This window comes from Phacochoerus africanus, chromosome 15, assembly GCF_016906955.1.
Source record: "Phacochoerus africanus isolate WHEZ1 chromosome 15, ROS_Pafr_v1, whole genome shotgun sequence".
Taxonomy (NCBI): Eukaryota; Metazoa; Chordata; class Mammalia; order Artiodactyla; family Suidae; genus Phacochoerus; species Phacochoerus africanus.
In genome coordinates this window covers 133779271-133920635 of record NC_062558.1, presented here as the reverse complement: position 1 = coordinate 133920635, position 141365 = coordinate 133779271, and the positions used below count along the sequence as shown (strand labels likewise).

At 51.6% G+C, this 141365-nt stretch overlaps 1 protein-coding gene across 12 annotated transcripts; it reads left to right on the top strand.

The window, feature by feature from the left end:
• Positions 1 to 48648: 48648 nt before the first annotated feature.
• Positions 48649 to 132826, top strand: CHST15 (carbohydrate sulfotransferase 15). Of its 12 annotated transcripts, XM_047762615.1 has the most exons (9): positions 70901 to 72050; positions 73921 to 74020; positions 95808 to 96837; positions 97727 to 98066; positions 99962 to 100108; positions 103901 to 104057; positions 121496 to 121652; positions 128631 to 128778; positions 130324 to 132826. In XM_047762615.1, exons 3-9 carry the CDS (start codon positions 96295 to 96297, stop codon positions 130512 to 130514), a joined length of 1683 nt encoding a protein of 560 aa, XP_047618571.1. In that variant the 5' UTR covers positions 70901 to 72050; positions 73921 to 74020; positions 95808 to 96294; the 3' UTR covers positions 130515 to 132826. The 12 variants fall into 12 exon arrangements, with proteins under 12 accessions (XP_047618577.1, XP_047618567.1, XP_047618574.1 ...); XM_047762621.1 differs by lacking the exons at positions 70901 to 72050; positions 73921 to 74020 and adding an exon at positions 48649 to 48720; XM_047762611.1 differs by lacking the exons at positions 70901 to 72050; positions 73921 to 74020 and adding an exon at positions 49273 to 49372.
• The last annotated feature ends 8539 nt before the right edge of the window (positions 132827 to 141365 follow it).

The window sequence follows — 141365 nt, the reverse complement described above, 5'->3', positions numbered from 1 at the left end:
AACTCTGGGTCACATGCTTTGCAGGAATCCCTCCTGGCTGCAAAGTGGCAGGAAAGGGACGACCTTGTCCTCTCTGGCTGCTGTAACAAGTTCCGCTGACTGTGGGGGTTATAAACAACAGAAATGTATTACCCACGCTTCTGGAGGCTGGACATCCCCGATCAGGGTGCCGGCGTGTTTGGGTGAGGGCTCTCTTCCTGGGACATCCTCACGTGGTGGAAGGCGCAAGGGAGCAGTGGGGGCTCTTTTCTCAGGGCACGAATCCCGTCACGAGGGCACCACCCTCCGGACCTAATCACCTCCCCAAAGTCCACCTACTAAGAACATCAGCTTTAGGGGTTAGAATTTCGACATGGGAATGTGGGGGGATGCAAGATTCAGCCCCCCAATAGCAAGGACCCTTCAAGTCCCTGCTTTGCAAGCTCCCTTCTGACGGGAAGTGGATAATCCAGTGAGCAGGACCTTTGTTACAAGTAACAGGCCCTTGTGATAACAGCACTTGCTGAGTAATGCTGGGCACTTCCTGGCGCCGGGCTCTGTGCTCAGCGCTTCTGAGACAAAATCTCTACACATGCGACACAGTTGTCATGGAGGCCACACCCGGCTGTCCCTCTGAAGGACCCAGAGACCCACCCAGAGACGTGAGGGTACACACACACACACACATAAACACACACACACACACACGTGTGCACACTCACACCGACACACTCCCAGACACACACACAATACTCACCACACACATGCACACGTCTACATATGAACACTCACACACAGGCACCAACACAACAGCATCAGACACGACCCCAGTGCGGGGCTGACTCCTGGCCATCGCATGTGAAGGACCAACACAGACAGAGGGTCCACCCAGAAGAGGGAGAGCGGGTGGAGAAGCTTCTGGTAGTTAGATACATGTGGAGCCCCTCTCCCGGGCCAGGGCTGGGAGAATGCGGTTGGGGTTAGGGTTAGGTGAAGGGCAACCCGGAGTTTGGGCAGAGCCTAACTGGCTGAGTGAGCTCCCCATCACAGGCTGTATTCAAGCAGCCAGGTGACTGGGATGCTGGGGTGGGGGTGGGGAGGGGCTTCAAGATCTGGGTGAGATGCCCGCAGGATCCCGCTCATCTACGACACTGGAGCTGCGTTTGAGGTTGCTCACCTGGTGTTTCTCACAGAAGAGCGCCTCCTCCATCGCTCGCCCCTTGTGCTCTCTGGCGGCCTTATTAGAGCATGTCTCTCGTATCAGTGGCCAGGATAAAGAGTGGTCCAGCAGCCCACTGACCACCGCCTTGCCCCAACCCAATGACAACCTGCTTTAGCGATGATCGCTGTGTGCCTTTAGGCAAGTCACTTACCCTCTCCGGACCTCTGCTGTAATTTGAGGGCTGGTTGATTTGACAGCCATTCCAACCCTGAAGGGCTACAAATAACCCTGTAGTTACTCAGGCCATGACGGGCCCCTACAAAGTGTGGGCGGGTGGGCATGTGGGCGGCCCGCCTTGCTGTGGCTGCCAGGCTGAGATCAAATATTCGAGCAGGAGTGTTTGGAGGGTGATGCTATTTATTCCTTTCTGGGCTTCCGAACAAAACCCCAGAAGCAGAAACCGCTTTACTTCCCAGCCCCCAGAGGTTTTTTCCAAGGATGCGAAGTGCTAACCAAAGACAGCTGCATCAGAGCTGAGATTTTTCTTTAAACTCCCCTCTGTAAACCTCCACCCTGGACACACCATTTGCTGCAAAACTTAGACGGTAGCTTTAAATAGATCTCAGGGCCTCAGATTTCAGCGGAGGCAAAATCCACAGACAGCCAAAAGCAAATGGGAAAATTAAAAGTTTCAGAAACTTCTATTTTAAAACTTACAATAAGCAGGCAGCAAGCTTTATGAGACTAGTCAAAGGGACTAACGGGTCCCCAGCCCTCCTGATCCTTACACTAAATCAACGTTGGTGATATGCCAGCCAGTCAGCCTGAATTTTGCCCCATTTCTACAAAGTTCATGGTATAGGCTGACCTCCAGTCCCTCAACCAGCTTCCACTGCAGGTGATCCAAGCAAGGCTGGCTTCATGGGTGGGAACAACGCCGTTTGCGTGGAAGGGTCTCATGCTTGGATTCGTGTCCAGCTGTCACCATCTTAAAAATCTTTGTTTTTGAACAAATGGCTCTGTGTTTTCTCTTTTGTGCTGGGCCCTGCAAATTATGCAGCCTGTCTGAACGCAAGCACACTTTTCCTAGGCAATGGCCAAACTGATGGCCGTGTGCTAATAGCCGTGTTAATACCTAAAGCCACTCAGCTTTCAGAAGCACTAAGCATTCACCTTTGGTCTTACTAGCACATGACTTAGTCTGCTGACCTGTCCAAAGTCAGGGACAAAAGAAAGCCTTTTTTTTTTTTTTGGCTTAGAGAAATAAAATCAGATCTGTCTCATATATAATTGTTCTCATATGCAATTCCCAATGCAATTATCCACACTCATATAAATTTGATGGGCAACTGCAAAGATCATAGGGAATTGCCAACTTTCCAGCATTTGAATTAGATGATCTAGATCAAAGGTGAGCAAACTATGGCCTGGGGCCAGATCTGGTTTGCCACTTCTGTTTATAAATAAAGTTTTATTGAAATATAGTCATCTCATTCATTTACCTATTATCTATGGCTGTTTTCAGGCTACAATGGCAGAGTTGAGTAGTTGAAAGAGACTAGAGGATGAGCAAAGCCTAAAAGATTTACCATCTGGTCCTTTACAGTAAAAGTTTGCCAGCCCTGATCTAACAATTGTAATTTCTAAATTTCTAGAATAACTGAAAGCATAGCTCTTCAGAATAACATTGCAGAGTTCCCACTGTGGCACGGTGGATTAAGAATCCAACTGCAGCAGCTTGGGTGGCTGCAGAAGCAGGGGTTCCATCCCTGGCCCAGCAGAGATCCAGTGCTGCCACTGTTGCAGCATAGGTCGCAGCTGTGGATCGGATTCAACCGCTGGCCTGGGAACTTCCATATGCTGTGGGTGTGGCCATTAAAAAAGAAAAAAGAAAAAGAAAAAAGAATAACTTTGTGCCCTTGGAATGGGGAGTGCTACTTAGAGATAAGCCATAAGTGGAGAATATTCATTGATAAATTTGATTACATGAAAATAAAAACTGCATGGCAAAAGCCACCTTCAGCAAGGTTAAGACAAGCAGCTGTCTGGGAGAAAATGTTTTCAAAATACTAAACAGGATGTCATTCAGATTATATGAAGAAATCCTGAAAACTCAGGGAAAGTAGAAAAAAGTGGGTAAAGGATAGGCACTAAAAATTCACTGAAGAAATGAAAATGGCCAAAAGTATATGAAAAGAAATTTAGCCTCATTTAATAACTGGGAATAGGCAAATTAAGTGAGGTGCTGTTTTTCACCCATCAAATGGGCAAAAAATGTTAAAGTCTGATAGTTTCACATAAGCAAGGATGTGGGGAAATAGTGGGCACACACATCACTGGTGGAAGGATAAATTGGGACAGTTGGTTTGGGAAGCCATCTGGCAGTGTCTAGAAAACTCTGCTCGTATTCCATGGACCCAGCGATCTTCTTCCAGATATATAAACCCTAGAAAACAAAAACCTTAGAAAAGACATGCCAAGGAAACCTGTGAGGATGTTCACTGCAGCATTGTTTACAATGGGAGAAAATCAACCCAAAGACGCGCCTATGGAAAATGGACACATTCAGCTACTTTGTTTCCTCTCTCTGCCGTTTCTAAGCCAAAGAGGCAATATTTGGCAGAATGTAGCCATTCCCCTGAGCATCATTGCCTCTCTGTGGCTTCTTCACTGGAGCTGCCCAGTAGGTCAGAGTGCATCTGGACCTGTGGACAAGGGCTCACCAGCTCTGCACACATGGATGAACAGAGGACCCTTCCGCCAAGTGGCCACAGTGGTCTGTCACCCTGTCTGTATGGTCTGGGTAGAGACCCAGAGCACCCTCACCAGGCTCCAGGGTCAGAGCAATGCAGGGGGAAGGAAATGCAGAGATTCTGTTGCCCAAAGGCTCCAGTTTGCATTTCTTCCCTATCACACACTGCCTGCATGGCCCTGAACCCCAGGGTGTAACCGTCCCCGGGTTTTTTTCCCTCCCTCTTCTCTAAGGTGACGTTAAGTCTTGGCGATTAATTGAGATGGCATATGAAAATACCCAGGACAGAGCCTGGTACTCTGGCTCTGGGTACCAGGGCTGGCCAATGTGTCCTTCATGAGGTGTAAGAACTGTTGGAGAGCTCTGAGCCCAGCAAAGCAGGAGAATGAATCTCTGTCCAAGTTGGAGCTGGGGCCTCTGCCTTCTGCTGCACTTCAAGGTTGCAGAAGCCAAATTCGTAATGGTCTCCTGTTGAACAAGTCTGTGATGGTCCTGTCTTTCTGTTTTTAAACTTAGAGACAGACGTATCTTCAAAACTGCATTTCTGGTAGCATCTTTAGGATTTTCTAGGTGTAGTATCCTATCATCTGCAAACAGTGATGGTTTTACCTAAGGGGACAGGTTGGAGGTGGGGTGGACTGGGGGTTTGGGACTGACATATGCACACTGTAGTATATGATGTCTGACAAAGGGAACCTGCTGGATAGTTCAGGGAACTCTTCCCAATATTTTGTGATAATCTATATGGGAAAAGAATCTGAAAAAGGATGGATGTGTGTACATGTATAACCGAATCACTTTGTGATGACAACATTGTAAATCCATAAAACTTAAAAAAAACAAACCCTGCATTTCTATAAGTGCCTTTCCAACTGGATTCTCATTGTTGGTTTTAAGCGGCTTCAACCACCTCTCTACAGTCAGAGAAATTCTAAGTTGGAATCTGAACAAAGGAATTCTTAAAAGAGGCCATTGGTGCATCTGTGTGTGCAACATAAAACTCTCTTGATGGGTGTTACCTCTGCAGAGGGGGACTGGGGGTCTGGGGTGAGAGGGAGCCTCACTTTTCAGTAAATGTTTTCACACTGTGAAGTCATTCTCCCCCATCTATGAAAATTTATTGGTATTATCATCATTATTATTTTATTTAACGCAGTCAACAAAAGAAAAGACTTCAACATGGTGCAGTAAAATTCTGTTTCAAATACCCTGAAGGTGTCACTTCTGCAGCAACAGCAGATTACTGTACAAAGAGAGATCAGAAAGCATATCCAGGCTCAAAATGAAGGTAAATCTCTCCCAGGACCAACGAGCACAGAACCGAAACCAGGGACTGTGCAGCCTCTCTGGGTTCTGGGTCTGGAAGCTTGGCATTTGGATGGAAAGTGGTCCAGGTGAGAACAGAACGGATCACACCCAGAAGGGAATAGACCTCTGGGCACCTGTGAAAGAAACAGGTACCACAGCATGGGGACCTACCCCACGGGCGGTGGCATATGGCAAGCTGGGGGATCAGGCCCGAGACAGCCCCTCAGGGTCAGGCTATGACTGGGACCTGAACCAAGGCCCCCACAGCCCTGTGACTGGATCTGCAATGACCCTGAGCTCTCATATGGGGTGGGGACTCTTGACAACCCTCAGAAAATGCGATCCTATGCTGGGAACAACTTGGAATCCTGGACAGAGGAGACAGGTTGAGATAGAAAACAACAGACAAATAAAAGAGAAAACCACCAATTCAAAATGAGTATGCAAAATCAAATTTTAAAAACAAACAAATAAATAAAATTTTAAAACCATAAAGTAATCTGATGTTAAGAATGGCAGTCAGGGAGTTCCTGTCGTGGCTCAGTGGTTAGCGAATCGGACTAGGAACCATGAGGTTGCGGGTTCGATCCCTGCCTTGCTCAGTGGGTTAAGGATCCAGTGTTGCCGTGAGCTGTGGTGTAGGTTGCAGACGCGGCTCGGATCCCGCGTTGCTGTGGCTCTGGCGTAGGCCGGTGGCTACAGCTCCGATTCGACCCCTAGCCAGGGAACCTCCATATGCCACAGGAGCAGCCCAAGGAATGGCAAAAAGACAAAAAAAAAAAAAAAAGGAATGGCAGTCAGCAATTTCAGGTGTCGGAATATTAAAGCATTACCAAGGAAATCAATTTTATAGATGAGTCTGACAAAAGCTCCAAGAGAGCCTCTTAAACAAAAATAAGAGAAAATAAAAAAGCTAATAGATATATAAAAGCACCTATTAGAAACTGTAGAAATGAAAGAAGTGAAGTCACGAAAAAATTTTTTTTAAAAAAGGTAACAGAAAGGAAAAGCTTTAGGGTGAGAATTTGAGATGTGGAAGCTCCTGTAGGCAGACCTTGGAGATATTGGGGGTTTGGCCCCAGACAACCCCAATAGAGTGAATAAAGGGAGTTACATGAATTTCTTGGTTTTCTGGTGCATATAAAAGTTGAGTTTATTCTACACTGTAGTCTATTAAGTGATAGTATCATGACTAAAAAAATTGGACCTGCCTTAATTAAAAAACACTTTATTGGGGAGTTCCCACTGTGGCTCAGCAAAAACAAACCTGACTGGCATCCATGAGGATCAGGTTTTACCCCTGGCCTTGCTCAGTAGGTTAAGGATCTGGCGTTGCCATGAGCTGTGGTGTAGGTAGCAGATGTGGCCCAGATCTCACATTGCTGTGGCTGTGGTGTAGGCCGACAGCTACAGCTCCGACTGAACCTCTAGCCTGGGAACTTCCATATGCTACAGGTGTGGCCCTAAAAAGACAAAAAAAACCCCACTCTATTGCTAAAGAATGCTAACCATCACCTGACCACACAGGATGCCCATAAATCTTCCATTTGTAAAAACAAAACAAAACAAAACAAACAAAACCACCATGTCTTTGAGGCACAATAAAATGCGGTCTGCCTGCACTGAGGAATTTCCTTAGAATACAAGCTATAGAGGCAAAGACTTAAATAGGAATATGGGGCCATATTTAGAAGCTGCAATGTAAATTACAGGAATTCCAGAAAACTAGAAGAGAGAAGATATATTTGAATAAATAAAGGCAGATAATTTTCCAAAATGGAATAAAGCTGGAAGTCCCCAGACCAAAGTGACCCGTGAAAACTAAGGGAGATAAATAAAAATAAGTCTCTAAATGTACTGTGGGAAATGGCAGATCATTAAAGCTGAAGAGAGAATGGATAACCGCCCCCAAAGACAGGGCAGTTTAACTAAAGGGAATTTCATTAGACTGACAGGAGATTCTCCTTAGTAACAACAGGGGTCAGACGATGATAGAGTTGTACCATACAAGTGCCGAGAGAAGATAACGGCAAACCTAGAATTCTATACCCAAGCGATCACTGATGAGGGGAGGGAAAATAAAGACATCCTAAGATATAGGGACTAAAACGAATGCTGCAGAACCTCAGCAAAATACTTTTAAATGATGTATTTTCAAGAAGAAAAGTAAACATAAGAGAGATGATAAGGAGATACCATGTATTAAAAAAAAAGTGGAAAAAGAAATAGATTTAAATGTTTGTGAACATGGTTAACTATCTGATTGCAAAAATAAAACCCAAGCCCCACTTTCATATTTAAATAATAAGATTTGAGCAATATTAAAATTTTACTAAGCAAAGACAAAGTAAGCTGGTTTTCAGTAATAGCTAAAGCACCTTAATATTTGGAATGTGTTCTGGGGGAGGGTGGACATCTACATATTTTTACTTTTTAGAAAAATTTTTAGTTGAGAATGTTTGTTTAAGATTTAAAGATAGACACTAAAAAGAATCATAGTTTAAAGTTATCAAATGAGTAGAGCAAAAAGGGACCATAAAATATGAGAAGGCAGAGAATGGGGAAGGGGGAAAGGAAAAATAAACATACTAAAATACTAGACATTAGTTTAACCATGTTAGTAATCAGTATAAGTTAAATGGATTAAATAAATGTATTAAAAGAAATATTGCCACATTAGATAAAATAGAAAATCTAGCTAATATGTTGTTCATTAGGAAAAAAGGAAAATAACTGCAAACTTAAAAAAAGCAAAGGGAAAAATTGAGAAAACGGTGTACTCTCAAAATGCCAACAAAAGGAAATGTGCAGCAATTGTAATGTCCAATCACAGAGGATGAAGGCAAGAAAAAATGACTAGGAATAATGTGAGAATCTACTTAATAAAAGACAGTAATGCTTCAGGAATGTGTTACAATATGATACACATTGAATCTTAAATCCAAAAATGTCTTGAAATATACATAAAATGAAAACTGAAATATAAGGGGAACTTAAATTCACATTCACAGCAGGAGTTTAAAACATCTGTATTAATTAAGCAGATAAAAAAATTAGTACAGTGTTTGATTTTATGAAAGGATATATAAGTAACACAGCCACCAATATATATTTATAACTTATTTTAAGTATGTATTGTTGGTTTTAATAATTTATCATATAGTACATATTGAATAAAATCTTGACAAATACCAGAGAATTTAACATCATGCTCTGTCTCTGAGGATGAGCAATTAAGAGAAAATTCAGCAGTAAAAAAAGATAAAAGTACATTTTAAACTTTTAAAATGTTCTGGCAAATAACTCATGCATTAAAGATGAAATCAGGGAATTCCTCCTGTGGCTCAGTGGGTTGTGAACATGACTAGTATCCATGAGGATGCAGGTTCTCTCCCTGGACTAGCTCAGTGGGTTAAAGGATCTGGTGTTGCCACAAACTGCAGTGTAGGTTTTGGATGCAGCTGGGATCTGGCATTGCTGAGGCTGTGGCATAGGCTGGTGGCTAAGGCTCCAATTGGACCAGTAGCCTGGGAACTTCCATATGCCACAGATGTGGCCCTAAAAAGCAAGCAAACAAACAAACAAAAATAACTCATCATGGAATTACAAAATATGTAGAACTGAATAAGAAAAAGAATAATATATCACAGTTTGTGAGGTGTAGCAAAAAAAGCACTCAGAGGAAAATTTATAGCCTTAGCTATAGATGAGTTCCATGTTTAGCTGAAGAATCTAGAATAAAACTTTGAAGTAGACCTAAAAAACATGAAAGAAGAAAATGATAAATATAAGAGCAGAAATTCATAAAATGTAGAGCAAAAGAATCAATTGTTATATTTGAGAAATACATGAGCAGGGTTCTGGACTTTATTATGCTTTTATATGGATAATTTTATCAGCAAACTATTGTAAATGCAATTACTTAGCAATCGTGCCATGATTTGTTCAAGATCTGTCTTCCCTATCACACTATATTCTATGCTTGTTCTGTTCACCATTTTAAATCACAGTCTGGCCCTTGATAGACATTCATTAAATATTTGCAAATTGAGTGATGAAAGGAATCCCAGCTCTGCCATTGATGTGCCTTTGAGCAAGTTAACTAATCTGAGTCTCTCCTTTCTCATCTGTCAAATGGGGGCACAAAGCCCCCAAAAAGGCTGTTGTAAGAAACAAATGATGTAATGTTCTTGAAATTTTTGCACATCTCCTGGCACAGAGTGAATAGTCAATAAATGGAGAGACATATAATTAGGAGTCATGGAATTGGCTCAGACGTAGTGGTATAACCTGCCAGCCCGGCAGCCCCCACCTCCATCACGTTCCCCCGGCTCTCGGAAGGGCAGCACATCTCGCTCCTGGAAGGCGTCAAAGAGGCAGGCTTGAGGAAAAAGGGGAAATCAGGCAAAAGGGAGCCATGAGGCGGCTCAGCCAGACAACCAGGGCCAGGGACAAGCCCAGCCTGTGACGGGGAAGCCAGTGCCACCGTCCCTGCCTCGTCAGCTCTGTGCTCCTTCGGAAGGAATTCTCTACCCTCCGTTCTTTTCAGCTCCCTCCTTTCAGCATCTGGGTCGTGACTCAATATTGCCTCTCATTCCAGCCATTTGCCTGTTTGCCCTAAGATCTATCCCTTTTCTCCATCCCGCTGTATACCACAGGGCCTGGGGAAGATGCATTTTCTTGGCTTACTTGCCAATGGCTTCTGGTTATGCTCCGGCATTGGCAGGAGCGGGCAGCAGATTGGAGGGCGGGACGAAGGGCAAAGCCATTCTAGCCCCTACTTGCTGCTTCAGGGACCATCCCCCGGTAGTCCAGAGTCTACCTGGCAGTGCTTCCTTCTAGGATGCCCCCTCTTGGGGTCTGGGATACCCTCCTTCCCTTTGTCTGTCCAGGGTTGGCAGCTGCTGCCTGTAGCTGCTAATCTCCGGGTAGACTCACCTTCCTCTTTGCTCTTCCTGCCCATTTGTAACTGGCTCTCTATGATAAAACCCTTCTACTGAACTACCTGGTGTGGGATCTGCTTTCTCTGTGGGCTTGAGGTTCAATATCTGCATTTCTGTGACTTTGCTTTGCAATTATTCTTATAATTCAGCCAATTTGGAAATAACTCAAAGTTTCGAATTTCCCTATCCAGAGTTGTCAGCCCGATTAATAAAAGCCCGAAGTCACTAATTCCTTAGAGTGCTTTGTTCTGCTGGAAGGCCATTTGTCCTGGGGAGCCACTGCTCTCTGTTAAGTGCTCGAGCGTGTGCACTCATTAAGAAGAAATGGAAGAGAGAGGCCATCACTCAGACTCAGCAATGACCTGACAACGTGGGCAGCTTCCACCATCCATTCCAAATACCCATCAACACATAATTACGGCGTCGGAGGCCAGCAGAACTCAGCCAAGCTCATTGGAACCTGCCACTCTAAGCTGTCTCTAGCAACACCTGGGGAGGCTGGAGCCTTTGTGATTTGAACTTTAAGGCAGCTGCATACTGAGCAGTCATTTCCATGTGGGCACACCAGGAGCATTAGAAATCTTTTGAAATGTGTCTTGGATGCTTAGTATTTAGACAGCTTCTTTCTCCCCATGTCCACTGCCTCTAGCCCAGGGTCCCCTCACTTCTGGTCTGGACCACTCTCTCCTGACTGATCCCGGGCTGCCAGAATGCCTTCTCCTCTAGACCATCCCCTTTCAATCCATCCTCCACACTGCCACGGGCATGGCCTTTCCAAAATGCTCAGAGGACTGAACCACTCACCCACTTAACACCCTTCAATAATTCCCTGTCGCTCTCAGGATAACTTCCTGGCTCCTTAGCCTGGTGCTGAGGATTTCCCCATGCTCGGTCCTTCCCATAACCTCTGCAGTCTTAAGGTTAACCATCCCCTCCCCAACGTGTGCCTTGGACACTACGTACATTTCTTGTGGTTTCCCCACTCTGTCTGCTCTATTACCCCTCGGCATTTTTGCTCTTGCTCTTCCTCCCTTCCTTCCTTCTCCATCTGATGCCCGTACCTTTCCTCCTTCGATTTTTAAGTAAAACGTCTGCATCCAAGGGTTATAAAGACAATCCTCCTAAGCTTTTGTGCCCCTTCCTAGTCCTGGCTCTCTTGCTCTTGTCTCCAGGTAACTACTATTCTGAATTCAGTGTTTAATCATTTCTATAAAGGTCTTTCTGTGTTTGCCATGAAGGTATATACTTAGGGAAGCAATATGCATTGTTGCTTAGAGTGTTTTAAACCTTCATATAAATGTCCTATTCTGTGTATGCTCCTACCCTTGCAATCTGTACCCCGTGTCATGTTTCTGAGATGCTTCATGTTGCTGCATGTAGCCTCATTTCCCTCATTTTCAGTACCGTGTAGTATTCCAGCTGACTGCACAAATGTGTTCTCTTGTTGAGGGACATTTAGATTGCTTCCTTTAAAAAAAAAAAAAAAAAAAAAACTGTTATAGGAGTTCCTGTCGTGGCTCAGTGGAAACAAATCTAATATCCATGAGAATGCAGGTTCAATCCCTGGCCTTGCTCAGTGGGTTAAGGATCTGGCATTGCCATGAGCCGTGGTATAGGTCGAAGATGAGGCTCAGATCTGGTGTGGTTGTGGTTATGGCATAGGCTGGGGACTGTAGCTCTGATTCGACCCCTAGCGTGGGAAAGTCCATAGGCTGCAGGGGTGACCCTAGAAAGCAAAGCAACATCAACAAAAAAGCAAACCAAAAAAACCCATTAGAAACCTTACTGCTATGAGCACTATAAACACATCTCCTTGGGCTCATGGGCACGAGCCGTTCAAGGGCATCCTTCAGGAGTAGAATTCCAAATCACAGAGCAAGCACATTTTCGGTTTTCCGAAGTATAGCCAAATAATTTGCTAAGTGGTTGGAGCAGTTTATGGGCTCACAGGGCTTATAAAGAAAATTCCCTCCAGTCTACACGGCTGCCTAAACCTCCGAATGACACAGTTTAAAGATTTTGACAACAAATGGGTGTAAAATAAAATGCCATTGTAGTTGAGAATTGACGTACCCTGATTATAAGTGGACTAGCATGGTCTGCCTCTCTGAAATGCCTACTTCTAACTTCCGTTTATGTGTCATTTTTCCCGTTAATTTTTTTTAATGTTTTGAGGAATTTTAAAAATACATTATAGGAGTGCCCATTGTGTCTCTGCGGTAATGCACATAGCTAGTATCCATAAGGATGCAGGTTCGAGCCCTGGACTTGCTCAGTGGGTTAAGGATCCAGATCTGGTGTTGCTGTGAGCTGTGGCATAGGTCACAATGCAGCTCAGAACTGGTGCTGCTGTGGCTGGGGCGGAGGCCAGCGGCTGCCACTCTGATTCGACCCCTAGCCTGGGAACCTCCATATGCCATGGGTGCGGCCCTAAAAAGACAAAAAAAAATTATAGATAATAATCTTTTTTGGATATATATGTATTATATATGTTTATGTAAATGTATTATATAGATAACATCTTTTCCATGTTTTTGGTTTGCTTTGTTTGTGTATCTCTGATTAGTAAAAATTTTAAAAAATTTAGTCAACTTATTATAATTTTCCTTTTATTATTTATGCTTGTTGTCTTCTCCCATCCATATAAGCTGAAGCAGGGATCCTTTTTGTTTTTTTCCATAAGGAGTTTTCCCAGAACCATTTATCCAATAGTCGGTCCTTTATCCTGTAGTCAATGCTTCCTGTTGCGTAGAAGCGGTGATCTTAGAGATTCTTGCCTCATCTATCATTTTAAAAGGAATGCTTTTAAATGCTTTACTGTCACCTGACGTTTATGTAGATTTTTAGTTTATCAGGTTAAATATACCTTTTTCTAGATGGCTAAGAATTTTTACTATGAATGAGTGTTACATTTTATCTCCTGCCCTTTTCTGCTCCTGCCTTTTTTCTGCTCGTAATGAGATTCTAATATAATTTGTCTTGAATCTCTTAATATAGAAATTTGTCATATTGTAAGTATGCTAATAAGCCATCGTCACGTTCCTAGGAGAAACCCAACTTTTTCTTTTTCTTTTTTTTTTTTGTCTTTTGTTATTGTTGTTGTTGTTGTTGTTGTTGTTGTTGCTATTTCTTGGGCCGCTCCCATGGCATATGGAGGTTCCCAGGCTAGGGCTCGAATCAGAGCTGTAGCCACCGGCCTACAGCCACTAGAGCCACAGCAACTCGGGATCCGAGCCGTGTCTGCAACCTACACCACAGCTCACGGCAATGCCGGATCGTTAACCCACTGAGCAAGGGCAGGGACCGAACCCGCAACCTCATTGTTCCTAGTCGGATTCGTTAACCACTGCGCCACGACGGGAACTCCAACTTTTTCTTTTAATATGAGATTTATTTATTTACTTGTTTAATTAGTCATTGAATTTTATTACATTTACAGTTGTACAACAATCATCACAACCAAATTTTGTAGCATTTCCATCCCAAACCCTTAGTGCTCCCCCCGCCCCCCCCCACCCTGCCACCAATCTGTCTCCTTTGGAAAACATAAGTTTTTTGAAGTCTGTGAGTCAGTATCTGTTCTGCAAAGAAGTTCATTGCTCCTAATATAGAAATTTGATGATGATGCATTGATATTTTACAGGCAGTGATAGATCAGGATTGCTAATATCCTATTAGGACTTTTGCACGTAAACTCGTGAGAAATGTTAGCTGGGGATTTGCCTTCTCATGCGGACCTTGCTGGTTTTATTATCAGGGTTATACTAGCCTCGTGAAACGGGTTCTCCTTTTCTATTCTCCAGAGTTTAAATAAGATTAGAATTCCATGTTTGGAAGAATTCTCCTATCAAACCGTCTGGGCCTAACAGCTTTTCCTTGAGTATGAATCCAATTTATTTAGTGGTCATAGAACTAACTACTCAGGTTTTTTTTATATCCTCTTGAGTCCATTTTGGTGAGTTAATTCGTTAGGACTTAAGGCTAATCTCAGATGTCACATCTTGTGGGAAGCCTTCTGTGACCACCCTCTGCCAATATGGATGACATTACCCTCATGAACTCCCACAAGGCAGTGACATTCATTCACTCAAGAAATATTTACTGAGTGTCCACTCTAGGTGCAGTTCTGGATGCAAGGAAACAATGGTGAAAAAAAAAACAGGCAAAATCCCTGCTTTTACAGGGTGTCCTTTCTCTGAGGTCCCTGGTGGCTCAGCAGGTTAAAGATCTGATGTAGTCACTCTGTGGCTTGGGTTCGATCCCTGGCCCAGGAACTTCCATGTGCTGTGCGTGCAGCCTAAAAAACCCACAACAGGAGTTCCCGTCGTGGCGCAGTGGTTAACGAATCCGACTAGGAACCATGAGGTTGCGGGTTCGGTCCCTGCCCTTGCTCAGTGGGTGAACGATCCGGCGTTGCCCTGAGCTGTGGTGTAGGTTGCAGACACGGCTCGGATCCCGAGTTGCTGTGGCTCTGGCGTAGGCCGGTGGCTCCAGCTCCGATTCAACCCCTAGCCTGGGAACCTCCATATGCCTCGGGAGTGGCCCAAGAAATAGCAACAACAACAACAACAACAACAAAAGACAAAAGACAAAAAAAAAAAACAAAACCCACAACAACAAAAAACCCTGAATGTATATGTTCCTGTAGGAGGAGGCAGGCAATAAATGAAATGAGTGAATAAATTATAAGATCTATTGGAGAATAAAGAGGAACAGCATAGACGTGGTCTCCGGGTGCCAAGCAGGAGGGGCCATAAGCTGTGACAGTGATTAGAGAGGTCACTGTATACACTCCTTCATTTAAGAATTATTTATTGAGTACATACTAGGTGCTGGATACTAGGTGCTGAGTACATGGAGTACATACTAGGTGCTAGAATTACAATGGACAAGTGAATGTTCTTGCTTTTGTGTTTATGTTTTAGTGGGGAGCATGTAATAAATAAGTGAAAGTCAAATAAGTAAGAGTTATAATTATTGATGAAGGACATTGAGAGGCCCATTGATAGAGTAGGGGGCCTGCAATGAATCAGCTGCTAAGGGAAAGAAGAGCTTTTAAAGGGGTGTCCTTGAAATTGAGGCTTGAAAAATGAGAAGGAGGCGGTTGGGGAGAGCACTGCATTGATATGACCTGCTCACCTCCTGTCTTTTCATCTAGACTACGAGCTCCTTAAAGGAAGGTGGCACGAACTGTTCCTTCGGGTACCTGGCACCCAGCACTGGACTCAGCACGTCACAGATGCTCAACACACGTGCATTTAACTATTCGATACAGGACGTCAAGTGTAAGAGTTGCAAGGCTGACTTTGTAAATTCAAAGATTAACTTTGCAAACTGACATTAGCTGGCTGGACGAACCAACGTTCATAAAGCAAATAGCTGCCATCTCTGCAGTCAGTAGTCCTGCTGCCTGGAGCTGGGCTTCAAGTTGTGAGGGAAAAACCTCCCCTTGAGAGGTCACAATCTAGGAGGGGAGACAGACTGGTTTTTTTTTCCTCATTCAGAACAGAGTTCAGGCCCCAGGCAGCCCCAGCACAGAGAGGCTGATGCGAGGCGTGGAAGCAGAGGTGCACAGCCGGGCTGAGCCACACCTCTCGGGACGGAGTGGTGGGCAGGGTGTGACTGGCCTGGGTCCTCCTTGATGCAGGGCCTTGGATTTGAGCAGTGACCAGACGCCACTGGAGGGCGAGACCACGGGCCCATCAGCTGAGTTCCTGGCCGACAGCAGGATGTCGGCCAGGCCTACTGGGGAGTCAGGAACCTGCAGACGCCGCCCAGAGTCCAAACCTGGCTTCGTCCGGGTTCAGAGCCCCTGGGGATGCTCCTGGCCATCTGGAGGTTTCAATTGCAGACGCGCTTGCTACTCTGTCTCGAGCAGTGCGACAGGACTAATGGGATGATTTGCACTCTGAGAGGGAGAAAAATGGCCTCTTCTGAGCTGTGTCATCCCAACAGTGACAGCATTTGGAATTAACTGGGCAGGTCCATGCGTCTTCATTTCCCAGCGGCGTCCCGGTGACATTTTCCGCCAGTGCGCTCGGCTCAGCCCTCGCAGACAGGTCAGAGTGTGCCGATGCGCTTGGGCGGCCGTGTCCTTTGGCTAATGCTGCGTGAGGGAAGCTGATGTCTGGAGACGTCAGAAAAACAAGATGTTAAAATATACAAACACCAACAGCGTCTTATTTCCATATTTATCTGCACCTTGTAAGGATGGGTTCCCAAGACTTAAAATCTGCTAATTTCTTCCAGATAGGAGTCAGGAAGTATGATAGATATTGAAAATAAGAGAATTCCTTTCTACTAAAACAAAAATTAAAAAGCAATCTCCAGAGTTCCTGCTGCGGCACAGTGGGTTAAGAATCTGACTGCGGAGAGTTCCCATTGTGGCTCACTGGGTTAAGAACCCAACTGGTATCCGCGAGGATGTGGGTTTGATCCTTGGTCTTGCTCAGTGGGTTAAGGATACGGTATGGCCGTGAGCTGTGGTGTAGGTCACAGATGTGGCTCAGATCTGGCATAGCTGTGGCTGTGGCGTAGGCCGGTGGATGTGGCTCCGGCTCCGCTTTGACCCCTAGCCCGAGGACTTCCATATGCTGCAGGTTTGGCCATAAAAAAATAAAAATAAAAAAATAAAAAAGTGAAAGAATCTGAATGCAGTGGGCTTGGGTTGCTGTGGAGGCTGGGGTTTGATCCCCAGACAGTGCAGTGGGCTAAAAGATCTGGCATTGCTGCATTGTGGCTCGGATTAAATCCCTGGCCCAGGCACGTCCATATGCTGCAGGTAAGGCCATTAAAGTAAATAAATAAGTAAGAAAGGAATCTCCAACTACGGTAAACAAAGTAACGAACAATTTAGCACAGAAGCTAAAGAACTGCAAACGTAGAGGATCCAGTAGGTACCTCCTCAGACACTCTAGTTACCACCTGTCACTGCTCAGTCAAAACCACCTCTGTGCACCAGCCGTCTCCTGGGTGCTCTAGGGACCGTCTGGGCCCCGTGGGCGCCCTGGGATGCTGGGATAAAAGCCCTCATCAGCAACACCCAACTGTTTGGATGGTCTGGCTGGAGAGACGATCACTGCCCGGCTTGTGGGCGTCTGCAGCTCTCCACACCGGATCTGGGGTGTCCCTGGACTCTGACCTCCGCAGGCTTGGCTGATGGGGGAGCAAGTGAACAACAAGGTCCGAATAAGGGGTAGTTTTCCTAAAAACTTTTAAAAGCCCATGGTGACCACTTTTCTGACGTTCTGTTCCTCCTTTTTACGTTTTGCAGCCCCAAGAGCTGGTCTCTTTAGGAGGCTCGCCACCTGCCTTTTTCTTCTGCCTAAATTTGATCGGAGCTTTTGACTTCTTAAAGAGCTGTATAAAATAGGCTTTATGAGCGGAAGTCAAACAAAACTTGGTCCTTCTACGCAGAGTGGGGGTTTCATCTTCACACCCTCCTGGGGCTTGCCACAGGGACTAGCAGGTGCCATTGCCCTACGGCTCCGATGGGGAAACCGAGTCCCCAAGAATTCAGCACTGCATCCAGCCCTGCTCCGTCGTGCTCCGTCCTCACTGCCCTGAGATCAGATATCACCCTCTTGTCATTTGCACTCGGAATCCACAGTGACCCCATCCCCGGCCTCATTGTGTCCAGCTTTATCTGTCCCAGTCTCTCTGTGGCCCAGGACAGCTGAGTGGTCTGTCCTCAAGGCCGTTGCCCTGGCACAGTGCCCTCCACGGTAGCAGATAGGACTCTGTGCTATGACCAACATAGTGGGGACAGGAGGCAGGGGTTGGGGGGGGTCTCAGTCACATCAGGAGGCACAGTTGTTGGCACTGGCTCCACATGGAGTTAGGGGCTCAGTGAATGGTATGAACTGACATGTAAGCAGAGGCAGAAGAAAAATCTAAAACTGGAACAAGGTCTCATGGGTACCTGGCTGGTTGGGAGCAGAGCTGGGGGGAGAGGCCAGCCCCTGACTCCTGGTCCAGGAGTGTCCCTGTCTCCTTGTGTTGCCCCTTCTAGTTCTGCCATCTTGCTTTACTCGTCACAAAAAGGTATTTGTCAAATACATGCTTTCTTTATTTTGCTGTTAAAACCCAGAGGTAGAATAAAAATCAGTTATTAGTGTACAAAAGGGCATTTAAAAAGTGATGGCAGGCATGTATACCACACCTTCTCGGAGAACAGACTTGTGGTTGCCAAGGGGGATGGGGAGGGAGCGGGATGGACTGGGAGTCTGGGGTTAATGGATGCAAACGATTGCATTTGGAATGGATAAGCAATGAGATCCTGCTGTGCTATACAGCGTGGGAACTCTATCTAGTCACTTGTGATGGAGATGATGGGGGATAATGCAAGAAAAAGAATGCATCTACATGTATGTGTGACTGGGTCACTTTGCTGTGGAAAATGGACAGGGCAATGTAAACTAACTACAAGGAGAACAGGCAGATCTTGCTTTATTGTGCTCCGCAGATAATTGCATTTTCACGAACTGAAGGTTTGGGGCGACCCTGTGTCGAGTAAGTCTATTGGTACCGTTGTCCCCACAGCATTTGCCCACTTTGTGTCCCCGTGTCACATTTTGGCAATTCTTTTTTTATTTTATTTTATTTGATAAACGCTTATTTCTTCTTTCTTTCTTTTTTCTTTTTCTTTTTTTTTTTTTTTTTTTTTTTTTTGCTATTTCCTTGGGCCGCTCCCACGGCATATGGAGGCTCCCAGGCTAGGGGTCCAATCGGAGCCATAGCCACCAGCCCACGCCAGAGCCACAGCAACGCGGGATCCGAACCGCGTCTGCAACCTACACCACAGCTCACGGCAATGCCGGATCGTTAACCCACTGAGCAAGGGCAGGGACCGAACCCGCAACCTCATGGTTCCTAGTCGGATTCGTTAACCACTGTGCCACGACGGGAACTCCACATTTTGGCAATTCCTGCCGTGTTCCAAAGCCTCCACCAACAAAATGATGAAGACTTTCTGAAAGCTCAGAGGATGGCTGGTATTTCTAGCAATAAACTAGTTTTAAATTAAGATGTGAACATTGATTGGTTAAGACAGAATGGCTGCTGCACATTTAATACACTACAGTGTAAACATTTCTTCTGTAGGCACTAGGAAACCACAGCATTTATGTAACTCTCTCTTTTTATTTTATGATATTCACTTTGTTGCGATGGTCTGGAAGGGGCGTATATTATCTCCGAGGTTGCCGGTACGGCTGAGATTACAATGTTCTGAGTGAGAGTCAGGTGCCTGCCTCAGAGCTTGCCTTTATCATGACTGAGCCTCAGAGGTGCCAGGTGTGGGCTGTGGGAGTGTCTTGCCTCACAGAAAAGCTCCCCACTCAGCTACCTGGAGGGTAAGCACTCAGTGCCCACCTGCCTTAGCATCCAGACCCACCCAGGGACACCTGAGTCCAAACGACTCCAGTGGTCTTAGCTGGCCCCTCCTTGCTGGGGGGAATGGCTCACCAGACTGGTCTCCCACCACACTAACCCCAGCCTGCCCTGCTGGGACCCAACACTGATAACCACAGTGTGAGACGTAACATAATGCCGTTTCTATCAAAGGAAATTTTGGTGACTCCATTTCGCTCCGGTTTCAGCTGAAATGCCCTCCTGCGATCCCCTCCTCTTTCCCTCTTCTCCCAGTAACGATTTGTTTCAAATTAGCCAACCGGGAAGAATGTGTGCCCTGACCTGACCCATGGGAAGGGGACAGGTACATCACCTGCGTTAGGGATAAATAGGGACTTTTCTTCTTGGCATGTGTTTTTCGAGCACCCACGCCCTTCTGCAGAAGTAAAGAGCCTTGTCGAGATCTCCCCGTGTTCATGTGTCTCATTTTCCGACACTGACGATCTGAGCCCGACAACAGGAAACTATAGCCCCGTCCCCCTTCTTTCCAGCCTGGCTCCTTCCAGGTGATTCTTTTTGGAGCAATGCTTGTGTTCTTTCTTCTGAGATGACAAATTGTGGGATTAAACTGAATGGTAGTTTGGGAATTTTACAAATGTTAAAAAAAATGTGTAAAAATGTTCCTGCACATTTAAATGGTGCCATTACATTCCAGACCAAGCCAGGGACGTAGTGGACACGCCATGGACATGTGCGCAGTGGATGCATGGAAACACCAAGCCCTTGAACCACATGGGACAGGACAAAGTATCACAGGACAGCTGAATGTCAAATACTCTATTTTAGGTCGTTCGTGCTTTAAGAAAAGTGCACGTGCCGATGTTAATGTTTAATATCTTGGAACTTCCACGTTTCAGCCCGAGGCTAGCTGGAAGAATCAGTGACTCTGGAGAGATCTGGTAAAGTAACAGCAGACGAAAAAAAAAAAAGGAAGGAATGAATGGCTGCTGCCTGAGGTTCTGCAGGAAAATCCCAAGGTGCTGAGTCAAAAGCTACCAATGGTGTTATTTCAAAAGACTTTTTTCCTTATTTAATTTCTTGAGCTATTATGTTGCCATCCTTATCTTCTCATTAATTGGCTCATGACTTCCAGGCTCCCATCTCGCTTCCTTATTTCTGATTTAATGGGTTTGTTTCAGTCATCCAGGGACTAAACAGCTCAGAGAATTTCTGCCTGTGACCGGAAATGGCACGGGGAGGCTGGGAGAGGTGAGAAAGGGGAGCCGGAAGGCCAAGGAAGGGAACGAGAGGAGTGTCGTGGTCTGTATGGGAGAGAGACCCCCGGTAAGGTCCCGGTGGGTCGGAAGAATTTCTGGACTCGTACCAGGGTGAAAAGAAAGAAGAGTTTATTGAGAATAGAAATGCTGCTCGTACAGCAGGACAACTTCCTGACAATCAAGGAGAGCCGACAACCAGCTCATGGACATGCCTGTTTTCATGGCCCAGGGGGAAGAGAGGTCTCGTGATACACCTGCTGACCTGCTGATTGGTGGGGGGAAGAGCGGTCTTAGGATACACTTGCTGGTTGGTTGGGGGTGTATAAGGCCCCTTTAGGGGCGGGATGAGGAGTGGGCCACCCACCTTTCCTGGTAGGGGCAGGAAGGAGCAGGCCAGGTTGCTCAAGGTGGGGGAGGGGGCGTTACAATGAGATGGGGGGGTCATGATAGGGTCTGGCCCTTCTTGTCTTGGCCAGAGGCTTTGAGTTCAATCTCCCTGAAGGGGCCTTGAAGCCTAACAAGGAGGAAGAGGTGCTTTCTACGTGCGGGCCCCCTGCCCTCCCTATGCGGGGGGCCCTCCCTGCAGCAGGTTCAGCCCCCCAGGCAGAGGGGTAGCGGTTGGGAGAGGGTTAAGGGCCTGGCTTCCGAAGCGATGGCCACGCTCCCTGGGGAACTGCATGCAGAGTCCCACAGCCTCCCCCCACCACCACCACCAAGGGGATGGTAGGCTGCATTCCTGGCTGGCCGCCTCAGTTTCCCTGTTAGCTCTCCCAGCGTTGGTTCTGTTCTGGACCCTCCCTTGAGCTGCAGGCTTCTTGGCTGGAACCCGACCAGTCTTCACATCTTTGGTTCTTCCTGCTGCTCCTGGCCCACTTCCCTGCCCACCCTGCAGAGACAAATCAGCCTCTGTCACAGCAGGATTGTTTTCTAAGTCTCTTAAATGCCCCTCCGACCTCAGCAGACTGGTCTAGGATTCTGAGGTCCCCATGCATCTCACACCCAGGCCCATGGGACATGTGTGCGGCTTGTCTGCGCATTCCTGTGTGCACGAGCCTAAGTCATCCTTTTCTCCAACCTTCTATGTCCGGAGGAGCAGCAGTGCCCCCAGCTTCCCCCCAGCAGGTGAAGAGAGGGCAAGCATCCTGCAGGGAGGGGAGGGGTCAGCCTGGGGTGGGTTTGCTCACAGAGCTTGATGGCTTGGGGGCAGCGGAAGGAGACTTGAGTCCTGGTCCTGCCATTTTTTTTTTTTTTTTTAAGTCCACACCTACGGCATATGGAAGTTCCCAGGCTAGGGGTCAAATCAGAGCTGCAGCTGCCAGCCTATGTCACAGCCATGGCAACATCAGATCTGAGCCGGGTCTGTAACCTACATCACAGCTCAAGGCAACACCAGATCCTTAACCCACTGAGGGAGGCCAGGGATCAAAGACACATCTTCATACTAGTCAGGTTTGTAACTCACTGAGCCACAATGGGAACTCCAGCCCTGCCATTCATGTGTGACAGTGGGCAGGGTCCCTAACCTCTCTGGGCTCAGAAGGCACCCCGGTGAACCGCAGCGCTGCTGACAAGCTGCTTCTCAAGGCTGCTGGGAGTCCCCGGGTGCTGATGGCACTGGGTTAAGGTCTGTTTCCAGACAGCGAGGACCCACCCTGTCACACCCCCCACCCAGAATCCTCAGAATCAGGCAATGTATTTACAAACAGCTTCCTCTTTGGAGAGCAAGAAAGACAGTTCACACATAGAGGGAGCCTGAGAAAGGGTGGCCTGGGCGGCGGAGAGAACTGGAGCCTGGGCTCCCAGGTGGGACCGTCCATGCCTCAGCGATGGCCTTCTCCTGCATCTCTCGTGCCCTGGCACCTCCGCCTGGACCCTGGCAGCGCGGGCCTCTTTCACGCTGAACGGAACAGACCAGAGAGGATGAAGCGCCTTCGAGGAAACAGATTCTAAAGGCCTGGGCGCTTCTGGAAACATCTCCGGGAGGATTTGCAGGGAAAATCAAGGAGCGGCAAGAATCGTAATTGGAAACCCCTTTATTACGTTAATTACCCCTCTTGGAGATGAGAGCGGAGCGCTGAGCGCAGGGCTTCCCAGGAAGCTTTTAACATCCTGCATTAAGGCCGAGGGCGTCTCAGGGCCCCACGTGGAGAGAATGGGGCTCGTAAATTATGCCTGGACGCGGCGGGGGTGGGCTCTGCCCTGATGGTCCGGGGCCAGCTGAGCCAGAGCACCCGCGGGGGGACAGGGACCGGAAAGTGGCTTGCCTCCTGGCGGGCTGAGCCTCCCGCCCCCCTCGGGGGTGACCTGGGAGTGAAGAGAGAAATCACTGGAGTGATGAAGGTTTAAAGAGAAAATAATGGTTGGGGATCTGTGCAAAATGGGGCTTGTGAACGTGTGAAAGTGGAGGAGGAAGCGCCTGTTTCTCCCACGTGCTGGGCCCTGGAGCTTGGATGTTTGGAAGGTTCGTGCTGGAAAAACCTTAGAGAGTGTCTAGTCCCCAGTTTAAGGATCAAGATACAAAGAAGGGCATGTACCGACCCAGGGTCACGCAGTGATGGAGGGAGGGTGAGAGGAGGGGAAATACAGCAGGGCCCAGAGGGGCTTCTTGGGGACAGTGGGGTTGCCTGGGAGACAAGTGCCCCTTGCGATGCAGCTTCTAGGTTTTATGGCATCACCCTTCTGGGAGCTGAATGCCTGCTGCTTCCTCCCAGCCCAGCCTTTGGGGGCAGCCAGACTCCAGCCCTTGCCTCCTGCTCCTGCCCCTCGGCCAGGGTGCTGAGACTGGCTCAGCATGGCCTTTCCTCTTGGCACTTTGTGGGCAGTGTCCAGCCTGGCATCCTGGGGTCAGGGAGCCCAGAAGCCTCCCAAACTAGTTCTGGCCAAAGCTGTGGCTACAACCACAGATATGTCAGGAGTTTCTGTTGTGGTGTTGCAGAAACGAATCCACCTAGTATCTATCCATGAGGTCGTGGGTTCAATCCCTGGCCTCACTCAGTAGGTTAAGGATCCGGCATTGCCGTGAGCTGTGGTGTAGTTTGCAGACATGGCTTGGATCCCGCGTTGCTGTTGCTGTGGTGTAGGCTGGCAGCCGTAGCTCCAATTCGACCCTAGCCTGGGAACTTCCATAAGACGTGCATGCGGCCATAAAAAGACAAAAATAAAATAAAATAAATAAAATAATAAAAAAAATAAAGCTGCAGATACATCAGAACCCTGCCAGGGAAGGGGACAGAACTGTGGCTGCCGCCAAGCTGAGAAGAGGACAAAAAGGCCTGGAGAGGGCTGACGGCAGGTCAGCGCTAGGAGGAGGAGGGGTTGCAGGCTGGGAAGGGGCTGGGCCCCTTGGGCCAGAAGATCATTCTAGGGCTTGAGCAGTGCGGTGGGAGAGGGGTGTTTGCCCCCAGGGAGGTGCCAGCTCCTGAATATCCTGCAGCTTGGATAAGTCATTCAAGGCCTACCTTTGGCCTCTGCAGGCGGCCGTGCTGCTGGATGGGCTTCGGGGGTGAGGTCAGGGTAGGGCAAGGCAGCCCAGCGCTGACTCACTTGCTCTCTACAAGGCCTGTCCCTTACCTACGAGAAAGCTCTGATGGCCTGTCCTGGCCGAGACAGCATCCCCGGGGACGGGATGCCTCAGGTCACAGTGAGGACTCCAGGGAAGGCCAGTGGGCTGGCGACAGGGTGGCGTGGGTGCCCCCTGGCAGTCAAGAAGTGCCACCTGGCAGAAGAGCAGGGTGAGAACGCTCTCAGCCCCCAGGCTAGGCAATCACTGGGCACCTGCAGTTCCTTTTTGTTGGGGTGCCAGGTCCAAGGACTTGATCTCTGGTGTGGGTGGGCTCAAATCCTTTAGGATGGGAGCAAGATGGGAATTGCTAGAAACAGGACCCCTGGACAGCAGCAGCAGGGGGTTTGTGCTTTCCTGGGTAGGGGCGAGACTGAGGGTTAGGGGCCTCTCTGGTGGGGAGGCCACTCAGGTCTCCCCCAGGGCCACTGTGCAATAGCAGCAGGAAGCCTAGGGGATAGTCTGGGTTCTGCCACCCGCCAGCTGTCGTGGACGAAATGTCTGTGTCCCCCCAGATTCCTATGCTGAAGTCTTACTCCCCAAGGTGGTCATCTTTGGAGATGGAAGTCATTAGGGTCAGAGGAGTTCATGCGGGTGGGGCCCCACTAGGGGGTTAGAGCCCTTATAAGAAGAGATCCAGAGGGCTGGCTCCCTCTGTACCCTGTGGGGAGGCAGGGATAGCTTCCATTTACAAGTCAGGAAAAGTTCTCCCCAGAAACCACACCTGCCTGCAGTTGTAACACACCCTGGAGGGTGGTATTTTGTTATGGGGCAGCCTGAGCAGACGAACACACAAGCTGCATGGCCTTCAGTGGTCTCTGAACCTCTCTGCATCATAGACACGGTATTTTAGAGAGGGAGATGCAGCCCGTGTTTATGTTTGGTTCTGCTCAGAACAGGACACCACAGCCTCTGCTTTGGGGGGATCTTCTCTCTAGTTAGGTGGCTCTGGGAGTACAGCTGGGCAAATTCCGTTCTTATGAGAACGGATGGCATCTGAGAGCCCTTGACCGGCTGTCGGCTGAGAGAAGCACTGGGTGAATGTGGTGCAGCATTGTAGGCTGAATTGTCTTCTTTCCGATGCATCGTCCCCATCCACCCCCACGAGGGGCCTGGAGCCAGGAGGCAGGGCTGGCCACTGTGCGCAATAAGACCTGGCCGGGGGCGCAGCGGGCATTGGGTGGGGGAAGAGTAGAGGAGGGGAGAGCTTGAAGCCTGTTCTGGACTCTGCGTCCAATTCACCCTCCAAGGCTGCCCAGTCCTTCCCTCTGTTTCCTTATCCTTCACCAGACAGGAGCGAAGGAGGCCTCAAGCTCCTTCCAGAGTCTGGAAACCCCCAGTGGCTGGCATCTGCTGACATCCAGGGAGCTCACTGGCCGTGTGTGTGAGTGATGGAGGAGGCCCCTAGGGCACCTTGGCGGGAGGTCTGGGGTGCGGGCACTGCCTGATGAGCTCACTCTGGGGAAGAAGCTTCCCGTGAATGTGCTCAGCTCAGAGGCCAAAGGAAGCCCAGGCTCAGTAATGAAGAGGCCATGCAGCCAACCTCAAAGTAGGAACAGCTTCGGCATCTGGCAAGGATACCATGTGAAGAGGTAATTTTTCTTCTGTTTTAAATCCATTAGGAAATTAAAAATCTCGGCTGTGACTTTAAAAGATGGAATGGAATTTTCTTCCAAGGCCCTGAAGGTAAATTTCTTTTCCTTAGCAAATGCCGTAATCTAACGAGCCCAAATCCCCTGACTAAGGATAACGTTCCCAGAGGAGGTGGCGGCCCCTTAACCGTCCAGTGACTTGCAGTAAAGATCATGTTTTCAGAAACGGTAACATAAAAACTTATGGGTTTTGCCCGGAGCTGGGCCTAGAACTGTAAGAGACACCTCTGGGGTGCCAGGACCCACTGGGTGCTGAGCTGGGGCAGCGAGTCAGGCCGCCTCCCAGGGGGTCAAGGTCCACGGGGGTCCAACAGGTCATGGTTGGTTTGGGAGCTGGATAAGAGAGACAGGATGCACAAAGTTGCATGTCCACCAGGGCAAGTTAGAGTTCAACCAGGACTAGTTAGTCTTCAGCTAGGGAAGTTATTATACCACCAGGGCATGTTAGTGACAACTGGAGAACAGCCAGAGAAGTTAGTCCACTAAGAAGAAGTTAGTCTAGTCACTGTATGACCGGGTCAAGTCAGTGATCAACAGGACTAGTTAGTGCACTCCAGGGTCAAGTTAGTATAGAACCAAGACTAGCCGCTGTACCACCAGAGCAAGTTAATGTACCACGTGGAGGTGTTTTAATACCCACCCCCCGATCCAGAAATCAGACTTTGAGCAGACCCGGGCCTGGAACAAACCTGAGATCTGGAGCCGGCCGTGCAGATGTCGGCCGTGCAGATGTGAGGGACGGCGGCACGGCCCCCTGAGGGTCTTCTTGTGACCCCTGACACTGGGCTTCCAGCGAGGCCTGGGCATGGGGGAGCGCCTCTGCCAGCCTGAGGGGGCCTGTTGGATGCCCAGAGAGAAGACCAGCAGAGGCTGCAGCCCGGGCCGGAGCCCACAGACCCCAGGAGGCAGCGCCCCCTGCAGAACTCGATCTTCCGTCACCACGAGAAGGTGGTCGTCTCCAGGTGTCAGAACTCAAGGACATGGGATTGTACCCCGGATCTGAGTGAGGCCGTGGAGAATCTACAACCTCATATCCTGAGGGAGAAACTCACCAACCGAGGATGTTTGATTTAGTTGGATGCACATCCTCCAGCCGTGCTGGATGATTGTGAGACTGTGTGTGTGTGTGTATACATGGTTTTTGTGTGTGTGTTTTATATATGCATGTGTAGGGCTGTGTGTGTTGTGTGGTGTGTGTTGTGTGGTGTGCGTGTGTGTGTGTGGTGGGTAGGGGTATATTGTATGGTGTGCCGGTGTGATGTGAGGTACCTGCAGTCTGTGGGTGTGGTGGGTGTGGATATGGTGTGCGTGTGTGTTTGCTGTGAGAGTGTGGTTCCCGAGTACTGAATAAGGGCAAAAGGAACCCCCGCCGGGGAAGCAAAGGCCCAGGCAGCATTCTAAAGAGAAGAGACCCTTGGGTGATGCCAGGAGGGCCAGGCCATTGGAGCCGGAAAAGATAGAAGCAAACGAGCAGACTGCTTTGACCCCACATGAGCTATCAGTTTTCTTAAAATAAGTTTACACAACCTGGTCGTATTTAAACCCTCTCAACAAAGGGACACTTCTTCCGTTAATGTCCTGACGTTAGAGGCATTGGAGGTTTAAGGAAGGTTACAGGGAATCGTGGATACGGGAAGTTCTGTCACAGAATCAATTAGGCAAGAGGAGACCAAAGTTTTGGTCCCACCCTGCCTCTGACTAGCTGTGTGACCTGGTACAATGACCTTTCTGCGGGTCTCATTTTCATAAAGTCTTAAATTGTGTCTAGACACCCGTGGTCTGGGACCCGCGTTGGGGTCAGAATCACCTCGGATGCATTCTCTCGATGTGCACTCCCCAGGAAGGTTCCAGCTGAGTTGTTTGGGTATTAACGTGACTTCTTGCTATGGGCTCTAGCTGATTGGACCTGAATGACAGGGACCCAAGGCCATGGACCAAAGTATTTTCCAAAGTATTTACCTGGAATGACAGGTAAGCCCAGGAGGGTGGCCGTGGCCAGCTCCTGCAGTGTCTGAGCGCTTCACAGCGCCTGGCAAACAGCAGGCACGTTCACAGATGTTTACTCGCTGAAGGACGAGGCCCAGCGAGTCAGCGTGCCGTGGCCGTTCCCACTGCAAGGTGGTAGGTCCTGTGGTCGATCGGAAAAGAGACAAAGGAGAACTGGAGAGGAGGCCGACCATGTGGTCCAGGAAAGAGAGACAGGGACAGACAGAGACAGAGATGGAGAGATGGAGAGAGACCCAGAGAGGCAGAGATTTGAGTCCATGGCTTCCCATCTCCACGTGAATTCGAAGACTCTTGAAATCCCTTTCCGAGTTCTCTGTGCAGGTTCCGCTCCAAATCAAGGCAAGAGAGGGGCCAGGATGAGGATGCAGGATCCCGGGACTTTCTCTCCTCATCAACAGTTCCCAAGTCTTGTCTCTTTTTTCTCATCAGGGACCACATCAAAAACCTAAGCTCCTCCATGAGAGAAATGGAAACCAGCTTTCCCCAGAGAGCATCCTTAAGTCTTGGGCATCCAGGCATCCTGCGTCTTCTACAGAATTACTAACATCTTCTTGTTTACCTGAGTCCCATCTTCCCAACCTCAGGGGTGCCCCTTCTTTTTTTTTAATGGCTGCACCCATGGCATGTGGAAATTCCTAGCCAGGGACTGAACCCACACCTCTGCAGTAACCTGAGCCACTGCAGTTGGATTCTTAACCCACTGTGCCACAGTGGGAACTCTGGGGGTGCCCTTTCTGCCTGGAGAACTCCAGGGGGTCAGAAAGCCTCCTGGGCGGCCATGCCCTTGCTTCCATCTGCATTCATGAATGGAGCTCACTCCACAGGCAGTACACGCGCGCGCACACACGCATGCACGCACGCACACACACACCATCACCACCACTACCATCATTTCCTGTTTTTCTTCACTGTCAAGACTGCTTGCTCTTGGGCCACCTCCTCTTCACACCAGCAGCATCTAAAACACAAGGCTTCTGAAGGATTCTGCGCTATTCCCACAGTGGTCCAGCCCCCCCTCATTTCCTCCTATTGTTTGAAGAGGATGTGCTTGATTCCGTGTGTGTGTGTGTGTGTGTGTGTGTGTGTGTGTGTGTGTGTGTGTAACTGAGGAAATGGCTGCAAGATGGGTCTGCTTGTCAGGGTTGGCAGTGAGGGGAAGACGGCTGTAAATTCTAATTCCTGGGGGAGACACTAAGAGAGAAAACCATCCTACATCCTCACCTTCTGAATATTTGCAACGCACTGAACACATGTTTGCAGAATGCCTGCGTCCCCAGGCTGTTGCCAGCCTGCGGAGAAATGCTCAGGAGGAAACAAAGGAAGTAAGACCTGGACCCATGTTGCCCCGAAGAAGCTGATGATTGGCAGGTGGGGGGAGTAGGGAAAGCGATGGGCACAGTGGGGCTCCTGCTGGGTGCCCAGGACGGTGCTGACTCAGTTCTTTCCTCCCTGGAGGAGGTTGCGTTTTAGAGATGAGGAAGTGGAGGCTCAGATAGGGTGTGACACAGCTGTGAAGTGGGGAAGCCAAGGTTTGAGGCCAGGTCGGCCTTGGCTCGGTCCCTAGACCAGGCTGACTTTGGAAATCAAGCAAACCAGCAAAAGAAACATTTCCAAACCAGGAGCCAGGCGTGAACCCACTGCTGTGCCTGAGGGCGGGTGCAGCAGGGCTCAGGGAGTAGCCAAGAGTGGGGACAGGGCTCCAGGGTTGAGGGAGCCCTGAGCGGGATGGAGAGGGGGCTGGATCTGTACCCCACAAAGCAACCTGGGCACCTGAGATACCCCAAAACGCTCAGCCTGACCAAGCAGCTCCAAGGAAGCCGTCTCTGCCCAGAGGTCCAGGAAGCTGAGCAGAACCAGCCCTGCCCTGAGGACCATCCTTATGGCCTGAGGGGGACCTTGTTCCAGCACAGACGGCTCCTCCCCTCCCCTCCCCCTTCCCTCCCCCTCCCCTCCCCTCTCCTTCTCCCCCAGCCTCGCCCTCCTCCCTCCCTTCAAGCAAAGCTGGTGGGTGCAGAGATGCTGGGTCTCTCTGTGCCTGGAATGAGCTTAGATGTGAATCTGTTTCTCCATACACAGGAAATCTCTTATTTTACAAAGTGACAAGGGGGAAGTTATCTTCCACAAATGTGTAATAATACTTTTCAGTGGGAAGGGATATGGCTTTATGCCTTAGCATGTCAGCATGGACGCAGAGGCTGATGGAAAGTTAAAAGGACACCAGAGGACCGGATCCCATCTTGGGCCATGGCTCTGTCACGGGACGAGCCAGCGCGTAGGCTCTCTCCATGGGCACTGCACGCTGGTCCCAGTGTCTGGTGCCACTGGCTCGGGAAGCTTGGGGAGCTGGGGTCCAGCTCAGGCTCTGAGACAAACTCATGACCCACACAGTCATCCGTCTCCTCTCCAGCTCGGGTTTCCCCTCCAGCTCAGCAGGTGGTAGGACAAAACGCTGGCCTCACATCCAGGGGGGCAGGGGTTGCTTTATAAACACGACTAGGGCCCAGCCTAGGCCCAGAGATTCTGACTTTATTTATTTGAGGTGGAACCTGGTTATTGGTGATTTTGAAAATCTTTACCAACGGATCATAACACGGAGCCCGCAAAGAGCATCAATAACCTGATGAGGTCAGGGCTTCTCTCCTGGGTCTCACCTGGGGTGGGGTCTTCACCTTGGGAAGAAGAAATAACCCATTTGACTTTTTTTTTTTTTTGAGCTTTTTAGGGCCACACCACTGGCATGCAGAAGTTCCCAAGCCAAGGGCTGAATTAGAGCTGCAGCCACCACAGCCACAGCCACAGCCACAGTAACTTGGGATCCTAGATGAGTCTTCGACCTACAACACAGCTCACAAAAATGCCGGATCCTTAACCCACTGAGCGAGGCCAGGGATCGAACCCGTGTCCTCATGAAACAATCTATTTAAAAGTCAGAATTGCAATGAGATCCTGCTGTGTAGCCCTGGGAATTATATCTAGTCACTTACAATGGAGCATGCTAATGTGAGAAAAAAGAATCTATACATGTATGTGTAACTGGGTCCCCATGCTGTACAGTGGAAAATTGACAGAACACTATAAACCAGCTATAACGGAAAAAAAAATCATAACTAAAAAAAAGTCATAATTGTTTTCACTCCTGGCAGTTTCTGTTTCTTTATTTTGTTCATCAACTCAGAGGATTTCTAAGTCACTTTCTTGCAATACTGGCTAATACTTTTGTAAAATTATGGATGAGGCCAAGGGCAGTGAGTATTACACTGTCTCATACAGCAGCCACTCGCCACAGGTGCCAATTTAAACGGATAGAAATTACATAAAATTAAAATTTAATTTCCCCAGGGTTCAATACCTCCAAGTGACTAGTGATGGCTGGATTGGACAGCGGGGTATAGGACCCATCTGTCATCACAGAAAATTTTCCTGGACAGTGCAGATCTGGAGACTAGATGACAGTCCAACCTTGTCATCTTATAAACAGGGAAACTGAGGCCTCGGAGCCGACGTGTCCCACTTAGGGTCTCAGAGCTGAGTGAGGCTGGGGCCTGGGATGCTGAAGTTCTGTGCTGGATCCTCCCTTTGAGGAGAACTGGGGAAAGAGTTCAGACTTTTGGGGCTGGAGCTTTCCTGAGTCACATGTTCTCTTTCGGACCATCTGCCTCCTCTATGAAAATGTAATGCTGGCACCTCTGGGGGCCTCTCTCAGTGCCTGGCCCAGCTGGGTGCCCAGATAGTTGTTGACTGAATAAACAAAGCCCAGAACGTTGCCCGGAATCGTGCAGAGAGCAGAGAAGGGGCTTCAGGAGGAATCTTTAAAAAGCAACTTGAGGAGGAGCAGGATGATAGCGAAGGGCCAGAGGTGTTGGAAGTGGACCAGGCAGAGAGGGAGAGAGGTGAGTTCCCAGACAAGGGTGATCACAGGTGCCTAATGCTGCCAAGAGACCAAAATAGGAGTTCCCTGGTGGCTCAGCAGGTTAAGGATTGGGTGTTGCCACTGCTGTGGTTTGAGTCACTGCTGTGGTTTGAGTCAATGCTGTGGCGCAGGTTCAATCCCTAGCCTGAAAACTTCCACATGCCACATTATATATATATATAAAGGCCAAAATGGGGACATCGGGGGACCCTGGGTGGCACCGAGGCTGAGGGCTGGTGGGGCCAAGGCTGTTGGCTGTGTGGGGGCTGTGTTTGCCTGGATCTTAGCACCTGGCCACTTCCTGTCCTTCAGGCCCTTCTATGCCAGGTGTGTCCCCAAGGACATCTGTGCCCTTGCCCTGGGCCCATGTTCACAGATGCTGGTACAGGCCTGCTGCAGAAGCAGCCCCGCCTCTGGCTGTGCTGGTTATGGGCAGAGGGGCCCCTTTCTCTGCCGAGCATGGGTTCTGACACAGGGGAGGGCAAAGCCTCCTTCCCCAGACCGCGTCTCCCCAGCCAGCGCCCTGGCCTGAACGCCTGACTTTCCCCTCTGGAGGGCGACGGGGGTGGGGGGTGGAGGGGGTGAGGGGGCTGCGTCTGAAGCCGCCTGTGCTGAGCAAAGTGGAAAGAGATCTTCCTTTGCGGTCCCCCAGCTCTCAGCCCTGAAGCATCTTTACAAAAGGGTGTTGATTTTATCCAGCGTGGATCGGGGCCAAGTCTGTTATCTGAAGAGATGCCTGAGCTGGGTCTCAGAAGCCAAAGACCCCTCCCTCGGCATCCTCCCCCTCCAGGCTTGGCCCAGCCCTCCCAGTGCCTCCACCTCCTAGTCTTCCGGGCTGAAGGGAAATTTCAAATAGAAGGTGGTTTTAGGATAACGTGGAGTGGTTTTTTAAAGGTGCTGTTTCATTTTCTATTCTTTCTTTCAAATTCTCTGTGGAGCATATGACTATCAGGGTTTTTTTTTTAGTATTCAGGGGCTAAGCTGGGGCAATTAGAATAGTCACTTGAAATAGTCCACCCCAGTGCTCTGAAAGTGACGTGCTAAAGGTGACTGGATTAGCAGTGCTAGTCGCGTTCCTGCCAGAGGGAAAAAGAAGGGTGCAGCCTGCTCTGCTGTGCTCCAGGCTGCGAGTCAGGATGGAGAAAATGATGTGGGCAGGAGGGTGCCCTCATCCCGCCACACGGCTAAGATGTTGCAAAACACGTGGCCTCTTTGGCATCCCTAGGGGTGGGTGGGAAGGGAGTCGGACTGCTCTCTGAGAAGCAAGCCCTCTCCATCCTTAGGAAAACCCCGGAAGTGCTCAGCACCCAAGCTAAGGGGCAGACCGCCATCCCACTGCCCCTCTCTGCTGATGGCCTTGCACGTGCTTCAAGGAGAAAGTTAGAGGAACCTGGGAGACCATCCACGCCCTCCCCACCTGCCCACCCGTTTGCCTTCACCATCTTCGTCTTCTCCCCCAGAACCATGGACCAACCCCCTGGGCACAAAATCCCATCTTAACTCTCCTGCTCCAAGGCCACAGCTCTAGCAATCCCCCCTCCTCCCATGTCAGGGCTTCCTTTCCCTACGGGTTCACCCCATCAATGTACTAGCATGTTCTCCTCTTTCTGTAAACGCGAACTCCCCTTGGGACCCCACTTCTCATCTGTCACCCTATTCTGCTGCTTCCTGTCACAGCCAAACTCCTGGGGAACATTGCCTCCAATTTCTCTCTGTCCAGCCCCTTACCTCTTCCCTCCCTGATCTGTTTCTTCTTCTTACACCTGTCATCAGCATGTTACGAGCCCCACATATTTCTCCATTGCCTGCTGCTTCTCTAGAATTAATCTCCTTGAGGGCAGGAATTTGGGCTACCTTATCCACAGCTGCCCCCTTTCCCACCTAGAACAGTGCTGGTCTTGACAGGGGACTGAACAAATATTTTTGAAATAAGCGAATGAGGAGTTCCCTGGTAGCTCAGTAGGTTAAGGATCCACCATTGTCACTGCTGTGGCTCTGGTGATGGCCAGGGAACTTCCTCATGCTGAATCCATGGCCACAAAATAAATAAATAAATAAAATAAAATACAAAGTGACTGAATGAATTCATAGACGACAGAACACTTATCATACTGGATTTTCATAAAACCCCCTGAGGTTGTGTGGTTCAGTCTCACTGGGCAGAAGAGGAGACAGAACATGGAGTTGGGTGGAAGAGGATCCACTAGCTGCCCGCAGGTTGCTGGGTCAGCGTGGCGGTGGTTCGGCTTATGCCTCTGACTGGACAGCTGTCCCAGCCAAGGGCTCCCACTTCTGTGTCCTGGACCCCGATGGGAGTCACCAGATCGGCAGATGGGCCCAGAATCAGTAAGAAGGAAGTCAGGGCTCACGGGGCCTGTGACTTGCATTAACCCCATCACCCAGTGCCTTAGTGCTCCCCTCCGCCGTCCAGGGCTGACCTTCCACTGGCTCCCAGAGCTCCCTAGTTCAGCAAAACATCGATTGCATGGTGCGTTGGTTAAGACTTTACATTTGGGGGTGTAATTATTTCAAAGGCAATTAGGTGCTTGATCTTTCTTACTCTGCCTGCCAGTGGGAATTAATAGAAAACCTTTCAATCAGGAACAACTGCAAAACAATTTCTGGCCCCAAAGATAATCAATATTACACAAGCGGAGCATTCTTCTAGCTTCAGGAAGCTATTCATTTCTGATACTTTCAAAACCAGAAGGGAACGTTCTGTTTTCATCTTCATCAGATGCCCCCGCCTGCAGTCCTTACAAACAGCCTTTAAAAGGACACAGAAATCTATATGGTTTTTTCTGACCATCCATCTCCATGTCGCCTTCCAGGGTACAGGGAGTGTCAGAACCCCCTGCTCAGCGGGACAGCGCGTGATGTTCACGTTATTAGGAATACAGGTCACTGCCCAGCCCTGAGCCTTCCGACCAGACTGGGGGCCTGCACTGGGGTATGAGACCCTGAGCCATCCTCCAGCTCGTATGTCCTAGAATCCCCCAGAGCTCATGGGCCAGCCATCCTCCCAGAAGCACCTCTGGACCTGTTGACCGCTTCTTCCCTCCTCTCCGCGGTACAGGCCCAGTCCCAAGGCTGGCTTCCATCTCGGAGTCCTTGCTGTTGCAGCGGGCTGGTGTCCTGCCTGCTTGGTGAGGTCCCCAACATCCTGTCCAGGTCTGGCCAGGCCCTCGCCAGGGGAGGCTCTGTGTGTGTGTGTGTGTGTGCGCGTGCGCGGATGTTGTGGGGCAGGTGTAACAAAGGTTGATTGTTGAACCCTGCTCTCTCTATCTCCTGTATCCCCCCCTTTCTGTGTTCACACCATGTTCTGTTCTTTTTTCTTTTTTTCTTTTTCTTTTTCTTTCTTTCTTTTTTTTTTTTTTTACCTTGTTCTGTTCTTAACTCTGTAGGAAATAGGGTGGGCGTCGGGTCACCTATAATGGCAATCGGTGGAATGGGAAGCTTTTCCGTACCCTTATCGGGCCAGTGATCTCAGGCCACCATCTCCATATAACAGGGTAAGGGAAACTCTAGGGCAATGGGTCAGAAGGGGAAATGGAAAGAATGTTCTGGAACAAAGGCATCTTTGGCCTTGGCTTCTTGGAAAACAGGATTCTGTTTCCACTAGAACCAAGGTAATTTCTGCACTTCCTGGCTTTCCGTCCACGAGCGTGGAGAAGTCCCACACCTCGGGTTCCTCTAGCGTGTACAATGCTGGCCACGGAAGCTGAGGTCTAGGAGGTGCTGTTTTGAAAGCTGATGGGAAAATGACCACACGAGCCCTTTCCAGAAAGGAGAATAAGAACCTCTGAGGGTTAAGGGTTCGAAGTCAGAGGTAAACAGCTAGGCTGTCTCCGTGGCCTGCTGAGCATGTGGGTGCTGGAGCAAGCAGGAAGCTGGGGGGCCATCAGGGCGCTGGCTGTGATAACGTGGACTCAGGAGGGCCGCAGCTTAGTGGGGCCATCCTGGAGAGCGTTTGCAAACCAATCTAGTTAAGCCAAACACAAAGGTGGAGTAGAGAATCTATGCAAGAGAATAAAGTTTTAGGAGGCTGAAAATGGGAAAGTGGTCATTTCCAACGATAAGCTGGCGAGTCCCCCACCTCCAGCCCTGCTCTTCCGCACCCGCTGCCCCTCCCTCACCCGCTTTGATTCTCTACCTTCCATTCCTCCAAAGAGCCATGCCCCTGCCCTCTGCCTGAAGGGGATCCAGCCCTTACAAAAAAGGGTTTGGGGAACCCGAGATGCAGAGAAGTAAGGTGACTGACGCCTCACGGTCACCCAGTCAGGGAACGGCAGAGCCAGGATGTAAATCCAGGGATGTGTGTTTTCACCGCCTCTCCAGCGATCTGGGGTTAACTCCACACAAAGGTTCGGGGAGTGCCCTGAGCATCTCGTGGTCCATTTACCAAACATTTAATGAATATGTGCGATACAGCTGGTGAGAGTCTCAGGCTGGATGGCTCATCAGAGTAGCACGCACGAGACCAAATGTCCTGATTTGATCCAGTCCGTTCTCTGAAGACCCCACACTTCTGGTCTGAGATTTCTCCCCCTGTGGATGGGTGAAGGGACTTGGGAGGGGATGGCTGTGATCACGTGGTTGTGTTTTCAATTAAAGATGCTCTCCAATGACCGTGTGTTGACGCCAGGCTCCGTGCTGCCCCTGGTGGGTACCCACAGGCACCGGATGTCTGATGTCCTTCCATTGCCAGTGAGGATGGGTGAACTGGTCCAGGTCCCATGCCTGGCAAAAGGTCTTTGCCAGGAGAGGGGTGTGGACTGGCAGGTCTCCAGCTCCTGCCGGATGTGAGTCCTTCCTGCTCCTGACTCCCAAGCCCCCTGTGGAAGACCCAGGCTGCTTTACAACAACAGCCTCATGCCTTTTGACCAGGCAGTGGCTATCTGTCCATCTGTTCATAAATGCGTCCACTCATCCATCCATCAGCACATTTTCCATCTGTTCTCCGTTGCCTCCAGGATGAGGCCCAGATTCTTGGTGCATCGATTTAGGATGATTTTGCTCTAAGGAATAAGAGGCTTCAATTCAAACTGGTTTCAGCTGTAAGGACACTTGTCATCTCGCAACCAAGAAGTCCAGAGCAGGGCAAGCCCTAGACGGGATGCCAAGGCTCTGACCTCGTTCTCTTCTGATCCCAGTGGTTCTGCATGATGGCTTCATCCTCAGGCTGGAGGCGAGAGGTTTCAGCTGCTCTGGGCATCTCACTGCCCCAAGGAAGAAGGGGAACCCTCTCTTTTCTCTCTTTCTTTAATGGCCGGGCCCCTGGCATGTGGATGTTCCCTGGCCGGGGATGGAACCCATGCCACAGCAGTCACTCAAGCCACAACAGTGGCAACACCAGATCCCTAACCCACTGAGCCACTAGGGAACTCCCTTCTGTTTCTTTCAATGGCCTTTGGTTGTGAATTTTCTTATTTCTGGGAAAGGCCATGAGCCAATAATAAGGAATGAATTCAAACCCTAGTGGCTGTCTCAGTGGGACTCCAATCAGGCCAGGCTGGTGGAAAAAGACAAACGAGGTCCTTCAGCCGATTTCTGGAGGCCAAGGGACGGGGCAGCTGAGGCCAGGGGTGCTTGCAGGTCAGCCTGGTGGACAGCACTGGGTCTCTCTTCTCCCGAGTCTGGCATCGCACAGGCAGCCATTAAAGCACAAAATACAAAGTGTCTGCTCACCTGGCAGCTCTCCTCCCTGCCTCCGCGCCCCCTCCCGGAACTGGCCTCCCCAGGGTCTTTCAAACAGTCTTCTTACTTGTTACCTTGGGTTCGATTTTCTTTTTGCCCAGGAAGGAAGACAATCAGCATAATGGCTCCCTTGTGCTCGGCCTGACACCAGAGACGGGCACCAGAGCTGCTGCAAGCTCCTCTCCTGCCCCTCCTTCCAGGGCTCATGACAGTGGCGGTGGCGGTGGCGGTGGCGGTGGCGGTGGCGGCAGCCTCAGAGCACAGCCCAGCAGGGGCTGGGAGATCACATGACCCAATGCCAGAGGACCTGGGCTCAAACCACAGCTGGGCTTCTCAGGAGCTGGCTGAGGAGGGGTAGTTGCCCAAACCCTCAGTGTTCTCATCTAGGAAGCGGGGATAATAACCCCGCATCTCAGAGCCGGATGAGCTAAGACCCTGAAAAGTGCTTCACACACAGAGAAGGGCTATGCAAATTTAGGGAATGAGAACAGGGGGCTATTCTAGGACTGAGGGCGGGGCAAGGCCTTTGAATCCCACTGTCAAGGTAGAAGCAAGTGATGAGGGCTGGGTCCATCCCATCCTTTCATTGTTTTTTTTTTTTTTTTTCAAAAACAAACAAACAAACAATACAAAAAAACAGACTCCATCCCACACAAAAGTCTTCTGCAAATTGAGTTGAGAGCCAAACTTTGGTGCGAGCTGCCCTGAAGGGAGCGGGCATGATGGGGAACTTTCTGGGCATAACTTGCCCCTTGCCCCAGCGCCCACTGGGTCGCTCCGCCTCTGCCCTGAGTTCTGCAACATAAAAGGAAGGCAGGAAGGCAAGGATCCTTTATGTATTCATTCAACACACTTCACAGAGCATCCAGTGTATGCTAGTACTGTGCTGAGTGCTGGGGACTGAGAAGTGGATAAGGAAGGTGTGCAGGGGTGCTGAGGGACGTCTGCTGTGGGCTTGGTCACACTGGCCCTTGGCACCTGGGCAGCGAAACAAACCCCATCACCTCTCTGAGCCTCAGGTTCCTGATCTGCAAAACGGGGAGAAGAAATAGTTTACACCCGATAATGAGGATGAAATGAGATGTGGTGTGTGTGTAAAGCCTTAGACAGGGGTCAAGCCATGATAGACCACGATGACAATGACATTGACCAGAATGATGGTGACGACAAAGTTCCTTAGGGGTAAATCACAGGACACCCTGGAAGCACAGGTTAGGGACCTGAGTGTCACTGGTGACCTGGGGAGGGGGCTTCTGGCTGGGGTGACTCTTGAGTGTGTGGAGGTGGAAGGGAGTTCCCCAGGCCATCAATCTGGCGGTCAAGGCCTCTGCTACAGTCACTACGAAGCTCACAGGTCAGGGTGGACACACACAGTTTGTTTCCTGTTCATGCACAGGCCATGCATGTTGAGAGACGGGACCTCGGGTGTCCTCCTCAAAGTGACTCAGTGATGGAGGCTGCTTTGGGGGGGTCTGTCATCTCACCAGACAGCACGGGGTATGTTCATCCCACTGGTTCCTCTGTGCTTCGGCCGGAAATGACGCGTGTCATCCTACTGGCTGTTCCCTGGCCAGATGGTCACGTGGTCCCATCTAAGTGCAGGGAGGGCTGGGGGCATGGAGGGTGGGGGTGGGGAGAGCCTCTAGGCGGAGGGAGAGCTGGGGCACAAGTAGGAGAGTGTTGGGGAACCTGTGAGCAGACCAGGGTTCCTGCAGCTGGGAGGGACAGGAAGGAGGAGGCCGGGGGCTGGGTGGTGGCAAGGATGGGCCAGCCGCCACGCTGGAGAGCTGGGGTGATGGAAGAACGAAGGGTGTGGCTGGAGGCAAGGAGGCTCCGGAGGCTGTGGCAGGGACCTGGGCCAGGGGAGTGGAGGCCCACGTTGGGGCCATGGACATGGGGCAGCCGGAGGGGACAGGGCCTTGAGGAGTCCACAAACAGAATCAAGAGACTGGGTGTAAGTTGGGAAGAAGGAAGACATTCAGGGCACTTGCCAGCCTCCTCCCCCAGCTGACTGTCATTCCCAGAGTTGGGGTCAGGAGGCTGGGGACAGCGCTGGGGGAAGTCTTGAGCTCAGTGAGGCCTCTGCCCTGGCCAGGGGACAGAACATTCCAGGGCTTGGGAGGGAAACCTGGGCTAAACAATCATCAACCCCTGGAGCGCAGCCGTCCTGCTCACCTCCTGGTCGCCACACTGAGCAGCACCCACCTGTCAGCTGCCCACCATCCACAGAGCCCTGCCGGGTGCTGCTGAGAGGAGACAGGGAAACCAGCCAGTCTTGGAACAGCAAAGGGGGGGCTGACAGATCAAAAGCACCACGCGTTATCTCAGCAGCTGAAGTTCTGAAGCCCGTGACCCCTTCCTAGACTGCACACCCCTAATCCTAGGACGGGCTAGGAAGGGCTGGGGGACAAAGAGCGAGGTTCTGATTACGGCAGGTGGAAAGACACTTTTAACACAGAGGACAGCTGGGACCCCACAACGATAGCGTTCTTTGCAGCTCTTGAGGTAACTGCATCATGAGTAACCCCCCTGGGGATAATTATTAACCCCCTTTGGGCTTCAGGGTTTGGAGTCCAATAGATTGTAACCAGCTCCCTTCTGAAACTGGCTCTTTCAGCGCTGCCTCTGCAGACAGGTGCTATTTACATGAGCATCATCAAAGCCTCGTGCATTATTGAATAGGAGAGGTAGTTTTCGTGTGCCCTCAAGTCCTTTTCGTTTCCTCTGACGTGTTCTGGCATTTCAAAGGCTCTTTTCAAGTCAACACAGAGCCACGGTTCAGCTTCGTGGAGAAGCCCCCCAGCTCTGAACACAGAGGTTGTTTGAAGATGAATCAGAGGCAGGCGCTTTACAAATCCATCAGTCCCTGCATTCTCTTCTAGCCATTTCGCAGATGGGTAAATGGAGGCACAGAAGGGTTTTTAAGTCTCTGCGAGGCTCACCAAGGAAAATCATATAAGTGAAAATGGGACCTGGCATTTCTGCTCTGGCTTCTGAAAAATCGTGGCTGCACTGGGCCTCTGCAGAGATAAGACAAAAGCCCTGATAGAAAAAAACAAAAAACAAAAAAAAAGGAGAAGCAGTTAGCTGCCCGTGAACAAGCCCACCTGAAAGTGACGGGCATGGGAGGACAGCCACGCTGTGGGGGCTTCTCTGCCCTGCAGAAAGGCCTGAGCACTTTTTATGAAACAGAGGACAATTCCACAATGACTGTTCCGCACACACGGCCAGAGAAGTTACCACGGCTGGCTCTTTCTCAGCCTGGCTGAGTCAGCAGGAAATTAGCCAAGGTGCAGAAAACCTTGTGTTCTGTGGTTCTGGCGTGTTGATATTTTTTCAACACCGAGCTGGAAAGCAATCAGAACTGAGGAACGTCGTGGAATGCCATCCCCCTTGGGGACCCGGATCCCAGGGCGCCAGGAGCCTCCTTCGGGTGAAGGGATGAGTGGGTGAACGTTCCAGAGGATTTGGGGAGCAGTTTGGAGGAACTCCCTCAGCTGCGGTTTCCTTTCTATAGGATGGGTGGATGCATGGACTTTCCCAAGGGCTGCGATGAGGCTGTGATTTTCTGCTGGGTGATGAGCATTTAGGAGGGAGAGCACTGGCCTTGGATTGAACCCTCCCTTCACCCTCAGGACTTCTTACTGCCTCCCTGGGCAAAGACCCTTTCTCTTCCTAGGTCTCTTTCTTCATTACAAGATGGTGCATTCTTATGTCCCATATCTTTTTTTTTTTTTTGTCTTTTTAGGGCTGCACCCGCAGCATATGGAGGTTCCCAGGCTAGGGGTCCAATCGGAGCTACAGCTGCCGGCCTACACCACAGCCACAGAAACTCAGCATCCCACCCACGTCTGCAACCTACACCATAGCTCACGGCAATGCCAGATCCCTAACCCATGGATCGAGGCCAGGGATCGAACCTGCGTCCTCATGGATACTAGTTAGATTCATTTCCACTGAACTACGACGAGAACTCCAGTATGTCCCATCTTTAAGAGCTAGGGACAGGGGCCCATGGGACTGGACAAAGGTGGACGTGTCTGTGGGTTTTAAAGCCCTAGAGGTACTGCAGGTGTGGTGGTTTTTTTGTTTGTTTTGGGGTTTTTTTGGTGCCTGGGCAGGTCCTGAGGTCAGTCCTGTGGGCCCTTGTTTATTTCTGTGGGGCTTTTAGCAGATCCTGGGAACAGCCCCTTCACTGGAACTTAAAGGGAAAAAAAAAACCAAAAACTGGTTCTGTTGTTCCTTCACATAATTAGTATTCCAAATAAGAATTATGCAGTCATTTCTATGAATATTTGATTCCTGGACTCTTCAAATACCAGCTCTGCTCTTGGGCTGAACTGAAAGAAGAAATAATGGTTTTTATGATGACCCTGCTGGACTGGCAGCCGCAGGCCTGATCGTGGCTTGAGAAGGGACGTGACTGAGCTTGGTGGACAGGATGCATCGTGGATCCTGAAGTGGGAGAAGCATCACTCAGCTCCTTCTACAGCGAATGTCAAAGGGATGGATGTCTGGGCTCTGGGATGCAGGAGGGAGGCCCTGAGTGAGGCTGGTTGCAGGGCAGCCCCATCACTGGACACCCAGGACTGACGGAGGCCCAGACTGGGGGTGGGCATCAGTGGCAGTGGGTGGAGAGGGAGGCTCCTCTCCAGGGCAGCCCTGGGTGGGCAGCTGTGGACTCAGGACAAATAGATCCTCCCTCATCTTGGTGCAAAGCCGGCAGGTCCTCCTGGCTCCAGAAAGAGGGGCCGCAGGCCTGCGGGTACTGCAGAGCCCAGGGGTCTCTGGGTCCAGGAGACACCCTTCTCCCTTCTTGGCCTCTCAGGTCCCAGACTCCTCCTCCCTCCTAGAATTCTCCCTCCTGTGGGCCAACCAGAGGCCGGCTACCTCTCCTCACCATGACACAGGCTGGCTTGGCCAAGCAGTAAAGGGAGTGCAAGAAATGACAAACCACTCTGAGGGCTGCAATCATGACCTTGTCATCTGAAGATGCTCACAGTCCTCCATGGCCTGGCCTACAGAGTTTCAGATTCTGAAGCCTCTCTCCAGACCTCCTGTAATGGAATCTCTGGGGCTGAGGCCAAGGAATCTGTATTTTTTCACTTTTGGCTGCCCTGTGGCACATAGAGTTCCCAAGCCAGGGATCAGAGCCGAGCTGCAGCTTTGACCTACACTGAAGCTGTGGCAATACCAGATCCTTAACCCCCTGTGCCGGGCCTGGGATTGCACTTGTGTCCCAGTGCTCTAGAGACACCACCACTGGTCCTCTTGCATCACAGCAGAAACTCTGGAATCTGCATTTTAAAAGCTCCCTGGGCTTCTAAAATCAACAGGCTTGAGAAGAAGGTGGTGGATAATTAGAGCTGGGGGTGAAAGAGATGAGAGCTGAGGATGACATTGAGGTGGGGGTTGCGAGGGGTGAAGCAAGTCTGGCCTGAACCCCACAGACATGCTGGGTAGGGAAGGGGTTCAAACCACCAGCAGCTGCTGGGAGCCTCTGCGTGTGGGTGTGTCATTCCCGTTATGCTCCAAAGCACAGCTTTGTAACATGTGACTTCATTAATCACTCAACCAGGAAAATGAAATTTATTTAGAGGGCTCAGGTATCTCACAGCCAGGGCAGGCGATGCTGCTCTCAATTTACCAAGTCAACAGCTCATTTTTGCTGTTGGGTGGGTTGTAGATCTTATGACAGAAACAAGTAAGTGAAAATGCTACCGGCTTGTAAACTTTCTTATTGGCGAAATGTCTATTACGCAGCTAAAAACATCTAGTTAATAGGCGCTGCCCTTCAACAATTGGTAACAACAGTCTTAGGCGGCGATAGCAATGACTTTATGTCGTTTCTTTCACCACCCGGCCGTTCTTTGTATCACCAATGACTGGCTGTGTGCTCACTCCTGGCCTCAGACCCTTCAAGGCAAAGAGATGCACCATTCTGATGATGCTGTTATCACTAAAAGATGCTGTCATCGCTAAAGCCACTTAGAGTCCTCATCCGATTTTCCTTCAGAGGTTTCTGCCTGTGCTTTACGAACCCCAGTGTTCATGCATGGAGAAAGCATTTGATTTCAGGAACTAGTTTGGTGGGAGAGTCGCTAATCAAGCCAAGAGCTTCCAACTGGGTCATTCACCAGGCGTTTGCTGGGCATGTCCACTGTGCCAAGCACTGAGCTAGGGCCTGGGAATACAGAGGCTTCCATGGCCCTGTTCCTGACCTCAAAGGGCTTACAGTCCCTCAGACGTCTCCAGAGGGAGCTCCAAAATAGAGTTCTAAAACCTTCCAGCTGTGGCAGCATCTCTGGAGTAAGTGAACCCACCCCCTGGGGGACCCTGAAAATATCCGATGTAAATGCACATGTTCCGATGTTTGTTTAAAACTGGTCCCCTTTCTTTCTTCACTGAAGTTTCGCTACAGAACTGAAGTCTGCAGCTTTAAGGAATTGTTATTATCCTAAATCCGCTTGAGGTTTTGGATCGGGTGTAGGAAATTTTCACAAGAACCTAAATTTCACGTCGATTTGTGATGGATTAGCATACCAAAATTGGCTTAAAGTGCACTTAATGGATGCATTACTGCAGAAGGGATCTGTCTAACCAGAGTATTTTTAAATTTATGAAATTGAAATGCACTTCAGGTTACCGAGCAGTCTAAATTTGTCAAAGTCACGGAGCTGGAGGCAGGTCGTTGCTGGTGGCAGAGATCTGAAGCCAGGTCCTCGGAAACAAATTTGAGAGCCTGGGTCCCATCACCCGCAGGTGCTGCTCCTCCCAGCACAGGAACTCTGACCCCAGCAGCTCTCCACTGCCCATGCTGTCCCCTTGGAAACAACCTCAAATATGGGAATAAGGTGATGATGAATGAAACGTCCCTCTCGCTGCTAAAGTGTTAACTGAAAATTAAGGCGTTAGCTGATAAGTAAGGCCTCTGACATCTAAAACGTGCATTCCATTCTAATGGGAGGCTCTTAAAAGCCTCCAAATGCTCTATGCTTCTCCAAATGCTCAATGCTCCTATGGTGGAAAAATCAAACCAAGTTTGCCGCTTTTGAATTGGGGCTTGTAATACACAGTGCCCCGGCCTCGTCTCCTTTCTACTTACCTAATGTGTGTGCCCACTGTTAACTTGAATTTGTTTGCACCAGTGTACACTAAAGGTTCAGGAGTGGCCTTTGGCCTTTTCCTGTGATGTTTTGTTTACAAGCCTCAGTCTCCTCATCTGAAAAATGGGAATTAAATAATATTGGCTCATGAGGCTGTGGTGAAGTTCAGATGATCATGGGAAAGTGCTTAGCAGTGTTTGTCATATGGTGGTGGTCTGTAGTCCCCATCTTTGGAAGGGTACGATGACTTAATCGTCCTAGTGGCTCCAGGATGTGGCACAGAGCAGGTTTTCGGAGCATGTCTGCTGAATGAATGAGCAAATGAGTGAATGAATGTAATTTGGGGATCATGGCAGGTCCTAGGTCTTCCAGTTTTCTGATGTGCATTCACTGTCTCATAGAATCTACTCAACTCATGCATGTTCATTAATTCAATTAACTAGTTAAATAACAGTTATTATGTGACCATAATATGCAAAACCACATTCAATAATATTGATTATCAGAAGTAGCTAATATTTCTGAGCTCTTACCAGGCCCTAAGAATTGTGCTTAATGTTTTTCAAACATTGTGTCATTCATCTGCATACCAGCCCACTGAGGGAATGTATCAGTCAGCTACTGCCACAGCAATGCTGTGTAACAAAAACTCCAACATGCAGTGACTTACAACAAACATTTTCTCTGCCTTGCTCATGTGTTTGTAGGTCCTCCGAGGCAGCTCTGAGTCCAATTTCGGGTGGGGTAACTTGACTCCAGGCTGTTAGCTGAGTTCCGGTCTGCTCCATAAGTGTTTATTCCAGAGCCTTGCTGCAAGAGGCAGCAGCTTCTTGGGATGTGTTCTCATTATGGATTCAGAGCACAAGAGAGCAATCTCAGACTTGCAACACATGTCAAGCCTCTGATTCAGTCACATTCTTTAAAATCTCATTGTCTATAATACTGGGTGAAGACAGTCAGTCTCAAAGGGTTACACACCAGAGGATTTCCTTCGTACAGCAATCTCTAAGTGACAAAGTTATAGTAACAGAGAACAGATTGGTAACTGCAGGAGTTAGGTTTGGAGGAAGGGCCTGGCTTTTATGGTAAAACACAAGGAGCTTCTTTGCAATGATGAAATGGTTCTGTATCCTAATGGAGGTGTCAGTTACTAGAATCTATACATGTGGTATGATGTTATATAAACACACACACACACACACACACACACAAAGAGTACACTTAAAAACCGGTGAGATCTGGAGTTCCTGTCGTGGCACAGCGGAAACAAATCTGACTAGGAACCATGAGGTTGCAGGTCCGATCCCTGGCCTTGCTCAGTGGGTTAAGCATCCAGCGTTGCTGTGAGTCGTGGTGAAGGTTGCAGATGCAGCTCAGATCTGGCATTGCTGTGGCTCTGGTGTAGGCTGGCAGCTATAGCTCTGATTAGACCCCTAGCCTGGGAACCTCCATATGCCGTGGGTACAGCCCTAAAAAGACAAAAGTCAAAAAACAAAACAAAAACAAAAACAAAAAAACCAAAAAACTTGGGAGATCTGAGTAAGATCTATACTTGTCTTTTTAAAATGTTTTTTATTTTTAATTTTATTTATTTATTTATTTTGCTTTTTAGAGCCACACTTGCAGGCATATGGAGGTTCCCTGGCTAGGGGTCACGTCAGAGCTGTATCTGCTGGCCTACACCACAGCTACAGCAATGCAGGATCTGAGCTGTGTCTGCAACCACAGCTCGTGGCAATGGCTGGATCCTTAACCCACTGATGGAGGCCAGGGATTGAACCTGAGTCCTCCTGGATGCTAGTCAGATTTGTTAGGCACTGAGCCAGGATGAGAACTCCCTTGAGTATTTTTTTTTTTAATTTTAAAATTATAGGTGGAATTCCCATCATGGCTCAGCAGAAACGAATCTGACTAGTATCCATGAGACCCAGGTTTGATCCCTGGCCTCCATTAGTGGGTTAAGGATCCAGCATTGCTGTGAGCTGTGGTGTAGGTCACAGACGTGGCTCAGATCTGGCATGGCTGTTGTGGAGGCGGGCAGCTGTAGCTTCCATTCAACCCCTAGCCTGGGAACCTCCATGTGCCACAGGAGTGGCCCTAAAAGGACAAAAAAAAAAAAATTATAGTTGATTTGCAATGTTCTGTCAATTTCTGCTATATGTACTTGGGTCTTATTTTACCAACACCAACTTCCTGATTTTGACAAAGCCCTGTAATTCTGTACAGTGTTATCATCAGGGGAAGCTGGTGAAGGATACACTGGAAAGCCTCTGTACCATTTTTGCAACTCTTTGTGAGTCTGAATAATGTCAAAATGAAAACCTAAAAATAAATAAATAAAATCTCATGGTCTAAAGCAAGTCACATGACCACATCCAAAGTCAAGGGATGTAAAGTACAATATCCCCATGGGGTCAATAATTCCATCTATCGCTTCCGGGGGTTATTATAGGTGCTAGACTGAAGCACAGGAAAGAGAAGTGACTTGCTTGAGATCACTCAGCTAGTGGGTATTAGGAGTAGGAGGTGAACTCCAACAATATAATTCCAAAAGGATGAAGGCCTAAGTGTGCATGTGGGGAGGAGATATTTCTTTGTTTCCTAAAATTCCCTGCATTTTTTTCAGCCATTAGTTGCCAATATCATGTTGGCACCAGCCTCAGATACACACCTATCTGTCTATCCGTCCACTTTTCACACGTGTCTGGCATTTGTGTTTATTCTCCAGAATAATAGACACAAGGGCAATTCTTGGGTAATTTTTTGAAATTAATGCTGAGGGGGAAAATCGCCCTCCAGTTAACCTCAGGCATGTGTAAAAATACCTTTAGAAAGTCCCTGGTGGAACTGGTATCAAAGGGGTTCCGTGATGTTACTTGAAAACAATTTGTTCCACGTCAGCCGTGATTTCTGATGCCTGAATCCGAAAGGGATCTGCGTGGGCCCCGTGCCATCTCCACAGTGGAGGGAGGTGTTTACTTGGAGGGGGGAGAGGAAAGACAGAGGTATGTGTGGCCACGGAATAATGTTCCACACACCCTTACAGGAGGGGATTTCCTCCTCAGTTTCCACAGAACCTTCCCTGTGTTTGTTTAAACCCATTTGCACACTCCAGTCTGACAGCTGCCTGGCCCAGGGCCTTCCTTGCAGACTCACGCACAGCCAATCCTCTTTAACAGCACCCTGCACTGTGTCCCCCGATGCAATTACTTGAGTATATAAACCTCACTGAAAGGCAGGCTTTTCTTGGGAGCTAATAAATAAGCCCCAAAGCCACGATGTGTGTAAGACCTTGAAAAATGGCATCATCATCTATTGGGAATTGTGAGCCCTGCAAAAAGCAGCTCATTGTATTTTCAGAAAAAGGTTTTTGTTTAAAAAAAATAATAATGAACAACCACCAAAAAACCCCCACCAAGTGAAGTCTATATGGAAAAAGCAATCTAGTCTGAGATTCTACGGCTGGTCTCTTTGCTGCATTAATCTTGCTTTGTAGTTTTTATGTAAGAGGCACTATTTGCAGGAAAACAAGATACAGTTTTGAAGAATTCCCCTCTCATGCCAGCTTCCCATCTGCAGTTATAATCCTCGGATTGTGACCTCTGCGTTAGTTGCCATGGATGCTGAGCAGAAGTTTATGACCTCAGGGTGGGTTATAGTTTCTTGGGGGCGTGTGTGTGAGAGAATGAAGCCTCAAGCAATAAAAATCAAGTTTTTTTTGTGTTTTTTTTTTTTTTCCCCAGGATGAGAGGAAAGACACCCTCAGGAAGCATCCCTCATCAGTGTGCCAGCATCTGACACTTAACGGAGCACTTTCAGTTCCACTTTGGTTGCTTTGAGGACAGGATGCTGGGCTGTGGCCATGGGGACACCGGCAGGCAAAAGGCTCATGTGACTGAAGACAAGGGTTTTTTTCCTGTCCCTTGGACCTGTTTCCTCAGAGGCTGGCTCTTAGTGCTCTAAGCACTTCTTGAGCTGAGTCTTCCAGAATTCAAAGTGTCTTTTCTTTAACCGACGGTATGTATGTGCATTCGAAGGTCCAGAGAGGACCACTGCTGCCGCTTCCCTGACCTCGGGCAGCCCGGGTGGTTTCCTGGAGCAGCCACCCCGGGGCCACAGCGGCTGGGCTTGAGGTCTCGCTGAGCTTTCCCTCCCCGCGAAAGCAAACAGGCTGAAGAACCGGGGAGAGCCTTCTCAGGATGCAAAAATACAACAGAGGGCGCAGAACCCACCGGCTCCGTGGCCTTGAATATCAATGTATGGGCTGGCTCCAGACCGCCAAGTTCCTTAAAAAAATGTCTCTGGCAGGGTGTCACTGGCAGGCTTAGGGGTTTCGGTTTGCTTTTGCTATTTGGAATCAGCGCATCGCACAAACCGTGTTTACTTGGAAGGGGAGGGGGTGGGAACCAAACCCACCGCTGGGCGCACACGCCTTGATCTCACATTCCAGACTCGAGCTGATGTGTGTCCGCGCGACAGACATGGGGCGGGGGGAGGGCTCTCTTCGGATGTTTCATTCGCCATCCGCACGTCACTCCCAAACTTTTCCTCCCTGCGCTTGGGGAGTCAGGTTGACGTGCCCTGGATGCGGGGCTCGTGGCGCGGAGCTGGGCGCGCTCCCGCGGAGCTGGAGCCGCAGAGGCTCCCGGGCTGGAGTCTGGCTTCTCAGGTACAAGTTGGGTGCCCGGGCGGCGACAAGCGGCGCGGGTGGGTGTCTGGCTCCGGCGCCCCTCCGCGTTCCGGCCAGGCAGCGCCAGGGGCGGCCCGGGCTGGGCGTAGGGAGTCCGGGCCAGCGGAAGCTTCGCGCAGCCTCACTCCCCGTGGCGCTCCCGGCGCGGTGGCGGCGGCGGCCCAGGCAGACAATGAACTTGGGAGCGCGCGGAGCCGAGGCAGGTTTGGGCCCCACGACCCTCGGCCCAGTCTCCCCGAGGCAACCTCGGCCCCCAGTGGAGGACGTCCCCTCGCCGCCGGTCCTGCCCGCGCTCCGGGTGCCCCGCGCGCAGGGGACCCCGCGGGAAGGGCTGCCCGGCGGCAGCGGCGGCGCCAGGGCTCGCACGCCCCCCTCCTCGACTCGGGAGAATGCGGTCGGAGCTCGGGGACCGGGGACCCGATAGTGGGGCGATGGCGCTGCGGACCGCGGGAGGCCGGCGGGGGGCGCACACCCCGGGGCACGCACGAGCCGGCTGAGCAGGAGAACAGCCCCAGGAGTCGGAATCCGGGCGGCGCGCTGCAGGCGGAGGATAGACGGACCCACAGCTCGGTGCTTTCTCCGTGTGAGCGCGGGTAGGGTGGGGGGTGGGGGGGATTCCCCAGCCACGCGCTCTGCTCCCCGGCGCACTTCGGGGAAGTTTCCAGACGCCGCCTGGGGCAGGTAGGTGTGCATCCGCCACTCTCCCCGACTCGGGCTCGGAGCCGCCTCCCCGCCCCGGCTTCTGTTCCGCCGCTGCTTGGGGCGGGGGGCGGGATTGCGGTGGTGGTCCCAGGTGACAAAGCCTGAGGGACCGGCTTCCGGGGGTGGGGGCGCGGGGGCGGGCTTGGGAGGAGACGGGGGCGCGGCGAGGCCCGAGCCGCCTGAACTTTTGCTCTCCACCCTCTCCTCCTTCCTGTCCGCCCTCCGCCCACTGCCCCCTCGCAGCGCCGGGCCGCAGCTCCAGAGGCGGCGTGACTTTGGAGTAGCTGGCGCTTCGCGGTGGCGGCGGCGGCGTCCCCGGCCGGCCTGGGCGCGGCGAGCCGGGCGCTGCAGGTCTGAGCGGAGCGGCGGCGGGGCTGCGGGGGCTGCGGGGCGGCGAAGCTGTGGGGAGCTGGGGTGGCAGCGGCCCCTGCGCGGGGGCGACGCTGCCGGTCGTGATGGAGCGCGAATCTGCTGGGTTGCGTGTGCGGGTGGAGAGGACTCGGTGGCTGTGGGCGGATGGGGGGCGGGTCGTGGCGCAGTTGGCTCCTTTGGAGCCCCCAGGATCGCGGGGTGGAGGCGCCTGGAAGAAGAGAACGTCGCCTTTGGGGGAATGAATGAAGAGCTGGGGAAGCGCCTTCCGACTCCTCCGGGCAAACGGATTGGCCGGCGCGCGCGCGCGTGTGTGTGCGTGTGTGTTTAGGATTCGGAGCCGCCACGGTCCTGGGCGCGGCTGCTTGACCGCCCCGTCGCGGTCCTGGTGCCCACGTTCCGCGTCCGCCCTGCGCCCCCGGGTCAGCTGGCGCGACTGGAGCGGCGGGTGTAGATGGAAGGCAGGGGCTCGGTGGCCGACTGTTGACAGCTGGACTCCCCGCCCCGAGTAGGGAGATTGGAGAAGGAGGAGGCAAAATTAGGACTGAGACCCACTCCTCCCGCCCCCTTTTTCCTGCTCCCCGAGGCTCTTCGCTGTATTCACATTGGGTGAGTTGATGGCACGGCGTTTTGGGGAGTGAAGTTGTTTCTCCAGGAAGCCCCCCAAAGGGATGTAGCGCGCCATTCAGTGAGGCTGAGTGGAGACTTTCAGGGTTCACAGGGCCCCAGCTCCTCTTTATCAGCTGCGGTTCTTAGGTAGCCAGCCAGCCGGTGTTGGGGCAGAAAGGCCGCAAGGGGACATCTTGCAGCCCCTGAAACACCCAGGTGGAAACTGAGGTCTGGAGATTTGCCCCAAGTTTCTCTAGAATCTTTCCCACACCATTCTCTATGCCCACCCCAACGTGCACATTCAGGCACCCTCCTTTCCAGAACGTGGCATTTATTTTACCAACTGTGTGTTGAATCAGGATGTCTTGGTTGGTGCGTAAATACATACAAGTTATATATGATTTTGTTTAAAATAACATGGGAAAATGCCTTTTCATTGGGTAGTTTATAATCAGATACATGTTTCTCATCAATAAGCCTGAAACGTTGGCAGGAAAATGTTCTTTTTGCCTCCTGCTGGGTGGGGAAACTGAGCCAGCAAGGTGAGGCGGCTCACCGTGGTCTCCCTCTCGGTGCATAGGTGAACCCCAAGTGGAGCTGTGGGGCTCCTTTTCCCTCCAAGGTCCAGCTTCCCTGGAAAACCATCTTCAGAGCCCTGGAAGGAAATCCAACAATGTTTTTTTTTTGTGTGTGTGTGTGTGTTTTCTTCTCTCCAGTTCTGACAGGCAGTGAGCTGCCTCATGGCATAAAGTGAGCAGGTGAATTCATCCAGGATATTGTCTATGGGATGGAGAGGCAGCTTTGTCCACAGTGGATCCCACCTGCCCCTTACTTTTCTTTGATGCTTAGATGGCCAGGGATCCCGGCACTGTCGCTGTGGCTGCCGTGAGGGCTGCTGTTTCACTGTGTTGCTGTTGCCCCAGCCTGCACAGGTGAGGCATTTGGCTTTCTCCTTACCTGCAGAAGAGATTTGTCCTTGCAGCTGGAAGAGCTAGTGTCTGCAGGAAAGTTTGGGAGAGGTTGGAAAGTAGACTCTGCGTATTGGGTGTCTGGAGAAAGAGCAGAAAAGAAACTCCTAGTTAACCAGCTGGGCCACGAAGCCCCGGGCTCTTTGAACCCACACTAGGGGAAGCTTTAGGTTAGGGCTGGGTTGTGATTAGATTGCAGTGGTGTAAGGCCACTGGAGGCCTGGCTGGAGGTTGCCCCAGCTAGCATCTAGGCTGGCCCCAGGGGATGGGAAGAGGAGGGAGGCTCTGGGGCTACCCTGAGCAGGTGGGCACAGGCCCTGCCATAGAGGGCAGCTTTGACTCAGCTTCAGCCAGTGGGGGGAGAAAACCGACTTGAAGGGTCTTGTTAATTTTCAGAGGAATCCTCAAGCCTGGAAGTTTAAGTGTGGGCTCAGGTCTTGCAAGTGGAATAGAGGGTTGGGGGTGAGGCTCTGCCAAGAGGTCGGAAGCTTACATCTGGCCCTGTGTTTGTATATCAAGAAGGGTGTTCCCCCATCGGGGAGATGTGGCCCATGATAAGACATGGGAACCCCCTCCCCCCAAGCCGAGGGACTGAGAATTGGCAGGTGCCCAGTGTATATGGCCATGTGCCAGACTCTGTCACATGCTGTGTGTCATGCATCCATTCAATAGCTATTGGATGGGTTCTTGTCCTGTGGAAAGAGACACTCTGCATGAAACTTTGCGTATGATTTAACTGATCAAATAGTACACGTGAGGAGCGAGGAGTTCCCACTGTGGCCAACACAATGTTGGGTTTGTTCCCTGGCCTCGCCCACTAGGTTAAGGATCCGGTGTTGCCAAAAGCTGCGGTGTATGCGGTGTAGATTGCAGCTGCAGTTCGGATTCAACCCCTAGCTCTGGAACTTCCAGATGCTACATTGCGGGCCCTAAAAAAAAAAAAACATGTGCAACAGTGAGAAGACAGTCCCAGCCTTTGCAGGAAGGGAGCAGGCAAAAATACATGTACCTGGTGGGCGAATGAGGAGTGAGTGGTATTAAGATCTGGGAGGAACAATCAGGCAAGGAATAGTGCTGTGAGGGGTGGGTTTGGGGGGACAGAGTCTCCTTTTACTGATGTGGAAATTGAGGCTTGGAGCAGCGGGTCCAGAAGTGGAAAGGCATCTGAGGCCTCCAAGCTCCAGCTCCTCCCACCCTGTGGAGCGGGAGCCTCTGGAAACTCCCAGATGAATGGACGATTGCTGTGGTCGCCAGCTCTCTGTTCCTGTCCCCACGTCCAGATCCTGTCCTGGTCCCCAGGCCTCAGCAGATCCAGGATGGCAGAGGTGTCATTTGGAACCCGTTTGTAGGAGAGAGGAGTTTCTTTAAAAGCAGGCGTTCCCTTCATGGCTCAGTGGTTAACGAATCCGACTAGGAACCATGAGGTTGTGGGTTCGATCCCTGGCCTCGCTCAGTGGGTCAAGGATCTGGTGCTGCCGTGAGCTGTGGTGTAGATCGCAGACATGGCTCAGGTCCCGCGTTGCTGTGACTGTAGTCTAGGCTGGCAGCTGTAGCTCTGATTTGACCCCTAGCCTGGGAACTTTTGTATGTCATGGGTGTGGCCCAAAAAAAAAGCAAAAAAAAAAAAAAATCTAAAAGCAGAAGCTATTTTTAAACTAGCTGGCCCTGGGAGTGTCCTAGTGTGAGCTGTTGGCCACCGAGCCTCTCTTTCAGCCCCGGGTGAGAATGGGCATCCGTGTGCAGGTGGGCTGCTCAGATGCTGTCCACAGAATTCCCTGTGATGGTGTTGCTGCACTGTGCGCCCAGGGCCTGCCTTCTCCCTTAGCCACCACCGCCCTGGGAGACTGCTTGCACAGGGTGTTTCGGTATTGTTCTCAAGAGCGATGCGCTTCCTTTAAAATGCAGCGCTGGGGCCGGGGCATGATTCGTGTGTAGGTCCAGGTCTGCCTGCAGTGACGCCTAGAGGTGGCACTTAGCGAGTGAGTCTATGCAGTCTCCATGTCTAGAAAGAAGAGTCAAGGTTTTGTATGGATCAGGGCCAATACAGACAATGTTTTTCAAGTAGGGGGGTGGGGAAGGAAGACACGTAGTCCTCTCAGCTGTCATTTGCTGGGTCCCTACTGGTTCCCAGCTGGCCCTGTGCCAGCCAGGCCTGACCGGTGTCCCCCTCTGTCTCAGTCAGAGGGCAGGGAGGCTGGTTGAGATCACAGGGACCACGCTTTGAGCCATCAGAGCCATCAGGAGGCAGGATGCGCGGGAGGAAGGGGGGAAATGGGGCTGGGGGCGGGGGATAACAATCGTGGCTCTAGAAAGGGAAGGCGGGCGTGAATCAGCAAGTGGTGGTGGGAGGGGGGAGGTACCAGAGGAAAGCAGGTTCTCAGTCTTTGCTGGTTTCGAAAGGGATGTGGAGGAAACGCAAGCTGCCTCTTTCACCATCAGCAGCTCTGCGCAGCCTTTACGCCTTCCTCCAGGTGCGGGCCCAGAAGCAGGTGCGTGGGGGCCCAGAGGCGGTGCTCAGAGAAGTGAGGGAGGCAGAACCTGCAGAGTTACATAACACTGCCACTGAGGGTGCAGTGGGAGCCCGGGTGAGCCACTCTGAGGTGAGAGTGTTCTGGGGTGACTTCAGCTCTGGCCTTATTTGCCACCTGCCAGGTGCTTGCATTGGTGCCTGGCATACAGTAACCTCCGCTCCCCTGGTAGTATTCTTTAGCTCTGGAGCTGATGACCAGGGGCCAAAGATGTCTCTGCTCTCCCTAAAATCGCACTACAGGTTTTTATGTAGATGTGTATATTTCTTTCTTTTTCTTTCTTTTTTTTTTTTTTTTGTAGATGTGTATATTTCTTGGGGCGGGGGATGCCTTCTGGCATATTCTGCCTCTAAGGGCTTCTCTGACACTGTTAAGGCCAGGGGCTCCAGGACGCCTTGGTTTTGATCAGGCTGGGTGACCTCTCTGGGCTGTTCCTTCGTCTGTGCAAGGAGGTGGCTGGATAAACAGCTGCCTTCTGAGATGCTTTCAGCCGACACCATGTACAGGCCATGCCTCAGCTTTTCTGTGCTCCTGCTGGTTGCGATGAAGCCGAGGGCAGACCAGGGAGCTTTCCTTGGGAATGTTCTGGGGTAGCCTGCTTTGGAATGTTACATCCTGAGCTCCACTCTAATCTTAAAAGGTGTGAGGGGGTGGAGTTCCCCTCGTGGCTCAGCGGTTAACAAATCCGACTAGGAACCATGAGGTTGCGGGTTCAATCCCTGCCCTTGCTCAGTGGGTTAACGATCCGTCGTTGCTGTGAGCTGTGGTGTAGGTTGCAGACGCGGCTCGGATCCCGCGTGGCTGTGGCTCTGGCGTGGGCCGGTGGCTACAGCTCCGATTCCACCCCTAGCCTGGGAACCTCCATATGCCGCAGAAGCGGCCCAAGGAATGGCAAAAAGACAAAAAGACACACACACACACACAAAAAAAAAGGTGTGAGGGGACCTTCTTTCTGGGGCAGGCTCTCCCTGCCACCGATTCAATATTTCTAGAGTTTGCCCTGGTCCAGGCCTTTTGGGTCCCCGAAGAAAATAAGTTTGGCAGATCCTCAAAAGCAGAGAGTTTCATGATAATGGAAACTGGGACGCTTTCCAGAATTATGTTTGTGATAAAAATATTGAAACAGGCAGGCTAGTCACCCAGGTGCCTGGAAAATACCCCAACAGGGCAAGGAATAAGATGGCAGGGCAGGCGTGATTTTTTCCTATAATGTACAGTCTTCTCTTGAGATGGAATATGAGCCTGTTGGTCCCTTGTGCTCCCTGTGGTCAAAAAGACAGTGGGTAGAGCCTCTGAGGGAAGGAAAGGCCTTGGGAGGTGGTGAGTCCGTCCCTTCCAGGGCAGCTCAGGGGACGCCCGGTCCTGCTCCACCATGCCCTCAAAGGGAGCTGCCCCGAGGGTCTGGCCTGTGGCGCACCTGCTGTGAGGTTGGAAGGTGTTTCAGAGTCTGAGGGTCCGCCTCACCCCTGTTGAAAGAGGTCTGGGCAGCCCTGCTTGGCCACTGAGGCCGAATGGAGTGAGTTGGGCTGGCATCCTTGTTCTCCGATCCCTCAAAGGTTGGGGGCCCACTCCTTGGATGTTCTTTTAGCCTGGGTGTTGGAGGGGCAGCACAGGTGGTGGGGTGAGCCTGGGTACCACGCTCACCTGGGTGCGAATCCCTCCTGTGTGTCTTTATTTCCATCACCAAGACCCCGGGCAAGTGGTTTCATCTCCTCCTACTTCGGTTTCCTCCTCCGTAAAATGGAGGTTAATAATCTCTACCTTGTCGTGTGAGTTGAGTACCAGTCCTACAAGTTAGGGTTCAAGGGCGCTCCCCTAATTGAGCCCCTCTTTCCTGGCCAAGTTCTGAGCCTATGGAGAGAGGAGGGAGGAGGAGGATGGATGAAGGTGACACTGCAGCGTTTGCTCCTCATGGAAGCGGACGTCGGAGAATGGGATTGAACCGGTGGCCAGTGGGCATTGTAAAAGGGAGAGCTGGGCAGTGAGGCCGGCTGACCTCCCCTGAGCCTCAGGCAGAATGATGGCAAAGGCGCAGCCTCTCCAGCCCGGCTCCCTTCCTCCCCGGGGCAGCCAGCAGGGGGCAGTGCTGACTCTGTGTGGGAAAAAGCCCAGGTCCTCATCCTCCTTGAACACTCCTGGCTCCTGTAGACACAGGTGATGGTACCCACGCGTTCGCTCCACGAGGTAGGGCCCATCACATGTGGGCAAGGAGCGTTCCCCTCCCATACACACAGCAAATAAGGTGGGGTCACGTTTGGGTTCTAGGGAGTAGAGCTGCTGAGGTGGATACAGTGCTGAGCCCAGGGCCTGACCCATGGAGGTGGGTGGGGGGCTGACACGTGGCACCTATTAGGTGTGAAGTTGACAGGGACAACTTTAGCAATGTGGCTGATAAGGACATTGAGGGGGACCTGAGATTACCCGGCGAACCTGTCAACCAGGTGCTGTTATCTGCCGAGTGTGGACAGGATGAGCCAGATTGAGATAATGATTAGCCTTTGACCTCAAGGCTGTACAAGTGTAATTTACAAGGCGGGGGGTGGGGCAGAGCCACTGGCTGACCCCTAGCCGGGTGGCCTGAGCCGAAGAAGCTTTCCCGCCTCCTCTTGGTTCCCTCTCCTAAACCTAGGAGACCTAAACCTTTATCGGCCCTCCCCTTCCCCCCTTCTCCCCATCCCCGCCCCATCACTGCCTTCAGGAAGCTTTGCCAGTAGTTCTTCCATCTTTCCACCTCTTCCCACGCAGGGGTTACCATCCTCCTCTGAGCGTCTGTGCTTCTACCCTATTGAACTCAACCTTGACCCCATCCTACTTTATACCGTGTTCCTTCTGGTTTTCCTGGATGTGGTCCGCTCTCCTCGGCCTGGCAGGCCTCTCCAGGGTGAAGTCGTCTCGGGGTGCCATGCAATTAGGAGAAACTGCTGTTGGTTGAGTTAATGCATCAAAAGCCAGTTTGTCCTGGAGAGAGGACTGTGATGGGTTTCCTGTGGGCCTCAGGGGGCCTGGGGGTGCACCCAGGAGACGAAACAGGCTACACACTGGTAGCCTGGTGCGGGAGAGTTCATTCATGCCTGTCACTAAATTTCTCAAGGAGTCAAGAGCCTAATGCAATAACTGTGGATTTCCTGACATTAGGTTTTGGGGCTATTAAAAGGTAGTAACCACAGTTTGTGCGTGTGTGTCTTGAGAGTCTTGGGCATAAATGTTACGGAAATTTGGTTGGTGTTTCAGGAATAGAAGGCGGAGCCTCTAACTCAGGCAAGAAATGTGGGGGCTGTTTGTGTTTCTTATAGCTGGTGTAAATAGCTTGTCTTCAGGCTCCCTGCTCCTTTGTTTGGAATGTAAATATTTGCGTTCAAAATATAAAAGTCTGTCCTGGCGTGTGTTTATAGGGACCATAATTTCCAAACCAAAAATCAGACTATTGGTCTACAGAGGGCTATTTCCTCTGATTTGTGAACCTGTTTATATAAAGAGTCTTCCAAATACACACACACGCATTTGTGTTTGCTTTGTGCCAGCAAGGGTTCTCCAGGATTACAAGAAAGCGGGGTTGCCCCGGGGAATTGGGCCAAGCAGTTGAGTTTCCCAGCAGATACTTGTGATCTGTTTTAGCTGCAGCCACAAAGCAGGGCGTAGTTTTGGCCCAGGCCCTGTGGGACCGGCCGGGGGCCATCCAGGTAGGGGTTGTCCGCAGCTGTCTCATCTCTGGTCGTGGACCCAGACACCTGATTTCAGAATTACTGTGGCTTTAGGCAGATGTTGAAAAGAATGGGGGAGCGGGCGTTCTTTCTCTAGTCTGGTTCAAGGTTGAAGTCTGAGGGCCTCTGTAGGACGTGATCTTTCCCTGGATTCTTGGGGAAGGTTAGCTTTTTAATTTTCCGGGAAGAACAGCCCAGAACATTTCCTGGAGGCAGGATGTCATCACTTATCTGGCCTCTGCCCTCTTCTTTGGAGTGAGGGATTGGGGGCTGCAGTGGGGGCGGGGCCAGGGTCTCTCTGCTCCTGACATTGTGTGTGTGTGTGTGTGTGTGTGTGTGTGTCTTGTGTGTGTGTTGGAGGGAGGCAAGTTTATCCTCGCAACTCTCCATGGTAGCCCTCGGTCCATGGAACACCTTTCTCCAGAATCTCAACAGATCAGGAGTGGGGTTATCTGGTCTGTGGGAGAGGACCAACCTGGTCCAAAAGGCAGCCTTGCATCCGGGCTCGTGCCTTGCCTGGAAACCTCCCCCTCCTCACAGAGCTGAAGGACAAATGAGAGGGGCCCCAGGGCAGAGGGGGGTTGTGGCAACGTTGGGATCCCCTAGCTCTGACCTCTAGTTGGCTGGTACCAGGACCTCCTTTGTCCAGCATCCCAGCCAGCCCGAGGCCCCTCTCATGGGTGGGGCCGCCTCCTCCTCTCCCAGCGTGTGCTGTTGCCTTAGGACCAGGACTTGCAAAGAGCATGGTGTCCTGGCCATAAGAATGTCAACCATGTCTCTGCTTCAGGTCCCAGGATGCTGAGGCCCTCCTGAGGGAGGACGTGAAGCAGGTGGCGGTCCAAGGGGAGAGGCATGGCGCGGGATTGTAGCCCCGCCCTGTCCCATCCGCTGTCCAGCATTAAGCCCTGCACTTCCCCTGGTTGCTTCTTAACTTTGATGCACTGGTGACTATTTCTTGTGTAAAAGAAACACTGTCCATTAGAAATGGTGAGTCTGTAGGGAGGACCAGCTCCCTGGGCCCGGGGGTTCTTGAACTGTGGGAAACTCACAGTTGTCTTTTCTGTGGTCATCTGTAGCCTGGCCCACAAGGATGTGGCCTTTCCTTCTGTCACAGTTTGTGATAAAGAGAAATAGTTCCAGGAAGGCCTCATCCAATCTCCCATCAGTCCGGTAATCCAAGTGCACTGTTTTGAAAGTCAGGAAATAGCTGCTTTTAGGACATTTTGAACTTGCCTCAGAAAGTTATCAGTAAGACTAAATGAGCCAATGAAAGGATGCTCCAGCTAATGAGAGTGGGATCAGTCTGACATCCGGGTCACCTTAACTTTGAAAAGCTATTTTTACCTGCTCTATAGCAGTTTCGGTGAGAAATTAGTTATGGGAAAACGTACAAAAGAGAAGAGTGAGCTCAGCAAAAGTGACTTCCTCATCAGAAATAGCTTCCAGACCAAAAGCAAAAAAAAAAAAAAAAATCATTTGCCCACAGGTTGACCATTGAAAATCCATGGATCTTTTGCATTGTTCACATTTTGGCTCAGAGAATAAAAACGATGTATTAAAAAGCAGATGAAACCTCAGTTGCCATTTAGATGGTAGAAAATAAATTTACTTTTGGCTGTTAAAGCTGAAATAAATCAATAGAAAAATGCAAGCCTTCCCACTTCTGAGTCAGCAGGTTTTGGGTTTTTTTTTTTTTTTTGGTTTGTTTGTTTATGGAAGGAGATTTGCCCACTGAAAATCCACGTAGCTTTGAACCTGTTTCGAAACTGCAGGGCTATTCAGGGAGGGTGTGTGTGTGTGTGTGTGTGTGTGTGTGTGTGTGTGCGCGCGCGTGCATGCATGCATGCGAATACAAGCAAACACAAGTGCATGTTTATATGCAGATATGTATATTTATACATATATATTTATTTTACAAAGTTCTCATCTGATTTATTGTTAAAAATCATGCAATAGACTTTTTTTTTTCTCTTTTTGTCCTTTTAGGGCCACATCCAAGGCACATCGAGGTACCCAGGCTAGAGGTCTAATCGGAGGTGTGGCCACTGGCCTCCACCAGAGCCACAGCAATGCCAGATCCGAGCCTCGTCTGCAACCTACACCACAGCTTGAGGCAATGCCGGATCCTTAACCCACTGAGCAAGGCCAGGGATTGAACCTGCAACCTCATGGTTCCTAGTTGGATTTTTTTCTGCTGCACCATGGCGGGAACTCCGCAATAGACTTTTTTTGGCCATTCAACCTATTCTTCTGATAAAACTGCTTTATGAAGATGTAATTCTCGAAACATAAAATTCACCCATGTAAAGTATACAATTGAGTAGCTTTTAGTGTATTCACAGATATGTGCAGCCAGAACCACAGCTAACTTTGAGAACACATCATCATATCAAAAAGAAACCATGTGCCTGTCAGCTGTCAGCCCCTTGCCTCCCCCTTCTCCCCCCACCTTCTAGGAACCCACTTTTTATCTCTGTTGTTCTCTCTGGGACTTCAGATGAATGGGATCGAGTAATATGTGTTTTTTGTGTCTGACTTCTCTCACGTAACAATGCTTTCATGGTTCATCCATGTGGTAGCTTATATCAGTACTTCATTCCTTTTTTATGGCTAAATAATATTCCATTGTAAGAACAGACCTGTTTTTTTTTTTAATCCATTCATCTGTTGATAGACATTAGAGTCTGTTCCATTGTATGAACAGACCTTTTTTTTTTTTTTTCCTTCGTCTTTTTGCCTTTTCTTGGGCCACTTCCACGGCATATGGAGGTTCCCAGGCTGGGGGTCGAATCAGAGCTGTGGCCACCTGCCTACATCACAGCCACAGCAATGTGGGATCTGAGCCGCATCTGCAACCTACACCACAGCTCACGTCAACGCTGGATCCTTAACCCACTGAGCAAGGCCAGGGACCAAACCCGAAACCTCATGGTTCCCAGTTGGATTCGTTAACCACTGAGCCACAGCGGGAACTCCAGACCTATTTTTTTTTTTAATCCATTCATCTGTTGATAGCCATTAGAGTGGTCTCCACCTTTTGGCTCTTATGAATAATGCTGCTGTAAATATTCCTTTACACATTTTTGTGTGGACATGTTTCCATTTCTGGAATTAAATTTCATGAGTTATTTTCCTTTGCTTTTAACAATAAAATTCACTTACTTTTTTATATGCTTTTTCCCTGGCCCGAGAAAAGGCTTGATTCTCAGATGAGGTTCTGATCCTCCCTGCCCCTGAAATCTCTGAATTTTAGAGCTTGGAAAGGCCTTTGGGGGAACATGGTCCAGCCCCATTTTGCAGATGGGGAAACTGAGACCCAGCGAGGCCACACGGAGTCAGGATGGAATCTGGGTCTTCAGAGTCAGCCCAGTTATCCTGAATGTTCTCCCTGAGGCCTTAATAAAACCCCAGGTCACCTTCTTGATTGGCTGGGGACAGCAAATACAGGCTGATGGGTGACCACCTTGCCCGAGCCCGTGGTTCCAACCCCCCCTCGACCTGCAAAGGCCCCAGCATGGCTCATCCTCCACCAGCTGCCAAACAAGAGCTGCAGCTCCTGGCGCCAGCACCTCCTGCATCCCTCCCCTGCGGCAGTGGGAGGCCCGCGCTGATCCGGGGAGTAATTAAATTAGGAACCAATTCAGAGAATGAAATTTTATCTGATCTGGCCGAGCCCATAAACAAGGGACTGTGATTGTGACTCCAGGGTACATTATGAAGTTGTCTTTTAAAGACTCGGGTTGGGCCGCTGCAAGGCAGGACACGTGTGGGCCAGTGGGGCGCTCCCCCCACCCGGGCAGGTGTGATGCAGGGGCTGGGAGCGCATCCCAGGGCGTGGAGCTGTGTCCCTGGACTAGTTTTTCTTTTGTGACCGGAATGTTCTTGATGCTTAGGAAGGTTCACCAGTTAAGACTGTCACAGCTCCATCCCTTGCTGTTTATCACCGGCACCGCCCCCACAATGCACTTCTGCAGATGTAATCAGAAGTAAACTTTGCAGGACGCTCTACATCCAGGGTGTCACCTGGGAACCCCCATGGGGATTTTGGAAAGAAGTGCACATGCTCTGGTCCTCCATGTGTTCTGCGGGGGTGCGCTCTGGGCATCTGTGTGTGTGTGTGTGTGTGTACACATGTGTGTTTGTGCATGGGCACAAGTGTTAAGCTCTTTGGTTAGGATGCAGCGTAGCAGTGATTGTAGTTGTTCCTCTGAGGAGGATTTCCAGTTCTTCATAGTGAAGATGAGAGACAGATCATCTGCATGGAAATCTCGGGACCCAGCCTCTCGTCCTCAGTCTGTCCTCAACTATGACTCTCCTGGGGTTCTTGATCAGATTCCCTGGATGCCCATCACTGCAGCATCTCTGGGATTTTAGCTCCCGTTTCCTTTTCTGCATGAGCGGCCTGGCCCCTCCTCTCCACAAGGGTCCCAGCCAAAGGCCCAGCAGTCTCCTTTGGCCCCTGGCTGGTCAGTGCAGGAACTGCCTCCTTTCTGTCCCTGCCACTAAAAGGGTTTTTGTCCCTTTAGGACAGGAGTGTGTCTTATTCAAGGTTATATCCCTAGGACCCAGCCCCTGGGAGAGAATGATTGGATAGATGGACAGCTGGAGGCAAGGAGGAGAGGCAGGAATACACAGATGACTTGGCAGTTTGGACCCAGAGTTCAGAAATGACAGGGTCTTCCTACTGGTTGTCTGGTTTGTTTTCCTTCCCTGCTCACCCTCCATTATGGCTGGAGAAACCTTGACCTTGGGGGCGAAGCGACTTGCCCTTGATCCTTCAGCTCTGTTAATGAAGACCATTTGGGAGTCTGACCCTTCATCTTCAGCTCTTCTGACTCAGGTTCCGCACCTCCCTTAAGAGTCCCCTTCCAGTGACTGAGGACCTTTGTGTGCCTGATGCTGTCCTGAGAGCTGGGAATCCAGCCGTTTACGAGATGGACAGGGTCTCCGCACTCACAGAATGTATATACCTAGGGATGAGTTCACAAAAATCAGAGAACAGGCTGCTTCTGTTCTGTAATAAGTGCCGACTGATGGGGAGTGACTGAGTGATCAGAAGAGGCCTTTCCAAAAAAGTGACATCTAAGCTGAACTTTGCACAACAAGAAGGCACCACTTTGGGTCTTTGGGATGCTCGGGAAGAGCATCCCAGGAATGCTAAGATGTCCGGGGGACCAGTTGATGGGATGGGATGGGATGACTAGGCTGGGAAGAGTGGCTCTGAGGACCTGGTTTATAGCACACTTGGATTGATACCCATTCTCTTCCATTCTCCATCCTCCAAATTACCTTTTACGGCTTCGCTTTCTCCTGGTCTCATCTCTGGGGGAAGAATCCTTGTCCCATGCCAGCCGGCCTGCAGCTGTTTCAGTTTTAAAAAGCAGGGCTAGTGAGAAGCAAAGAAAACCCCCATTCTCCTCGTCCTCTCGCTCAGGGTTGGGCTTGTGAACAGGAGTTATTTTTAAGTCAGCACATGCTTGATGGGGGAAGTCTTGGGTGAGCAGCTGAAACCACACTCATGAAAACAAGACTGAAATAGTCTCTGAAATCCCGAAGGTGAGCCTGCGGCTGTTCACCTGAATTCTATGACAACTCCAAGAAGTCTGGTTTGGGGAGAGGGGACCCTTTGGAGGGGGTCAGGGGTACAGTGAACTCCCATGAAGGTCTGGCCCCTGCCTTGAGCATGGCTCTCTTCCCCTGGCCCCCTGCCCTTGACCGAGCCCCAGCTCTCGCTCAGGACTTGACTTCCTCTCGTGCCCTCTCACAGGGAGGGTCTTCCTTCCTCCTGTGCTTACCCACAGGTGTTTCTCTCCCATCGTCCGTGAGAACCTCAGCTCCTTAAGGGCCCTGCTGTTCCTTGTCCCTTTCTTGGCAGTTGGCTCCCTACCTCCTAGGTCACCTCCCCACCCCAGGTCCCACCATCACCCAGGTACTGTGGTCTCCTTGGGAACTGCTTGTCTGGTGCTCTGGCCTTCTGGGTCCTCCACCTGCTCTCTTCTTCAGGATACGCTCCACCTTGTCTACACCTGGGCCCCTGGTATAACATAGAGTCAACCTTTCCTTCCTGGAAAAACGATGCCCAAGGACCAGCGGGTTGACCTGATGTATCGAAGGCCTGAACAGATTATCCCTATCATTTGTGGTCGTAAACTTTAAATCTCTACCTGTTCCTCTCTGGACGTTCTTAAACCTTGCAAACGTTTCCTAATAAATGTTTACCAGTAGTTATAGCAACATTCATCTCCATTTTTATGCTGTGTATGCTGAATTTTTCAATAGGGACAAAACATATGGATAAATTTCCCTATGTTTTAGAAAATGGAGAAATAAAAGAGAAACAGTTTCGTATTCAGAAGAGCTTGATTTAGAATCACTCCAGATGTTCATTCAGCCTCTCTTCCCAAGTCCTGTGTGGGGCCATACCGCCTAGGAGCTGTGCCTGTTTTGACATGTTGAAAACTTGCCAAGAGTCTCCTTAAATTTCTGGTGCTCCTAGATTCTGCCTCCTAATTTTCTTTTAGCTTTTTATTTTGAAATAACTGTAGACACACAAGATGCTGCAAAAAAATAGTACAGGTTCCTGTGTACCCTTCAACCAGCTTCCCACCGTGATACCATCTAACATAACCAGAGGACATTATCAAAACCAGGAAACCGACACTGGTGCAACCCAGGCTGCAGACCACATTCTGCCGCCGTCTAATTTCATTAAATCTCGGGATCCGCAGCACTTGGGAAGCATCTTAGAATTTCATGAACTTCAGTGTTGTCATTTATCTTTCAGATTGTTTTTGGATCCCTTCCAACTGGCCATCAACCGAAATTAGTTTTTATCCGATCATCAAATTCTGCAAGACCCACAATGTACGCATTTTGTGTCTTCCCTGTGCCCACCTGGTGCTTTGTGGGGGCCCATTCTTGGTGTGTGCACACAGGTAGGTTTCTCCCCCAGATCTGGGAGATTCGCAGAGGTAAGGAGCCCGTGAGATAGAGAACAGTTTGGTGAAATAGAATGTAAGACAAAGACTTGAGAAGCTTGAGTTCTGATAATTGTAGCCCATGTTTGAATACTTACCATATGCTAGATTTGACAGTATTCCCTTTACTCTCAGCAGCCTTTGACACAGACACAATTAACACCCCCATTTTACAGATATGAAAACTGAGGCTAGAGAAGGTCACCCTGCCCAAGTCTTGGCAGCTTTTGAAAGGTAGAGTTGGGACCTGAACTCAGGCAGTCTGACTTGAGAGGTTGCTGGCTCCTACCTTGTAGGGCCAGCTTCATTTTTTCAGGCTTTTACACCTCTGGTCCCAGTTCTCCCTGACCGCCCTGCATTCTGGGGCTGCTTACCTGACTTCTCTGAGCCTCTTTTCTCGCCTGCAGGACGAGGGCCTTGGCTAAAAAGGTGTCATGTCCCTTCCATCCCTGAGTGCAGGTGGTTTCACTGCAGTGAAAACAGTTATATCAGTAGAGGATGGAACACTGCAAAGATCTCAGTAAAATCTCTCCCCTGTTCCTTGTTCAACTCTTAAGGTTGGGAAGCTTCTGCTGCCTAATTTGGTGGATGGGAGCCTCATTTCCGATTGATTTATGCTCTGGTGTATTTTAATTAAACCATCTACAATCTTAAAGATGCAAAATCCCCATGCATCCTGCTGCGTCTAAACCCCCTACATTCAGCTCTGGGTCAGAGTGATGGTTGTAATAACCAGAAGGCGTCATGGGAAGCTCATGGTTGTAAGCCTTGTGGGCAGCATTAATTGTGAGACGTCACCAGGCCAAGATACAGGGCATTGTCAGCACCTAGGGAATTGATTTTGCATTCTTCACAAAGGAAGGTTAAAATCCAGCTTGTTTGTAAATGGTGTTCCCTGGTGGCTCAGCAGATGAAGGAGCTGGCATTGTCACTGCTATGGTGCATACAGGTTTGATCCTTGGCCTGGGAATTTCTGCATGCCGCAGGTGTGCCATATACACATATACGTACATATACACATATATGTATGTGCATATATACATATATAATGTATGTGTGTATGCCTATACAATATATGTAGATATTTGCACCTTTATATATATATGTACAAATATATATTATATATAATTGTGGAATAAGTTTATCCCTCAACCAGGGTAAAGATTTTCCCTTTAAAAGAGGATAGAAGGGAGTTCCTGCTGTGGCTCAGCAGGTTAAGAACCTGACGTAGTGTCAGTGAGGAAGCGGGTTGGGTCCCTGGCCTTTGTTGAGTGGGTTAAGGGCTCAGGGTTGCTGCAAGCTGCGGTGTAGCTCACAGATGCGTCTCAGATCCAGCATTGCTGTGGCTGTGGTGTGGGCCAGCAGATGCAGCTCCCATTTGACTCCTAGCCCAGGAAATCCCGTATACCACAGGCGTGGCCCTAAAAGGAAAAAGAAAAAAGAAAGGAGCCAGAGGAGCATAAGCTTCAGGTCATAAATTTCACAGGGGAGGCCTCCACTTGAGGGCGTGCGAGGCGGTTGGATTCTGGGATGGCTGCGTCATCACATCGGCTTGATAAACTGAAGGTCCCCATATTCTTAAAATCATCAGGCAGAGCTGCTTTAGAGAAGAAACTGTTATAGGTCAGAGCTACGATAAATGGGCTTGTGGAAACTGCTTTTGCCATAACGTCTCTTGTGGTATGGAATGGAAGATTCTGAAATGACCCTGGAAAGGTCCCTGAGTAGACCAGCGATGAGATTAGACCCAGGGCGTAATGCCATTCTCTAAGGATGTGTTTGTTCTTCAGCTGTACCAGGAATGAGAGACGCTCTCTGGATGGGATTTCTCTTCTTTTAATCCTGATTGTATAACTGTTTAGGCGTCTCCAGAAATGGCTGTATAATTTGCAAGCCCTCGTAACAATGGGAAAATTCAAGCCCTTTATGAGAAACTTGTGAAGGAGCTCAAAATGGAGCTGGCAGAGCATTGAACCACGTGCAGGACACTTGTGGGCCCCGGGGCCTGCGTGACTGCACGGGCTGCAGCCAGTGGAGCTGGCCCTGGGCATCTTGTGTCATCCTTATCCTAGAGCACCCTGCCCTCCAGCACCTTGTGTGAACAGTGAACTGTGAGCCCCCGAAGGGCAGGGCTGCTGCCCTGTCGCCGGTGAGCTCTGCGGGCTCTGGCAGGGTTCCCGACCCCTGTGTATGCTCAGGAGAGACTGGCTGAGCTGAATTGATTCCTGGAAGGATGGTCCTGGGCTGCTGGTGGGGTTTCATGTGCCTTTCTCAGGTGCCATGCATCAGAAGTCTGGAAAAGTCAGCATTCCCATTGTGGCTCAGTGGTAATGAACCCTACCAGTATCCACGAGGATGCAGGTTTGACCCCTGGCCTTGCTCAGTGGGTTAAGGATCTGGTGTTCCCATGAGCTGTGGTGCAGTTCACAGACACGGCTTGGATCTCATGTTGCTGTGGCTGTGGTGTAGGCCGGCAGCTACAGTTCTGATTCAACCCCCTAGCCTGGGAATCTCCATATGCTGCAGGTGTGGCCCAAAAAATTTAAAAAAAAAAGAAAAAGAAAAAGAAAGAAATCAGGGAAAAATCTACCTTTGGGCTCTTCAGAATGGACAAGCGACAAGGACAAAATTCCTACAGTCTGACAACTTAGCTTGGAGAAGAGAACACCAGACGCTGTGTGTGTGTGTGTGTGTGTGTGTGTGTGTGTGTGTGTGAGATTTTTCACTGCAAAATGTAAAAGGCTGGAGTTCCTGCTGTGGCGCAGCAGGTTAAGGATCTGGCGTTGTCTCTGGAGGCTCACGTTTGATCCCTGGCCTGGCGAAGTGGGTTAAGGATCTGGTGTATGACTCTCTTTGCAGCCCCATGCCTCGGTCCCTGGAGGGGCGGCCCCAGCCCCTCTTGGCCTTCGTCTGTGGTGCCCACTGCTTGGGCTCTGCCCTCCCAGCTGAGTGAAAGGCCCCTGGAGAGAGTCCGGGGTTTCAGGGCCGCCGTAGGTCAACCTCGTCCTTTCCCAGCCCGGAGAGTCAGTGTGCAGAGTGGGGGGTGGGAGGGCGGAGAGCACAGATCCTGGCGGAGGACACAGACTCCAGCGCCCGAAGCGGCCCTCCTCTGGAGCAAGTGGCTGCAGGGCTTGGAAGGGCCCGCTCTTCTTTGTGTTAAGTCTTTGTTCTCTCCAGTGCGTTGAGCTGAGACTTGTACCGGCTTCGTGGGTGCCTTTTTCCTCTTCGAAGCCAGTGGAGAAGTGGCAAGTAGCATCCAGGGCTGGCTGCCAAGGAGAGGGGAGGTTCCAGCAGAGGAGAGCCAGGACTTGCAGGTTTCCAATTGGGACTGCGGATCTTGAATGAAGATTAAAATTAGTTTCTCTTGGGGGCAGGGCTTGGGGGTTGCTCTGCTCAGAAGCCCTACGGAAAGCTCCTCAGAGCCCCATCTCATCTCGGAGGAGTTACTGTGGACTGCCCCTGGATTTCCCGCCTTTTGTTCTCAGTTTGTATGAGGTCACTGGGGATGTGACCTCAAAGGGAGCCAGGACACTGTGCTCTGCTTTCATTGTCACAAGCTGATGGATCTGAATGGGGCTGTGACGCCCGAAGAAAGAAATCATCTTTTATGCATCTCTTGGCTGGGGAGAGAGAGGCGGCTCTAGAGGTCACAGCTGCTCTTTATGAGCCCAGGACCATGAAGCAAGGTTTGTTGTACCTGCCTGTCTGGCATCAGAGCCTCCCTTTCAAGGGGACGCTCAGCCGGTCCTTAACTTTCTCAGTAAATGACAAGTTACAGCACCTTGGTGTGCAAACAAAAGCTGGTTTTATTTTCCCTGTTGAGACATCTGTAATCATTGCTTTTATTTTGAAAAGAAAAATAATAGGAAAAAAGTCCACAGTATTTTATGACCTGGTGCAGGAGTCTGAGTTAATAACATGTCAGGTTCAAAGCTATTGGGGAAAAATGTTAATGTACAAACCAGAGAGAGAGGGAGGGAGAGAGAAAGGAAAGAAGGAGGGAAGGAAGGAGAGCTGAGCATACAAAACAGACTCTCTCTTCTGCAAAACCTCACAAACTCTGAAGTGGCAGGAATCCCGCCTGTCCTGTCTGCCACTGTGTGCCCAGCACAGCCACATAGAATGGAACCTGGTAAGGAAGGAAAGAATGAGGTTCTGGATTGCTGTTTTGGCCTGTGCACTGGCCTTCTCAGACAATGCCTTCAATGGAAGGAAACTGTAAAGATATAAGAAAATAATACTATCAAAGTTCCCCCTGTGGTGAGTTCCCGTCGTGGCGTGTGCAAATGAATCCGACTAGGAACCATGAGCTTGTGTGTTCTATCCCTGGCCTCGCTTAGTGGGTTAAAGATCCAGCGTTGCCGTGAGCTGTGGTGCAGGTTGCAGATGCAGCTGGAATCTGACGTTGCTGTGGCTGTGGCATAGGCCGGCGGCTGTAGCTCTGATTAGACCCCTAGCCTGCGAACTTCCACATGCCGCAGGTGCAGCCCTAAAAAGACAAAAAAAAAAAAAAAAAAGTTCCCACTGTGGTGCAGCAGGTTAAGGATTATCACTATGGTGGCGAGGGTTCACTCCCTGGCCCAACACAGTGAGTTAAGGATCCAGTGTCTCTGCAGCTGTGGGTGTAGGTCAAAGCTGCATCTTGGATTTGATCACTGGTCTGGGAACTTCCATATGCCATGGGGCAGCCAAAAAGAAAAAAAAGGGGAAAAAAGGAAACAAAGAAAGAAAGTGGCTAAAGGAATAAGTGAGAGCCTTCTCTTTGACCCCATGCTTTCCCAGCATGTGCTCAACCTGCAGGTGGCTGCCAGACTGGCCCTATGACATGGCCCAGGAGAACGGGGGCTTGTGGCCTCCTGACCAAGTCCACCCTGAGAAGAGTCATTTAAGGCCCTGGAAGTCCTTTGAACCTGGCAAGTGGAGGTCATTAGCCTTTGGACTGTGAGCTGGGTCCCAGAATCACTGAGTGTTTGCGAGTGGAGGTGGCTTTGGTTTGGTGCTTCTGAAAGGAAGTGGGTGTTGTCTTTTGTGGTCAAGGCGAGAGGGCTGAATTTCATTGACACGTCCATGCCGGCCTCAAATCTCCTATGTGCCCTTTATTTCTCTCTTGTTTTCTATGGGGCAAAGACCCACCACCAGCTGTTCTTTCTGTTGTGGCGCGGTTTGAAAGAAGAATTTTCCAGACTCATAGCGAAGTGAAGAGCAAGAAGAGTTTGCTGAGATAAGAATCACTGCTAGCACAGCAGGATGACCTCCTGGTAATCGGGGAGAGCCGACAGTGAGTGCATGGTCATGTCCGATTTTATAGCCCAGGGAGAGAGGAGGGGTCTTAGGATACACCTGCTGACCTGCTGATTTGTTGGGGAAAGAGGGGTCTTAGGATACATGTGCTGGTTGTTTGGGGGCATATAAGGCCTCTATAGGGGTGGGGTGAGGAATGGGCCACCTACATTTCCTTGTAGGGGGCAGGAAGGAGTAGGCCAGGTTGCTCAAGGTGGAGGAGGGGCCATTACAGGGAGATGGGTGGGATGATGATAAGGGTCAGGTAATTCTTGTCCAGAGGCTTTGAGTTCTATCTCCTTGATGTCCCATGCTTTCTTTTTTTATGAATCCCACCCCACCCCACCCCCACTCATGGAGTATAACAGCCCTAATTAGAGGGCACTTGCCAAATGCTTACACCTGCATGGATTTGCGCGAACAGAACTCCCCTGTGCAGCCAGCCCCATGGTCAAGTGTGAACAGCATCCCAGAGACCCCCCAGTTCCTTTCTGCTCACTGATCACCCCCAGTCCATGGTCAGGGGAGATTTCCATCCTGACCTTCACCACCTCTGCAGGTTCCATCTGTTCTTTGTACTTTATATAAATGAACAATGTCGAGTGTCCTCCTTTGTGTCTGGCTTCTTGTGCTCAATACTGTGTGTGTGAGGTTCTTCCCTGGTGCTGCTGGCAGCTTTGGTTTGGCCTTCCAGCTGGTGCACTGAGCATTCCAATTGTGGTGCATGCCTTTGATCAGCACTGGAGCATGTTTCTGTGGGGCACATACCTAGGAGTAGAAATGCTGGTCTTTGGGAATGAGAGGACTCAACTTCAGCAGATGTGGCCCATTTTCCATGCAATTATACCACATACAGTTCCCCCCAGCAGCAGATGAGTCTCCTGAAAGGTGAAATAAGAGCCTGGAGAAACGTACAGTCAGACTGACTGTCCTTTGCCCCTTGCCTCCAAAGGAAAGACCTTGGGGTAACTGCTGGCCGTTCTGCAGGTTTGTGTTGAACGGATAAACTGGGAATGAGTGGAGAGAAAGTCCCTATGATGACCCAGAAAGACGCCCATCCCTACTGGGAGCCTGTACCCCATGGTCACGTTTCATTGGAAGCCAGTCTTTGTGCCTGAACTTGGCAGTGAGGATTGGTTGGTATCTGGGAAGAGTCCAGAATCGAGCATTTAGTTGCCACCCTTTTGGGTGTCTGCCTGCCGTGAAGTAGAGCCTCTAGGCTAATCCTTATGATGAAAGTGGCCAGCCTGGGGTTCCTCTCTCCTGGAGGGGGTGGGGACTGCCTCCTCTTAGAAAGATTTTACTTGCAAATCAATCCAGTCCCTGAACCAACTGGTTCTGCACACTCCCTTCTTTTGTGTAGCTTGACAAGCCTGACTTTTCCACCCCATGTTCAAGGTGGGGAGAAAGCCTTTCCTGCCTGCAAGGCTGATGCTTAGGGTGACTGGGGGTCCAAAGCAGGGAGAAGAGGCAGCTGCCACTTCCTGAACATCCCTGTGCATTGACGACAGTTATGAGTGCAGGTATGTTGGTGTCCCTGATACAGATGGGAAGCTCGAGGGGAGAGGACTCTGTCCCTGCGTGCAGAGCCCCATGGGGGCCAGCCCTGGCTGAGTTCCAAGGTGGTGTATGCACTGCCCTGGTTCCATCAAATTTCTGACTCACAACAGTGGCCGTGGCTGGATAAGGGAGACTTGGCAGGAAGGAAATTCTGTGGCCATTGGCTTGAGGCTTAAAAGTCACCTGCCCACCTGCCTCTCCCTGCCCCAAGTAGATTCTGCAGATCTGGGGCAGAGGTGGAAGCACTGTTTTATCCAGGGCCATAGGGAGTCTTCCATCAATTTGGGAAACAGTGATTTTCCAGTGCCCGTTGTTGGGAGGCTGGGTAAGGAGGGGAATGAAGGAAATAAGAGACCTCATCCTCCAGTGGCTGTCTGTCCTGAGCAGCCATGTGCAACAGAGCTTTCTGGGACACTGGAGATACTCTGCCTCAGTGCTGCCCAGATGGTAACATAAGCCACACGTGGCCAGTGAGCCCTTGAAATGTGACCAGAACCACCGAGGAACTGAAATTTTGAATAGCATTTCATTTTAATCAGCTTAAAATTTAAAACATGCATCCAGTTCAATTCTTGGAAAATTTTTGAGAATGTTTGGAGCAACTTGGGCACGGACCGCTCCATTTTATTTCTTCCTTTCCCCCTTCCTTCTTTCCGTCCTTCCTTCCTTCCTGAACCCCTGGCATACAGATGTTCTGGGGACAGGGACCATATCCCCACCACAGCAGAGACAACACCACATCCTTAATCCACTGAGCCACCGGGGAACTCCCTCTACATTTTCAATTGTGAATTTTAGGGAGTCTAAATACAAATCAGGTACTTCTGATGAACATTCGGCGTCCAAATTGAGATGTATTATACATGTAAAATACACACTGGATTTTGAAGACTTAGTATGAGAAAAATAATGTGACTCTATAATTAATGACATACCGCATACATGTTGAAATGATAATGTGGAATGAAACATGTGAAAATGAACTTCCTCTGGCATATTTACACTTGGCCATGTGGCTCACATTCCCTTTCTGTTGGGCGCCGCTGCTCTGGGATCTTTCCTTTCCTTGCTGGAATCTGAGCCTGAGGGCCAGGGAATTGGAGTTGGTGAGCAGTGCTCCTAGTGTCCCCCCACCATTCTGCTCACCTGGGCACGGGGTTTCAGGCTGATGACACCCCTGGCCTCCAGGGTGCCTTGTCCAGTGAGAGGAGGAGCTGTCCAGGGGCTCTGTCCTCCCTGCCATTTCTCTCTGCTGCTGCCTTTAAAACAAGCATCTGCAGTGGGTTAAGGATCTGGCGTTGCCGTGAGAGGCGATGTAGGCCACAGATGTGGCTGGCGTAGGCCGGCACCTGCAGCTCCGATTCGACCCCTGGCCCGGGAACTTCCAAATACCACAAGTGAGACCCTAAAAAGCAAAAATCAAAGAAAGAAAGAAAGGACGAAAGAAAGAGGCATCTGCTCTGATGCTCCTTGTTCAGAAGAAAGTACCAGCACAGAAGCGAACACCCATCTGCCCTGCAGTCAGGCATGGGTGGGCGCTGACCAGCCTTCGGTCAAGGTGAAAACTCCACCTTGACTTTTAAATTAAATTTCATCCAAGTCTCTACTCCAGTGGAATGGGAGCCCCTCCAAACTCTAAGCTACAGAAATGTCCAGAAAGTGAATCGGGTTTCATTTTTGCTTCCTGCCTTGGCCCCGCCATTTCTCGGGGGACAGTGGGAGTCCCCAGAGGGAGGTGTGGCGGGCAGCGACATGCAGACGAGCATGTTGGTCTGTCAGCAGCTCATGTTCACCCACAGCCCTCGGCCTGTCAAACGTTTATCTTCTTTGTAGGGTTCTGGATGCTTCTACCCCTGGCCCACGGGCTCCTCTGGGCACAGCCTTCTTCAGCTCACTTCTCTGTTCCTGGTGCTACACGGGGGCCTGGCACACGGTAGGGGTTTAATGATCTCTGTTGAATAGGCTAGTTTGGAGGGTGCTGTCTTAGTCTGAGGGTCAAATATGACCCCTGGGGGTCAGGGGATTGGCCTCCCTGGAATCAGGCCTCGGTGGATGGGCGCTGGACGTGGGGATGGCTAGAAACTTTGCTTCTGTCCTGTGCTTTGGTCTGCAACTTTTTATTTTATTTTTTTATTTCTCTTATTTGGGCCACATTGGCCAGGGGTCGAATTGGAGCTGCAGCTGCCGGCCTGCACCACAGACACAGCAACACCAGATCCGAGCTGCATCTGTGACCTACACTGTGGCTCATGGCAGTGCCAGATCCTGGACCCACTGAGCGAGGCCAGGGATCGAACCTGCATCCTTATGGATATTAGTTGGGTTCTTACCAAGAGGAACTCCTAGTCTATGACTAAGTGCAGGGTTTTCTTTTCTTCTAAAAACTGTCTCTTGGATGACACTGTACCTGCCACGCCGTGAAGAGGGAAGCCCCTCTGTCGGGACATGGCTCTTCTCTCTGCCAGGCCTTCCCTTCGCCGTCCTCTGTCACTTGCTCTGACAGCACCCTGGGTGACATCGGTATTTTCAGGTCGTCCCAGGAAACCAGTGGGGCCCTGTGGCCAGAGGCGAATGGCTGACGGGAGTGCGGCGGGAACTTCGATTCTCGGGGTGCCATCTTCACGGTAATCTTATCTCGAAGTTAAAGGGACCTAATGTGCAGATCTGGTTGGTGGGGCCCGGGGAACAGGGACTGTCAAAGCTGAGCCAGGGAGAGCGAGATCTGTTCCCCTGGGAGGGGAGGGTGGGGTCCGGTTGGGCGGGACCAGCTGACGGCCTGCGCTCAGGCTTCCCTCGCCAGGTGGTGGGACACAAGTCTTACACCAGACGGGGCGTCCGCTCTGTCTCGCCCTTCAACGTCAGTGACTCAAGGTTCTCCAGCCTGAAGCCATGAACCCGGGAGTCCCGAGGGCCTCTTGGTCTCTGGGGAAATACCCGACTCCCCCGCCCTTGTCCGCCTTCCCCAGACCACAGGCCCTGCCCTCCGCTCATGTGGGTTTCTCCTTCCATCCTCTCTTGGGGTGGGGGCACCCTTCAACTGGCCAGAGACTCTGGGCTCCCCGACCCTGAGCCCCCCGCCCAACCCCCGAGGCCCAGCCCTCATAACTCCTGCAGTGTCATGCCCTCCACACCACAGATGGCACCTGGCAACGGCAGGGATGCCCTTGAACTTCACAAGACTCGAGTTTCCTGATGGTCTTTATGGCCTGCGTGGCCCTGATTCTGCTCCAGCTAAACGTGCAGGATTCAGCTGAGCCCGATTCTCCCCATAGTGGAGAGCAGGTCAGATGTTAGTGCAAGGAGTTTGCGTCTTTGCCCCGTGGAGCTGGAAGTTAAGACTCACTGCCTCCAAGGGACCAGGGGGCACGATGCCAGCTGGATGTCTGTGGTGGGACGCTGGGTGTCTTCTCACCTCTGAGAAGCAGAGTCCGCACCCTGACTGCTCGTGTCCGCTCACATCTGCCTGCGGCTTAGCCCAGGGAGGAAATTGCTCAGAGCTGTTCAGATACTTTTCTTCCTAGCTTGCACTATCTCCTTGCTCTGCCATCTTTGTGGGTTTGGGCCCCCTAATAGCCTCAGTCCTAGCATTTAAAATAAAAATGATCCTGGAGTTCCCTTTGTGGCTCAATAGGTTAAGACATAGTGTCTGTAAGGATATGGGTTAAATTTCTGGCTTTGCTCAGTGGGTTAAGGATCTGGCGTTGCTGTGGCTGTGGTGTAGGCCGGCAGCTGTCGCTCTGAGACAACCCCTAGTCTGGGAACTTTCATGTGCTGCAGGTGCAGCCCTAAAAAAAAAAAAAAGAAAAAAAAGAAAAAAAAGAAAATGATCCTGTTTTTATCATTTGCATTTATGTTTTTTATTGAAATGGAATACTTTGCGGTTATTCACAAGATATGGTCTTTTTAAATGAATAACTGTTTCCTCTGTCTTTCTGATTTTCTTCTTTTTTTTTTTTTTTTTGTAAAGAGTAGAGCTATCAAGGCAGGTGATAGGAAAGCAGAATTTTTTAATAAGAGCATAGTGATTCTTTTTAAACAGGCTTAGAAGACATGAAAATATGTGGGCTTTGATCTTCTTTTTCTGGATTAGAATATGAGGGATCCGTCGTTGCAACAGACGGCGAAGTCATTCGTTTCTGATGCATTTCAGGGAGCTGGCTTTCTAGAAGCGGCCAGAATGAAACACAGAGTGGTGTGACGCAGACCAGACCAGAGACACACCCGACATGTTCGCTAAACACAGACTCTACGAGGAGGAATAATAGTAATAACAATATGACATAACGTACTAATCCTAATAGGAATAATAGCAGTGGTGATGGTAAATTGGCAAACATCATAAGAGTAGCAGCCAGCTAGTCAGGCGCTCCCAGGCTCCCAGGCTTCCCGCTCGGCACTTTCCCTGGGTCATCTCCGGCCTTCCTGCAGTTCTGTCCGACTCCATGTTCTCATCATCACCCCCTTTTTGCAGATGGGGAACCGAAGCAGGCTTGGGGTCAGGCTGTGGAGTCAGCACGAGGACTCCAGCCACCTGCATGCCCCCTGGGCTTGTAGCCACCGCCCTGCACCCCAGGAACTGCTCACCAGTGGGGAGCCGTTGGCACCGACCCCATGGCCCTGCCTCCGACCCTGGAGGAGTTGAGAACTAGAAGCAGCTGTTCCAGGAATTGGCCATCTGCTCATTTTTTGCTTCGGTTATTTCACTAATTGAGGCAAAGGTTCCGGGAGTTTTGACATTAAGTATCTGGATAATTGCCTCAATACATCATTTTCATTTTACGTGTTTAGATACAACCTTTAATGAAATTTGAAAACCCAGCTCTACCTGGGGAAATGTTACCTTGGACTTGGAACTTTTTGCACCGCGTACTTGATGGCTTAGGCTTCTAGTCAGAAGCTTAATTGTCCACCAACACCTCCCCTCCTCTAAACGTCCTGTTGGTCCGCCTTGAAAGTCACCCTGGATTTGGGGCAGATCCACTGACTTTTCCTTACGGGGGAAATGCGGACTTTAAAAAGATGGCCTCTCGGGTGCCTGGGTTTGGGGCTGCGGTTCTGTTCTGGTGGCTTCTGTGCCTAACGGGATGGCGGGTCTTAGGGGGCAGGATGGGCGTTTGCCCTTTTCTTCACCCTCTTCCAGGCTGAGCACTGATGACTGGACAGATGGGTCTGGACAGGTGTGAAGATGCCAGTGGTTTCACTGAATGATGCAGATGGAAATTACCAGCCGGAAAAAAATAGTCAAAGAAGATAAACATCTAACAGCTTCATGCTACCTTTGAAATTTTTTCCTAATTTCTCCTTTAAGATCCCCAAAGAGAATTTTAAAGAGACCTCAAGTGTGCTGCCTGCAGGAGTCTTGGCACATTATCACATCCCCAGAATAAGGGCGGAATGTGACATGTGGGGTGCTGTTTTCACATCACTAGGGACCAGAGTCTGCAGGCCCGGAGATGCCCTGAGAAGCCCAGCCAGTTATTCTGCATTATGCAAACAGCTTCTCTGCTCCAGCTGCAAATACGCTTGGAGGCGGGGGGGTGTCAGTCCCAGCGAGAGTGGTGGGGCGAGCGGAGCACAGGGACCCCTCCCTCCCTGGATTGCATGTGTTCATACAATCCTGCTGTTGCCAAAGGGCCCTGCCTGGTCTCAGAAAGCTGTGAGGGGAACAGGAGGGACCCAGGAGAGGCAGCCCTGAGAAGGAGCTGGTGCCGTGTTGACCCACCCTCTGGGAGTGGGGGGGCGATTGGCAGTCCAGGTAGGGCACCCCCTCTTCCCCCCCAGATTGAAATGCCCCCTTCCCATTGTAAAGCGAATGCTGTTGGCCTTTCGTTGGGAAAAGCATCTGCGGGATTTGTTCATTCATTTCTGCTCAAGGTTTTACAACTGCAAGAAGGGTGTGAAAACCTCAGAAAAACTGAGTTAGCCAAAGATGGTCCAGCAGTGTCGTCAATTCTTTTGTCATTCGAAAACTAAAATAATCCCAGTGTGTGTACATTCAGAAAAATAAAGGTCAGCCCAGATTGCTTTGTGACAACGTAAACTTGTCTCTTTCAGCCAATTTCAGAGGAGGAGGGGGCGGTGAGGGCTGCACATGGGCGGCAGCAGTGACAGACCCAGCTAGAATTAGCTAAAGAACCCACAGAAGCATCCATCCCCCCATCCCCGCCTCACCCCCCACCCCCAACCTGCTGGAACAGGACTGGTTGACACTTAAACTCTTCCAGCCCCAGCACTCTGTCATGCCATGGACAATTATTCTAACCTAAATGTCTGGTTTTTTTCCACCCATAAACCCCAGTAAATCCTTCAAATTAATTACATGGAGGAACTCATTTCATTGCATGAGTAGTTGGTATTTGATCTCTTTTAAGTATAGAAGAGGGGAAAGTTAGCTGAGGGAACAAAAAAAGAAGAGAAAAAGAAAGAAAACGAGAAAGAAAAGAGAAAGAGAAAGGTAATTTGGGTCCTTAGTCAACTCTGAATACTTGATGTTTTTGAAACATTTCCAAATTTCCTTTACAGGAAAGGAATGAAAATGATCCCAAAAGAGGAGGGTGTTTTTTTGTTTTTTTTCTTTCATCCTACACTCAGTCCTGGGGTTTTGTGGCGTATGCTGGGAAACTGTAGACTGAGTGCATTCAGAAATTTGCCTGAAGGGCTTGTAAGAGCTGAAAATGGGTAAAAACAAAACAAAATGGAAAGAAAACAAAACCTCTGGCCACAGATAAGGATCATATAATTTACTAAGACGTATCATTTTGGTGTTTTCTTAAGTATGGAAGCTAATTTTGAAAGGCAGGGAGGCACTTTTGAGCTTGGCAGGGGTGAGATCCAGTGCCAGGCCCTCTGGGGCCGTGGCTTCTGCCCCAGCAGAACTGGGGGCAGGCGGGGACCATTCCTCTCTGTGGGTGTCAGGAATCTGGGGCTGGCAAGCCCTGGGCCAGCCCACCAAACAGCCCCTCTGTGGAAGCCAGTGCCAGCTGCAGGCCCGAGAGATGCCAGGAAATGGGTTTTCAGTGCCATAAGGACTAATCTTAGAGAGGCAGAATTTGAAAACCTGCAGAGTTGAAAATCCTATTTTAAATATCCCCCCTCCCCCCAATCTATTGGGAATTCTCTGTTTAGACTGCGCTGTGCTTATGAATGTGTTGCCTGCTTCCTGCCTGCCTTTCTGACTGTCTTTCTTTAGGAAATGATTGTAGAAGTGAACAGAAGAGGCATTCTTGCCTTCATGGGGCTTCGAGTCCAGTGGTCAAGGCCGATGCCGGTCCAGCAAGCACACACCAGGAGAAGTAGAAGGAGGGAGTTCCCGTTGTGGCTCAGCAGATTGAGAGCCTGATGGCGTCTCTCCGAGGATGCAGGTTGGATCCCTGCCTTTGCTCTTTGAGTCAAGGATCCAGTGTTGCCCCAAGTTGTGGCATAAGTCACAGGTATGGCTTGGAACTGGTGTTGCCCTGGCTATGGTGCAGGCCTGCCACTGCAGCTCCCATTCAACCCCCAGCCTGGGAATTTCCATATGCTGCAGATGGGGCCTTACAAAGAAAAATAAAAAGTGAGTTCCCCATCGTGGCACAGTGGAAATGAATCTGACTAAGAACCATGAGGTTGTAGGTTCCATCCCTGGCCTCACTCAGTGGGTCAAGGATCCGGCATTGCCATGAACTGTGGTATAGGTTGCAGATGCCGCTCGGACCCCACATTGCTGTGGCTCTGGCATAGGCCGGTGGCCACAGCTCCGATCAGAACCCTAGCCTGGGAACCTCCATATGGCACGGGTGCAGCCTTGAAAAGCAAAAAAAAAAAAGTAGAAGGGATTTGATGGATTTATTTTTCTCAACTGACTAGAGCAGTTCTTGATAGAAAGTCAGCTACAAAGATTTTTTTTAAGTCTGAGTTTAAAAAAATTTGAGACTGTTTTTTAGGCCAGGAAGAAGTCTTCCCTCTCCAGATAAGTCCTGACCTTCCTAAAGAGGCCTGAAGGTTTTCCAGATCTTTATGGAAGAGGTTCCGCCCTGTGGTTAATTCCAAGAGGTTTCGTGTTTACTCGTTCGGGTAGAACGGAGTTCCTAGAGCGGCTCTTGCTGCCCAGCTTCCTTTCCTCTTCCCACTCTGCAAGCTCCTTTGCATCAGCGAGGGGGGCGTGGAGGGCTCTGCAGCATCTTCTCGGGCCCCAGAGAAACGGAGCTGTTCTCAGAGAACACACCTTTGTTACAGTGTTGATTGAATGTCCACCTCTCCAGCTTCAAGTATCAAAGCTTGGAGGAATTATCTGAAAGAAATCACTTGCCGCCAAACTCCTTCAGCACATCTCTGCTTAATGGAGAAGCGAACTCCTTTCGATAGACGGGACGTATCTGTGTTCAGCATCTCGGGTGACGTGTGCCTATAAATAAATACTCACTCGACCTATTTATTTTAGAGGTTGGGAATCTGGATTTCAGACTTGAGAGGAGTTGTTGGAAACTGGGTCTCTTCTAAGAGTGTCAAGCAGGTTAGAAGGATTTGAAACTGTCTTTGAAACGAATTGATTAATTATTTTTATAATTTATCAGTTGACGCCTAAAGAGCTTTATGTTGCCATTAGTTTAACTGATATGACTGCATATATTTTGGTTTTGTTAACTGTGTACTTTTTTTTTTTTTTTTGCTTTTTAGGGCTGCACTCTCGGCATGTGGCGGTTCCCAGGCTAGGGGTCAAATCCGAGCTGTTGCTGTCCGCCTACACCACAGCCACAGCAACGCAGGATCCGAGCCGTGTCTTTGAACCACACCAGAGCTTGAGGCAACTCTAGATCCTTAACCCACTGAACGAGGCCGGGGATCAAATCCGAAACCTCATGGTTCCTAGTCAATTCATTTCCACTCCACCACAATGGAAACTCCTCTTTACTTTTTTTAAGGTTGTACTCCATTTATAGTTATCAAATATTGGCTAAAACTACCATTAAAAAACTAGTTTCTGGAGTTCCCGTCGTGGTGCAGTGGTTAACGAATCCGACTAGGAACCATGAGGTGGCGGGTTCGGTCCCTGCCCTTGCTCAGTGGGTTAACGATCCGGCGTTGCTGTGAGCTGTGGTGTAGGTTGCAGACGCGGCTTGGATCCCGCGTTGCTGTGGCTCTGGCGTAGGCCGGTGGCTACAGCTCCGATTCAACCCCTAGCCTGGGAACCTCCATATGCCGCGGGAGCGGCCCAAGAAATAGCAACAACAACAACAACAACAACAACAACAAAAGACAAAAGACAAAAAAAACAAAAACCAAAAAACTAGTTTCTTATCTGGGTCTCTTCTTCAGTCTGTTTTTTTTTTTTTTGTCTTTTTGCCATTTCTTGATCTGCTCCCAAGGCATATGGAGGCTAGGGCTCAAATCGGAGCTGCAGCTGCCGGCCTACGCCAGAGCCACAGCAACGCGGGATCCAAGCCACATCTGCGACCTACACCACAGCTCACAGCTCATGGCAACGCCAGATCCTTAACCCACTTAGCAAGGCCGGGGATCGAACCCGAAACCTCATGGTTCCTAGTCCGATTCGTTAACCACTGAGCCATGCCGGGAACTCCAAGGGTCTCTTCTTCAATCTAAAAACTAGTTCCTGGAAATCCTGCTGTGGCTCAGCAGGTTGAGAATCTGACTGTAGCATCTTGGGTCACTGTGGAGGCGTGAGTTTGATCCTGGGCCTGGTGCTCTGGGTTAAAGGGTCCAGTGTTGCCACAGCTGTGGCACAGGTGGCAGTTGTGGCTCAGATTTAATCCCTGGCCCAGGAGCTCCATATGCCGTGGGTGTGGCCATAAAGAGGAAAAAAAAAAAAAAATTTAAACCCTGAAAACCTAGTTCTTGGCTCCGGGTGCCCTAGTGGGACCAGCATTTTTGCTGCCATGTCACCTTGGGAAATGGCCCATTTCAGTCTTTTTGAGATGTTGCTGACATGCAGCCTTTGCAGCTTTCCTTCTTCCTGCCTTGCATCCCGACGTGGCTGGGTAGCCCAAGCAAGAGACCATATTGCTGAGCCGGAAGCCTGTTTGCAGACATGGCAGAGGGAGAAGGAAGAGAAATGGGGGAAGTGGTAGTGGTTTGGCTGCTATTGCTGGAGTGCTTGGAGTTGGCGGCACCCTAAGAGGCATTTGCATGGATCACCCCTTTAATCCTCACGTGAGCTCTCAGGTAGAGCCGTTGTCTCCATTTGACAGATGAACAAACTGAGGCTCAGAAAATGGGAAAGCAATTTGCCCAAGGGCACAGAGCCAACAGACAGATGTGTGTGTGTGTCTTTGTGTGTGCGTGTGCGTGTGTGTTCACACACTTCTGGGGTGTGGACTTTCATTGTTGGTCCCTGCCACCTGCTACTCCTTCAGTGCCCATTCCCTTGTGTGTGTAGCCGTGTGAATCGGGATCCTGCGTCAAAGGAGTCAGAGGCTCATTTGGCATCAGCACGTGGTCAGTCACGAGATATTGTCCTCCAGGGTCCCACTGTCCTTTCTGTTTCTTGTCCCCTGGTGCTCTTTCGGATTGTGCGTGTTTCTAAACACGGATGCCCACCCACTCTGGGAATTCTGTGGTCGGCTCTGGAATGCCCATGGCCGTGGCAGAGAGGCAAGGGAGATGTCCCCCTTGGCCTCACTCCCAGGCATGTGGTTCTTGGTTAAAGAGAAAGTGGATTTTTTTTTTTTTTTTAACAGAAGAGCATTATAGTATGTCTGGTGGGAAGATACTGTTAATTCAAAGATAACTTGTGAAGTGAGGGGGTGAAACTTGGCTGTAACGTCCCGCATAGCACTTTGATAAACCCCTTTCATGCCATGACACCTTGTCTTGTACCACCCTGTGGCCTCATTGGCCATCCCCCCAGGCTATCTGAGCTGGGGGGCAAGAGGGCACCCCTTTTCAATAGATGAGGAAACAGGCTCAGAGATGGGAGTTCATGCCCTGGGGGCCTTGGTCCAGTCCATTTCTCTTTGCCACCCCTGTTTAGTCAACATTTATTATTATGGGTTCACCTTTCTTACTTTGGGGTTACAAAAGTAATATTCTATGTGAGTAAAATTGGGAGCAAAGTGATCGGAAACTTAATGTGCCTGCAGGTCCCACACTCCCTGCAGGGAGGGGCAGTTTGGGCTTCAGCTTGTGTTGAAATCCAGCTCTGCCACCTACTTGCTGTGTGATTTAGGACAAGATGCTTCACTGCCCAGAGCCTCAGTTTTCTTACCTACAAAATGGAGCGATTACATCTGCCTTTAGCATCGCCTGGAAGTAGATGAGAGGCAGGGAGTCCCTGCCTTGGAGCAGGTGTTCAGCTGCGGTTAGTTCTCCCCCCCTCCCCCGCATCCCACCCCATATCAGTGCTTCTCAAATTGGTCTCTAGGGGCTCACACAGGCAGAAGATAATAAGTTCTCACTGGAGTTGCCCTGGGCTGGCCCTAAACAGCTTTCAGACAGCCATGAAGCTGCAACTCTGTACAGATTTTGTATCCCTTAGTGATGTGTCTGAATATAACTTAATTTTAAACAATGTTTTCAATGTTTCATTTATTTGGCCATGCCTGTGGCAGGCAAAAATTCCCAAGCCAGGTATCAAACCCAAGCCACAGTGGTGACAACTCTGAATCCTCAACCACTAGGCCATCAAGGAACTCCTGAAACGTTTAAATATTTTGAACATGTAAGCTTCAAATTGTCCTGGAGCTTTCTGCAGCTCCTGGCACAGCTCCCTCATACAACTAGGGGGTTGGCACGCTTCCCCACAGACCGGGGGTCTACACACCCAAGCCAGGGTCGGTGTTGGAGTCCAGGTCCTTGTCACATCTAGCAAGGGCTGGGCTTGTTCGTGGGCAGATGGTGAATGTTCTGGAGAAATCCCAGATGACATTGTAATTCTGTCAGATCGCTCACTCTTTCCATCCAAAGGAAATACGTTCCAAAGAAGTGTTTCCAGGCGGTTCTTCTCATTCAGGGGTTAACCAGATTCTTATTTTGCTTATCTTTGGAAATAAAACAATGTTTAAAACTATTCAGATCAGGAAGGCCATCTGGTGGGGAGTACGCAGCTGCTCCCCGTTCAATAGTACCCCCTCTAATTTATTCATTGTAGGGGGGCCGGTGTACATCTGCAAACTCATTATTTGCAGTTGGTTTTGAACACGAGTGCTCTGCTTCTAGGCAAGACCTCTCTCCTCTGCCCGTCCTGATTGACGTCTGGCTTGGGCATCTCCTGCTGCTCGGCGGCCTTTTCACTCTTTCTGAAGTCACATCAAAGCATGTGAGGGGTGACAGACACCCTGCTCCTTTTGGTCCTGATACGTGGTCTCTTGCATTATACTCGGAGTCACTTCTTTGTTCATTGTCCTATTTGTGTTAAGGAAAATTGTTGGGAGGCAACTAGAATCCACCTGTCATCTTTGCAGTCCAGTTGTACAAAAGCTAAAATGACCTCTAGTCTAAAAATGTGTCACTTTCCCCCTGCTGGTAGTTAAGGTTTGTCATTGCAGGAGTTTGAAGCCTTGAAAGCACGCACCAAGAATAATAAGAATTGATCGCATACCTGGGTCCTGAGATCACTGGATGATGTGACAGTGTGTCATACTTTGAGAAGAAGAGAATGAGGGTCTAAGTGATGCCAGGTTTGCTTACGGTCACATGGCTGGTTAAGAGGGGTGGCAGGTGCTCTGCCCAGGCCTTTTGAGCCCAGACCCACTCTGTCTCCTGTACTCTAAGTCATAGAGTGGAGGAGGGGTGCAGCATTAAATATTAAATTCACCTGTAAAATGGGAGTATGCATTGTCTTTTCCTCGTAGATTTTCACCATGTATAGACAGACTAATCCATATAAATCCCAGCATGGTGTCTGGACACCAGAAAGCCTTCACTAAATGCTAGCTCATGTCACTTTTCTTGCTGTTGTCGCTAAATGGTAAGACCCCTTTTCTGGATTTCTTCCTTCACTCATTAATTTTAAATCTATTCAGTAAATGCCCTCCCTATTCTAAGGCACGGTTGATACAGGAAGTAGGCAAATCTAGTTCCTACACTGATTGGACTTCAGGGTTGAGCATCTCTGGATTCTGACCTTGCAGAGCTGATAGTCCAGCGGCACAATCACCAAACTCCAGTCACACCTCTTTGCCTGGGAGACAGTGTGGGGCTGGGGGAAGGCCGACCTTGCTCTTCTTGAGCCGCATGTTCTGAGCAGGTTTCTCCCAGAGCTGGGGTCAGTCATGACAATGGGATGCAGGGAGAAGCCACAGGTTTTGCAGCCAGAGAGACCAGCAGTTGGCTAGCCATGGGACTCCAGATGTATTTTCACCCTGCTGTGCCTCCGTTTCCTGCATGTAGCTTGAGGGTCACAGCGCTGACCGCAGGAGGGTTGCCATCAGGAAGGGACCTGGCATGGGGCTTAGCACATGGCAGGTGCTGGACCTACGTTTCTTGCCTTCTCTTTTCCCCATCTCTGGGGTCACTTAACACCCTGAACTGGGCCCATGATTTGAAATAGACATCCCAGTCTGCACAAAGAATGATCTTTTTTTTTTTTTTCTTTTCTGCTTTATACGGTAACACCTGCGGCATATGGAGGTTCCCAGGCTAGGGGCTGAATCAGAACAGCAGCTGCCAACCTGCTCCACAGCCATATAGCAACGCCAGATCCGAGCCATGTCTGCGACCTACACTGCAGCTCAGGGCAACGTCAGGATCCTTAATCCACTGAGCGGGGCCAGCCAGGGATGGAACCGCATCTTCGTGGATAGTAGTCGGGTTCGTTACTACTGAGCCACAACGGGAATTCCTGATCATTCACTTCGAATTTCAAATGCCTTTCAACAGATTGCACTTTGCTTCCGTCACATGCTTTACATCACAGGACTGGCCTTGCTTCTTGCCGAGAGCCACGTGGGTGGGCGGGTTTCACAGCAAACTCTGAAAGCTCGTCTCAGGTTGTCTCTGATGGGAAGAACCATCATCATAGATGTACAGGCTTGAGTGGAAAAATCTAGGACCTCCATCTAGCACCCATTGGAATTACCACTGGAAATAATGAAATGAGTGCTTAGAAATAGTATTTCCCTCCATTTGGTTTCAGAAAAAGAGCTGCGTCGGTTGTGCCCCTGAGACCCTTAGAATGTCTGCACGTTGCAGTCACTGGGTGATGGTGCAGCGTGAACACGCTGGCAGCGTCTTGCCCACCTGCCCCTGATCTTTCTGTGCATTTCAGAGAGAGGCATCTGGCTGGGTCTTGTCCATGCATCTGGGCATTAGACAGCAAGCTGGAGCAGGTTACCCGCTGGGAGAGTGAGCTGTCCTGGAGGGTACTAGAAAGATCTGCCCTCCTGCATTCAGCTATCAGAGATCCCAGGGTCAGCAGGGCAGCCCTGCTTGGTGGGGTGTGTTTCCAGCCCTGGGAACCAGTGCTGGTGCTCCCAGCTCTGCAGATGCAGAGGGGCGGGTGGGCTCTGCGGCTGTCCTTGAAGTGGGACCTATAATGCTGAAGGTGGGTGCTTTTCTGGAGCCTCTGGAGCCTTTGTTCTGGAGTTAGATGGGATGGTCCATGGGCCTGGGCTGGGCACTTTTCCTAGCTGTAGCGTCAGCCAACACAGTGCCCTGTACACCACAGTCCTTAATAGACATGTGCAGACTGGTGTGGGCTGCTAATAAGGGCAAACGCTCTATGGGTTTGGGGGTTCCTCGTCTAGCTTCTTGGCCTAGCCTAAAGCAAAGGCTGGGCCAGCTTTTCAGTGCTCGCTGCAAAACTGCTGGCTTCTTAGCAACCCTGCAAGACATAATAGATGATGACAGTGGGTTTTTATTGGGGAGGAGTTCATTTCAAATCGTACCCGCCTGAGTGTTAGGGCTGAAAGGGGCAGTTAGTCCCTTCTCCATAGTTTGCATACAAGGTTCAGGCTCAGAGATGCAAGGGCTTGTCTGGGGTTACCAGCCAGGTGAGTGTCAGGTCTGGTCGGGGACCACGCTGGGGAATCTCAGCTCAGGGACCACACCCCGTAGCTCACGGCCTTGTTGGAGAGGTGCCACCTTTGTGGCTCTGAAGTTTCAGAGGGCTGTGGAAGCCACCAGCTCAGTCACAGAGTCCAGGCTTGTCCCTTTGATGACCAAGAACCAGAGGGTTGAGGCTGGGCTCCGGCCCCGCCATCCTGAGTGTGGACCCTTCCCATCCTCTCGCCATCTTAGCTTCAGTGTTTGTCAACCGATGGGTGGACCAGCCGCCCTCCTTCTGAACGTCCTCTCCTCCCCTTGCCCCATGCTTGGCGCCAGGCCAGCCCCTGCCAACCTTGCCCCTGGTGCTGTCCCTGTTGCCCTTCATACCTCGAAGCTGGGGAGACGCGACCGGGTGATGAAGAGCCTGGGTTGAGATGGTTTAGGACTTAGTGCCCGGGGACTCAAGGCAGCACTGTGTTGCCTCCCCTGTCACCTCCCCACTGCGCCCTGGGGCTCCCTGTCCTGTATCTCTGAGTAAGACAGCAAATCTGCTCTCGAGGGAGCGATTCCTGAAGGGATGCTCTGGGATGAACTTCAGGACTGTCCAAGGCCAGGCCGGCGCAGCAGGGCAGAGGTTCAGGTGGGCAGGCGAAGCCTGGGATCAGGACCCCGGGTCTCTGGAATGAGCGGTGTGTCCTTGGGGAGGCATCGCATTGGGCCCCGTTTCCTCATCTGTAAACGGCAGGCCTGGATGTGCAGCACCTGCAGGTCTGGTCTGCTGGAGCCTGCTCAGTGGCTGACCTGGGCCCCCCTGCCCACCACCATCTTCGAGGTGCTCCAGACTTTGCGTAGGGAGAGGGGCTTTGCATGCAGCAGCAGTCCCCAGGGCTTCCCTGGTGGGTTTCCTTCTTCTGTCCCCCACCCCCCGCCGTCTATAAAGAGGTGGCTCACTTATCCCAGATCTTTAGCCCTTCGGGATGGGCATGTCTCTCAGAAGCTGACCCTTTCTGGTGAGAGTGAAGCAAGTGATGGGGGGATGATCATTCTGGCTGGATGATCACTTCCCCGGATGCACCTGCCCAGGTCCCAGCCTCTCCCGGGCTCCCTAGCCTGGTTATCAAGGCATCTAAATGATTTCAGTCAGCCCTACATTTTGGTTTGTTGGCTGGCCCACCACATGTGATCCCTGGGCCAGGGATCTAGCCGGTGCCACAGCAGTAAACAGAGCCACAGCAGTGACAATGCCAGATCCTTAACCCATCGAGCCACCAGGGTATTCCGTCCCTGCTTTTTTGTATCCCATTTCTTCTATAAAACTAGGCTGTTTGTCCCCTGTCTGTGTGTCTGCCTCCAGCTGCCACCTGCCCCTTCTTGCTCATTCCTTTGGATTAGTTGCAGGCAGGAAAATTGGACACCTATGCCTAGAGCTCCATAAACATGGAAAGCAGGTAGCCTGGACTGAAGGCCTGAGGGCCTCTCCCATAGTAATACAGAGAATACATGTCATTTATGGAGGCTCGCTGTGTGCCAGATGCAGGGTTAAAGCATTTTGTAAGTGTGATCTCATTTCCTCGTCATACCCATGCTGAGAGAAGATAGTTTCATTCCCATTTGACAGATGAGGAGAACATAGTCACAGATGGTAAAGACTTGCCTGAGATGGTAAACCTGGCACAGACTGGTGTCGGATTCAAATGCAGCTCCGCCTCGCTCCAAGGCCCAAGAGGCTTTATTTTGACAGCTCAGAGAACATTTTTTTGCTACATCCCAACTTTCTACCAAGTTGCACATCCTTTGGTTTTCCAGGGCCAGATGCGAAGGAGGAGCCGGCTACACATCTGGAGATGTGATCTCAGAGAAAATGCCTGTTTCTTACGGCTGTATTTTATGTAACGAAACAATCGTTTAGAATGTATTTTCCATGCTGTAAAGCATGTGAAGGGGTCATCCCTAACAAATACAGAGTTGATGATGAACTTGATAATATACAGTCAAATATGCTCTAAAAATAATTTTAAAAAACTTGTAGCTCCAGGGGAGTGGCTAGAAGGGGCAATGCGACCCCTCGCCTGGGAACTTCCATATGCTTTCCTAAAAAGCGAAAGAAAAAACAAAAACAAAACAAAACACCAAAAACCCCACCCGTGTTTCATACGACACACACTTTGAGGGAGCCAGGAAGAGCCTGCAGGTCACAGTTTGAGAATCCCCGTTTCAGACGAGCACAGATGAGTCGCCTTAGTCGTAAGGAGAGGTGACATCTGTTAAGGAAACCACAAGAACAGGCTGTAGGAAGGGCTTGCTCAAGGAGAGGAAGCAAGGAAGAAATTAGAGTGACTCTAAAAATAGGCAAGGAGGAAGGTTCTTTATCAGGGAGGGGGGATTGTGGGGGGAGTCGTCCCATAGCTAAAACGTAACAGCTGCCCGAGAATAAAAAATGTAACTTTGCCAGAGAATAACCCGGTATGGGACATTTGGGTAAGTTTGTCTTGATTTGGGAACAGCTGCCATCTGGGATTCCAGCATTATTTTGGCATAACTGCTTGTGGCTAGTGGTAGAATCGGAGCCACAGCTGCCAGCCTCTGTCACAGCCACAGCAATGTCAGATCCAAGCTACATTTGCAACCTATACCACAGCTCACGTCAACGTCGGATCTTTAACCCACTGAGCGAAGCCAGGGATTGAACCTGCATCCTCATGGATACTGGTTGGGTCTGTTACTGCTGGGCTGCAGCAGGAACTCTTATTTTTTGGAGCTCTTAAATGTATACTTATTCTGGCTTAGCTCAGTTAAATCTTTTGTTTGTAATCTGTAGAAGAGTATATCCGTTAGCTTTTATCCCATAACCAAAGCCCCCAAAACTCAATGACTTAAAACCACCAACCCTTTATGAGTTCTCACGTGTCTATAGAGATTGATTGGGGTTGAGCAGGGTATCGGCTGCTCCGGGTTGGGCTCCGCCAGGTGGCTCTGGTCCCTGTGTCTCCTGCCCCCTCAGGGTCCAGTCACCACGTTCTCCCCACAGCGATAATAAAGGTATAGAGGACAGGTGAATGCAGGCGACCTGCCATAAGGCCTGGGCTTGGCACTGGCACACTGTCACTGCTGCCTCATGCCGTTGGCCAAAGCAGTTTCCAAACTCAAGCCAAAGGGCAGAGAAATGCGTTCCATTCCTTTGCTTGGAGGACCTGCAAAGTCATTTGTGTGGTGAAGGGTGTGAATATAGGAGGGGATGAGAAATTGGAACCAAAATGCAATCTGCCATGAATAATAATAAACTGCTACTTACCAAGTGCTTACTGCGGGCCGGGACTATGGGTACATAATAGTAGCTAACATTGCTTAGCCCTTACTATGGGCCAGACCCTCTTCTACACACTTGACACGAATTGGTTCACTTGATTCTCCCAGCAACGCTGTGATATAGACCCTAACGTTACCCTCAGTTTACATCCAGGGAAACAGTGGGGTTCCCGTTGTGGCTCTGTGGTAACGAACCCGACTGGCATCTATGAAGACGCAGGTTCCATCCCTGGCCCCCCACTCAGTAGGTTAAGGATCGGTGTTGCTGTGAGCTGTGGTGTAGGTGGCAGACACAGCTGGGATCTGGCGTTGCTGTGGCTGTGGTGGAGGCCAGCGGCCACAGGTCCGATTCCACCCCTAGCCTGGGAACATCCATATGCCCCAGGAGTGGACCTCGAACGAACGAACAAACCAAAAAGCAAGGACACATCCAAGGAGGAGAGAGGTTTGGCAATTTGCTCAGGGTCAAGGCCAGATCACTCCCCTCCAGCACTGCATGTGACCTGTTACCATCAAAGACGGTGCAAGTCACTTGAGTGGCTTGTCTGAAGTCACCAAGTAGGCACGCCTCTGGCATCCTGGCCCAGGGCGACTGGCTGTAGTTGTCCCTCTGTGCTCTGGGCCAATGAGGGTTCATTGAGGAATGTAGCTTTGCTCTGTTTACTGACCGTGATGTGATCAAAAGCATGAGATGCAGGTGTGAGACTGAAACCCATCATCTGTTGTTTGTACAGGACGCTCCAGTCCGGTTCGCTTTCTTCTGGGTCTCAGCAACAAACCTAGGCTATTTTTGAGCTAAATGTGAAAAACCTTCCTTTTGCCACTTGTTGATTAATATTCGTCAAAAAATGTATTTCCAAACGCATAGCCCGAAGAGAAATGTCAGCCATTAGACATACTAATCAGTGAAGGTTTTGTGTTTTAGTAAAGGTTAATTAAGACCCATCAATTTCTTTTTCCTTGGAAACATTAAAGTAAAATAATGTAATTAGCTATTTTTCCTTCTCTACTCCCAGGGGGCAGATGTAAATGTTCTACTGAAACGAAGCTATTTATTTAAATCCACCCAGATTCCTTTTGAAGTTTTGTATATCTTTCTTCTGCTGTATCAGCTTATAGCTACAATAATTTAATAAGTTTTTCCTGGGGTGAAATTGGATGCCCTTTATCGATCTTACACTGAGGGGGCATTCAATTACTTAATCTGAAGTGCTCTATCTGGGTCTCTCGATTACAATTTTGTTATAAATGGCTTGCTAATGATGCTTGGGGTACATAGGTTAATAGGGGCCATGCTAGCCAGGGCTGGAATTGAACACTTTCTATTTGGGGACCAGTTATTTGATCCCTTACTGCGGTACCAGGTTCCCCACTACTAGAGCTGCATCCACGGGGCACAGCACTGGGCCCAGGCTGGGGAGCACTCTCACTGAAATGTAGCCCGCGCCAAGGGCCCTGTCTAATCTGAGTCCACTGGCACCAAAGTGTTGGACATTCCAGACAGGCTAAGGCAGCGGGCACGCATTGCTTGTTTCTTAAGCAAGAATAACCAGAGTGTTAGGTTTCTGAATGATTGTTCGTGGGGTAATTTGTGGCACATGGAAAAGGCCAGTCCAGGAACAAAGCGGCCATCTGTCTTTCTTTCCGTCCTGTCACTTGAATTTGGTTGTTCTTCATCGAGTTATGTTGGTTCATAGTTATATGTCATGATCCTTTGGACAGAATACACAGTGTGCACCCCTCTTTACGCTGCAGCAAACCCCAGCCCTGACCCGGCCCTCCAGGCGAATCTGTCCCCCTCTCCCCCATTCTCCCATCTACCCTCACCCTCCGCCTGCCCCGTGGCCCAGGGTCTGCCCTCCTGGTCCCTGGGAGCTCTGATCTCTAACTTCTCTTCTTCACAGGGGCTTGGCTTCCCTGCGCCCCACGTGGCTTCCGTCTCATCATCCAGATGTCCCCTCCTAAATTAGGTCTTCTCCGGCCATCCTCTCTACTCTGCCTCCCCTTCCGCCAAGGAAGCAGTTCTCGCCTGGGAGTGGAGGCTAAGGATGCTGCTAACCATCCTCCAGGCATGGAACAGCCCCGACCGCAGAGAGTGATCTGGCCCGGGTGCAGCCTTGAGAGCCCCTGTTCTATCGATTTCATTGTCTTCTCCCTTTGTCTTTCCTCCTGGCTTCTGTCGGCATCCAAGAGGATGTTACTCATTTGTGGCTTTTTTATTGTCTGTCGCCCTGCTGCCCTTTCTGGTCGAATGAATATAAGCTCTGGGTGAGGAGAAGGCCTCCCTGCCATGGTCACTCCTGCACCCCTGCCGCCCAGTCAGAGGGGGTGGTCTGGCAGCTTTGAAGTCCCAGGCCCTGTACTTAAAGGGCTCGTGGCAATGTACTCACTTGGTCATGGGACCATTATTTATTTATTTATTTATTTGTTTATTTATTTATTTATTTATTTATTTATTTATTTTTTGTCTTTTAAGGGCCGCACCTGCGGCACATGGAGGTTCCCAGGCTAGGGGTCCAATCGGAGCTGCAGCTGCCGGCCCACACCACAGCCACAGCAACGTGGGATCTGAGCTGTGTCTGTGACCCACACCACAGCTCACGGCAACGCCAGATCCTTAACCCACTGCGAGGCCAGGGATCGAACTCACAACCTCATGGTTCCTAGTCGGATTCGTTAACTACTGAGCCACGATGGGAACTCCGGGATCATTATTTTTAATCAAGTATTTGACAGACTGGCCATATGTTCTGGTAAAACTTGTAAATGTAAGAGAGTTTTATGTTTTTTCTCAAAAAGAGCTCCTTCCCCCACAAGGGGTAGTGGTTCCCACACCAATAGAATCCCCGACTCTCCGGATGCCAGCTGGGGGTCCTACAATTCAGGTGAATTCTGGTAGTAACCCCTGGAATTAGCAGACCACATGGTTAAGAGCTTCGTCCTCTGAGACTGCACCCCATTCAGGAGCCACTCACAGGTCTTGGGTTCCCCGGCTACTCACACTTCTGTCCTAATGGGCTGCAAATTCCGAAGTTCCTACAACCCCGCCTCAGGTTCCACATATGGGAGTTCCCAGGCCAGGGATCAGATTCCAGACACAGTTGTGACCAGGATCATTAACCCACGGTGCCAGCCTGGGGATTGAACCTGCATCCTGGCACAGCAGAGACACTGCTGATCTGTTGCGCCACAGTGGGAACTCCCCGAGTGTTTATTTTAAGGCTCTGAAGGCATCTAGAATTGTCTCCCCAGTCCTCTGCTCCCCGTCTTGTGTTTAAGAAGGGAGCTGTGGAGGCGGAGGTCTGGCTGGAGGGTGCGGCCTGCCCAGGGGACAGATGCTCCAGCTGACTGTGTCCCAGGGCTGCTCTGTGGAGACTGTCGGTGTCTTCCCCCCCCCCCCCGCCCCCGCCACTCCTGTTTATTTATTTATTACTTGTAATAGGAAACCTTTGTTCTTGTTGAAGAATGTTTTGCCCATTCTGTTGGGTCCAGATTTTGTACATTCTTGCCTTGGAGCTTCAAAGACCATGTTTGGGGGAAAATCTAATTAGGTCTTCTGCAGCCAGAGGGACGGAAGAGTGCGAGCTGGCTCCCTGTTGTGATCCTGGTTGGAGTCTCATGTCAACCCCGCTTGGCCTTGGCCTTGACGTTTTCTTGGCTGAGCGATGGGCTTTTTCAAGCAGGGAGCATGCCCTTTTGTTTCCTTGGTTTGGGAGGATTGCTTGTACCAAGGGATGAGTCCGGGGTGGGTGAGCATGCAGGAGGCGGAGGGTTGGGCCTTGAGGCTCCCGGCACATCCCCCAGCTGCTGGTGGGGATGGGGGGGGTGGCGAGCCCGAGGTGCTGGCCTGGTTCTAGGGAGTTTGCTCCCACAGCCCCCACCCCTCTGCGTGTCTTAGAACTGCTCTGGCCCTATCTCAGTCTCTACTGACTAGCATTCCTCAAACTGCTTCCTGGGGATATGAGTGAGAACTCCATGGCTGATGATGTTTTGGAAATGTTGTGTAGTCGCTTCTGCTCCTGTGGATGCACACTGAGAAGTCCTGCTAGAAAGAAGTCTGTGTCATTTGGGCTTCTCACCTTTTCTCCAGGTAATCGAAGGACTTGAAGACCTATCAACCCCATGCAGGATATTTTTCTGGAAGATGTTTTAGGAAACTGCTTGGCTATTGCTTGGTCATTGTGTTTTGATAAAACCTGGGCCTTTCGGTTCAAGGGAAGGGACTGTTTCTGCTGGTGAGTTCTGGTACTTCAACCCAATACAAGGGGGCTCCATGCAGGGTTAGGTAATACCTCCTTCTCCGGGGACCGTAAGGATTGTTGGAGGTGGGGTGTGCAGACTTGGGGTGAACCTGCCACCCTTGGGTAATTCTCAGGCACTAAGAAAAAATAATGTGATGGGAGCTCCCACCTTTGATTCTACTTCAGCTGTTCTTGGCATTCACTGATGATTTAAAAAAACATAATCGTGAGAGTCATTGATGATGCTATTATAACTCATGCTCTCTACCTCTTATGAGATGCCAAAGGAGTAGAGGCGTTACGCAAACTCTCCACATGCACTAATTAATTTAGCACTTGTTACACACTTAAAAGAGTTACTTTTATCCTGATTTTACTGATGAGGAAAGCAGAGCTCAGAGAGGTTATCACACAGCTGGCTGGGTTAGCATTGCTGGAAGCTAAGTAGGTCTCCTTTTTGGCTCTTTTTACATCTATAAAGAGTGTCATTTGGGCAACGATACATTTTACAACCACAGATTTCTAGTAATGGATTTTTAAGAATCATGTTTTCCCCAGGATGATGAATGTGTAAAATTGTTTGAGGGTCTGAAGCGTTCCTTTACTCAGGGGAATACTGCATGTTGGGTTTAATTGCTTAATAACTTAAAATCAATTTTTTTATATGATACAGTCCACTGAAGGAGAGAATCATTTCAGTGTTTCTAAATTTTCATTAACTTTTGCATCCTAAACTGGTCATAAATGTTAGCTCTAGGTGAAGACACTAGTGGTGCTACTGGGAGAGAAAAAAACATTTTCTCCGCCTGCTCCCATCCTGGCCATCCTCCTTCTTGGCTTTTTTCATTGACTTAAACGTACTGACATTTCCAGTTCATCCCTTAAATTCTTAGTCACTGACTCCAAGAATCTGAGAGTGACTGCAAGTTCTGGAATTGGGGGATCCAGTCACTTAGATGAGTCAAGGCTGAGGCATTAGAGAGTCTGTGAGTTGTGCAAACCAGGAGGGGTTGGACATGGTGCTGGTGGTACTGGTATTGGGGCCACATTTGGTGGCAGAGACTGAACTCCAAAGCCAGACCTGAAACCTCTCCCTTTAACCTACGATTCTCTGTAACTTGCTTGTGACCCAACCGGCTTGGCTGAAACTTAGACGTGGAAAAGGAGCGTGTGAACTTCTCTCCTTGGAAGATGATCCCAGGGTTATCGTTATCACCGCATAATGTAATAAATCCTCTTTTTGCTGCTTAGGTAATCTGACATCTTGAGGGTTTTGTTCCCCATGAAGAGGAAACATTTCAAAGGAGCACAGGAGGTAAAAGACGGAATCTTCACGGGCTCCGCGTGGATGGCAGGCCAACCCATCCCCCACTGAGGCCATGACGTCTCCTAATCCCTTGGGGCTTTGCATGCGCTCCAGCAAGAACTCTTCCACGTCGTTCTGTGCCATGGGAAAGACCTGAAGGACAGGAAGACTTGCTCCCGATCTTGTGGCTTTTACAGAACATGACAGTTAGAGATCATTCATGGTGTCTCGCAGAGTCAAACCAAAGAACGTGCTTCCTCATTCTCTGGTGTTTCGGCCTGTGCTCGTTTTTATATTTATTTGTGCTGCTTGTGCCGTTCGACCGCCTTACATGATCAGGAGACGTCCTTCAAGTTCCAGCACCACGTGCAGGCCTCCGACTCCTCGGGGCTCGTCCATGGCTCTGGGGGCCGGCAGTTCAAGGGCATTACCATGAGGCACTGCATTAACTGCTGCATACAGTTGTCGCCTGACGACACGCACGCGCAGCAGGTGGGCTGCCGAGGAGGCCCCCATCACAGTCGCCAGGAGTGCCCCGTGTGCAAAGGAGAAAACAAAATTGTGTTTCGAGTGGACGGAAAGCAGATGAACTTGCTTGCTGTTCTCGAAGTGAGGGCCGAAGGGAACGAGAGCTGGGGTGGGTTCCTACGCTTCAAGAAGGGGAAGCGATGCAGCCTTGTTTTTGGATTGATAATAATGACATTGGTGATGGCTTCTTACATCCTTTCTGGGGTCCACCAAGAGCTGATCTCATCGCCTTTCCATTACGGAGCCTTCCCCAGCAATCCCGGCTCGACGGATGGCGAAAATCTGAGTGATACTAAAGAGCCTCATCACCCACCCTCTGTCAATAATATTTCATATGTGAAGGACTATCCAAGCATTAAATTAATTATCAACAGCATCACCACCAGGATTGAGTTCACGACCAGGCAGCTCCCAGACAGAGAAGATCTCAAGAAGCAGGAATTGCACGTGAGTAGCTTGCTGCTTATCTCCACTGACCCATTTTAAAAAGTGGATGCTCCCTTTCCTTTCAGCACCTTTGGGAACACAGGAAGAAAATGATCAAAAAGGTCTCAAGTGTACCAATGGTAATTTGACAGCCGTATGGATCCGAGTTCACTGGGAGTGCTGTGTTTACACTGTTAACACTAGCAAGGGAATTCAGTACTGAATGGTGCAGCTGGAAATGTTGAGGGGTGCTCCTTCTCATAATTCCTTTCTGGGACTTCTTGCTTGAAATGTGGTCCCGGGAGTTCCCTGGTGGCTCAGCAGTTTAAGGATCTGGCGTTGTCACTGCTGTGGCTCTGGTTACAGCTGTGGCTCGGGTTCGATCCCTGGCCTGGGAACTTCTGCATGCTGCAGGTGTGGCGAGAAAAAAAAAAAGAAAGAAAGAAAGAAAGAAAGAAAAAGCAAGCGAGCAACGAAGAAAGGAAGAAAGAAAGGAATGTGGTTCTGGCTGTAAAGTTGCTTTTTTAGATCTCTGGCATCCTGTTTCTCATCTGTCCTAATCACTATGTTTGTCTCTCATGGCCATTTAAATACACAACTTAGAAGTTCCAACTGTTTGAATTAGATTGCTCTGTGTGCATAGGTGTGTGCGGGCAAGATAATTCATGGTAGACTGGGTTTTGTCTTCACTTTATCTTCATTCTCTCCAAATTTTATTTTTACTCGTGGGTTAAGGAAAAGCACGGTCATTGGCCGTCTACTGCGTTTTGCTTGACGTTAGTATTTCTTTCGTCACCATCCAATGATACTTCAAACGCGCCCCTGTAACAAGTCTCGGGGCAGCTCCGGCTGTGGTGAGAGCGTGTTGATGCTCATGTTTTCCCCTCGCTGTGCATCTTTCCCGCTGCAGATGTTCTCAGTCATCCCCGGTAAATTTCTGCCCAATTGTAAGAGCCCCTGCTGGTACGAGGCGTTCGCGGGGAGGAACACCACCGACCCCTACCGGACCAACTCCTACGCGCTCTACTCCAAGCGCTTCCGCTCCACCTTCGACACCCTGCGCAAGGCCTTCTGGGGCCACCTGTCCCACGCGCACGGCAAGCACTTCCGCCTGCGCTGCCTGCCGCACTTCTACATCATCGGGCAGCCCAAGTGCGGCACCACCGACCTCTACGACCGCCTGCGGCTGCACCCGGAAGTGAAGTTCTCCGCCATCAAAGAGCCGCACTGGTGGACCCGGAAGCGCTTCGGTGAGTGTGCGCGCGTGCGCGCACCACGTGGCCAGGGGGCGCGGAGGGGCCTCGTGCGCCTGACGTCTTCATCCAGCAGCTTCTTACGCACACTTGGGGTTGGGGTCATGGTCAAGGTCGGGGAGGGGGTGGGGAAGCCCTGAGGCTGACCCAAAAAAAGTGCTGTGTGAGGCCCCAGAGGGGATGCGGGGCGGGGAGATAAAGAAACACACCAAGATGCAGAGTTTAGACAACTCTTTGGTTTAAGGTCCCCCCCCCAGGTAGGCATCTAGCAGGACCGGGGATCAGCTTCTGGCCACCCGGTAAGCATTTATGGAGTGCCAGTCGTGTGCAGGGCGAGGGGAAGGGTGCAGGATGGTCAGCTCATCTTGTCCTGCGGGGCCCTGGCACATGCACCACCCGGGAGGTGGTCAGGGCTGCCCTGGTGGATGTTGGTCTGGGGCTGTGTGCTCCCAGCTAACAACTGGGTGCTCTTTCCTCTAGCGCTCCCCACCCCCACCCCCCCGCACCGAGAGGAGGCAGGAGAAAGAAAGGTGGCTGCACAGGCAGGGTTTCAGCTTCCCGCTGGTTCAGCTTAGAACCGAGAGCTTGTCACTGAGCTGCTTGTGGTCTCCTTTCTCAGACCAGCCCCTCGGCCTTACAGGGTTGGAGTGAAAACACTACGGAGAAAGTTCTGGGCGACTCTGCTGACAGCATCCCTTTCCCACGGCTTGGCCCGTGGGCTGGTTTCTGCTCGCCCAGCCCGAGCCACTCCGCGGCCCTCGGGTCACTGTTTCCTCTCTTTAACCTTTTCCTCCTGCCAGGAGACGTTTGGTCACTGGAGTTCAAAGATGACAAATGCCAAAGTCCAGGCGGACCTTGAGGGCGGTTTCCATATGAAGGACCCAAGTTGCTTGGAAGGGAATTTTGAAAGTTTTCCTTAGTAGAAGCTACGTTGAGACCAACTCTTAATGTGTTTCCTGACAAAGGGCTGACTTCATCCTTTTGATGCCACTTCTGGAGTGAACAGAAGTGTCAGTGTGTCTTTTGTGGTTTGGTGGCAGCAGTTGTGGGAGCCAGGGTTTCTCTGTGCATCTGTAGGGGGCTCTCCCCTACACAGCTGACTGTTTCCCCAGTGAAAACCAGGTTCCCACAGGCAGAGGAAAGGGAGGCACAGGGGCGTGTGGGCCTCTGGTGTCTTGGTGTCCAGGCTCACCTCGAACCTCTTGCTGTTTGACCTGTGGATGTTCTCTCTCCACTTTCTCTTAACCTTGGTGGCTGTGGTTTGGGGCAGTGTGTTGTCAGTACATTTTCAGGTGAAACTTACTCAGTTCTAAGGCAAGGGGCAAATTTAGGCTGTTTGTGGTTGATGCCGGAATAACTCAGAATAACTGCCTGAGGACCACCAGTTCCCCTTGTTTGGGCGGACAGACAGGCTGCTGGATGCAGTAGAACCCCAGGAAAGTGCAGGTGGGCCCTGATGAAGAAGATGCATCTGAACTTCAGCAGACATTGTGCTCTGATGGGCGGCCCTTTCTTTTTGCTCCAGCGTGAGTTTCCTGGTGCCATTGCTACCCAGCCCCTTGAGGGCCTCACCCAGTGCATATGTTAACCAGCTCTGAGCTCTCTGGCCTTTCAAGTAGACCTGTTTCTAGTTCTCAAACAGGTGTGCCATCCTTTAATTGGCTGCTGTGCAGCTTAGCAGTGGTACATTCCAGCCCTTGAAGTGCACATGGGTTGAAAGAGGGCGGCTGGTTCGCAGACGCCCCTCCCTCTCTTGTGGCTCATTCGGCTGAGCCTTGGCTGCTGCCGCTGGGCCCTTGCACCTGACCATCCCTCAGTGGTCACTCCCTGGAGGCCACCAGCCCAGCAGTGGCAGCTTTGTTCTCAGTAACTCCTGCTTCTTGGTCTCATAGGAATCGTCCGCCTGAGAGATGGGCTGCGGGACCGCTATCCCGTGGAGGATTATCTGGATCTCTTCGACCTGGCCGCGCACCAGATTCATCAAGCACTGCAGGCCAGCTCTGCGAAGGAACAGAGCAAGATGAATCGAATCATTATCGGTATGGCTTCCGGGTAGCTCCCGAGAAGGCCCTGGGCCAGGCCCGGCCTCACTGCACCTGCAGACATTTGCATGATGCCTGCCCACGGCCATGCACTTCCCCACTGGCCATTGCTCCTACCCCCACGTACAATTTCATATTCGCTTGTGCAGCTTCTATAAAGCAGAAACGTTTAGTAGACGTTCTAGTTCTGTGGAAACTCAAGCGCACCTGAAATGGCTTTTTTAAAACGTTGCCATTTCTTTGCTTTTATTTAAATTCAGCGTGCATGCTCCATTTCTTTTCATGATCCACCCACTTGAGTAAGTTTGGATGGGGGATCATGTGTGCAAAATGAATGAATTTGTCGTCAGTTGAATTCTTGTGGCTTTTGTTCTCTGGTCACTGGGACCCTGCAAACATAGGGGCAGCCTCTCCTGAAATAGACGCAGCCCTGTTGCATCATGGGTGACTAATTGCTGTGGAGACCACTTAGGCCTTGTCAATCTAATGCTTTTAGGCACTCAAGATGAGGTGGTTTGATTAATAATCTTTTTTTTTAATTCACAAAAATGTTTTCTCAAAAACCTATTCACTCTGTTGGATTCAGCTGGGAGAAGACATTTACCTATTTAAACCTCTGAAAGAGAGAAATCAAATCACATATTTTGCTTAAGTTGGTTATCGAAGGCAGTGATTTGTTTTTTTATTCTCCTAAATTGGTTATGTTTTGATTCTCCAAATTCAGTGACTCTGTTAGCGACTACGAGGAATTGTCATTGCCCATTGGGAAGATGGCTCTTTACTTGTGACTCCCGTGTCCAGGGCCCTGATTGATTGATTGACTGATTGATTTATAACTCAAAGAAATCAAGTCTTAGGAGCCAGATGAGATCCCACCCAGGGCGAATTGGCTACTAGCTAATGATACCTTGCAGCCTTGGGTTCTAACACGCAAGTTACAAGTCTAATTCATATCTGACTTGATTCCCATACTATATGCCTCTGGAGCAATCTCATGTTTTTATGAAAGAGCTAAAAAATATGAGTCCTAAGGTCAGGAAGTAGAACCTAAGATGATGAATGAAAAAGGAAAGCTTTTGTTTGATTTCCTAATTCTGTTTACTTCTAGATTTAGAAATGAAAAATAGGGAATAAATGTACTGCTCTGACGTTTCTCTAAGGCAGAGTTTGGTGAGTTTTTCAGGAGTGGAGAGGCAGGTGGAGAGCTGGCATCTGGTCCTGAACGTGCCACCAGCCAGCTCTGTGCCATGTGACAAGTCAGTGCCATGTGACAACAGCTCAGTCTGCTCACCTGTTAAATGGGCTTTTGGACCAGATCAGTTCTGGGCTCGTTCCAGCCCTGAAATGTGATTCAGCTCTGCTTCCACTTCTTCTGGTTACATCCTTGCTAGAAGCATCTGGGTCTTTCTTCATTTTGATCAATGGGTCAGAGAGGATCTTTTCTCATTGGTTTGGGCTAATGGCTGGAGTTGAGAGGGACTCAAGGGGCTGGGTTCTCCGGACTGGGGATCTACACACGTTGAGAGGCCCCTTCCTCTGCTGACGTGCCCCCCCCCCCGCCGGCTCTGCCCTGTCAAAGCGCTTGTTTGGGGCTCTGATTCTTTATGGAATTACTGCTCTTCCCCTAGATAGAAGGTTTGAGCGAGGAGGGTATTGTCTGTGTCTTGTTTCTGTCATCTATCTCCAAGGCCAAGCTCAGTGCCGGGCATGTATTAGACACCAAGTGAGTGCTTTCTGCGTGGATGGATGCAGGATGCAGGATGGATGGACAGGTAGACAGGGGGATGGATGAGTGTAGAACCAGTTCATTTATGGGATTTGACAGAATTTATGCCAGCTTAGTTTGCGATACTTCCTGTGTGCTCATAATCTCTTCTTCATTGTAGTAGAATTTTCACAGATCCTCTGATTGACTTATTTTTCTGTGTTTTACGGTATTACATCTTTTTCGTTGTTGTTGTTGTTTTGTCTTTTGTCATTTTTTTTAGGGCTGCACCCACGGCATACGGAGGTTCCCAGGCTAGGGGTCGAGTCGGAGTTATAGCTGCTGGCCTACACCACAGCCACAGCAACACCAGATCTGAGCCGTGTCTACCACCTACACCACAGCTCACGGCAACACCAGATCCTCAACCCACTGAGCGAGGCCAGGGATCGAACCTACATCCTCATGGTTCCTAGTCGGATTCTTTTCTGCTGCGCCACGACAGGAACTCCATTATATTAAAAAAAAAAAAAAAAAACAGAAAGGAAGAAAGCTCCGAAGAGAAGTGCTCACCTGCATGTAACTGCACATCCAACAGAACAAATAGGGCCCCGCTCACGCTCTGCATTCCCCTGATGTGCTCGTCACTGATCAGAGAGATGGCGTCTTTTAGCTCTGATTTTCCCTGAGTGACTCTGACATGTATGATATAGTTCCAGTAAAATGTCCGTAAATCGAATGTATAATTGATTGATTTGCCTCGCTTTCTAAATCTCTGAAGATGTTCCAAAAAAAAAAAAAAAAGGGTCAGGAATTGGTTCCATTGTCTGAGATAGAAATTTTTTAACATTTTAATAATGATTTTTATTTTTTTCCACTATAGCTGGTTTACAGTGTTCTGTCCACTTTCTGCTGTACAGCAGGGTGACCCAGTCACACATACATGTATACATTTTTTTTCCCTCACATTATCATGCTCCATCATAAGTGACTAGATATAGTTCAAAAGATTTTTTTAAACATGTGTGTAGTGTTTTTTCTTTCTGTTTTTTAACTTTATTGGAAGTGTAGTTGGTCCTCGGTGTTGCGTTGGTGTCAGGCATACAGCAAAGTGGATCAGTCATGCATATAAATATGGCCACTTTTTTGCTCCTATAGGTTATTACAAATTATTGAGTAGATTTCCCTGTGCTATCCGCTGGGTTCTTGTTAATCACCTCTCTTGTACAATAGTGTGCATATGTTAATTCCTGGCCTCGTAGTTCCTCCCTTCCTAGTTTTAAAATCTGTGCGTTTGTTTCTGTTTTATAAATAAGTTCTTTTGTATCATTTTTTACTTGTCTGTGTCTTGGCCTCACCTCTGTTCTAGAATGTATGTCTGACATGACCGTGCTTCATTCATGCAGACCCTGAGAAAACAGGGGCCAGAATCCAGCTGCCTGTTCACCCAGTTGGCACTGAGTGAATGCCTGCTGTGTGCAGGGCGACGGGGTGGGTGAGCAGGTGGGACTGAGGTCCTGGGAGCCTTCCCGCAGAGCCTCCCCCTCTTAGGGTCTCAGGGTGTGTGCTGGGACCGACACTTGTGATCTCAGGGCAAGACCCATGAGTTTCCTAGTGAGGATGCGGGCAGCATGCAGTTTCCTGGTGAGAATCAGTGTCCCAGACGACTCCTCCATCGCTGACAATATTCGAAGGGAACCGTCGAGTGCATTCTCAGTGGACCCTTAAAATGCCGCAGAGCCGTGCGCTGTGAGAGCAAAGCTAAACATCGTGAAATGGGGAGGCCGGATGCCAGTGGAGGTTTTTGTGCACGTCCTGGAGAGGGGTGCTGGGAGGAATCGGGATGCTTGGTGTCACATGATCACCTTGATTTCCAGATGAAGGTCCTGGTCGGGGTGAGGGTGGGCACTGCGGCAGAAGGTGGTGAGCAGCCTCCTCTTCCTGGAGCCCCGTCTCCAGCGTGGCGGGCCCGCTCACCTGCTCACAGCCGCCGAAGAAGGCATCACAGCCCCGTCTGGCCCTGCCTGCAGGCTGCTGCGCGGGAGCCCCGCGCCCCGCTGACTCGCAGCATCTTCTATTTCCAGGGGAGGCCAGCGCCTCCACCATGTGGGATAACAACGCCTGGACGCTCTTCTACGACAACAGCTCGGATGGCGAGCCCCCGTTTCTGACCCAGGACTTCATCCACGCCTTTCAGCCCGACGCAAAGCTGATCGTCATGCTCAGGGACCCCGTGGAGAGGTGAGCAGTGTCCGTGTTTCATTTGGGGGGTGGAAGGGAAAGGCGGTTTTGACGAACAGTCTTCCTTCTCATCACAAACAAGATTTTGCTTGTTCTTCTTCTTTTTAAAAATAAACATGTTAAACTTGCCACGTTACTGCTATTTCTTATGTAAATGTTATTCTTGGGGCAGTCTTCGCTGTGTCTAAACAAACTGTGGATTGTTTTCTTAGCCATTCTGACCCTGGTCTGTGGGCCTCCAGCCTCTGGCCGTTCCGACCTGGGGGTGTGGGACTGTTTCTGGGTAACGTCCGGGCGTGAGAAACGCCCTCGGAGTCAGGGTGTCGGAGTTCTCTGCAGAGTTGAACTTCTAGAATCCTTGTCTCTGACCTGAGGACGCGTTTGTCCTGTCGGGTCTCAAGGTGCAACCTTTCCTGGAGAGACCAAGAGGAGGAAAACGACGGACAAACTTGTTTTGTTGTAAAGAGCGGGAGCTGCCCATTGTGGACAAGGCCGAGCCAGTGTGATGGGCGGCCAGCCCGGCTCGGGGTGATGCTTCATTCATTGCTGATGCCTGGGCGGATGGCAGAATCTTGGCGCTGCTTAGACCTTAAAATCATTTACCCTGCCCCCCCGCCCCCATCCCAAATAGCACCCCTACACCAGAGATAAGAGGCCTCCAGACTGGTCCAGAACTCTTGGGTGGGGTTCCCCACGCAGGATGGCCAGTGCAGCTCAGCTGCGTGGGAGCATTCTTCCTATTTTGAAATGACATGTGTCTTTTGGGGACATCCATACTTTGTGCCAGCTTCTTCTCCGCAGAGCCCTGCAGAGATCACATCTAATCCTTCTCCAGACAGAGTCTGCCAGAGGGCGGAGACGGTGGCCAGGGTTTTTGTTGTTGTTGTTTGTTTGTTTTAGGGCTCCACCTGCGGCACATGGAGGTTCCCAGGCTAGGGGTCAAATTGGAGCTGCACCTGCCAGCCTACGCCAGAGCCACAGCAGTGCGGGATCCGAGCCACGTCTGCGACCTACACCACAGCTCACGGCAACGCCAGATCCTTCACCCACTGAGTGGGGCCAGGGATCGAACCCTCATCCTCATGGATACTAGTCGGGTTCATTACCGCTGAGCCAGGATGGGAACTCCTAGGACTCTGGGGTTTGTTTTCCTTTGGCCAGGCCTCTTGTTACAGGGTGAACTGCAACCTCCAAAAGATGTGTGTGAACGTGGGCTTCTTTGGAAACGGGGCCTTTGCTGATGGGCTCAGGTTAAGATGAGGTCGTGCTGGAGTTCCTGTCGTGGCACAGTGGTTAACGAATCCGACTAGGAACCATGAGGTTGCGGGTTCGGTCCCTGCCCTTGCTCGGTGGGTTAACGATCCGGCGTTGCCGTGAGCTGTGGTGTAGTTCGCAGACGCAGCTCGGATCCCGCGTTGCTGTGGCTCTGGCGTAGGCTGGTGTCTACAGCTCCGATTAGACCCCTAGCCTGGGAACCTCCATATGCCGCGGGAGTGGCCCAAGAAAAGGCAAAAAGACAAAAAAAAAGATGAGGTCGTGCTGGATTGGGGGGCGGGGGGGCTAATCCAGTAGCAGGTGTCCTTTCAGGAAGAGGAAGTTTGGATAGAGAGACACACAGACGTAGGGGGAACCCCCTGTGTGGATGGAGGCCAAGGCTGGAAAGATGCTGTTAGCAGCCCCCAGCCGCCCAGGATTGCCGGTAACCCCAGTAGCTCGGAGACAGGCCCGAGCAGACACTCCCTCAGAAGCACCAGAATGAACCGCCCTGGCCTTCAGAACTGTGAGCAGTACCTTCCTGCTGTAACAGGCCACGAGTGGTGGTGATTTGTGACAACAACCCTGGGACACAGATACACCCAGGGTCCCTTCCTTGGATGGCACATTCCTGGCCCTGTATCCCTGCTAGTGGTAACACACACACGTGCTTGGAGAAATCTTAGAGGATACACTGGAAAAGTGGTTTTAAAACCCCTATGAGCTGGAGTTCCTGCTGTGGTTTAGCAGATTAAGGACCTGACACTCTCTCTGAGGATGTTGGTTCGATCCCTGGCCTTGCTCTGTGGGTTAAGGATCTGGTGTTGCCGTGAGCTGTGGTGTAGGTCACAGGTGCGGCTCAGATTCCATGTGGCTGTGGCTGTGGCACAGGCCTCACCTGCAGCTCCAGTTTGACCCTTAGCCTAGGAACTTCCACATGCTGTGGGTGCAGTCGTGAAGAGAAAACAAAAACAAAACAAAACAAACCAAAAACACCTATCATCTCCCATGCAGCTAACCAGTATTTATATTTTGGTATGTTTTCTTTCAGGCTGCTTCTCTGTGCAGATAAATGGGTGGGTGTGTGTGTGTGTGTGTGTGTGTGTGTAACATAACTGTAATACACAGTCTTACACCTTGCTTCTTTCATTTTGAATTGCCCCTTTCATTTTGAATCGTTTCTTTTGTTTTGAATTGTTGCCTTAAAGTCCTGTCCTGGGCATTCCTCCCTGAATTTACCTTCGCGTCCCCCTGTGGCATCTCAGAATGGCCCCTGTGCCCTGCCTGGCTCCCAGATGACCCCTGCTCCGTCTCCACCCCCACAGCCCTGCTCTGGTTCTGAGGCAGCCCTGGCCTCGGCACAGCTGCCCCATCCTTCCTGCTGGCTCCTCCCGCAGGAGGCGGGAGTTTGGTCCATTTGCCCGTGGGGTGGGTGGTCCCCCTCGGCTTCAGAACAGTTGACACAAGCCGGCAGTGCTCTGGTGTGGACATGATTACGTGGCCTTCAGTCTTGAGAGGAAAGCCCTGGTGACGACACGAGCCCTCGCTGCCCACTGAGGTGTTTTCACCGCTGCTCCTCCGCCCTTTCCCGGGGCGCTTCCACTGCAGTTCATGCGGCTGGAGCCTTCTCTTGGGGGTGCCCGCTGCTCTCCCGGTGTCTTCCTGTCACGTCTCCCTAGTCCTCGTTCTGAGGGAGCACGTGCTGCCTCGACTCCAGAGGCCCGGAGAGCGGAGCTGCAGCCTTTGTGCTCCCTGGGCGCAGAGCTAGGAGCCCTGGGGACAATGTGGCCGGGATCATTCCAGTCTGCAGTTCAGCTGGAGCAGGGATGGAGGGAGGTGTGGCACCAAAGAGGGAAGAACCTCCTAGTGGGGGGTCCAGAAAGGCTGTTCTGGAGGAGCTGAATCAGTGTGGGGTTTGAGGGGTGGGTAGGAGTTTGCCAAGTGAACAGAGAAAGAAGGCAGTCAAGGGGAAGAAGCTTCTGAGTGGAGAGACAGCACAAAGGAAGAGCTGTGTGTTCTTTTGGCACACAGAGCCAGCTTCCTGGAGTGTCTCTTTCTCCCCACAGTTCTGATTCCTTAAGGACGGAGGATACAAGCCCTGCAAAGGCCAGCACTTAACAGGGAGGGTAGTCGTGCTGCCCAGGTTCAGACAGCTTGGCCAGAAGCAGGACCTGTCCGACTCTCCTCTCAGGTTCCAGCCCAAAGTCCCCCTTGCCGAAGATTCATGGGCCCAAGGTGGCCATCCAAAGAGTCCTCTTGTTTCCTTTTTTTTAAGAATGAATACTCTATACTAGGAACTGAAAGTTCTTACCTTCCTGGTCCTCATTTAACAGAAAGAGGTCACTAATTAAAATATTCATTGATCTCCAGTCATGTGTTGGGCACCATGCTCAGGGCTGAGCAGACAGCGTAGGAGCCTGCCCTCCAGGAGCTACTCTTCATCAGGAAAGCGAGGCATTGGCTCTCTCGAATGTGGTAGTGTGAACGTGATGGTGCGGAGGAGAAGGGCGAGGTTCCGTGGCAATGGCCTCATCGGGAAGCTGACCCCGTTGGGGAGTTGCCTGCTGTATCTGTCATCTACGGCTGCATGACAAATCACCCCAAAACTCAGCAGCTTAAAACAACACACTTACTGTCTCACACTGTGTCTCTGCATCCTCTGCTTCAGGGTCTCTCCCAAGGGTGCAGTCAGGGTGTCACCAGGGCAGGGTCTCATCCGAAGGCTTGACTGGGGAAGGATCTTCCCGTGTGGTTGTTAGCAGAATTCAGTTCCCCAAGGGCTGTTGGAAGGAGGGCCTCCATGCTTTGCCTGCTGTTGGCTAGAGGCATGCCCCTGGGCCACGCCAAAATCAAAGGCTCCATCAAAGCCATCAAAGGAGAGGGCGGCTACCAAGTCAGAAGCCTGCAGCTTTTGTAGCCTGAGCTGGAAGCCTGCAGCTTTTGTAGCCTGAGCACAGGAGTGACAGCTCATCCCCTTTGTCACATTCTCTTGATAAGAGGCAAGTCACAGGTCCAGGCCCCACTGAAGGGGAGGAGACCACAGGGAGTGAGTACTGAGGAGCAGGGACCTTGGGGCCCATCTTAAAAGTTCCTGCCACCTGCGTTCTCCCTGCTGCTCTCAGGGGGCCTCCTCAAACCAGGGCCTTACAGCCAGAAGAAGAAGAAGAGCCTGTGTGGTGCCATGTGCGGTGGCAGAGCCCCCACGTGCTGGCACGGGGAGTGTGTGTGCATGTGCATATTTTCTGTGTGGGTTACTGACAGCCGCAGCTGTTCTGTTACTTTTTAAAACATTTATGAAAATATGCAACAAAAGGAACTTCGTTTTTGAACCCTGTGACTCATGGCCTTTCTGAAATGGTTGTCTTGTTTCCCACCCCAAGCAGAAAGGATGATAAATACTGGGTGTTTAGGTCACTCTTGAAGAAACAAACACTTGGGGCCCAAGTCCCCACTAGTCTAACTAGCCGTGAGCCGCTTGGGCCATTCCGTGACCTTGCACTTCTGCGAGTGGGAGGTTCCCTGGGTTGCTTGTTGCCAGTGGAATTGGACCAAATTGTTCTTTCCGTCTGCAGACGGGCTGGGAGAGGAGGGGGGAGGAACTTGTATTTCTAGTTGTAGGTTTACCTTTAGCCTTTTTTTCTATAATTGATCTAGGGTAGAGGGTTTGGAAATGTTGGAATTGTCAGCAGAATCAAAGCCGTCACGTGAAAGTTTCCAGAGAAGGTTGTAAACAGTAGGTCCCCTTATTTTTCTTGAGGAGAGGGGAACATAGTGGAAGGTAGGTGGGTGGTTATTAGGGCCCCAAAGGGCAGCCACGAATTCCTGTTGTAAATTTCTCTGTGCAAGAGATCATAATTTAAAATTCAAGTTCTTCAGCCAAGTGGGCCTAGTGAATTAAAGAGAAGCCACCAGTTACAAGCAGGAGTTTTCTTTATTGGTTCAATTCAAAAGTGGAAAAGACCTTTCAACTCAGCTTCCATTGGCCTCCTGCTTCTTCATTTGAGAGACAGTGGATAGAGTTTGATCTTAATTCAGAGGTGGTTACAGCCCCCACAAACTATGGGAAACAGCCAAAGGTGTCAACTGCCCCAGCACAGTCTGCCCAAGGGCTGTTTGGAGAGGGGTGCTGTGCCATCTGTCCTGGACGTCGCTGCCTTTTGGTCTTGGTTTTGCATGTAGCCTGAGCACAGCCCCAGACACAACTGCCTCAAGGAGCCCTTGGTTGTCCCGTTGTTTGACGATGCGTCAAAAGGGAAGAGGACTCGGTTCCCTTAAGAGGAGACCTTGATTTTGACCCAAATGCTTTGGCTTTGGAACCTTGGGAATTTTCTTTCCCCTGCTTTTAGAAGTGATTTTGAAAACAACCCCACTGGACTGGTTAAATACTTACTCTACTTATGACGATCAACTAGGAATGGAAGGAATGAGGCTTTTAATGAAATATGTCCCTTTATGTGCAGTTGGTCATTCAGACAGAATGATGCGCCAGGATGTGGGCCAGCTGGTCCACAAGAATTTCACTCCATCTCCAGAGTGGATGGTGGGGTGCGTGGGTGGTGAGCAGGGACCCAGGATCATTGTGATTCAAAAATCCCAGCTCTGCCACTTCCTGGCTCTGTGACTGTGGGCAAGCTAGTCAACCTCTCTGTGCCTCATTTCCTCAATGGTGAAATGGGGGGAAATAGTCCTACCTCTAGGGTTGTGGGAATTATAGATCTTAATATGTGTAGTATGTTGAAACAGTGCTGGACAAGTGGTAAATATTGTTATTATTAGCTGGTATTATTAAGCCAAGTAGCAGCAAATAATGATAACAGTAGCCAAGCTGAGCCCTCATGTCCTCACTCACATTGACGGAGCATCGTCGTTGAAGTGCTAGGTGCACCGCGTCCACTGCGGAGCAAAGCCCTTCCTGTCCGAGGCCCACCTGGAGTCCCCGTCTAGTGGAGGGAGGGGACCTGGTGTTAGTTGAGCACATACTGCAAATGGCTCTGTGCTAAGCGCCTTGCAGGCATTGCCTCCTTTGAACTGTGCAAGCAGCTGAAAGGGTTGTCAGGATGTGTCAGGTGAGCTGTGTGATCTCAGGGGGGTTAAGTTACCTGTCCACCGTCACCTGGTTAGTAAGTGGCTAGACTGAGATTCGACCCCATGTCGGTCTGAGGATCCAAGCTTTTCACCTCTGTCTTAGGTCAGTCATTGGGATGCAGACTCTGAGGTGGCCTTTTGTGTGTAGGAGGTTCCTGGGGAGTGATTTTGGGACAACCCTGAGAGGGTGGCGGGAAGGACCGATGGAGGAGTTGAGCTACGATGCAGGCACAACAGAGCTCTCAGCCACCCCCCTGGGAGCAAAGTAGCCACGGTGGCCCTTTCACGAGGCATCGCCCACCCACCAGCCATTGGCTGTGTCTGCCCTGAAGAGGCTTAACCTTATGTGGGGCAGGTCTTTTCAGTGTAGGGACTGAGCTGTGAGCCATCGGCAGGTCGGCTCCCACTTCTGCAAAGTTCCACGAGCAGTGAGGACGCCAGTCTGTGCAGGTGCCTGAGCCTGGACTCCCCTCTCTCCTCAGTGGTGAGAGCAGGATGCTCAGCCAGGGCAGCGACTTGCTGTGTATGTAGCAAGGAGCTGAGCCCGATTCACGCTTTTGATTTTTATTTATTTTTTCTCTTTTGGCTGCCCCGCAGCATATGGAGTTCCCAGGCCAGGGAACAGATTCGAGCTGCAGTGGCGGCCTATGCCACAGCTGTGGCAATGCCAGGCCCTTAACCCACCGTGCTGGGCATCGATCCTGCATCCCAGCGCTGCAGAGACACCACCAATCCTGTTGTGTCATAGCAGGAACTCCCCATGGATGCTTTTGCATCAGTTTTGAATTGTTGGACCTCTGACTTCAGAGTCTAGCTACTCAGCTGGTGGCGAAAACCTCCAAATAGCCCAGCTTCTCCAGGTTGCTGGAAGTACCGATTTGGTGCCAGAGACATGTTCTCAGACGGAAGAGGAGCCCTGGCATGCTGCTGCCGTGTGATGTGTTCTCTGTAACAGATATGCAGGAGGATTAAAAAGCAGGCTGTTCTTAGCACGAAGGGGTTAAATATTAATGTAACTATCTCAAAGGGAAATTTGGAGAACTGCCCTGTGGGCAGGAGATAGAGTGGGGGCGGGGCAACATTGAATTGTCAAGGTCATGATGGATTTCCGGTCCTTCTCCCTTCCCCGCCCCACCCCGGCTGCCAGCACTGCTAGCTTCTCTTTTTCCTCTTGTGGGCTTGACTTGGAGGATTAAGGATCACAAGCCGCCCGTTGAGTTGTGAGGAAGACAGCAGCGAGTGTCCTAAGCCGCTTGTTAATTTCCCGGATTCATGCTTTCGCTTCTCAGAAGCTGCCTGTCCAGGTGTCACTGACACATCTTTCTATGGGCCCCCAAATTTGCACGAGGTCACTTTATAGGGCTGCACTGTAAGCTGCCCAGGGCAGAAAGGGGGAGCTGGCCAAGCCCTGGCCAGGGCATGCGGGCCTGTCTGCGGGTGTCTCTGAAGACCGTTCAGGAGTGACCACCTAGGGAGGGCCCACATCTCGTTACTGGTGGGAGAAAAACCATCGTGCTGAAGACTCCCGTGTGTTTACCACTGTTTATTTTGGGGAGAAGTGTTTACAAAGCCACTGGCTGGCCCGAGCATTCCCACATGGATTGTTTGCAAAGGGCGGATCTGTGGGGTGAGAAAGGCTGAAGAAGAGCCAGCGGCTGCAGAGGTGGTGGGGGCACCGGGCGCCGAGGCTGGGCCTCCAGGTGGAGTTGGGGAACCTGGTACGGAGAGTTGGGGGGGCTGATTATCGAGGGCGGGTTATCACGCACTGGTCGGCCAGGGGACTGGTGGCCGTCCCTCTGCAGTAAGACCCCCACGGCGGGAAGCAGGCCTGGCTTTGCTGCGGCCTCACCCAGTGGCAGCCCATCCTCTGTGCGCCTTTTTCACCTGCAGAGACGCCAGGTACCGGGATCATGTGACAGTGCTTTGTAAGCCACACGGGGCTTGAGAATGGAGGGTGTATTTGGCATTGCCACCACCCCTGGATGTCCGCCAAGGCCCCGTGAGCAGATGCTCAGGAAGAAACAGAGATGGACCCAGAATCCTGCTTGTGCTCAAGCGGAGGAGAAGACGCGGCCCAGGTGGCCCCCGAGGAACCCAAAGCTTGGCAGCCACATTGACCTTTTTAGGCCCAAACCTGGATGTTCTTTTCTGGCAGAAAATGAGCCTCATCAGTGTCACTTTCAGGTACAGTCTGAGGTGACGCTGACGTTTCCTCCAAATTAGCTGGTCCTGCTTCATTGTCCCTTGTGACGAGATGTTCACGGTTTGTGAGTCATTGGATGAAAGGGCCTCCTTCCCAGCTGCATGAAATGACTTTTTTCTTGTAGGAAAAAATATCTATAATCATTATTGATGGCGTTGTATCAGAGGGTGGGGGTTACTGACCAATGCTTTGGATCTGGATGCCAGCAGATGGAGAGTAATGAGGGCTCTCTAGCTGTCGCTTTGGTAACGTGTGTGCTCGACCCTCTGGAGGCCGCAGGGCCCTGTGCTCTCATGGGCAGTGGACTGGAAGATGGTGTGTCCACTTTGGGAGCTGCTGGTGAGGAAAGATGACCATTTGTTCACAGCGCCAGCTGGGGGCAATCTGGGAGCACAGGGAGCCGGGGCCAGCATGGCCTGGGGTGAGCTGGTCCAGGAGCTGTCAGCTGCTCCCAGCCATCCCCAGCTTTGGCGTCTGCCCCCAGCCTCAGCCTCTGTCCCCAGCCTCGGCATCTGCCCCAGGGCTTTCCTCCACACATGGCTCTCTGAAAGGTCTGCTGGGTGGGCAGTACGTGGCAGGAGATGGCACAGCTCCAGGCCTCTGACAGCCTGCACTTGGACACGCGGCCCTGACACTGAGGCTCAGGCTTTCTTGGGCCTTTTGGGCTTGGGGATCTTAGCAACTGCTGACAGTGGCCCCTCTGGGGACTGACAGGTTAAAGCGAACAGTCCCTTTGGAGTGCTGAAAATGTCCTGGAATTAGATGGTGCTGGTGGCCGTGTAAGGTCATGCATATACTAACAGCTACTGAATTGCAGATTTTTAAAAGGGTGAACTTTACAGTGTGTGGATTATATTTCATTTTTAAAATGGTATGAACAAAAATATGACAAAAGGAGAAACCAACCGTGAGGGGTGGTCTCTCCGAACTGGTGACCTTTGGGGTAAAACCCGCAGCGTTCCCCCCACCTGGAGGGAAGGCCAATCAGATCAATAAGCCCAGCATCGCTGCAGAGGTAGACTGGTAAAATTGAATGAGCTACTTGCAATGACCAAGGAATTTTAGCTTCTCCAAGTGTCGAAAGCTCAGGAGTGAGGACTGAATTATGACAGATGTCTGAACACCCGTTTGTTGTTGCTGTGATGTGCAGACGCCCGGCGTGGTGCTCTGTGCACACATGTGTGGGTTTCCTGATTGTGCCGGTGCTGCTCCCCTGTTCGTCCTGAATGTTTCCTGCTCTATTACGTGTGTATGTGCTTTCCAGTCTCCTGTAACTTATGTAGTTCTGTAACAGAGCTGACGTAATGCCTTCAAATCACTCATCTGCACCTAAAACAATTAAAAAAAAAATCCTAAACAAAACCCCCAAACCATCAGCTCACATGGCTAGTGACCCAGAATAGTGACCCACTGTTCTGCTGCTGATCTGGCTCCACTCCTAAACTCTGAAGCCAGGGACCACGTCCCGTTGGGTCTGTGGGCTTTGGGTCAGGCAGGCCTGGGTTAGCTTGGGGTCTACCCTGAGGCCTCCTGGCCACATGACCTTGAGCAGCTCTGTAAGACAGGCGCATCTCGAAGGCTGGATGGGAGCACAGGAGGAGAATATACATGCCTCATGGAACAGAGGGCCTGGTGAGGGCTCATGCCTCAGTAGCCATGAGCAGCCTTGTTGGCGGTGGACACCAAGAGGATTCTGGGGGCTGACCCTGGGCAACCTTGAGGTGAGCCTGGCTCAGGGAGGCCACCTGTTTTTGTGATAATCACCTCTGCTCTCCTGGGCTCAGAGCAGTGCCCCGGGGCTGTTGAGTGAATTCAGTTGTGATCTTGGGGTGACCTTCCAGACTTACTCTTTGAGACCTTCAAGGTCACTGATGGCCACTCCTGTGGCCCCGTGGGAAGAGACATGTGCCCTTCCAGAGGCACCAGGTTGAGGGGGCTCCACCCACATCCACTCGCGCTCCCCTTCCTGGCAGTGCTGGGGTCCCGGGCCCCCTGCCCTGCACGGCAAAGGCGCCTCACCTCCAGGAGCGCCGGCCTGCCGTCCCGGGGCCACGCCGGCAGCCTTCTAAAATAACCGCAGCACAGAAGGCCCGGAATGTCTTTGGACTTATATTTGGAATTGCCGTTGGAAACAATCCTGGCCAAATGTAACACCCATCTGTTTGGGATGGTTTGAGAGTCAGAAAGTGAGGTGGTTCAGCAGGAGGGGGGTTGGCAGCACCAAGGCTCAGGGCTGGCTGGGGGTCAGGGTCAGCTACCCTCACTCAGCCACGGAGCCCTAGTCCCCGCCGGCCTTGACCGCTCCTGCCGCTGGGGCCGCTCACATCCTGCTCACTGCCCCAGTTGGAGAGATGTTCCCTTGTATCAAATCAGTCTCTCTTCCTGAACCTTCTGCCCAGTGGTCAGTCCTTCGGGAGTCTGGGACTTGTCCTCTCCCAGCCCTGAAGAGCCTTTTAGCCGTTGATGCTGGTGTCCTTCCTGCTGAGTTTTGCTTCTCCAGATGGAACAGCGCCTTTCCCCTCACTGCCTGGCACCCAGTACTGAAAAGAGCATAGTTGGGCCTCTGACCTGCCAGGGTGGAGCAGAGCGACATCCTCCCACATTCTCAATGCCATACCTTTATTAATGCATCCCGAGGTGGCAGCAGTGTCCCTGCAGCGATGATTCATTATGTCCTAGGGTCAACCAATCCCCTTATCTGTTTTCCAGGTTGACCTCCTTCCCCTGCTTCATCATCGTGCGGTTGACTTTACAGACTAAAATGTGCACATTTACGTTTCTTTGCGTTGAGTGTGCCTTGTCCAGCTCCTTGAGGTCCATTTGGATACCTGCTTCTGATCTTTTTGCTGTCCTTCTCAACGTTTCTGAGTGTGTTAACCCCTCCACACAGCGTGCACTCATCCGAGGGCATCATCTGACTCTTCTTCCCCAGAGAGTTTGTGGCGAAATCAGAGCCTTGTTTGTTGAAGAGACATTCTTAGGAAGCGCCTGCCTGGTTCTGGACGAGCCCTCCCTGCCTGTTAGTCAGGATCCTGCTTTGCTTTTCCTTCCTTCCTTCCTTCCTTTTTCTTTTTTTTTTTTTTTTTTTTTGGTGCCCCACGGCATATGGAAGTTAGGGATCAGATCCCAGCAGCAGCTGCAACCACAACTGCGGCAACGCCAGATCCTTAACCCTCTGTGCTGTGCTGGGATGGAAACTGCGTCCCAGCACTTCAGAGATGCTGCTGCCTCCGCCACACAGCAGCAGGAACTCTTGCTTTTCCTTCTTATTTCTCTGTGGAAAAGCTGGCCACATGGCCATCGTCCTACATACTCTGGCCACTCTTCTAGGGTCTCAGGGTGAGAGAGGGGTGCTGGCAGAAATGAATCCTCAGGAATTTGAGTTCAGAACCTGCCTTAGTTTCTTAGAGGCTTTTGTAACCAATGACCACAAACTTGTGGCTTAAAACAACAAATAAATATCCTCTCACAGTTCTGGAGGCCAGAGGTGCAAATTCAAGGTGCCAGCAGGACTGGTTGCTTCCAGAGGCTCTGAGGGAGGGTCTGTTCCACGTGTCCCTCCCAGCTTCCAGTGGCTTCTGAAACCCTGGACTGTAGATACCACTTCGGTCTCTGCCTGTCTTCACATGGCCTTCTCCCCATGTGTTCCTGGCCTCTCCTCCCTCTTCTTTTGTTTCAATTTAACTTTTATTTTCTTCTTTTTTTAAAAACATTTTTTCTTTCTTTCACTTTTTTTCTGGGGGGAGCTGCACCTGCGGCATATGGAAGTTCCCAGGCTAGGGGTGGAACTGGAGCTGCAGCTGCTGGCTTACACCACAGCCACAGCAGATCCGAGCTGCATCTGCGACCCACACCACAGCTCACAACAACGCTAGATCCTTTAACCTACTGAGCAAGGCCAGGGATCAAACCCGAGTCCTCATGGATACTAGTCAGGTTCTTAACCCTCTGAGCCACAACAGGAACTCCCATCAGTTTAATTTTTATTTTATATTACAGTACAGTTGGTTTACAATGTTGTGTTAGTTTCGGGTGTACAGCAGAAGGATTCAGGTATACATAGACATGTATCCATCCTTTTTCAGATTCTTTTTCATTGTAGGTTATTACAGAGTACTGAGTAGTGTTCCCTGCTGTGCTGTGAAGTAGGTCCTTATTGATTATCTATTTTATTTATAATGGTGTGTATATGTTAATCCCAAACTCCTAATTTATCCCTCCCACCACCCCTGCTTTCCCCTTTGGTAGCCGTAAGTTAATTTTCTATGTCTGTGAGTCTGTTTCTGTTTTGTAAATAAGTTTGTCTGTATCATTTTTATTGAATTCCACATATAAGTGATATTGTATGATGTGAGCCACTGGGGAAGTCCGTGTGATAGCATATGGTATTTGTCCCTTGACTTTCTTCACGTATGAAGAAAGTATCATAATCTCTAGTCGTATTCATGTTGCTGCCACTGGTATTATTTTGTTCTTTTTCATGGCTAAGTAGTGTTCCACTGTATACACGTACCACATCTTCTTCTTCTTCTTCTTCTTTTTTTGTCTTTTTGCCTTTTCTAGGGCCTCTTTCGTGGCATATAGAGATTCCCAGGCTAGGGGTCTAATCAGAGACGTAGCTGCCAGCCTCCGCCAGAGCCACAGCAACACAGGATCCGGGCCGTGTCTGTGACCTAACCCACAGCTCATGCCAACGCTGGATCCTTAACCCACTGAGCAAGGCCAGGGATTGAACCCGCAACCTCATGGTTCCTAGTCAGATTCATTAACCACTGAGCCACGACAGGAACTCCCATGTACCACATCTTCTTAGTCCATTCCTCTGTCAATGGACATTTTGGTTGCTCCTATGTCTTAGCAATTGTAAGTAGTGTTGCAGTGAATATTTGGGGTGCATGTATCTTTTTGAATTATGGTTTTCTCTGGATAGATGCCCAGGAGTAGAATTGCTGGATTATATGGTAGTTCTATTTTGTCGTGTTTTAAGAAAACTTCATACTGTTTTCCCTAGTGGTTGCACCAATTTTCATTCCCAGCGACAGTGTAGGAGGGTTCCCCCTTCTCCACCAGTCCTTGGATTTAGGGCCCACTGTGAATCCAACGTAATTACAGCTGCAAAGACTCTATTTCCAAATAAGATCCCGCTTGCAGGAACCGGGGGTTAGGACTTGGGTGTATCTTGGGGGGAATCTACAGAGTCCAAATGGGGAGGGTGGCCATCGTTATGGTGAGCAAAGTCCACACTCAGATGTTTGCTGACAAAATAGGGCGTGAAGGACTTGTCACACCCACATCCCAGCTTGTGCAAGGCCTCTAGGGAAGCCCACCACCCATCCTGTGGGTGCATCCAGGGTCCCTGGGCGACTGAAGGGCTGGGGAAGTCTCCCCTTACCCTGCCGAGGAAGTGGGCCTGGCCGGGTTCTAGAGGTCATGAACCTGATTCACAGAAGGTAGGGGTCTGGGTTCATTTCACTGCCCCCCAAACAGATGAAAATCAGTATTCTCACCCGGGAGGGGCTGGGCGGGCCCGGTTGGACCACTGGACATGTCTCAGTTTGTCCCCTGGAATTACTTCTTGATCTCTAAAGAATTGCATGGCATCAGTAGATTCTTCATGAAGTCACTTTTGTGTTTAAAATGAAGCCAGCTCTAGAGGCTCTTGTTCCATTTATGAGCCAGACGTCTACAAGAAATGCCATTACCACAAATTAAATTCAGTGTGGAACGTTTGAGACGATGGTTGGGTTTTCAGGTATTTATGTGATGGAATTCCAGTTCCAGCAACCAGTTTGGCTGGTTGTGTGCGAGTCCTCGGTCGGAGCTCTGCACTTGGACTTCCATTTACACGCAGATTTGACGGCGGTTTCAGAGGCCTGGGTCGCTCTGCATGGGCGTCTTTCTTGGGCAGCAAAGCCAAAGTGTCGACAGCTCCCATAGGAAGTGTGCGGGCCGGGAAGGACCCCGTCAGGCCCCTGGCTGCCAGGTGCCCGTGGACAAGCACAGCTCAACTGCCCTGTGAGGTCCGTGCAAACCTGATTTGAGCGTTTGTCCATCAGCCCCTCGGTCATACTCTGACCCTGCCGTGACAGACGCCGTGTTTCAGGCTTGCTAGGTGTCCTGTTCTTGAAGAGGGAAAGCAGCACAGCCGATGTGGGGGACACCTGTAAGGGACTGAGGTCGCATCCCCCGGGGCCTGTATCCGGCTGAACGGGGATCTGGGAGAGGATGGTCTCTGGCAGCCGGTCCCGAAGCACGTCCTTTCGGAGCATTGGCCGACCCGGCGGCGTGTCCACAGCGCTCCCTCCAGTGTGGGTGCGGATTCCGGGCCGTCTGTGTGTGGGCAGGTCCCAACATCTCAGGACTTCTCAGAGGTGTCCTCCGTGGACCATGGCGGGGGGTGGGGTGGGGATGGCTGAGGGTGCCACGCGCTGCCCTGCCTGTTAGGAAATCTGTGACTCCGACTCCGGCTGGGATGAGAGGCGAGGGTGCTGGAGGAGGGGCTGCCGCCGTCCTGTGCTGCAGGTACTGCTGTCTCGGCAGGGATGAGCGTGGCCAGGATGGAAGCCTCCCAGCCGGGCAGAGCTGCCATCCCCAAGCACGCGGGGACCTGATAGGATTGGCTGAATTTCCTCCACTGGAAAGAGGGGAGCCAGGGTGGAGAAGCTGGGGGAACAGAAGGTATGGGGCTGAGGGAGAGAGAACCGTGGCAGCCCGAAGCCAGGGGCCAGGCCCCATCAGCCTGCTTTCCCTGGGCAGCTGGGGCTGTGTGGGAGCAAGCGGCCTGGGGCAGAGCAGCGGGGGCCCCAGCAGGTGGATGAAGAAAAAGGTATTGGACAGAAACAAAGGGGGAATTTTCCAAAACTCAAATCAATGAAGACTTACCCTCTCTGCCAGCAGAGACAAGGGAGAGGAAGACCCAGGAAATCACGGCTCGGAAGAAGTTCTGTGAAAGAAAAGATGACTGGGCCACCATGGAAGGAGGTTTAGGCTGGGCCGAGGTGTCTGTCCCTCCTTCGCGACCTCTGTGAGGTCGTGTTTCCCCCGAATCACACCGTCGGACAAGTGCTATGGTAACAGATGCCTCCTCTGATCCCACCCAGTGGACTGTGGTACATCCATATTTTTATATGCAGATATACGTTTGAATAGGCATTGAAAATTTCTGGAAGAATGTATAAGAAACTGATAACGAAGGTCACCTCTGGGATTTGTACGGATGATCTTGTTTGTTCCTTACGAGGAGAGCACAATTATTTCCTGTTTGCCACACACCTCCTCGCTGTAGTACTTAGAGTACAGGGGAGAGAGCGGGCCTGGGGTCAGAAGCTAAGGCCATGGGGAAGATCAGAGGCAAAAACTTTCAAAGAAAGATGTGCTTATTACCGTGTATAACTTATTTTGCTTTACTTTTTATTTGGTATAAGAAAAGAAGTATCTAATGGCAAAAAAAAAAAAATGCTGTTTGTAACGTTGAAAGTCCAGTGAAATATATTTGCAGAGAATTTGTTTAAAAAAAAAGCAAGATAGGTGATGACTCTGACACGTGTTAAAGAATGCAAGGGTGCCCTCATTCAGGACTGTGGCAGTCGGTGTAGGGACCACTGTGCCGGGCCTTGCAGTGGGGAAACAAGATTAGCTTCTGCTCCAAAGACAACGAGGAAAAGTGGAAACTTACCGCCAAAGGGGATGTGGGTCGATGGATGGAAAGTCACTAAGAGGAAACAGCAGAGGCGGGGGATTCTGTATAAACCAACCAAGCAGGATTCCTGCTTTAATTGGGCAAAAAAAAAAGTCACGGTCGAGGAGTTCCCTTGTGGCTCAGCGGTTAATGAACCCAACTAAGATCCATGAGGATGTGGGTTTGGTCCCTGGCCTCTCTCAGTGGGTTAAGGATCCGGTGTTGCTGTGGCTGTGGTGTAGGCTGGCGGCTGTAGCTCTGACTCAACCCCTAGCCTGGGAACTTCCATACACCAGGGGTGAGGCCCTAAAAAGCAAAAAAAAAAAAGTCAAGGTGAAGGAGTATCCTCCGTGGTGCAGTGGGATCTGAGGCAGCATCTCTGCCATGCTAGGTACAGGTTCAATCCCAGGCCCAACAGAGTGGGTTCAACGATCCGGAGTTGCCATTGCAGTGTAGGTTACAACTGCAGCTCGGATCTGCCCCCTGGCCTGGGACCTCCATATGCTGAGGGGCGATCAAAAAAATTTTTTAAAATAAATAAAATAAAATAAAAGTCAAGGTCAGGTTGGGAAGAAGGTTCGGAGGAACCTGAGTTCAGTTTGGTCAAAGAGAAGCACTGTCACCTGCTGTGTGCAAACACTGTTACACATGCGTGCCGGGGCCTGTGTGAGCAGATCTGTGTGTGTGTGTGGACACACATGCAGGCCCGCAGGTGTCTGCGTGCACACGTGGGGGTGATTTTACATTGTGTTAAGAAATAGGCCCCTACCAACCAGAAAGATGCCTTTCAGCGTTGTGATACGGAGAGCGACAGATGTTCCCTCCAGCGGAGAAGCATCCAGTTTTCATGGTCTCTCTCTGCCGTGGCACGGTCTTTGTAAGCCAGTGTTATTTCCAAGTTCACTGTTCCTATGAAACCAGCCGCAGCCTGAGGTGGCTAGAAAGAACCAGAAGAAGAAGAAAAAGAAAATCCTACCAGTGGTGGCTTGTCTGGGGCCAGTGTAGACGTGTCTGAGTTCAGGAGAGCTTGGGCAGCCCCGTGAAGGGTGGGGAGGTGTCTTGGGGTGTTAGAAGTGGCGCGTTTGTCAGGCAACACGCGGAAAGGCGGTGTTTTAATGAACCAAACCAGACAAGGTGATTGCTTGTTGATTCCCATTGTCACTCGATGCGAGGTTTCACATTCCCGGTGGTAAAAATATCCATTTGTTTTATTCACAGGTTGTACTCAGACTATCTCTACTTTGCAAGTTCAAATAAATCGGCAGATGACTTCCATGAAAAAGTGACAGAGGCGCTGCAGCTGTTTGAAAATTGCATGCTGGATTATTCATTGCGCGCCTGCGTCTACAACAACACCCTCAACAATGCGATGCCTGTGCGTAGCCCCCCCACCCCCCAGCGCCTGCTTTGTGGTTGTTGGGCCAGGGGATCCTTGTGGACCAGGATGTTAGCATCTCCACAGAGGAGCGTTTTAGTGTGCAGATGCCTTTCCCCGGACCTTGGGGTGGCGAATGCAAAACAAATAGGCTTGGTTTAAAAACTGGAAGCTGCTGGGCGCTTTCGGCGGGCAGCCTGCTTTCTTCCCAGTTACAATGCTCTCTCCTCCCCCGACGGAAGAATGAGGGCGCAGTTAGGGAGATTACTATTTAGTGAGACTCTGAAAACACACCCTGTAATTAGGATCCGCAGATGTGAGGACCCAGCTCTCTGATCATCTTAAGAGCGTTCTCTCTAATAGTGGATTGTTTTTGCTGGTGTAAAACATTACCCACTAGCGACTTTCAGTGTTTCTTGCACAAGGTCACGGTGGAGAAATATTTTCCGTTGCTCCCTCTTCGCTTTGCTCTTGTTTACCTTCAGGAATATAGCTACACATTTCTTGTCCTTGTTTTTTTCCCCCTCTTTTTTTTAGGGCCACACCCGCGGCACATGGACGTTCCCAGGGACGGGGTCCAGTCGGAGCTGCAGCCCCCAAGCCTACACCACAGCCACATCCACACCAGATCTGAGCCTCTTCTGTGACCTACACCACAGCCCATGGCATCGCCAGATCCTTAACCCACTGAGCGAGGCCAGAGATCGAACCTGCGTCCTCATGTTTGTTACCACTGAGCCACAAAGGAAACTCCCTTGTCCTTTTTTTATGCAAAAGAAGCGGTTAATGGCAAATTCCCCACGGGTTGGCATAAGGACAGGCCCTCTCTGCTGAGCATGCGCTGTGATTAGATCTGGTTGAGGCGAGGCTAGGGGCCGTCCAGGTGGGTGGGGTTCCAAGTCCAGACAGTTCATTCTGGATCCGGTTCATTTCGCATCCGTTGTTATTGTTGCCGGAATTCGGCCTTCATCTGCAGGTGCCGAATTGAAATGCAGAGACAGAGTTTTGGGTGAAGGAGAAAAAGATTGCTTTATTGCTTTGCCAGGCAAAGGAAGGTCACGGCGGGCTAATGCCCTAAAGACTGTGTCCCCCATTGGGAAGGACTGCGGGAAGTTTGAGAGTTAAAAGGAGAAAAACAGGTTTCTGGACAAGAGTCCGGGTTGGAGGTGAACACATTCTCCCTTGTTTGGGGGAATCTTAGTCGTCCAGGCTGGGGTCGGGATATCTCCGTCTGAGCGCGATTCTGGTGTTCCGGGCGACTGCCTGGAGTAACAGAACTGGAGAAAGGGCGTATGGATCAGAGGTTAGAACAAACGAGGAAGTTCCCGAAAAGCCTCACGTGCTGATCATCTTTAACCCACAGGCCGCTGTGCTCAGGGTACCCGATCTCTAGCTCTGAGGTGACTGTGTTTAGGGTGCGGAGAAGCCAGGGAGAAGGACCGTGCCTGCTGCTCCCTGGTCTCTGCATCCCCTCCCTCCCCTGATCAGCACCTGTCAGAACCCGTCCCTAGGGACTCAGGGAGGGTTATGGCCGCTGAATGAGGCTCATTTCCTAAGAATAAGAAACGGGGGACCCAGGAGGTCTGTGTCCACAGGGCCATGTCCAGTTTCGTTCCCTGGGCGGTCTTACCCGGCAGGGCACCCGGAGGCAGCAGGCAGGATGTCAGGCTGTGCTGCGGGAGTTCATGTTTGGCCGGACGATGCAGACAGAGCCCCAGATCGGCCCAGTCTGGCTGGCGTGGAGGGTGGAAGGAGTGGTGTTTGGAGCCAGGCAGTAGTGGTAATTCAGTTCCCAGGGGGCAGGTAGTTACTCGCTGGGTGACTCTGGGCAGTTGGCTTTGCTTCTCAGAGACTCAGTTGCTTCATCATAAAAGTGGGTAATAACACCGCTTTCCCAGGCTGTGCTAAGGAGTAGAGTGGGGGTGTATTCACGTGTAGGGGAGGAGAAATAATTCTTTCCTCTGCCCATCTTAGGACAGACGCAATGTCCTTAAGGACACAGGTTTGATCCCTGGCCTCACTCAGTGCCATGACTGTGGCGTAGGCCGACAGCTGCAGCTCCAATTCAACCCCTAGACCATTTGGGAATTTCCATGTGCTGCAGGTGCGGCCCTAAAAAAAAAGAAAAAAGCAAACATCAGCTTGTTGTCATGTGCTTATTAGCACATAAGCACAGGAACGTGCAGTTGGGAGGAGTTCAGGGGTGGTTGAAACTCGGGCTCATATGGTGTCTTAACGCGAGTGTGTAGAAAAGTGACAAGACGGAGGAAAAGGACTTGAGAGTTTCTCTGGTGGCCCATGTGGTGAGGCAAGTACCTGTGGGAATCCGTGGGCAGCGGGGGTTAGTTTTCAAACTGACAGCACTCATGGCCTGAACCCGGCCAGAACGCAGGCTGGGACGTGAACCCACGTGCCCGGGACTCGAACCCGGCCTAAACCCAGATTGGGACAAGAACCCGCGGTTTTAAATTAGAATCATTCACCCTGTGTCTGGACTCACCGAGGTTCAGCTTCTTTATGCCTCTGTGCAAAAGGAATTCAGCGAGAGACAAAGTGATAGGCAAGAAATAGATTTATTAAGATAGGACGCTTGTGAGAGGTGCAAGCGGGCAGGCACAGAAGCTCTGCCCCGAGGACCCAGTGGGCTACAGTTTATCCTCCAAGGGGAGTGGGGGTCGCAAAAGCCCACCTCTTCCTTTCCGGGAGGAGTAGCTCCTCCTTGGTATCCGATAAGGTGTGTATTCAAATCAGCAGAAGGGCGGTCCTCGAACTCCTGCCCTCAGGTCCGAATCTGGATGAAGGGCTCATCCCATCCCCCACCAACCACCTGAGGCAATTCTCACGCCTCCACTAGTCAAGCAAGGCTGCCTCGTGCTGATGGCTTTTTTGAGCAATGTACTAACTTACAGTGATCTCCCAAAGTCCCCTAAGTTTCCCTCTTTATCTGTGGTCCCTTAATTGGGACTTCTGCAACTGTCTGTGCCTACTCCATCCGTATCAGTTTTAGCAACTTTTGGGACAGCCAATGCTCTGGTGCCGTCTCCAGGCCCGTCACGGTCTGGAGTGATTGATGTCCAGTGTATTAAGTTCCGTCCTTCCTGGTAGAGAGGGGACAAGGGGCGCCTCTAAGTTCTTCCAGGGCGTCATCTTGTTCAGTCCTCTCCGTTCCCGGGAAATCTGCGCCCACTTTGCAGATGTCACGGAGGCTCGCAGAGGTTAACACTTCCACCCAGAGCCGCGTGGCTCATGACAGGAGGTCAGGGTTCAGTCCCAGGTCCCATGGTCTCTGATGAAACTCGTGGCACTTCCGCCTTCCCTGTCTGGCTCCTAAAAACAAAGATTTGAATGGGCAAGAGGCATGCGCTTTTTAATTCAGTTTCGTGTTTTGCTGAGGATGGCCAGGCAGGCGCCTCTGGTCAGAGCGAGGTCCTAGAGCAGGGTCCACACACAGGATGAAGGGGCTGTTGCATCCTGCAGACGGTGACCCTTCAGTCTCTGGAGAGCTCCTGCCAGGCAGGTGGGGGCAGTTGGAGACCCTCCTTGGGGGCGGGGAGGTGGGGGGGGCGGTCACTGTGGGATGAGAAAAGCGAAGTTTCCTCCAGCTGGGAATCCCAGCCCAGCTGCAGTGCAGGGAGGACGGTCTTTTTGAGACACCCGAGGATCCTGGCCCTGCCCTGCCCAAGACACTCACTGTCCCTGAGCACATGAGTGAGGCGGCCCCGCCTTCCTCTCCATCCCTGCCCCCTCCTGCTAGGTCCTCAGACTGATGCCTCACAGCATCAGTTTGCAAAGTGTGGTCCCTGGACCACTAGCACAGCATCCCTGGGAACTTGTCAGAAATGCACACTCCCAGGTGGAGCCCCAGACCCAAGAGTCAGGACCTTTGCAGGTGGGCCCACCAGCCTGTTGAGCACAGCCCTCCAGGTGGGTGTGCTGTGACGCAGGTTGGAGAGGCCTTGTCCCAGAGCCTGTCACGCTCCTGCTTCCTGGTTGTCGAGGTCCCCTTGTCCGTGGGGTCTTTTAGTTGATCTCTGCTTTCTCTCTCGCTGCCCTCTTGGTTTTCCCTCAGCTTGTATCACTGCTGGTGACTATAGGTGATGGTTTCTTCACCAGTTTAGCTCTGTCTCCACGAGATTACAAGCTCCGCGTGGCCAAGGGCCACGTCTGTTACTTAGCAACGCGTCACCGTTGCTTAGTGGGGTGCCTGGCCTGCAGGATGCGCTAGATTATTTGCAGAATGAATGAATGAACGAGGTGTGTGTGAAACTAGTGGAGAGGCTGGGTGGAGAGTCCCCCTAATCCATAGCGGGGCGCAGAGAGGTTCGGTGCCTGTCAGGGGACGCCTGCAGTGGCCCCTCGGCTGTTTGGGGTGGGGGCGGACAGGCCCCAAGTGCAAGGATGTTCCCCACTGATCCTGGTCAGGTCCCCGCCCCTCCCTGGGCCACTGTTTCTCCATCAAGGGTCCCCTGGAGCAGATAACCTCGAAGGCTTCTCTCGGCTCCGATGTTTAAAATTGTAAATATTTTGGTCACTTCCCCTAAAAGCTTTCCTGTGTGTATTCCATTTTGATTCTCTGGCCAGTACTGGGGACCGATGAGGGAAAAGGATTCTGGGCAGACCTGTCGTAGGCGGTGGAAGTGACGCTCCTTGCCCCAGGAACTGTCACTTGAGGCGACTGGCACTTTCCTTGACTGGTTAGGGGTCTCAGGTGGGAGGTGGGGGGCGGACTGAGCCGGAGAGGGAGTGTTCGGGGGCAGGGGAGTGTGCCCCCCCACCCCCCTCAGACCTGCCCCCTGCCCCGGCCAGCTCTTCCCTGTCAGACCGGCCCTCCTGTGAAGGGGGCTGTCCGTGGGAGGAGTGGGCCAGCAGCGGAAGGGGCTCCGCAAGGACACAGACACACTTTCAGGGAAGTCTGGCCACCCGTGGCCGGGTGCAGGGATGGAGCACCCTCGTCCTTCCATCCACATCCAGCTCCTTTCCTCCTAGAATGTTCTCAGTAGCAAAGGTGGGGTCTCTGGAGGAGATGCACCTCCTCGGGCTGGGCCTCCAGGGGAGGGGCTGGCTCCTGAGCCCGACGGAGAACTGGAAAGCTCCGTGCGGCCCATGACTTAAGACATTCTCGCAGCGGTTTGTCTGTGTTGGAGGCGACACGTGTATTTATTTCCAAGGCTGGCATGTACTCATTTTCTCTTCACTGTGGCCCAGCTTGAGGTCTCTTTACGAGCTGGCGTCTAAGGTAGCAGCAACCTGGGGGCTGGAGGCAGCTAATGAATTTGGGAGCCCGCTTCTCCCCCACTAATTGTTTCTCTTCCTCTGCAGCCTCCCATGCCATTAGAAAAATAGTGAAATGGGAAAAGAATAGCAAGAGATGAAACTGGCTAGTGTCTGTGCATATTTTGTCAAGCATGTCACCCTCTCATTGTTACCACTGCATTCAGCAGTTTCTACCCGAGAAACGCCCACGTGCCAGGGCTTGCGGCCTCGCTGGGCTGGGATGATGGAAGAGCCTGGTCCCTGCCCCGCGGAGTTCAAGGTCAAGGCGGGAAGGAGAAGGAACAGGATGTGTAGTGTCTGCTTCAGGAAGTGAGACTGGGCGCTGGGAGGCGCTCCGCGTGAGAGGGGTGGGTCCAGCCTGACCCGGGACTCCTCGCGCTGGGAGCCAGTGAGGCCCCGAGTGTGGGCCTGCCGTGGCCAGGCTGTTAGTTTGGGAAGCTCACACGTGGAGACTAGAGACAGGGGCTCCAGAGGGGACGCTGGGACAGTGCCAGGCAGGCCCTGATGTGGCCTGAACAGAGAGGCGAGGGTGAAGGCAGGGATGCGAAGCTTCGGGGAAGAGCACAGGGAGGCGGGGCCGTAGGCAGATGTGGAGCGGGGCCCTGAGGACACGGGGACCTCAGAGCAGAGGGGAAGGAAGGGCCCCTTCTTTTTTGGAGCTTTGCCAACAGTTTGGAGCCAACAAAGAGGAATCAGTCCCCAAGACCGCTGTCCCTCCTAACACCATTCGCAAGTTGGGGGGATGTCCCCCAAAGCCCTCTGGGGTGCACTTGTTCCCTGGAGGGGGTCACAGAACACAGTACTGGCTGTTACACTCACAACAGGGAAAGAATACGGATTAAAATCGGCCAAGGGAAGGAGCCTGTGGACGGCACGTGCAGGATGTTGCCAGCCAGGGAAGCCCACCCAAGCCTTTGGTGTCTGCAGTGTTCCTTGGGGACCACCCACCTGCCTGACCCCTCCTGCCCCGTGCCTCCTGGAGGTCAGGCGGAGGCTTTGTGGCCCCGAGTCCCCATCATAACTCACGCTGTTAGAGCATCCCAGGGGCCGGACCTTCCCAGGCAAGCAAGACACTCTTATCAGACAGGACATCCCAGGGGGCCTCCAGGTCACCTTGCAGGAGCTGAGGGTGAGGGTAAGGTTAGTGCTTCAGCAAACGGGCTCGCTGAGACGGCACAGGAGGAGGAGGACCCCCGCGTGCAGGTGGAGGGGACGGCTCCACACAGCTGCTCATACGGGGATGTGCGCATGCGCTCAAGGCCACGGATGTCCCTGTGGAGACACGAATTTTGTGGTTCTCTCACATGGCTCGTTGGGGGGGCATCGGCAGCCGTTCTCAGGGCGATGGTGTGCTGGGCGCAGGAGCAGAGGCAGCCAGGATTCTGTGCCAAGAACATGGGCACCATTGGTGGGTGTAACCTTGGCCTCCACTTCTACCCGAGTCCCCGCTCTGAAGTGCGGGGCCGCCTGAGGGTTGTCCTGAGGACTCGGTGGCCCTGAGTCTGGGAATCCTTGTGTGAGAAGCACAAGCCCTTATAGAGAAGTGAGAATGGGTGGCATTTAAAATCCACCTTCCGAAGGGGACTGTTCGCTCGGACTTTCTGCTTGTTGGCTTACAAGACGTGTGCAGCATGTTTGGAAAAGTGCCTGTGGTGCTGGCGGAGCCACTCCCGGGCTAACGCCTGCCTTCTTTTTTGGTCCCAGGTGAGGCTGCAGGTCGGGCTGTACGCTGTGTATCTCCTGGACTGGCTCACTGTCTTCGATAAAGAACAGTTCCTCATTCTGCGCCTGGAAGACCACGCATCCAACGTCAAGTTCACCATGCACAGGGTCTTCCAGTTCCTCAGCCTCGGTACGGATGTCACGCCAGACACCGGCTCTCCGAGCCCCGAGCAGACTCCCCGAGCCGGGGCTGTGGCGGGGCCGAGCCGCTCAGCACCTGCTTGAAAAGCACCGCCTTGTCCCCTGGGGGGCGCGCCTTGTGTACCGTGTGGGGAGGGGTGTCTGGGGAGGAAGAACTGCCCTCTCCTCTTGTTTGGGAGCTGCTGGTCTGGTGGAGGGAGAGGAGAAGCCGAGGCTCAAGTAACCGAGTAGCTGAGAATGGTGTCGGGGGAGGTTCGCCCAGTTGCTGAAGGAGTCGCAGAAGGAACAGTATGAGCTGCTTCCTGAGGGTGGACAGGCTGTCTGGGCAGCTGGACTGGCTGGCAGAGGCCACAGGGCCTGAAGGAGGGAAGGGACAGCTCAATGCATGTCTCAGCTTTGCTGGGGACCAGTGGAGGCAGCACCGTGTGGCTGGGTTTGGGCTGCTGGTCATGGCTTCTGGGAGGGGGGAGCCTGCCCCAGCCAGAGGATGCCACCCCCCACCCGAGTGGCACTTCATGGCAACAGACTGGGTTGCCAGCCATGGTGTGGAGTGGCACCCCCGGATGGTGCCTGCACCCAGACCCCGGCAGTGGGGAGGAAGCGGAGGGCACGGCTCTCCCAGGCACTTCCCTGTCAGTGGGCTCACCCAGAATTCTGCTGGTTGACTATTTCCTACAGTCTGCTTGCCCCCCAGCGGGCATCAGGACCCTTTGGTCACTTGATTCTTTCTCCTCTTCTGAGAGCTGGTCATGTGAGGGTGTGTGACCGCTTTGTCCTTTGAAGGGCAAGAACCATTTTCCTTTGGTGTGGCCGCCTGTGGGAGCTCGCCTTTAGTCCTGCAGATGGACAGTGAGGCCAGATCTGTTCCTTCCATGTCACGTAACCCAAGGACACTGGGAGGTCGCTTTTCTGTGTGTGACACGGCTCAGGACTGATGCCAAGAGCCCAGGCACACAGGCCGGAGCCTGTGGGTCAAAGGCTTGTGGTCCTGAAGTGGGGCGGGCCAGGCGGTGGGGGGGGCACCTGCAGATGCCCCTGCTGCGGGGGAGGTTCAGCCAGGGAGGGTCTCGGCACGGTGTCCCCCCCTTCACAGCACAACACCCGGGGTGAAATATGGCCCTGCCGCGGGGCCCTGGCACCAGCCGCCTGGCGTAGAGATGGTGGTGGCAGAACTCCAGCGGGCTGGTTAGCAGGAAAATCTATGCACAGCTGGGCCTGCCAGGTCGCACCCAGGGACAGGCTGGCCTCCCTTTAGGAGCAGCTGGCGAGGAAACAAGAGGTGAGGCTCAGGTGAGGCTGCACCCCAAGCGCCAGCTCTGCTTCCCGGGTGGATGGAGCACCCGGGCCACGGATTCTCGGCTGTTTCGCTGGAACCTCTGCCTTCCCTGCGGCAACGCCGACACGGATCCAGCCAAAGAATTTTAATCTCCCGACACATTCTTACGGAAACTCCTGTCTCAACAGGAAGCTCAGCTGGGAGTTTCTCAAGTGTCTTTTGCCTCCGGCCTTACCGCGTCTTTCCTTTGTGTTCCAGGGCCCTTAACTGAGAAGCAAGAGGCCTTGCTGACCAAGAGCCCGGCGTCCAACGCGCGGCGTCCCGAGGACCGGAACCTGGGGCCCATGTGGCCGGTCACCCAGAGGATCCTGCAGGACTTCTACGGGCCTTTCAACGCCCGGCTGGCGCAGGTGCTCGCTGACGAGGCCTTCTTGTGGAAGAAGACCTGAGGGCCCAGTGCCTGCTGCCAGCGCGGGGCCACCCTTTCCACTGTTCCCATGGGTATAAAGTCACTCTTGGTGAGAGGAACCCTTTTGCTCTGAGCCAACCTCTCTGCTCCGCAGGCACCTGCTGGGGGAAACCGGTTCAGAATTTCCTTTGTGATATTAAACAGCCCAGCAGTGGTCCCTTCACCAGACTCCGACGGAAGCTGTTGGAAATGCCACGTGGGAAGGGCCTCCTTCTGCTCCGAGTGGCTGGGCTCCGGACGAGGCCGGCAGGCGCTGGCCCGGGGGCTGCGGGAAGCGCAGATTCTGGGCCTGGACAGTCCTGGGGTCCCTGGAAGTCCCCCTGGGGGCTGCCAGAACCTCTTCATACGTGGTTTGGAAACCCACGGTTTAATCACTAACCTCCTCTGGGTGCAAAATAGAGGCTCTTTTCCTGTTTCTCCTTTTGCCCCTGACGTCAGCTCTTCTGTCTCTTCAGAGATAAACTGGATTAACTCGACTCTACTTGAGAAAGAAACACAAGCCAGTTTTGGTAGCACAGCTCTGCCTCGGGGACCTCCTCCTCCTCTGTCCTGGTGGACCTAACTCATGTTTAGCAGAAAATGAACACGTTTAAAACCGCTTGGTGCGTTTCACTAGTTGGAGCTCTCTTTTCTGCCCCTTTAGATGTTTTCTCAAAAGAGTTTTTCCAGTTTCTCTTTGGATAGAAATGCCGTTTAAAATCAGAAGGGAAGGAGTTCTCTCGTGGCTCAGCGGGTTGAGGATCTGGCGTAGTCACTGCAGTGGCTTGGGTCTCTACTGTGGCGCGGGTTTGATCCATGACTAGGCAACTTCCACATGCCTCGGGTGAAGCAAAAAAAAAAAAAAAAAAACATCAGAAGGGACGTTTTTGCCCTTAATGCCAGGTTGAGCATCCTGAAGGAGTGGAGGGTCTGTCTCGGCACTCGGGCCCTTGCCGTGCACCCAAGGTTCTCGGGCCGCTCTGGGCTTTTGAGGTTTTAGCTCTGGACGCGGCAGGCCCTTCCTCCGAATGAGCCTCTTAGCAGCGTTCTCCACCACGTGAGGCCAGAAGTCTTTCTCAGTTCACGAACCTCCAGAGAGTCTCCTTTCCCGGCCAGAAACGCAGCGCCTGAGCTCTGTTTGGGCTGGACATGGTGTGTGGGGATTTGCAGCAAGAATGCCAGGAGCTGTGTCCTCACCAGAACTTTCTGGGCCACGTGGCAGCTTGGTTTACCGATGGATGGGCCGCAGGTCTTGCTGGTTCTCAGAGGTGACAGGAAAGATCGAACCCAGTCGTGTGCGCAGCACCGGGCTGGACCCCAACCAGGCTGGACCCCAACCAGGCCCTGCACGTGACCGTTGAGGGAGCTTCCCGCGAATCCGAGCCCTCAAATCAGGGTCCCGGACCCGCGGCCGTTGGAAAGGGCAATTGGCCCTGGGGCCAGCCGCCCCTCTGGGCGTGAGGATTGGCTCAGCTGCCCAGGCGTGGCGCCGGCGGAGGTGGGACGCCGAGCTCCTCTGCAGGTGTGCGGAGGCCTTCACGGGCTTGGCCGGGCTGCTTCTGCTGCCGAGAGCGCCGTGGTCCTGACCTGCTTTCAGGGACTGCCCGCCCTTCCCCTCCCCGTGGCACTGGGAGCAGCAGGCCGACCCGGCGGAGCCAAGGTGCCTCCGGGCGACGTCACCTGCGAGTGGGTGTGTTTGCAGTCCGGGTGTGCGCATGCGTGCGCGGATGGGTGGGCGTGTTCCCGAGGGGGCGTCCTTCCGTTCCGCAGCTGGGCCTCCGCTCTGGACACAGTCCCCTCGCGTGGGTTGACGCCTCTGCCGCTCAGCTGTCCCCTTCAGCCCATCGGCCCTGCCTGTCGTTCCCGCAAGGACTTTTCTTCCTCCTGTGCATGTGAACAACATGTGGCACAATTCTGCTTCTTACAGAAGCATCACTGAAAGTCTGATTTCCAATATCATTTGGTTTATTGTACTGATCTTTTTATAGACACAGGCCCATCCCTCCGTGCCGATCAGCACGTGCAGCCCCTTCTCTCCAGGGCCCTTTCTTCAGAGGGAGGGCTGTCTGTCCGGCACCTTGAATTTCCTCTGACCACCCCCCCCGCCCCCCCCCCGTCCCCGTCTCTCTCCCCGCTGCCATTCGAGGCCCTCTCTAGTTGACAGCACAGCTGTTCTTTCAAGCGAGGCGTTGAGCTTGTTGTCCCCAAACCAAAGTGAGACGGAGCGTTTCCATGACCCGGGTGTGGCAGTCACGTTGTGTCCCCAAAGCTGTGTATCAGATTGTATTAAACTGTATTCCCTTAGTGGTGTAAGGTATGTCCATGCCGTGCTTATTAATATTCAGTTATGCTAATTAATATGTAGCATAATCAACTGTGGACCCCTGTGACTGGGACCCCTCCTTATAAGCCGTCAGAGCTCTTGTGGGAGGTTCCCCGCCGGGTCCACTGCACGTGAATGAGCCACAGGAGAGTTCAGTGTCACCTGCACGGGCTGGGTGCCCTGTAGGGAGGGACCTGCCACCTATGGTGACGGTGACAGAGAGAGGCGATAGGGGAGGGGACTCCTGCCTGGGGCCTGCTGGGCTGGGAGTCAGGGCGGCGTGGCCCAGCTCTGTCCACACATGAGCCCGATGTCCTCATCAGACATTTAGATTGGAAGGCTGGTGACCGCAGGTGCTGCCTCTCCTGATGTGCTGCTTCTCCTTGCGGGGCCTGTGTGGCCCTTGGGGGCTGTGAGTTTGAGACTCCTGCTGTCACTGGTGCGTGTCACTGTCACTGGACATTCTAGGCCCCCAAGTGCTGCCAGGACAAGCCTAAGGGAGATGAGCTTGGGGCTCTAGGAGTCTGGGCCATCCTGGGGACGCGTGGAGCCCGGATTCTGGTGAGACCCACTCTGGGCGAGCCTCTGCCCAGAACCGCTCCCCACAGTGTACTGTGGGGGGGGGGGGGCTGGCCAGCCCAGGCCTGGAAACGAGGAGGCCCTGTCTGTTGAAGGCAAAACCAAGAACAGCTTTGCTCAGCAGAGAAAGTTCTGTGCCTGTGAGGAGAGGGGTGGGTGGGGGGACCGCTGAGCAGGTCTGGAGGGCTGATCCCCCACCCCGTCCCCTGGGGGCCCTTCCAGAACCCTCTGTGCTGCGCGGCCTCCCCGCTTGGGACCCAGCTCTCGGCGGACATCCTCGTGAGGTTCACGTGCGTCTCAGTATAAGCGCCCCCTGGGAAGACTGCTCCCCAGACGACTCTGTGGGAATTGAAGCCAAGGCCGTGCTTCCAGGGGGGGAGTTTGGAGCCTGGTCCAGCAGCGAGAAGGATTGTGTGTGGGCAGGTATTTCCCGTTGCTCCAGAATTCTCACCCTGTGCGCAGAGCCGCTGGAGACTGGTAGGAAGACGCGGCTTTCCTGGATCCTCCACTGAAGGGGCCTGCAGAGCAGCCCGGGAGCAGGGCCTGAGGGGCAGGGCACCTGGGGACCGCACCCCTACCCATGGCTGCTATTTACCCCACACGGCGTGGCTTGAACCAACACAGGTGTGTGATCTCAAGGCTCTCAGGGTCAGAAATCCAACTCGGTCTCGCGGGGCTACGGCCAAGGTGTTGGCAGGACCGGATCCTTTTGGAGGCTCCAGGGAATACCCACTTCCTCGCTCTTCCAGATGCTGGAGGCCACCTGCCTTCTTTGGCCTGTGGCCCTTTCCTCCACCTCCAAACTCCCTCTGCCTCCCGGTCACAGCAGCTTTGCCTCTCCCCGTCTGCCTTTGTAAGGACCCCGAGGATTCCGCTGGGCCCCCAAGAGGCCAATGCGGGATCGTCGCCACGTCTCCAGGTCACGTCTGCAGGACTCCTTGTAGGTTCCAGAATCAGGATGCCGTCGTCTTGGGGTGGTTATTCAGCTGGCAATAGAGGGTGGGGCCCGTGAGCTCTCGGACAGGTGCCTGTCTCTGTCTGCCGTGCTTCGAGGGGCCCGCGCAGGCCTGCGTGGGCAGCGGCTGCCTAGCGGAGGGCTGAGCTCTGGACACATCCATTCGGAGGGGCTGCGTCTTCCTGACCAGGAGGGACCCTGTGACTGGAGGAAGCAGGACAGGGTGTGTGGCAAGTCGTTCTTTTGTATGTTTCTCCCAGGTGAGCCCAGGGACATCCCAGCCCCAGACAGGGCTCTTTCTCTAGTGCTGGGTGGAAGTGATTTTTGAGTGCTTACCTTTGTGTGCGCGTGTGTGTTTAGGGAAGTGTGGCATGTGGAAGTTCCCAGGCTAGGGGTTGAATTGAACCTGCACCTACCAGCCTATACCACAGTCACAGCAATGTGGGATCTGAGCTGCATCTACAACCTACACAGCAGCTCGTGGCAATGCCGGATCCTTAACCCACTGATCAGGGCCAGGGATCGAACCCGCGTTCTCATGGATACTAGCTGGGTTCATTACCACTGGGCTACAGTGGGAACTCCCCCAGTTTATTTTGTTGGTTTAAGTTACTTTCCCAGTTCCCCCAGGAGCCCCACATGAGCCACATGGGAAGTTTTGAGTTTCTGAAGTTCAGCTGTGTTCGAGTTAGTCATGTCTCTCAGGAAGCAGCTTCTGAAAACGACAAAAATGGTTAGAATGTCTTCTGGCCCCTGAGAGCCTCGGGGGCCGATGGCCTCTGGCCCCAGCCTCATTCTCCGGGGGTGGCTTTGGAAGGTGACCTCCAGCCTCACTTTCAGCACTCGTGCCTAATGGTCCCAAACCAGCCTCCACTCCATGACCTTGGCTCTGTCCCGGCTCCAAGAGGCCCAGCCGTCAGCCTGGCCCCTGTCCCCAGCCCTCCTCCTCCTCCCCCTCTTGGTTCCCATCCTTTGCCAACCTGCTCCTGCTCAGGGCCCGAGTGGCAGAGGGAAACTGGGCGGCCCTTGGTCCCTGAGAGCCTTCAGGTGACAAGGACACCACAGAGGCACAAGTGGTGGCATCTCAGCGAGTGCAGCAGGCCCATGAGGAAGAATAGGCTCTCTGGGCTGCCACCTGAGAGTGGCTGAGTCCTCCCGCGGTGGGACCGGCTCAGGCTGCACCTGTACGCATCACCGTACCCTGGGGGCGGGCAGAGCAAGGAGTAGGATCAGCCCTTTCCCTGTGGATGCCCCGATCCGAGCCTGGGGTGCAGACACAGGGGTCTCCTTTCCTGCCCTGAGGACCCCTTGCTTGGGGCAGCAAAGGCACTGGGGCTCCTGGGACTTTCTTCTGACTGCTCTGAGCAGCCCCTTTAAGGTCAGGCCTTGGTCCGATCTAGAAGCAGGTGGGTCTGAAGCCTGGTCCTCCCCCAGGCTGCACACAGTGAGGAGGCCACGGTGAGGGGTCAGCCCTTCGCCTCCCTAAGGAGTTCCCTTCTTGCTGGGCAGAAAAAACCTGGGTCTGGGGAATCGAGGTGGGAAAGTTTCCAGCATCTTCTCCCGGAGTCCCAAGCCATCCTTCTTTACCTTTCTTCCCCTGAAAGGGATCATCTGACTTGCACCCACCAGGCTCGGCCCCCCAAGAGGACAGTGTGGGGAGAGGTGAGCCCTGGGCCTGGAGCCAGATGAGCCGGGTTCAAGGCCTGGGTTGTGCCCACCCAGTAACCTTGGGGACACCACGGGCCCTTTCCACATCTGCAGCCCATGGGCCTCATGAGTGCGTGTTGGAATTAACAAGGCAATGGTACATGAAAGCATAAACTGAAGATCAGAGAGGCTACACACCTGCCTGAGGTCACACAGCTCCAATCTCCGGAAAGAAAAGGCCAGAATGTCAACTCAGATTTTTTGCTTTTTAACTTCAAAGTCAATGTTTTTAACCACGGTGCCATAGCATAGCCCCTGCCCCCACCCCTCCTCCCCAGCAGCCTGTCTGCATTTCATACGTCGTCCCCGTTTCAGACGCCCTTAGTGATGGGGCAGCACTCTCTAGGCCTTCTGGGCCAGCGGTCTCTGCAGACCTGCCCGTCCAGTGTCTGGACAGTAACTGGGGCTTCTAGGGAAAAGCAAGGGCCATGAACATGGCTTCATTCTGCCAAAAGGGACTCACGGCTGGGACTCCCGCCGGCAGAGGCTTCTCCTCTGCTCTTAGCTCGGAATTGACTAAGCCTCCCACTCCTGGGACCAGGCGGACATCAAGGCTGGCGGTGGGGGCGCCCAGCGTCACCTCAGAAGTGGATGGCCCACCTCTGGGCTCAGCCCCGCCTAATGACCTCCAAGGCACCAAGGGGACACCCTCCAGCTGGAAAGGGTGCAAAGAATCAAACTTTAATTTTTTAGCCAGGATTTTCTGAACATCTGTTTTGCACAAGGCACGGGGCCAGGCCTTGGGTGGGGTGGGGTCAGGGGCTGGTCCTTTGCTCTTTGGATGGTTCCTTCCCCAGGTCTTGCCCCACGTGTTTATGGAGCACTGATCATGCGACGCAACTGGGAGGCCAGAGCCTTAACGGTGGGAGGCACGGATGAGGTGCAGAGCTCGTGTCCACGGGGGCGGGATGCGAGGGTTGGGCCAGAATTCTCGAAGCATCTCCAATTGTAGAGTTAACTGGGCAACTTGGATAAGGGGGAAAGCCTACGTAACCACATACACATTGCACATTTGATTTTTACTTAAGATATTTAAAGTACCTTCACTTGTCTTTTGATTAAATAAAAGCCAAGCCTCCCCCCACCCCATGCCCAACCATGAATCTGCAGATTGGAGTTCTGGGGTCGTCTTTGTGGACGAAACCACATCAGGATGAATCAGCTGTGGTTTCTGGCAGTGGTTCTCTAAAGGGGCCCGAGAACTGGAAGCCACTTGCAAAGCATCCGAAGGCCGAGTGGCTCATGGCGGAGGAGCTGATTCTCCCAGAATTATTTCCTGCTGTGTGCTGGGACTTTCCAAAGCTTCCAACCTGCTTTTCAAGCTTCCTCCTGTTTTGCATTTGTATTTCATCTGTTTACATCAGTGGTTCTCAAAGTGTGGTCCAGGGATGTTGGCAACCCCCGGGACCCTCGGGAGATCCACCGGTCAGCACTGAAACTCTTGGAGTTCCCGTTGTGGCTCAGTGGTTAAAGAACCGAACTAGTACCCATGAGGGTGTGGATTCGATCCCTGGCCTCGCTCAGTGGGTTAAGGATCTGGTGTTGCTGGGGCTGTGGTGTAGGCCGGCGGCTATAGCTCCGATTGGACCCCTAGCCTGGGAACCTCCACGTGCCGCGGGTGTGGCCCTAAAAAGCAAACAAAACAAAACAAACCTCTTGCTGGTCGCACGGAGACCAGCTTCGCCCTCTCGTGTTCTCATGAAGGTGATGACACAGTGGCCGAGGCTCACTCTGCTGCTGGACCACGTGCTTGTGCTCTCACGGGCGTCAGACATCTCCCAGCTTTAATTTCTAACACGGTAAGTACCCTGATGCATGTTCGTCACCTAAACAAAAGCTCTCTGGGATCGTCAGTAATTTTCCAGAGCGTAAAGGAGCCTTGTTACCAAACAGCCCGAGAATGGCTGGCTTATGTGTTTATTTTTTATTTATTTAACAAATAAGGGAAGTTCCCGGGCTAGGGGTCAAAGGGGGGCTGCAGCTGCCAGCCCATGGGGATCGGCACTATGGCCACTGAGTGAGGCCAGGGATCGAACCCACATCTTCACAGAGACAACTTCAGGTCCTTAACCTGCTGAGCCACCATGGGAACTCTGGTTTATATTCTACTAAATCACACATTTCTAGTATCAAGCACCACTGGCATAAGAAAGGCTTGGAAATCAACATGATTTCAACTTGTGGTAAACACAGAATTGACCAGAGGGCATTTTGCAGAATGGCCAAGGGCACTGGGCAGGCGCAGAACGTCAGCCAAGATGTTTAGGGGACGGGAGGCAGACATCAGGGTCACTGGGGAGGCCGGACCAGAGGCACATGCAGGACAAGTGGGGACAGTGGTAATAACGGCGCCTGCTGTTTACTGAGCACCTGCTGAATGCCAGGCCCTGTGCCACGTGCCCCTTTGAGGGTCTGGATCCCCACCACCACCCTGGGACAGAGGCATCAGATTTATTCTGGTTCTGTCATTATACAGGAGGGGACACTGAGGCTCGGAGGGGCCAAGGACTGAGCCCCAGACCCCCGGTTCCAGGAGCAGAGCTGGCCCTTGATTTCAGGTCCACTTTCTCCAGGGCCCGAGTCTCCCTCTGAGCCCCTGGAATCTCTGGGTGTCTAAGGAGGCAGGTAGGGAGGGGGTGGGGCAGAGCCTCCCGTGAGGCCAGGTGTGTTCTGGACACTCTGGGCTGGAGGGGCCGACACGGGAATTGGGCACTGAGGTCAGGACCAGGTGGCATCTTGCAGGTCATTCCCCTCTGGCAGCAGCAGAACTGACTTCCCCGCACCCCATCAGTGCCCAGCCTTGCAGGGGTCTTTGGGCAGAGACTCCATCCTGGGCTCTGCCGCACTCTTACTGCATCCTTTCCGTGGCCTGCAGCCACCGTACGGGGAAGCCAGGCCGAGTGAGTGCCAGGCCTGGGGAGGAGCCCCGCCTTTGGGGAGGTTGAGCAGGCGGGGTGGCTGCGCCAGGAGCCCGTCCATGTCACAGTCTGAGTCTTCCTCAGAGCCCGCCCCCGAGGCTGCCCCTGTGCCACCAGTTCTGAGGTCAGGACTGGGCCCTCTGGGGCCCCCAGGCCAGCAGCTCCTGCCGCTGCTGTGGGTTCGAGTCACGGCTGAGGAATGGGGCGCGGCCGCCTGCCTTCTCGGGGCTGGCCTCTGCTCTCCCAGGGCAGCTGAACATCCCAAATCAGGCCCCACGGTCGCCATGGAGAGCGTTTGTGGACTCCCACCTCCACATGAGATAATCTGGAGAACTGCCGTTTTCTGCGCTTTCAACATAATGGAATTCAGGGAAATGCCAGCAATGCCAAGCCGGCCTCCAATTCTAAAGGCAGAGCCCCGGGCAGCCTGCACGGACCTCAGGAAACGGGCAGACATCTCTGTCTGGCCTCTAATCCACTTCCCCTAAGACAGCACATGCATCACCTGGGCTCCAGAGCTCCCACCTCCCTGCCTCTGCTCAAGCCATCGCACCACCAGCCGCGCCCCCTCCCCATTGCTTACCTGAGTCCGCTTCTGACCTCACCCCAAGGCCAAGGGCAAGTGTTACCCCCGCCTCCACGATGGCCTCCTGGATTCCACCTGGCCTCCCACCTCCTGACCTGCATGAGACTTCTCTCCCGTCTGGCCTGGCATCGGTTCTTCCCCTGTGACTCTGTGGTCATGTGTGCTTGGATCTCCCTTTCAGCCAGCGAATCCTGGGGGCGACACAAGCTGTTCCTTACCCCCCTCGGATACCCAGCAGAGGAGTGGTGTTCCAGGAGGGAGGCAGAGGGCCCAGAGAGAGAACTAAACTGGGCGCTAAGCATCTGGACCACACTGAGCAAGTGATTTAGCTTCCCTGAGCCTCAGTTTCCCCAGCTACTGAGTGGGGTCGGAACCTGGAGGATTTCAAGGGACTCTTTCAGACTTGCTCATCCCTTTATCGCCCTTTGGAAAACTCAACACTTTCCCCAAGCTGCTGCCATGCCCAAGGCAGTTCAGCAGAGCAAGTGTGTGGAGAAAGGGCTGGGACGGGAGTAGCAGACCCCTCCCCACCCTTGTGGGATTCCAGCATGGGTGCACTGGACTGTAGCTCTGCGCTGCCCCCGTGTGGCCGATTTTGGCACTGCAGCCAGGAGGCCTTTCTCAGCCAACGTGGCAGATGCCCACCACTAACCTGGAGGGTCTGCTCGATCCCCCACTGTCTTCCTGCTCACCTCTCGCCTGGGCCAGGGAACTCCCAGGGACCAAGAGTAACCCAGTAAGAGGTCACCCAAAGGTGGAGGGACCAAGGTCTCAGCTCAGCCAATCAGGAACGCTGTTCTGAAGGTGCCGTTGTATGAAGAGAAGGGTGAAGCTTCTTGGTCTCCAGGCTCTTCCTACCCCACCCACCCTCTGCCTTATATCAGCTGAGCAGCCTGCAGGCCAGGCAGGATCAAGACCCTAGTGCCCACAGGGAAAGGGAGACGGAGCCAGCCTGACTCCCCTCCAGAGCTCCTTCCACTCCATCTGGAGCTGCCAGAACACAGCTCCTAAGGGGCTGAGCTGAGACCCTTCCTATGGGGCTGGCAGTGGTCAGACACCCCCTCAGCCCCTCCCCATGTTTGTCCTCCCCACGTGAATGCCTCTCCTTCTCAACTCTGGCCCCCATCCCCCACCCAACGCCCTGTCCTAGGCCAATCTGACCTTTTGGTCTCACGTACCCTCCTAGGACTGTGCACAGCTCAAGAGGGCCCGGGGAGTCATCACCCACCCCAGGGGGACCTCCGAGCTGGAAGCTTCAGTGATGGGGGAACCTGAGCTTTGAGCTTCTACCTGCAGACCCACGGAGCTCCAGCCTCACCCGTCCTTATCCTGCCTTCATCCCCTCCTCTCCTGCAAAATGGTCCTCCCGGCTCCAGGCACCACCCTCATAAGCCATTGTCTGTGGCCCCTGAGCCCCACCCAGGCAGGCTCTGCTACCCCTGTCCTCGGGCCGATTCCTTCCTATATGTGGGGGAGGAGCTCAGGGGTCCAGGGGCTGCCAAGCTCCTGCCTCCCCCACTTTCCCAGGTGCTAATGGACACCTGTCCTGCCTTAGTGTCAACAAGCTGAGGTGGCTGCTACTGTGCAGCTCTGGGAATGTCCACGGTCTGGATGACAAGCCAAGCTTAGCTTAACCCAAATACAGCCCCGTGCCCACCTGGCCAGGTCATTCAAAGAAACCCTGTCTAACAGTCAAAGAAAGGGATGCCACTTTGTAAGCATCTACACGTTTAAAGGATCTAACTTGTAACCCCCAGCTCTCTCTCCCCTCCCGCTTTCCTTCT

What these genes read in the sequence shown, in the direction of transcription:
- CHST15 (XM_047762621.1), top strand. Translation starts at nt 96,295, where the DNA reads ATGAGGCACTGCATTAACTGCTGCATACAGTTGTCGCCTGACGACACG. An exon ending in TCAAGAAGCAGGAATTGCAC is followed by an intron (nt 96,838 to 97,726) that starts GTGAGTAGCTTG and finishes TTCCCGCTGCAG; the next exon opens with ATGTTCTCAGTCATCCCCGG. An exon ending in CCCTCAACAATGCGATGCCT is followed by an intron (nt 121,653 to 128,630) that starts GTGCGTAGCCCC and finishes TTTTGGTCCCAG; the next exon opens with GTGAGGCTGCAGGTCGGGCT.